Genomic DNA, 144,179 nt, shown 5'->3' with positions numbered 1-144,179 from the left:
TGTATTTGATCTCAGTGGCATTTGGGAGAGGGGATGGAGAGCTGATGAGGTAGCTCATTCTGAGATTCTTAGTTTACTTGTCTAATTGGATTAGTAGTTTTCACAATTTAGAAATATCATTAAGTATTCTGTAAGTATTTCACAATTATCGTTATTTGTCATTGATAAGATTCTGCAGTTCGAACAAGAGGAAGTGCATTTATTCACTTTTTAAATTTTTTTTATTATTCATATCACTCATTTCTTTGATAGTTTTGTCCTATGTTCTTCAATAGTTCCTTTTCATACTTGCACCACACATGTCATATTTGCTTTGCCATTTGTGCCCATTATGTGATGTATGTGCCAATTATGTGATGTATGTGCCAGTCTTCACCTTTCTCAGACATGTGCTACTTTCTCCAACATGATCCTTTGATGCCTGCGCACTGCTATCATTTCACTATGCGTGTTTGTTTCTCTTCCTGTTCACAATTGCAGTGTATAGCAACGATAGTTTTGTACAGTCATAGTCTTTCTTGACTAGTTGACCTAGATATCTCAATAAAAGAAAAGCACCAGATTGCTTTTGTTCCACTGTATTGTGTTAACCAGTTTTTGGCTTACAAGGCCATCTTCAGACATTTAATGGTGTTGTAAGCTGAAAACCAGTTAACACAACAAAAGTAATAACAAAAGCAAACTTCATTGTTCATTTACTATAACATTGTTCTACCAAGAACCAATGGAAGATTTAGTTAACTAGGATTTCAATTTATTTTCTTTCCTTGCAGTTTCTCAATGTATTCGGACACTTTTATTGTGCTGCTCTCTCCATTAATGGAAATATTATTATTATTATTATTATTATTGTTGTTGTCATTTATCATCATTGTCATCATCATCACCATCATCATTATCCAGATTCAAAATTCACTTCATAACTTAGCATTTGGAATCCTAATTAAAATGATACTGTACAGGTGTTATCATGAAAAAGTGGGTTATTGAAGATGTAGGATATTATGATAATGTTTCATTTGAGTGTGTAAATGACATATTGGAAAAAATTCTCTTTCTTGATGTTTCTTGTTGCTATGCGGATGTGGCAGATTGTACAGAAACATGCAGGTTCCTCACTGACCATCGGAAGAGCTGCGCCAGTGGCTATTCTTAGGTGTGAAGGTCACACTAATGGGATAACTGAAGCCTGTCCAGTAGTCACACAGACAATCCCCTTAACAGCATGACACACGTGACCGGCCTGGAATTTCACACACATACCAGCTACCTATATTCAAGTCTTGTGCAGTATATGATAACAAACTTTTTGTTTGTTATTCCTTTGTCTAACTAATTCCTATGGGCCTATCAATGAAGAAAAACCAATGGCTTAATGCTCCCAATCTTCTTTTGTGGTTGGGCCATTGAGTGTTTTTTTCATCATTTCCAACTTTCTTCCAAAGTTTGCTTTCTACAACCAGTAGAATGTCTTCCAATCTACAGTACTTGATAGAATGCTCCTACTACTAAAATACGTACACTGTATAATTGCTGTAATCGGAAAACTAATTTTATATAAATTAGTTAAAGGGTAATGCAGGAGTAGGTTTAATAATGAATAAAAAAATAGGAGTGCGGGTTAGCTACTGCAAACAGCATAGTGAACGCATTATTGTGGCCAAGATAGACCCAAAGCCCATGCCTACTACAGTAGTACAAGTTTATATGCCAACTAGCTCTGCAGATGATGAAGAAATTGATGAAATGTATGACGAGATAAAAGAAATTATTCAGGTAGTGAAGGGAGACGAAAATTTAATAGTCATGGGTGATTGGAATTCGTCAGTAGGAAAAGGGAGAGAAGGAAACATAGCGGGTGAATATGGATTGGGGGGAAGAAATGAAAGAAGAAGCCGCCTTGTAGAATTTTGCACAGAGCATAACTTAATCGTAGCTAACACTTGGTTCAAGAATCATAAAAGAAGGTTGTATACCTGGAAGAATCCTGGAGATACTAAAAGGTATCAGATAGATTATATAATGGTAAGACAGAGATTTAGGAACCAGGTTTTAAATTGTAAGACATTTCCAGGGGCAGATGTGGATTCTGACCACAATCTATTGGTTATGAACTGCAGATTGAAACTGAAAAAACTGCAAAAAGGTGGGAATTTAAGGAGATGGGACCTGGATAAACAGAAAGAACCAGAGGTTGTACAGAGTTTCAGGGAGAGCATAAGGGAACAATTGACAGGAATGGGGGGAAAAAATACAGTAGAAGAAGAATGGGTAGCTCTGAGGGATGAAGTAGTGAAGGCAGCAGAGGATCAAGTAGGTAAAAAGACAAGGGCTAGTAGAACTCCTTGGGTAACAGAAGAAATATTGAATTTAATTGATGAAAGGAGAAAATATAAAAATGCAGTAAATGAAGCAGGCAAAAGGGAATACAAACGTCTCAAAAATGAGATCGACAGAAAGTGCAAAATGGCTAAGCAGGGATGGCTAGAGGACAAATGTAAGGATGTAGAGGCTTGTCTCACTAGGGGTAAGATAGATACTGCCTACAGGAAAATTAAAGAGACCTTTGGAGAGAAGAGAACCACTTGTATGAATATCAAGAGCTCAGATGGCAACCCAGTTCTAAGCAAAGAAGGGAAGGCAGAAAGGTGGAAGAAGTATATAGAGGGTTTATACAAGGGCGATGTACTTGAGGACAATATTATGGAAATGGAAGAGGATGTAGATGAAGATGAAATGGGAGATAAGATACTGCGTGAAGAGTTTGACAGAGCACTGAAAGACCTGAGTCGAAACAAGGCCCCGGGAGTAGACAACATTCCATTAAAACTACTGATGGCCTTGGGAGAGCCAGTCATGACAAAACTCTACCATCTGGTGAGCAAGATGTATGAGACAGGCGAAATACCCACAGACTTCAAGAAGAATATAATAATTCCAATACCAAAGAAAGCAGGTGTTGACAGATGTGAAAATTACCGAACTATCAGTTTAATAAGTCACAGCTGCAAAATACTAACGCGAATTCTTTATAGACGAATGGAAAAACTGGTAGAAGCGGACCTCGGGGAAGATCAGTTTGGATTCCGTAGAAATGTTGGAACACGTGAGGCAATACTAACCTTACGACTTATCTTAGAAGAAAGATTAAGAAAAGGCAAACCTACGTTTCTAGCATTTGTAGACTTAGAGAAAGCTTTTGACAACGTTAACTGGAATACTCTCTTTCAAATTCTGAAGGTGGCAGGGGTAAAATACAGGGAGCGAAAGGCTATTTACAATTTGTACAGAAACCAGATGGCAGTTATAAGAGTCGAGGGGCATGAAAGGGAAGCAGTGGTTGGGAAAGGAGTGAGACAGGGTTGTAGCCTCTCCCCGATGTTATTCAATCTGTATATTGAGCAAGCAGTAAAGGAAACAAAAGAAAAATTCGGAGTGGGTATTAAAATTCATGGAGAAGAAGTAAAAACTTTGAGGTTCGCCGATGACATTGTAATTCTGTCAGAGACAGCAAAGGACTTGGAAGAGCAGTTGAACGGAATGGACAGTGTCTTGAAAGGAGGATATAAGATGAACATCAACAAAAGCAAAACGAGGATAATGGAATGTAGTCAAATTAAATCGGGTGATGCTGAGGGGATTAGAGTAGGAAATGAGACACTTAAAGTAGTAAAGGAGTTTTGCTATTTAGGGAGTAAAATAACTGATGATGGTCGAAGTAGAGAGGATATAAAATGTAGACTGGCAATGGCAAGGAAATCGTTTCTGAAGAAGAGAAATTTGTTAACATCGAGTATAGATTTAAGTGTCAGGAAGTCGTTTCTGAAAGTATTTGTATGGAGTGTAGCCATGTATGGAAGTGAAACATGGACGATAACCAGTTTGGACAAGAAGAGAATAGAAGCTTTCGAAATGTGGTGCTACAGAAGAATGCTGATGATAAGGTGGGTAGATCACGTAACTAATGAGGAGGTATTGAATAGGATTGGGGAGAAGAGAAGTTTGTGGCACAACTTGACTAGAAGAAGGGATCGGTTGGTAGGACATGTTTTGAGGCATCAAGGGATCACAAATTTAGCATTGGAGGGCAGCGTGGAGGGTGAAAATTGTAGAGGGAGACCAAGAGATCAATACACTAAGCAGATTCAGAAGGATGTGGGTTGCAGCGGGTACTGGGAGATGAAGAAGCTTGCACAGGATAGAGTAGCATGGAGAGCTGCATCAAACCAGTCTCAGGACTGAAGACCACAACAACAACAACAACATAGTTAAAGGAAATATGGTATGGAAATTTCTGATAGAATGTAAATAATTTATGATTAAAGCAACAAATCAAAGTTCCGGTAGAAATGTTGAGTCATTGATAGGTATATAAAAAGAAATGAAAGGTATTTTGTGATAATGAGAGGATAAAATTCTTTTGAACTGATTATTAGTAACTGGGGATATGGACAGTCATAATCTTCATCTTCATTACAGTAATAAATTATTTTGTAACTCATTTTATGAGAATTTGAAGCAACAGTTATAATGGAAGTTTGGCATATAATGATTTAAAAGTACTTGTGATTACATAAAATAAAGTCAGGTAGAAAAAAATTATAATTTGAGAGATAATAAATGACACTATGACTTCAAAATCTAACAGTTTTTTGTGGATTTGAGGAATACCAAACCTACTTACATCTGAGTAATATCACTAGCACTAGAAAAATGTTCACACAAGCCCAAAAGCACCGAGACATTCCTATTGAAGTTGTTATCTATATCCACTGCATCCCTAATATTATATTAGACCAAATTTATGGTACTTTGCAATTGAAAATATATTTGTTCTTTAAGGTGGTGAAACAATCTTTATTTTAGGGAACAAATTAACAGCAAAACCTTAGTTAAAAACATCTTATTTGCAATCTGGTGTTTATACATGCTTTTCTAATGTGTAACTATCACAAAGCAGTATAGGTTGAACAGAACCTTCACTGGTCACCTAGAGCAAAGTCTATGCTATTAATTTGAAAAGGCCATATTAAATGTGAAAGATTATTACACCATTAAATACACCTTATTTTAAGGCAGGGGGGATTCATTGAGGACTGAGAGAACTGAGTCATAAATGAAATGTGAAATTTTGGTGCACAGTATTATCAGACGCTTCATGATACATCCACATGCAGAGCTAATGCACTATCCAGATATTCAGTACAGCTGCAGAAATTGAGTGGACAGGTGGAAGGGGGATGATATTGAAGAGAAAGAAATAAAATTTAATCAAGAAGTATATATTATATCAGAGTGAACTTGTCATAGATCACAGATGATCCAAAAAAATTGATTCAGTTTGTAGAACTTAAAGTGGTACCACTTCACATGTTCATAATTTAGAACTGGTACTGTTTTTTAGATGTGTTTGTTTCACAAATTTTCTTTGTCCTGTACTGCAGCTACATCATTTACTTGTGTCAGAACCTGTACAGAACTCTGTTATACTCTTGAAAGAGAATTAACTTTACATACACCATTCCAAAAGTAGTTAAAATGGAAAGAAGTATCACCCTTCAAGTTCATTTCCCATGCATAGCCCCTCTATACATTCCTTTCACCTTTCAGCTGTGCTTAGTAATGGTTTTCCATCTGAGCTCTTAATTTTCATACAGCGTAAGTACTGAACCCTGTGTTCATTTGAAGCTGCTTGAGTTTTGATCTTCCTGTGCAGTTTTTACCCCCAGCACTTCCCTCCATTACCAAATTCAAGATTTCTTGATGCCTCATGACGTGTCCCTTGATGTCAGTCCCATCTTTTAGTCAACTTGATCCATAATGGCCTGTCTTGCCAATTCAGTTCAGTATCTTTTCATTACTTACCCAGTTTACCCATGTAAGCTTCACAATTCTTCTGTAGTATCACATTTCAAAATTTTCTATTTTCTTCTTGTCTCATTGCAAATATTAAAAAGCTGTATGTGTCAACCATCCAGCCAAATGTCAACACAACCAAGATTAAAAAATGATCTGCCAGAAAATGTAAATGTGACAACACCTTTCAGTTTGTGGGTTCAATAGGACTTGAAAAATGGGATATGCACATAAATAACTTGTCAAAGAAACTCTAATCCATTTGCTATGGATTAAGAATATTGAAGTTTACAACAAGCAGTGCTGGAGGCACACTGTAAACAGTTCCTCAGCCACTGGAGTAGATGACATTCCCTCATAACTGCTGGTACCCTTTGAAGAACCAACCATGAGAAAACTGTTCCTTCTGGTTTGCAAGATATATGAGACAGGGTAAATGTCATCAGACTTCAAGAAGAATGTAATAATTCCATTTCCAAAAAAGCAAGTGCTAATAAGTGTGAATATAATGAACTATCAGTTTAAAAGGTCACGGTTGCAAAATACTGACGAATTATTTGCAAAAGAATGGAAAAAAATTGGTACATGCAGACCTCAGTAGATATGTTAAAGAATGACAGGTCTGCATTTATAGCTTTTGTAGATTTAGAGAGAGCTTTTGAAAGTGTTGTTTGGGATATACTCCTTGAAATTCTGAAGGTAGTAATAGTAGTAGTAGTATGGTATTCTGCCTTATGGCAGGTCTTGTCATGGGTTAAGCCTCTTCCACTTTTGTCTGTCTGTAGGTAGCAGTGGTAAAATACAGGGAGCAAAAGATTGTACAGAAATTGGGCAGCAGTCATTAGAGTCAAAGGCATGAAAGGAAAACAGTGGTTGAGAACAGAATGAGACAGGGTTGTACCCTATCACCAATATTCTTCAATCTGTAAATTGATTCAGCAGTAGATTAATGTTCAGGGAGAAGAAATAAAAACTTTGAGGTTTGGCAATGACTTTTTAATTTTGTCAGCAACAGCAAAGGTCTTGGATGAGTAGACGAATCGAATAGGTAGTCTTGAAAGCAGAATGTAAAATGAGCATTGACAAAAGCAACACAAGGTTCTGTGACAGTAAAATAACTGATGATAGCTGAAGTAGAGAAGATATAAAATATAGATGCAATGGCAAGAAAAGTGTTTTTGAAGAAGATAAATTTGTTAACAGTGAATATAAACTCGAGTCTTCAGGCAGTCTTTCCTGAAGGCATTTGTCTGGAGTGTAGCCTTGAGTGGAAGTTATACATGAAGTTCAGACAAGAAGGTAACAGAAGCTTTTGAAATGTGAATACTGAAGATTAGATGGGTTGATTGCTTGACTAATGATTAGATACTGGATAAAATTGGGGAGAGAAGAAATGTGTGATGTAACTTGATTAACAGAAGGGATCTGTTGATAGGACACATTCTGAGACATCAAGGAAGGATCAATATAGTAGTAGAGGGAAATATAGAGGGTAAAAAGTTGTAAAGGGAGACCAAGAGATGAGAAGTAAGCAGGTTCTGAAGGATGTAGGTTGTAGTAGTTATTTGGAGATGAAGAGGTCTACACAGCATTTGTTTGCTGAGTATGGGCTTGGTGACCCTGGGAGACCTGAGCAGGGGACTGGTAAGCACCTTCAGTCCCACCACCGTAAGCTCTGGGCACACTTCAGTGACCACAGTATGACACTGGAGTGTAATGTTGTGTGTCACAGGGATTGGGGATCTTCACTTGACCACATGGATTGTGAGGATGGTAAAAACCTCTATAAAAAAAACCTCAATTTCAAGGTGTGTTGCATGCTAATGAGATACATGACTGTTGATGTGGAACAGTCATTAACAGACAACCTCCTCAACCTCAATTGTATAAGGCTTACCTGGGCACATGCGGATCTGTCTAGGTGGGCATTTATGTCCCTTGCTGTTCGTGGGACTGAAATGGATCTTTTGAAACTTTCCCTTCCTCTTCCCAGTGGAAAGGTGGCTATTGAAAGGTGCCAACACCCAGTCTAACAAGAGGGCCTGGGTAGCCAATCTTCCTGACTCAGTCAATAGTAACAGAATGTGTATTGTTTCTCAGAGTGTGTTTGTTATAATTAAAAGAAAAGAGGTTAATTTCAATGAAGTTTCTCCATTTTACATACAGAAGGGTTTAGAGGGCATTGCTGGAGTCTTAAAATCTGTTAAGAGGCTTATACAATGGAACATTGTTGGTGAAAATGTCTAGTTCCCAACAAATGAAGAACCTTCAGAAAGCTCAATGCCTCATGGAGTATGCGATAGAAACTGAACTGCACAACACCTTGAAGTACAGCAAAGGTGTTGTGGCTTGCAGTGTCTAGTTGACATTCCCCAAGAAGAACTGAGAGATGAGAGGTCCCAGGAAGGCATTGTTGACATGCAAAACACAATGAAAACAGTGGATGGTGATCTTGTCTAATAAGAATCTCTTATCCTCACTTTTAACAGCACCAAACTTCCAGAGCTTGTCAGAGGAGGTTTCCTACACCAAATTATATGAATTTATTTCCCAAACCCAATGTGGTGTTTTAAGTTGTTGTGAAGGAGAAACTACTTGAGGCAAATGTGGTAAAACTGTCCACAACAGAGTTGGTTGTTCCTCTCCTCCAAAGTGTGTCAACTGCTCTGGGGATCACCGTGTGTGGAGTAGGGACTGCAGTGTTTTCCTTTGCAGAACGGAAGATCCAGGAAATAAAAGCAACAAAGCACATCCCTTATGGTGAAGCAAAAAAGTTATATAAGGCCACACAGCCACCCACATTCGCTGCCTCCTTTACTTCTGTTCTCAAACAGCCAGTTCAGAGAATCGATGCTGCTACACAAATGCAGGTTGCTAGTGTCAGTACTAATACCTGCGTTTGTCAATGCACTTGTGTTGCTGCAGTCCCTTCGAAGCCTGCCTGTCCTCCCCCAGGACTTCATAAAATGCAATGGCTGCCGACATTGTGGAACTCTCTGCCTCTCCGTAGATCAATTCTTGTTCACTGCCCAGCACAGCCACTATCACTTCTGAGGGTGTGGCTCCAAAGCCACCTCAGACAAAAAAATGAAGTCAAATGCAAAAATCACCAACTGACAGCCGCAGGAAGTACACATTAGAATGATTTTGATGTCATCCTATCTGACATCTCTCTCAAATCTTCATCAGAAGTAATTGACCTCAATATCGGATTGGGGCAATCATCTCATTCCAAGACTAAGCCTCCACCCATTGTGGGCTCCTCTCCCTGGCAGAAAGTCGGATGAAAAGTGCTACTCCTGTGATAGATATCTGCTGTCCTCCAGTGGAATCTTAATTGATTCACGACACACATGGAGGAAATTAAACTCCTAGCACAGGAATGCACACTGTACTTGTGTTTGCAGGAAACCCATTTTAAAGTGGCTGGTGCCCCTGTACTACGGGGCTATATGCTCTACCACAAGGATGACCTGACTGGGGAAAGGGCCAAGTCAGGTGTCACTATGTTTGCCGTAGTGCACACCACTTCCCTGCTCTTCCCCTGGCTACTGACCTGCAACCATTTGCTGCTTAAATTCATGTGTGTCAGAGGGTCACTGTTTGATCATTGTATCTAACTCCATAAGATGCAATAGACTCCGAGGCTCTCAAAGATCTTATGGAACAACTCCGCCAACAATTTCTCCTACTGGGAGATTTCAGTACCCATCATGTCTTGTGGGCTCAACATCTACTTGTCCTTGAGTCAGGTTTTGGAGAACCTTGTGGCACCTCACAAGCTGCGCATCCTCAACACAGGTACTCACACTCATTTCTGTGCTGATACTGGGGCATTGTCAGCCATCAACCTCTCTTTCTGCTCTCCAGGCCTCGCAGACTGTTCAATGGGAAGTCACTGATGAATTTAATTCCAGTGACCACTTCCCACTCCGTATTCACCTCCTGGATGGAGGAATGCTTGAACAGAAGCCACCAAAAGTGGATGGTATGCAGGCCTAACTGGATGCTGTTGAGCCAGCTGGCTGTGTTGAAACACTGTAACAGCGTCCAGGAATGGGTGGACCACACCGTGTGAGTCATCTGTCGTACTGCTGACTTTTTTGTCACAAAGTGTTCAAGTCAACTTAGGAGGTGACCTGTACCTTAATGGACTGATGTGTGCATTCAGTGATCCAGGACAAGTATGTGACTCTTTGACAGTTTAACTGCCATCCAACAGCAGTCAACCTTTCAGCCTTTCATATCGCAATAGCCAAGACTCGAAGCATAATTAAAGAGAGCAGGGAAAGGTCATGGCAAGCATTCCCTGACTGTATCAACTGTTCCACTTGTTCTACCAGATTATCGGAAGCCATCCAGAAGTTTTCCAGTAAACAAAGACGTTTACCAATAGCAGCAGTGCTGAAACAGGCATGTCTCTAGACAACACCTGAAATAAAAAGAGTAAACAAGGCTTTAACACAAAAACAAACCGTCAGGGTATTATATTGCATAACAAGCGTCCAACTCAGCTAAAAGAAATAAAAACATTATCAACATTCAAGGAAGTAATATTTAAATTCTTAATGACCAACTGCTATTTTAGTGTAAATGAACATCTGCAGTAACCTTGTAGCCAGTAACTACGTTCATTTACTACATGTTAATAGTACCATAAATCAAATGCTTGCCACAGCCTCAATGTTAATTTTTCTGAACAAAAGTGTTAAATCAATCATTTACTTTTAATGTATTTCATGTAAGAGGTCCCAAACAAAAATGTTAAATCAGTTATTTACTTGTAATGTATTTCATGTAAAAGATCCTTCCCATACTTTTATATTTTTACAGTAATCAAAATTGTATTGCCAAAAATATTGAGATGGGTACAATGAACCATTGTATTATGTAGGAAACTGTACACCCTTATTTTATTTTTGTTATACTGTGTTATTTGATGAAATCTATACAATATACATTGTCGTTGGATGAATAAGCTGCTACTACTACTACTATGACACGTGGCTTCTTGCTCCAGACAGAGGAGCCCCCAGTGTGTGGTGCTTGTGGCATGCAGATCATTGTGCACCACGTTTTATTAGACTGTGTTTTATTTTCAGATGATAGGACCAGTGGCAAATTTGGCAGCAGATCTGCCCTCTGTTTTAAGTGATGTTCAAATGAGCATGGTTGGGCTTTTACGGTTTTGTGACTTGTCCAATTTGTTTCTGAAAATTTTAGTGAGATCTTCTTAAATTGTTAACAGGGTGGCTGATTCATCCACCCTTTTTTTAAAAAGTGGTCACACAGTTGCATTTTCCATGTGTCTTCTTTATTAGGTCTTCTATGGTTTTAGATCTGTTTTAATCCCAGGTGTAGCACTTCTGCCCTTTTTTAGTTATCTTTAGGCCTGTGAAATAATGTAATTGGATGGCTCAATTTGAGTGATGAGTGAATGAATGGTATTTTATAGACTAACTCCTCACTGTGTAGGACTGAAGGCTGCAACAACAGCATTAAATATAGCTGTATCCTTATATTGACTTGCCCAATATCAGTTGACAATTTGTGCTTTATGATAAAACTTGACTGATAAAAAATCAAATTGAACTGCTTATTGTGGTTCTTCAGTTTCTTGTGACATGTTTGTTGATCGAGCAGTCTACGGGTTTACTGCCAGTTCATAGTGTCCAACGGACACTATGAACTGAACTATTCAATGAACTGTTTATTGCCCACATTTCACTTCCACATAATCTTACACTCAAGGTAAACAATTACAATAATAATTTCTTAATACTCAAATTTATATTAGATGATAACTTTTCTTGAGGCATTTATTGCTATTGAGAATCTGCATTTTATATCCTCTGTCCCTCTTTCTGAAAACAATAGATTGGCACTCACCTCATGGAGGAGGCACTGATTGGCAGACAGGTGAAGTGGGGGGGAAAAAAAACCAACAATTGGAGTATTGGTGCATAGCATGGGTTCTGTACCAGATAGGATTGACAGAGAACTTTTTTTAAGTTCAAAGAATGGCACTCGTTTTGTATTATTGTGAAAAAGGGAACAGAGCATCACAGATATGTTATGCTAGTTGGGTCAGTAATCATTAAAATGCAGGCAATTCTTGTTGTTGCGGGAGCTTTTCATGAAATTTCAATTGCTGACTATTATTTCTCCATGCTCGTTGTCAAATATATGGAGTCTAGGAATCCTGCATACTTGGTTTGCCAGACAAACAATTCAAACAGATCGTATTAATGAGTTTTGTTACAAAATGAAAAGATACAATACTTAACTCCGCAATTACACTGATGTGTTGCAAGCAAATGAATCTCCTTCAGTATAAACAATTCCAAGACTGTGCTACATAGAGTGTACAAGTGAAATAACTAGAGTTGATGGTTCTATCCAAGTTGCTACTCTTGAAGCTGCTATTCAACTGGTCCATCGCCAATTGGTCACGGCGCTTATGTCTTCTTCACATAGGGGCCGCTGCTGTCATCCTGGAGAGGGATCGGGCAGTGTGGGATTGGCTGACATCATCTCACAGCCATCTTTTCTCTATCATTCCTGACTGGCGTGCCGGCACTTGACTTTATGCAGTAACACTGACTTTCTGCTTCAGACATGAAAATCTATTGTTGACTCCCACCTAGGGAGAAATGACCATCGAAGTCAGAGCTCACACCGAAAGATTTAAGTGTTCATTTTTTCCAGGTGCTACTCAAGTTTGTAATGGTAGAGAGATAGTCTGAAATTGGTTCAGCAACCATCTGGCAAGCACTTCCTTGTGAACTGCAGAGTAGTCATGTAGATGTAGCAAACTAATAAATTTGAATTAGAATTAAAGGTCAATACTTCGTTTCGGGAGGTGAAATGTGTAGTACTGCCTATACATGCATAAAAGCAAATGTGATTTGCCATCTACCTACATTTCAGAACAAACAGCTCCTTCCTTGTGGGGGAAAGAAGGGTAGATATAGGATGGTTAAAGAGTAAAAAAATGTCATGTGACTATGGCCTCCCTTCAGGTAGACCATTCACCGGGTGCAAATCTTTCGATTTGACGCCACTTCGGCGACTTGCGCATCGATGGGGATGAAATGATGATGATTATGATAACACAAAGCCCAGTCACTGAATGGAGAAAATCTCCGACCCAGCCGGGAATCGAACCCGGGCCCTTAGGACGGACATTCTGTCGCTCTGACCACTCAGCTACCGGGGGCAGACAGTTAAAGAGTGAAACCATGTTACTCAGTCCCAGTACAAGAGGGACTCACGTGTGATGTGGAAGGTAGTAGACAAAGACTTAAAAGGAAAAAATAAAGATGTTTAACTACTGCATATTTTAATCTTATATATGGACTTTTCTGTTACTTCTTGGTAGAACAGTGCCATATTTAAGGCTGAGTTACCAGTACATTGGTTGTTGTGCCGGTAATGCATTGCACAGGGCATGACTTATTTAATTAGAAGAATGCTTTAAAATTCTGTTGAAACTCTATCAGCATCTTATTAACTTATGTTTCTGAGAACTTTTATAGTTGTATTAATTTCATTTGGTTGAACTGTTCAGAATGTCCCTCAAACCAATTGCAAACAGTTGTGGCGTGATCACATGGTGCATCGTTGTTTGGGAACTTGAAGTCTGTTAATGGCTGCAAATGGTCTCCAAGTAGCCGAATTCAAGCATCTCCAGTCGGTGATCAGTCCATTTGGACCAGAGGGCTCAGTCCATTCCACGTAAACACAGCCCACACCATAATGGAGCCACCACCAGCTTGCACAGTGCCCTGTTGGCAACCTAGGTCTGTGGCTTCATGGGGTCTGCACCACACTCGAACCCTGCCATCACCCCTTACCAACTGAAATTGGGACTCACCTGACCAGGTCACAGTCTTCCTGTCACCTGTGGTCAACTAACATGGTCATGAGCCCAAGAGAGGCACTGCAGCCAATGTTATGCTGTTAGCAATGGCACTCGGCATCGATCATTTGCTGCCGTAGCCCATTATTTCAAGATTTCGCTGAACTTTCCTAACAGATACATTCATCATATGAGGGTCATCCACTAGGTAAGTTCCGTCTCTATTTCTATCCGCGGCAGCTGTGAACTGGTTCACACAATTGAAAAGAAGATTAAGCACAACTGTAAGTTTACATTTAGTGCCCTTGCTGTGGAAGTTCCGCAAGCATGTGTGGCAGTTACTCTGGCTCAAGGAGAAGACATGTACATCATTTTCAGATCACTGCTGCCAACATGTGCTTTCTAGTGCTTCTTTATAATGTCAGCCGTAATTGAAAATGCCGCCGCGTGTGAAATCAGATCTGTGATTCGTTTTCTAAATGCAAAGAAAGTTAAACCAAAGGCAATTCATTGGCAAATCTGCAAGGTTTACGGACAAAATGCTATGAGTGATTCAATGGTTAGAAGATGGGTCAGACTGTTCAATGAAGGACATGATCAAGTGCACGAAGAACAAAGTGCATGAAGAATGAAGTGGACACCCATCTGTGGTTACTGATGAACTATTTCACACAATTGAAGAGAAGATTAAGCACAACTGTAATATTACACTTAGTGCCGTTGCTATGGAACTTCCGCAAACCTCACCATCACTAATTCATGAAATTGTTACTAAAAAACTGAAATTTCTAAAACTTTGCTCACGTTGGGTACCCAAAATTGTTACTGAACAACACAAAAAACAATGGATGGGCAGTGCACTTCAGTTTTTGACATGCTGCAGTGAAGAAGGTGATGGTTTTCTTTCTCGGATAGTCACAGGGAATGAAACTTGTCTATCGTACGAAACCCCTGAAACAAAACAGCAATCGATGGAATGGAGGCACGCTTCAACCCCAACAAAGGTTAAGCCTAAGCAAATCTTGACACCTTGAAAAGTCATGTGCAACATTTTTTGGGACAGAAAAGGCATTTAGCTGATTGATTTCTTACTACGATGCCAAACAATCAATGCACATGGTTACTGTGAGACCATTAAGAAATTGCACTTGCACAATAGAGAACAAGTGCTGAGAATTACTGTCAAAAAGTGTTTTTTTCCACGATAATGCCCGACCTTACACAGCGAATGTGACCAAACAACTCTTATGGGAATTTCAGTGGGAGACGTTTGATCATAACTCCAAACAGCCCGCCGGCCAGCCGTAATGGCCGAGCGGTTCTAGGCGCTACAGTTTGGAACCACGTGACCGCTGTGGTCGCAGGTTCGAATCCTGCCTCGGGCATGGATGTGTGTGCTGTCCTTAGGTTAGTTAGGTTTAAGTAGTTCTAAGTTCTAGGGGACTGATGACCACAGCAGTTAAGTCTCATAGTGCTCAGAGCCATTTGAACCATTTTGAACCAAACAGCCTGGACCTGACTCCTAGCGACTTTCGTCTCTTCTCACACCTAAAATCTGTCCTCGGTGGTCAACACTTCAATGATGATGATGAGCTGAAAGAACATGTTACCACATTGTTGAATACACAGGTGGCAACCTTCCATGAAGAAGGCATACAAAAACTTGTGCCATGCTTTGACAAGTGCCTACAAAATTTTGGAAGCTAAGTAGAAAAGTACTGTAACAGTTGTAGATTTTTGTACAGTAAATATTTTTTATGTATCTGTATGCGTTTGTTTTAGATAACCTAATGGAACTTACTTTGTGGACGTACTTCATACATCCCACATTCATTTCTGCTGTAATTCCATGCAGTGTTGCTCGTCTGTTTCCATTAACAACTGCTCACGGGTTGTTTAGTACAGGCCATCGGCCACTGCACTGTTCACGGTGAGAGTTAGTGGTCAAAGTCTGATATTCTCGGCACGCTCTCGACACTATGGCTCTCAGAATATTGAATTCCCTAACAATTTCCAAAATGGAATGTTCGTGCATCTAGCTGCAACTGCCACTTCACATTCAAAGTCTGTTAATTGCCGTCGTGCAGCTGTAATCGTGTCAGAAACCTTTTTTATGCAAATCATCGGAGTACAAGTGACAGCTCCGCCAATGCGCTACCCTTTTATACCTCGTGTACATGGTATCACCACCACCTGTATATGTGTGAACCGCTGTCCCGTGAGTTCTGTCACCTCAGTATAAAGCGGTAGTTCAGGAGGGAGTGATACACAATTGTGGCCTCTATCAGATGTTATTCAATCTGTACCTTGAGCAAGCACTAAGGGAAACCCGGGAGAAATTTGGGAGCAGGGTTAATGTTCAGAGATAGAAATAAAATTTTGAGTTTTGTCAATGATATTGCGACTCTATATCTGACTCCCTGCGGAGCTCCATCTGTCACCACAGAACAGAGCACGTCCCGCGGAAAACACGTTTTCAATGGATTCACATACCACCTCAAATATATCGAGACCCACAGGTGTAACGTCTAATAGTTCCTCGTAAACCTGTTGTTCGGAGTCAACAACCTTAGTGATACTATGTATCGGAGAATATATCAAGATCCAACAGCATGTGTGCAATGGAAGAAGTGTGCACTTTTGAACTCTTCCTCGCTAGCTCCAGAGACCATCAAGCGGTTAAGACCACATGGCAGCTTACCACCGAGACTGTACGGTCTTCCTAAAGTGCATAAAGACGGTCTGCCTTTATGGCGTATAGTGAGTAATATTGACACACCCACATATGATTTAGCCAAACATCTAGCTTCTTTGTTGAGACCATTTGTTGGCAAATGCTCACACCATATACAGAACTCTGCTGATTTTATTAACAGACTGGGGGCTCTACACTTAAGTAATTCGGATCTTCTAGTGAGTTTTGATGGTTTCCCTTTTCACAAAAGTACCTCTTGTGGATTCCTTCATTCTAATTGGTCAACAGTTTGAATCGGACATTACTGCTTTGTTTCAACATACTCTTTCCTCAACTTATTTTATGTCAGGAATATTTTGAACAGTCTGACGGTGTTGCCATGGGCAGCCCTCTGTCTCCTCTGGTGGCTAACCTTTTTATGGAGGATTTTGAGGAGAGAGCACTTGAATCAGTGGTCTGTAAACCAACTGTTTTTTGGAGATACGTCGATGACACTTTCGTAGTGTGACCCCACGGAGAAGAAAAGTTAATAGAGTTTTTTCATCATCTCAACTCCATCCGTGAGAATATTCGATTTACTATGGAATGAAAGATGGCTGCTTTCCATTCCTGGATGTTTTGGTTAAATGGAAGAATGACTTCACTGTGGGACATTCTGTCTATCGTAAGCCCACTCACACTGATTTGGATTTGCATTCTTCAAGTTGCCATCACCCATCCCAGACCATGAGTATACTTAAAACCCTTGTACACAGGGCACACACGGTCTCGGATGCAGAGAACTTGCCTAAGGACCTGGCACATTTGAGAACGGTGTTCAGAGACAATGGGTACTCGACCCGGCAAATTAACAGGGCCTTCTCAACTAGGGCCAGGAACCGGGAAGTGGATAAAGAGGCGAACGCGCCAGTCGAGTCCCTAGCTTTTCTTCTCTTTATCGGAAATGTCTCCTTCAAGATAGCAAGGATTCTTAATAATTTTCATGTGAATGTCGTTTTTTGTCCGTCTTCTAAGATTTCGGATTCGCTGGGATTGGTGAAGGATTATTTGTTACTGTGGAAGGCGGGAATTTACAAAATACCGTGTCAATGTAGTATGGACTATATAGGACAGACAATGCGTACAGTGGAAGTGCGTTGTACAGAACATCAACATTGCACTCACCTACTGCAACCCATCATAAATCTGCAGTTGCGGAACATTGTATTTCTAACAGACATTCAATGGAGTACGACAAAACTTAGATTTTGGCCAGTGCAACAACTTTTTGGGACTCCATTATCAAAGAATCAGTTGAAATACGCATTGCGGGAAATCTAATGAACCGTGACAGTGGTTACCGATTGAATAACGCGTGGAATCCCGTCATCTCCTAAATTTGCTCGAGATGAAGACACCAGAAAACTTCGATAGCTGCAGCCAGCAACAATACCGACGGCAGCTGAGTCTTGCAGTTCCACCAGCGAGGGCCCTGTCACTGGGCGGTGTCGCCCTTCTGTCTCCGTGACTGCAATGCATGCACGGCAGTACTATCAGCGCACTATATAAACTGGAGCGGAGTACGTCTTTGTCAGTCCTCGTTCGGCTCACCTGAAGATGGCTGGCAGTTGTGCAGCTGAAATATCGTGCAATGAAGTTTACGATGACCGGTTGCAAGCCCGAAATCTTTTTGAACAGTTGATCCACCGGGAAAATTTCAAATTTTACAACCTGCACAAATATTACAAGCAGTGCACAGTCTGTTACATTGGCAGTTTCATCAGGTGCTGATGAATAAGCAACCACAGTCTGATCCTTCCCCTTCAATTGGTTTTCCAGATTTGCATCCAAGTCTCGGATTCTACCAGAAACTGCTTCCTTGGAGAGGCAGATTCCTTCAGATTTCCTTACATCTCCTGGTGTTAAGCACTGTTCGACTGCCAACAAACAGGATTTGAACAGGCCCCCATTGAAAATGGCACACCACTTCTTGCAGTGACGTGTTCAACTTTGTACCTTGCTCGTAATGCAAGTTGAGTGCTCCTCCTTGTCAGCTGTCTAAAATTAATTACATAAAACGTGTGTAAAAATTAAAATTGGTGCATATGAAGAACACAGAAAGTCTACATTACAACTTTCTTCTGCTTCAGTATTATTGTTGCTGTACTTTGCTCCTCAAGGTGGCAACCGGTTGCTTTCTCGCATTGCCGTCAACTGTCTACAAGGCTATCGACAATTTGGAGATTACTACAGCGGATGGTCTTGGAACTCAAGTTATATTACAGGGCCCTTCTGTGTTTTGTGGATGTGTTATTAATTTCACATTTACCAAAGTTGGCATAGCTCAGTGCAGTAATGGGTGGATCATCATTGCAGTAGTTCCTTATAATGGTGATAAAGTTAAAACAGTTCCAGGACTTGAGACCTTTAATAGTAGAGATGTTATAGGGTATCGTACCTTTCAGATTGGGGAGCTATATAACAGCTGTCTAAAATTAATTACATAAAATGTGTGTAAAAATTAAAATTGGTGTATATGAAGAACACAGAAAGTCTACATTACAACCTTCTTCTGCCTCAAAATTATCTGTTGCTGTACTTCGCTCTTCAGTGTGGCAACAGGTCGCTTTTTCGCATTGCTGTCAACGTCATCAAACTGCATGGGATGAAGGGACACGTAGTGACACTGGATGCACTTCTTCATTGTTGTAAGCATCTTATGCCAGACTGTGTGGCGTTCGCTGTGTTATTCGGTGGTTTAGTATTTTATTAATTTGTAAATGAAAATGAAAGTCTTATTTTATTACATTGAGTAATTACTATATAATTTTTCTCCCGGCTAAAGATTTGGTCAAGTTGCTAAAGAACTCCAAGTTAACGTCGTGTTAAAGTGTTGTCTGTAAGTTGTGTAAGTGTCACTAAATCACAGTTCATACAACAGATTCTATACAACTATTGATTATGATGGAAACAGTTATCTTCAGCAAAATGATCATTAAAACCACTGAATATCAGCCACGCACAACACTGATGTATGTTACCTGAAACAATATTCTTTGCAACTCGTTCTTAATTAATTTCAGCTCCATACATCAGCTAGAAAAGTTTGTTGTAACGATTTTAAAGAACTAATCTGATTCAAATTATTTTCATTAAAATAAGTTCAGGACCACTGGTGCACATTTATTTTTACACATTTGTATTACCTTCGGCATTTATGTCTGCAGAGTTGCGTAATTTGAATTTGCTGCTGAGATAATTGTTAAGATGGTGGCAGGCAATTGATAGAGACTTTCTATTGTGAGAGCAAATAGGATAAGTATTTGAAATGCTTATTAAACTTTACTTTCGTTTTGTGCACTATTTAGACTCCATCAAGCAATCATTTGATTTTTTTCTAAGGAAAACACAGACAAAAAACGCGATACAAATCGCTATCATCAATGGCTGCGCTCCTTGCAGTGGAGAAATAATTAACACAGATAATGCTTACTGAGAGAGGAATTAAAGTTACAAATAATTATTCACTCATATTTATAATAATAATGAACTCTATTCTCAAGTAATAATTAACAAATAATTACAATTTCTTAACAGACTTCAGTTTGATATGCATCTTGCATCCTGAACCTACAAAAGCCAACCAACAAAAGGTAAAAACAAAGGAAGAAAAACACAGATCATAAAAGGAATTTACAATTATCATTGTCTTTGTATGATACACATCGATATGTCCAATTACATCATAAAATATTATATAAATAATTAATATTTATCATTGTTTTCACTTTTTTTTATATGTCGAATAGATAATGTTTATAACTGTTGGAGGCATAATTTCCTCTCGTCGCACTGTAGCTAAAATTTATCTCGTGGATGGTACAACTGTCTGTGGAGGCAATCCATCTTTGTCAACAAATGAAAATTTTTCTTCCTAAGGAAGGGGAAATGGCAACAGGTTATTTCGAGATGTCATTGCTACAGCGCTACGTTCACTGCAAAGTGTGAAGCATTAAAAAGTTCTATGATGCCAATTGTCAAGAGCACATTCTGTAGTCACGTAGTACAGTAGGAGTGCCTGACGGGTCGCTTACCAAATCTGCACCTGCCCGTGGGTCAGCCTGTGCTTGGTGAACTAGTTCTATAACCTGGTAGAGAGGATATGAATTGCAGACTGGCAATAGCAAGAAAAGCATTTCTCAAAAAGGGAAAGTTGTTAGCACTGTATAAACTGAAGTCTTGGGAAGTCTTTCCTGAAGGTATTAGTCTGGGGTGCAGCCTTATAGAGAAGTGACACATGGGCAGTAGACAGTTTACAATATTGCACAGTGCCTATTTTGTTCACAAGTACAGTGCAACATTACCTGAACAACACGAGCATTGCAATATCGTATTTATCTGCCAAAACTGAGTGAGCGACTTTCAATTAATATGTCTCCCCGTACGGTAAAATGCATAATGGGTGTACGAGTGCAGGGTGTAGAAAGGTGGTTGATGACATATGGAAATTTGGGTCTGGCTGTAGGGTGTGCCCAGATAGCCTAATGGAAAGGTGATATTTGGGAAATTTGGGTGTGAGTCCCAGTATGGCACAAATTTTCATTGTCATCATTCCATTATACAGCTGACGGTTGTCCATATTTGCAGGTGTGAATACATATTGTGTAATAAACAGTTTGGACAAGAAGAGAATAAAAGCTTCTAAAATATACATCTATAGAAGAATGCTGAAGATTAGATGGGTAGACTGAGTAACTAATGAGCAGGTGATGAAATGAATTGGGGAAAAAAGAAATCTGTGGCACAACAAAACTAAAAGAAGCAACCAGTCAACAGGACACATCCTGAGATGTTGAGAAATCATCATTTTGGTAATGGAAGAAAGTTTCTGAGGTAGAAATTGTACAGTAATTCAGGTTCTAATGGATGTGGGTTTTGCAATAGTTATACAGAGTAGAAAAGTTGTGCACAGACTAGACTGTTGTGGAGACCCACAGCACACCAGTTATAGAACTGAAGACCACAATAACAACAATGTGATATCTCAAGTTTTTGCAGCATCACGGATTTTCAGGTGTTCAGCATTCCCCGTAATGTTTCTTCAGTATATGAAAGACCATATAATTTAAAATATAAAGCCCTCAACCTCAGGCAGTAAGGTAAAAGTAATGGCAAACTGCATCCGAGTTATACACTGGGAAATACAGAAACCAGTGGAAAACCACCTGCTATCCTTGGCTGCCAGCTGCTATCAGACTTGCCAGCGGAACCCTAGCTGATCATGAACCCATTGATTTCAACATTCTGCTGTGATCAGTTGTCTAAATCAGACAAATCAGTCAGAATCAAGTCTAATGCCACATGGGTAAGAGGGCAGAAAGATGAATATATTAATTTATTTATAGACAGAATATCTGATGTTAAATGGGACTTTGTATACAACACACAACCTGAGAAGAGTGCTGGTAAAATGGTGTTTAACAACTTCCTGGAAATACTCACAGAGTTATGGTACTCCTGCTCACCATTAATCAAAAGTAGGCCCCAAGCATAAACAGAAAAACAAACGGCTAAAATGGTATACAGATGAGCTAGCTCTCATTAGGGAGGAGATGCTCAGACTGTACAGAATATATAAAAATTCTTGTAGACAAGGACCTGAGCTAGATAATACTTCTTATAGAGCTTATCTAAAATGTAAAAAAATCTACAAAGACAAACTGTCCTTGGCCAAAAGACAGGCATGTGAACATTACATTGAAAGTGCTCCCAACAAATGTAAAGCAGCATGGGATATCATCAACCAATATAATTCACAAACCCATACACAAGATGCAATCTGGTCCCAGAAGAAGTAAATAATTACTTCCTAACCTCAGTGACCGAGCTGAAAAACAAAATCCAGCAAAATGGCACTTGTGCACTGGATCATCTTGGTGCTGTGCCCCATAGGAGGTATATTTTCCACTGGAATGTTGTCACACTAGAGGATATTGTAAAAGCTGTGGCAAGGTTCACCAACTCCAAATGTATGGACTGTTATTGGTTTTCTAACTATGTAATGAAAAAAATAATACACCTTATCTGTCAACCTCTTTCTTTAATTTTTAATATGTGTTTAGAATCTGGAGTTTTCCCAGATGCACTCAAAACTGCTAAAGTGATACCAGTCTTTAAAAAGGGAGATAAGTATCTGCGCCAAAACTATCGCCCAGTTTCTATTGTCCCAATTTTCTCTAAAGTTTTTGAATATGTAATGTACAGTCAACTAAATAAATATTTTGATAAACATGATCTCCTCTCCAACAGACAGTTTGCATATCAACATGGTAAAAATACCACTACTGCTGTCACTGAAGTTGTTAACCAGGAGTTAACTGCATTCGAAAATAAGGATCTAGTATCAGTCGTACTTTGTGATCTTAGCAAAACCTTCGACTGCATACCATCTAACACCCTACTTGCAAAACTGGAATTTTATGGCATACAACAAACCATCTTTAGATGTAATCAAATCATACTTAAGTAATAGGAGACAGTTTGTATCAATTAAAAATAGATGCTCCTCGCTGAAGGAAGTTCGGACTGGAGTGCCTCAGGGCTCGGTCCTAGGTCCTTTTCTGTTCATCATTGCAATTAATGACTTACCTTACCATGTAGGAGCAAATTCAATTGTGTGTTACGCAGATGATACAACATTGCTCAAGACACACCATGACACAACAGAACTGCATCAGGAAACACAGGAAAAACTAGAACTAGTTATGAATTGGTTTTCTTCTAATGATCTCCTATGTAATCCTGATAAAACACAAGAACTAATTCTGGGTTTAACTACAGCTGTTGAAAGCAAATCAATAAAATTGTTAGGATTCCACATTGATTCAAAATTAAACTGGGAGGAACACATTAGCCATATCTGCAAGAGAATAGCAAGAGTGTGTTATCTCATCTGGAGACTGACAGATGTAGTCACTGATGATTATCTAAAGATGGTATATTTTCGCCTCTTTCAATCTCACATTTCCTACGGCATATTGTTATGGGGACACTCTTGCTTTGTCTGTGAAATTCTGAAAATTAAAAAAAAAGTAATCAGATTAATGAGCAAAGTTAGGCCCAAGGAAAACTGCTGCCCCCTCTTTATCAAGCACATAATATTAACTGTTGTGAATCTATACATCTACACAGCACTGCTTTATGTCAAAAGCAACTTAAATGAGTTCGAGACCAGAGAGAACATACATCCTCACAATACCAGAGGCAGACTGGACTTCGTCATACCAAGCCACAGACTTACAAAGACTGCAAACTCACACAAAATAATGAGTTTAAAACTTTTCAATAAACTTCCAGCATCTGCTCGGTCACTGACCAGTAATATTTTCAAATGTAAGATTTATGACTGGTTACTCAAACACCCATTTTATAAGATAACAGAATATTTTGAAATAATCATTGACATTAGTATATAAGAATATTCCTAAAAGAAAAGGAATTAAATTGTAAAAACTTTACTGTAAAATTATCGTTAATTGTATATTTAATGTTCAGACCTATTCCGCTGTAAGTGGTCAATGGTGAATAAACTGAATACTGAATACTTGGAACAACTGTATTAATATTTATAAGCATTGTGTTGTTTATGCTCATTACAGTTTGAAAATGTTTTGAACCATTCTGCATTCAATAATTTTAGATTCAGCATGATAGTTTAATCCCCAAATAAAAACAATTATTTCTTGAGTTAAGTGATACAGTTGGCTTAGTTACAAATGATGAGTCAGTGAAACTGTGTCATTTATAAATTTGAGCATAGCCAAAATAAATATTTTAATTTGTGAGGCCCACTGAAAATTCCCTGAAAGAAAGTGACTTACTTAGATTCTACAAAAGCAACTACTTCATATTTCTCTAACTAATTTTCAAGAATGTTGTTAACAGATCCATCAATTATCCCTTCAAAAAATGTCAAATTTTTTAGCTTTTTACTGCTGTCAATGTCTTATATACAATTAGTTTGAGGTTTAATTTGCTGTTGGGGTCCTCCAGTGACAGCCAATAGCAAGGTCTGCTGACATTCTACATCATTATTTGAGGGCGTTGATCAAGTACTTGGTGAAAATATTGCAACTTTAAGTGATTCTTTCTGAAAGGATGCCTGAGAGCGTCACTAATGTCACCTTAACATTTAAAACAGGCCAGAAATTAATTAGCTGCAGGAAGAAGTGAAGCAGTTGTTTTAAGTATTGCCACGCATGCAGAATCAGTCAATGTGTCAAGCAGTTGAAATTTTTAAGTGTCGGAGAACACAGTACATGGAATAGGGACAGATAAAACACTGATCAGACAGAGAGAAGCACAAAAGAGGAGGCAGCATTCAGCTGCAAAGAAGCAATGGAAACTTGAACAAAAAAAACGAATCAACAACAGAGAAGTCAAAGCTGGTGGTATATCCTTGAGACTGGGGGAGGAGAGAAAGACAGAAACATACAGAAAAACAGTAATGCCTGAGGTCCAGGGTGCCAGTAAGCAGTGCGGTCAGGAAGGTAGGTTAGAATATGTTGAGTGTTCAACTTACCTGCTTTCGTAGAATGATTGTCCTTTTTGATCTCATAACCATTACGTGAGCACACAGTATATGAATAATTAAAATAAAAAGATACTTAAGTTTGTAATTCTGAAAGCATTTTATTTAACAGTCAGCATATATTTTTTCTTTATCACAGTAATCCGTAAAACTGATTATCTTCCTTAATATTTACAGTTCTTACAAGGACACACAATAAATTTGCTCCTAGATTTTCCTAATTAATAAAAATACCATATAATATGGATTTATAATTTCAGAAACGTTTTGAGAACAAGTTGTTGCTATTTACAGCTCTTGCCAGGAAGCCAACAGAACACTACATTGCAATTGTCAATATTGTTAGAAGACATGGCACTGTTCCAACATCTTCTTTATGATGAAATCTCGGACAGTCGAGAATACTGCCTCAATATTTTTTGTATCTGAAAAATGAGAAAAGTGAAAATAACACAAACTGATAACATAAATTCAGTTATTTGTATAGAGGTTGACTGGTTAATGTGAAGCGAAAGTGCACATAATTTGGAGTTGAACATTACTATTTAATTTTTTTGAATGGCTGGTGGTTTAGTCAATAATTAATCTCGAATTTTTTTTATAGGAATGACATGCAGAAACTGCATGTGGTCTCAACAGACAACTACAGGCAAATTCAAAATGTTAAGCCGTGCAGGCGACCATGGCCCTAGCAGACACAGCTCACATGACAACTGAACAGACCAACAAGTAGTTCATAGCTCACCATTTGACTCTTAATCTCACAAAGATTCATATTGTGCAACTTCAAACAAGCAACAGTGACCTTTCTAGATGTTAATAACAAAAATCAATTTCAACTGAACTGTGGTATACAGAGTCACAAAACAAAGCACAAAAATAATTTTCACACAGGCTTTGATTCCTTGCTCATGGTCCAGAGTGGAGTTATGTGCTGTAGTGGAAAGGCATTCAACAAACTCCTGTCTAACATACAGCAAGAAATTGGTAATTCACACCAATCCAAAGAAAAATTAAACACATACCTCATTATCTACTCTTTCTACAAATTATCCCAATATTTAGATTGAGGGACTGGAAAGTTCTATTAGCTACATCACAATGTTTGTTAAGAAGCTGTAAGACCACAAATAATCCATATCTATACTGACATTCACTGCTTGACAATTGCTGAGGAACAGAGACATTGTTTGATAGGAAGAAGCACTAGTAATGATGGACAGCGTGAAGACATGCAGTGCATATGTAATAGAGATGGAGTGCTATACTTATAATGGAAAATTGTCATGTGCAAGTAAGTCTCATGGTCTGACGGTTCATACAAACTCAATTATCAATACAGACAATTCATCCATCCTGGAAATCAAGACTCTCAACCAGTTTTGCCTTTTATTGATGTTGATACCGGCAAGCTATCAGAAATTGCAAAGACTTTTGAGAATGTTATAATTTTAAGTTTGAAGTCAAGTAGTAAGTGACAAAATAAAAATTTTTTCATGTATTATAATCACAAATTCACAATTTTTTGTTTTTTCCTTCACTTGTACTGTGAAAACCTGTTTCTTGCCAAATTTCATGATTATAGGTCAATGGGAAGTACCCTACAGGTTTTAATGAGTTAGTTTAAAAGTATCAAAATGTGACATAAATGGCTGTATCTTTTGATTGCATTCACTTAGAAGCCTAACAGTTTTACACCACCAAGGGACCAGAAATTGTAGTGTCTGATATAATTTTCAACTTGATACATGTATCCATTCCTGAGAAGAAAGTGTCATAGCTGACATACGGACAACATGCAGTCTGGTAACAAATGAAAAAGAATTTTTTGTGTATGATATAATTACAAATTAAATCAAACAATGGAAAATCCAGGATGGAATGTAACAATATTATGTGAAGGAAAGAGTGAGAGAGAAAGATGGTGGGGGAGTGTGGGGGGAAAAGAAGCAAAAGTACAAGGTGTGTCAAAACTAAAACTTCACAGCTTTGAAAATTCATACCAACTTATTTTTACAACATCTTGCCATCATTCTGTAAGAAAATAGTTCAAGTTTTGACTCACATGGTGCACTAGTGCAGAATCATGCCACCACAAGTGTTAGCTCCAGATGCAGCAAAGATGGCTGCTTTTACCAGTCCCAGGCAGGCTCATTACCTTTATGGGTGGTGTAACTGTTTTATTGAAACTGGAATTTCTGTAAGACACATCAGATCCTCACGTCATACACTAGCGTCTGAAGATGTAGAGCAAGTGAGATGAAGCTTTGTGAATAGCCCTACAAAATCAGCCTGCATCTGAAGAGCTAGATGTCCCACAGGTGACTGTTTGGTGTGTGTTAAGAACACTATTGCATCTCAATCAGCACACGTTTACAATGGCGCAAGAACTAAAAGGCACTGGCTATTGTGCGGAAATGTTACATTTGTCAGATGAAGATGAAGGTTTCCTTGGAACACAACTGTAGGATTTGAGGCAGTGAAAATCCATAAAAATCTCTGGAACATGAATGTGAAAGCCCAAAATTGAATGTGTTTTGTAACTGAGGAAGAGCAAAGTTTATGAACCTTTCTTTTTCCAGGTGAAAAATATCAACAGAATAATGTACTTAGATGTGCTGGTAAACATTTTAACCCCCCATATTTGCAATGATGACAAGATCACAGCATGCAGTTTATGCAAGGTGGTGCACTGCCATAATACTTCTCAAACACCAAGGATTTCCTAAATGTCTATTTGTTGTTTATTTCGGGCAGAGGTGTTCAACAAGAAGGTTATCGTGAGTGTCCACTTGTCATGTAAGTGGTCGGACTGAGGTGAGCCAATTTCGTGGCCCCCTAAATTCACCGGAACTGACACTTGTTTTCTTTTGGGGAGGCATCAAGGATATCATGTTTGTTCACCCCTTACCAGCTTCTCTAACAGAGCTCAGAGGCAGAATCCGTCTCTGAACTGAACTAGTCACACCGGACATGCTGCATCAAGTTTGGAAAGAAATCGAATTCAGATGGAATGTGTGCCGTGTAACCAATGGAAATCACATTGAACCTGTTCAGGTGTAAGGTAAAAAAGGTATTTTGCTATAGAAATGACACAAAAACCATGTCTGTAGGTTAAATGAATAAATCAATCACATTGATGTAAGTTTTCAGAGTTGTAATGTCCTTTTTGATACACTCAATACTAGTGGAAGTGAGGTGAGATAACAGAGGGAATGACACGTTATCAAATATTCTGGTTTATGAGGCGTTCAAGAGAATGCTATAAGCAGTATCCTGAAGAGGGAGAAGAAAGATAGTGTGTGTGAGAAAAAAAACAGAGCGTATGATTTTGATAATAATAAAAATAAAATATATTAAATGTTTCAATGTAATAGTAGTTTATTTACATCGGAGCTGGCTACACGGTTTTAGAATAAGGTTCAAGAAATTCTAAAAGATGTACAACTTTGTTTCCGCTGTTTTTTCCCCGAACATTTGAGGCTTTAATGAAACACATTGATTACACATGTATCATTCAAAATATTTTCCATCGCTGGCCACTACTTTCTCCAATCTTTTGGGCAGTGTACGAATCCCGTTGTAACATTACATGAGTATGTCCTATATAGTCGGATCTACTTTGCATCATATGGGTGTCGGGGAGTCGAAACCAGTAGTGACCCATGATGTCATATCAATTTGAGATCTTTTTTATATATGTCACTTATTTCTAAATTTTATTGATTACTTACAAAGTAAAGAATTTAATTATGTACAACATTTAATAGGTAATGAGTTTTAATGAGACAGAATAAATATGTTTTGACATAACAAATAACCTTGTTGCATTATCCACGATATGTTTTCTCTTTGTAAGAACAAAAACTTCCGTGTTACTCGAGTGCGCGATCAAGAAGTCGTCGAGAGCGGATCTGCTGTAACTTTCACGAATGGGCATAGAATTGTTAATTTACAACCCAGAGTTGATTTAAAAATTATTCTAGGGAACCGCAGCCCGACTCTGGTGCATACAAAACACGCGCGAATTCTCAAATATCGACACGGAGTTCAAGTTACGCGGCTGGATATCGGGCGTTATCGTTGCGTGTATGATTCAGTAACATTAACCAAAATTTACGGACATTAGGTTGATAATAACTATCAAAGAGTTATATGAGCGGCATAGTAATCGTCTTGATGCTTAAAGCATGCAAGAAGCGATTTACTGTCGGGATACGACAAGTATAAATCATTCCACAGTCAGCTTGTTGATACGTTGCTTAGCAACTCATAAACGGACAGTGATAGAATTACTGAAACGAACTACTAAATACCAATGACCGCTACACACACATCAGAAACTAATTACTCTAACTGTGAGAGACTTATGGATTGGACGAGTCTTTTTTTATTTCAGCTAGTTGGTATTAATAAACTTCTTTTGAGGTTGAAACTTCATCAATGGTGTCGCACTCATTCAGTTCAGTAGAACGATAGATAGTACTAGCTACGCTACTATTTATAATTTTAAAAGAAAAGAGAGCACATGCGTGTTTTTCTTTTCAGAAATGTTCGTACTTTAGTCATCAGTATTCTCAAACCCCAGAGGCACGAGTGACGCTCCCTCACAGCACTACGATATCGTGAACCACCACACACACGGCCCCCTTCTCACCACATTTCTGCATTGAAAACTCTGGGATATAGCCGTGGTACGAAGAAGGAAGAAAGAAGAGGAAATATCAGTGAAAGAAACGGAGCAAAGAGAGAAAGGGAGGTCAGCGATCCACGAATCGATCCAATTTGTGATTTCTTCATGAGATCGGAAGTGTTGGTCAGCCAGGCCATGTGTCATTGATCTAAACAGGTGATAGTCAGAGGGAACAATGTCTGGAGAATACGGCGCGTGGGGCAGGACTTCCCATTTTAACGTTTCCAAGTATGTTATGACCTCTTTTTCAACGTGGGGTCGAGCGTTGCCATGCTGCAAAATCACTTTATCGTGTCTCTCACTGTATTACGGCCGTTTGTCTTTTAATGCTCTGCTCAAACGCATTATTTGCGTTCGATAACGAGCACCTGTGATTGTTTCACTTGGTTTTAACACCTCATAGTACACGACGCCGAGCTGGTCCCACCAAATGTAGAGCATAATCTTGGAGTGGTGAATATTCGGTTTGGCCGTCAACGTGGAAGCATGGCCGGAATATCCGCATGGTTTTTTGCATTTACGGTTATTGTAATGAACCCATTTTTCGTCCCCGATCACAATGCAATGCAGAAATCCCTTCCGTTTTTGCCTCTGAAGCAACTGTTCGCAAACACACAAACGCCGTTCAATGTCCCCTGGTGTCAGCTCACACAGGACCCAAGTTTTTCTTCCTGATTGGTGCCCATAGCCTTGAGACGTTTTGAAATGGCTTGCTGTGTCACTTCCACTAATCGTGCCAATTCTTCTTGAGTTTGCTGCTACTCTTCACTCAGCAATGTCTCCAATTCTGCATCTTCGGAAACATTCTCTCTTCCAGCACTATGCCAGTCTATGACGTTAAAATCACAATTCTTGAAGCATTGAGACCACTCACAACACGTTATTTCACTAATAGAGTCCTTATAATACGTACTTGAGAGCGTTCGATGAGACTCAGCCACTGTTTTCTTCATATTGAAACAAAACACTAACAACTCCCGTAAATGACGAGAATTAGACTCGTAAATTGACATTTTCAATGAAGAACAACTTAATGATGCAGACACAAATCGACTAATGTTTGAATGAGGTTATGTTGACCGAGGTCCAGGCTAACTTCCTGATGTCTGCGATCTGTTTCTTTCAACCGCTACTTACTGTTGTCACCACCTGTCGGCTTTACCGTGGAAGCAAAGTTGTACGCCTTGTGGTTCCTTGTGATTTTTTAAATAAAATAAATAAATAAATAAAAAAAAGGCATTTGAAAGGGATTCTTCAAAAAATTTGTAAAGCACATACACCATGCAGTAGATTTATGAATCTTAATAGCTACATACTCTCATAACTTTGACTGTGTTACAACTTACACAATATAAAATTGAAATGTGCACTCAGCAGTACCAGTAATTTATTATGTATGAGGATCAGTATTACATGTGTGCAGATTATGGCTATTCAAGTGTGCCACTGAAGGGAATGGTGTTTCTTTCAGTTATATGTACTTGGACTTACTCCACAGATGTACATCATAAGCTGCTAAATAAATAAATTAATTTCCGTCTTTGTTTGGTAGGTCAGTCTTTCTGTTTACCTCCCCACTGCCCCCCACCCCATCCCCTTCCCAGCACCAGCCCTGGTGGGAGACCCTTCTGTCTGACTTCCTATGGTTTGCCAGATTCACTGTTTGGCCTCAATAAACTGACACTTCATGAGTGTTGTCAGGAATGGTGGGGGACATGCCTTGCTCTCCATGAGGACAATTGAGGAGAGAGGAACACTGAAGGAATAGCAACACTGACTCCTTTCTGCAGTGCTGGCACTCTTACCTATGTTTTGTGCTTATATCAGGTTAGTGCATAAGTTTGTAGTGTTTTTGTTTTGCATGTTGGTATTCTGGTTGCTATGAGTTTATTATCATTTGCTATTTTTTATTTGCAGTTCACTGCTACTATTTGAATTTACATTTTGCCCTTTGGCAATAGTGAGTAGAGCTGTGGATGCTAGAAAACCAAGTGCCAAGTGGAGAAATCAGAACATTTCTGACATATTGTTCTGTTTGGGTTCAATAGAGGGATGGCAGCAGTTAAGGCACCATGTATGAGGATAATACCATTGGACAGAGCATGATAAGAAAATGGTTTTCTTATTTTAAGGAGGGCTGTTTTGACATTGTGACTGTACGCTGGGTTTGATGAAGATTGTTTGAATGTATTGATGCATAATGATCCACATCAGTGTACCCGAGAACTGGCAATGTGATGAACTGTGATCATTCCACCATCGTGTGACATTTGCATGTAAAGAGAAAAGTGCAGAAATTGTGTATGTGAGTACCACATGGTGTAAGCCAAAATCACAAAAATCAGTGGATGGCCATATGCGCATCTCTGCTGGCTCGTGAACAACACCAACCATTCCTATCCTGTGTCATTATTGGTGATGAGAAATAGCATCTTTATGTTAACATAAGGGAAATAAAGGAATGGCTGAGCCAAAACAAAGCAGAAACTCCTTGTATGAAAACCTGCGCACATCCACAAAAGATGCATCTAGCGGAACAACAACGGTTTGGTATACTATGAATTGCTTACCAGAGTTATGACTATCACTGCTGACATTTACTGTCAACAATTCACACGTCTTGTAGATGCAGTCCAAGAACAATGATTGGGAAGACTGTGTGAGGTAATGCTACTGCACAATAATGCCCTCCCGCCATCTGCTAGACTGACAAAAACACTGTATGGGAAATCGTTCCACACCCACCTTATTCACCTGATATTGTGGCCTGAGATTTTCACTCTCTATCAAACACACTTCTGGATGGATATGTGCTGCAAACAGCACTCAACAAGTTCTTCACCTCAAAACTGTATGATTTCTATAGTTGCTAGTTCTAAGTTACCCCAGCATTGGCGGACAGTTGTAAATAGTGAAGGAGAATATATTACTGATGACTAAATTCTGTGTTATGTAAGTATGTTGTCTTTATTAAACTTATGGAAAACTGCTATGAACTTATGCACAAACAAAAGCAGGGATGGCACAAGTGGAAATCTTGGCAGCACTCTTCTGACTAGCATAAATTTTCTCCATTTTTGGCAGTACCAATAAAATGGGTCAGCTTATTGTGATCAAACTGTACATGTGGACTGATGAATTGTGTCAAATTTATTGTTGACAGCAGATACCATCTGCCACCGTGTGTGTGCCGTTACCCATTCAAAATATTAGTTTACGGACTGAAATCCCATCCACCCGGGCTAGCCCTCACTTTTGCAGCTGAAAAGTATTGTGTGTTAAACATACACTATGTGATCAAAAGTATCTGGATACTCCCAAACACATACGTTTTTCATATTAGGTGCATTGTGCTGCCACTTACTGCCACATACTCATATCAGCAACCTCAGTAGTCATTAGCCATCATGAAAGAGCAGAATGGGGCACTCCATGGAACTTCAAACGTAGTCAGGTGATTGGGTATCACTTGTGTCATACATCCATATGCGAGATTCCCACACTCCTAAACATCCGTAGGTCCACCGTTTCCAGTGTGACAGTGAAGCGGAAATGTGAAGGGACACGTACAGCACAAAAGCGTACAGGCCGACTTCATCTGTTGACTGACAGAGACCACCGACAGTTGAAGAGGGTCGTAATGTGTAAAGGCAGACATCCATCCAGACCATCACACAGGAATTCTAAACTGCATCAGGATCCTCTGCAAGTACTATGACAGTTAGGTTGGAGGTGAGAAAACTTGGATTTCATGGTCGAGCGACCGCTCATAAGCCACACATCATGCTGGTAAATGCCAAATGACGCCTTGCTCGGTGTAAGGAGTGTAAACATTGGACGATGGAACAGTGGAAAAACGGTGTGCGGAGTGACGAATCGTGGTACACAATGTGGCGATCTGATGGCAGGGTGTGGGTATGGGGAATGCCCGGTGAACGTCATCAGCGTGTGTAGTGCCAACGGTAAAATCCTGATGCTGTGGTGTTATGGTGTGGTCGTGCTTCTCATGGAGGGGGCTCGCACCCCTTGTTGTTTTGCATGGCACTATTACAGCACAGGCCTACATTAACATTTTCAGCATCTTCTTGCTTCCCACTGATGAAGAGGAATTCGAGGATGGTGATTGCATCTTTCAACACAATCAAGCACCTGTTCAAAATGCACGGCCTGTGGCAGAGTGGTTACATGACAGTAACATCCTTATAATGAACTGACCTGCATAGAGTCCTGACCTAAATTTTATAGAACAGCTTTGGGATATTTTGGAATGCCAAGTTTGTGCCAGGCCTCACTGACCGACATTGATACTTCTCCTCAGTGCAGCATTCCGTGAAGAATGCGCTACTATTCCCCAAGAAACCTCCCAGCACCTGATTGAACACATGCCTGCAAGAGTGGAAGTTGCCATCAAGGCTAAGGGTGGGCAAACAGCATATTGAATTCCAGCATTACTGATGGGTGGTGCCACAAACTTGTAATTCATTTTCAGCCAGGTGTCCAGATGCTTTTGATCACTCAGTGTATCTAGAATTCCTTACCATTTGTGGACACTTTAGTTTTCATGCTACATTATTTTCTGAAGATTAGAAAGTTAACTGTGAAATCTGAAAACTGGTGTCAAGGAGCATTTAAAAACTTACTCACCTAGAGCAAATCCATGTGGGTAACACAGTACCACATAACAGAAATCAGCATTCACAATAGCTTTCAAGCACTAGCTCACTTCTCCAACAATAGTACACACCTTCACACACACACACACACACACACACACACACACACACACACACACGCACACGCAAGTGTGCTTTTAGGTGTCTGTGGCTGTGTGTGTGAATGTGTGTATTACTGATGGACAAAAGAACTAGTGCTAAAAAGCTAATGTGAATGCTGTTTTCTGTTATGTGTCACTGGACTCCATGCATCTATTTGTTATAGATGAGTGGTTCCCATTCCCTTATTTTATTTGTTGCTCCATCCAGGAATTTCCACGATTGTTAAACTCTTCCATTAAAGTGTTAACTGGGGGGGGGTGGGTGGGGGGGGTGGAGGGGGGTGGAGTCATGAGCTTGCCTCCCCCCCCCCCCCCCCCCTTTACATCCTCCCATTTACTCCCCTTTACACCTCCATCTTAAATACTAATGTTCTCTAGCACTTGAAGAAAAGCATATGTTAACATTGTGATGTTCTTTTCTGTACACATTTCATAACTACATCATTGTTTTCACTCTGCCCTCTTATAACATACCATTACTCCATTGTGCACCTCATATATTCCAGCTACTGTCATACTGAAGGATAGAGATTTTTCTCACCTGTCGCACAGGTGTAGCGTATGTAAACACCCTTGTTGTCATCGTTCCTTTCCTTTTCACAGCACTCCTGGAACTTATCTGCAATAAAGTTCTTTGCTGCTTCTGCATCCTGTTTGGGTCCTGCAATATATTTACCATAAATTATCTGCAGGTTTACCAGAAAGACAGAGCTTTGTTGTGGAAGATGATGTGATGTATTCTTATAAACATATGAAAAAAAGTCATGTAAGTAATGGTTGTTTTTTATTTATTTATTTAACCAAGATAAACTGTTCTGACTAAATTAGGACTTTTGACATGACCTGATGTTGAAACAGAGCAAGCTGCTACTGTTGCTCTCGTATTTAATAACTATATTTGTATTTTTTCCCTTCTTTTCCTTTTCGAGTCTAGTTATCTGCATCAGTATACGTAGTGTACACCCAAATCTGTCAAGATATTTTTAGACAACATTTCATGCTAATGTGTTATTTGGATGGTATTTTTCAGTTGCTGATTACAGTAATGTGTTTAGTTTTACTGAAAACCATATTGATTAAAAGTAAGGAATATTTTCAATTATCATTACCCCATGGAATAGTAGTTTTGGACATACTGACACATACTATTAGAAAGTTATGACTCCAGACTTAACAGCACATACTTTAATCTTCCAAAAACTAATTAACTTAACAGACAATATTGAACTCCAGACACACCCAAAATTACAATCGCCTTTTTTGCTGTTACACCCGTTCAGTTCCCAAGTTCACCATCACAAAATGACACCTAACATTAACCAGTTAAACACTAACTAGAAATTTGCATAATTTATTATTACTTCAGGTATGCAAACTGTACTTGTAATTAGGTAATTCCGAGTGTAGACATACAAAATAGTTCCAAAACCTTTTGTAAACTACCTATTTATTGTGTGAACCAAGTCATTGTTGGAACGCATAATGCAGCTACTATAATAGATCTCAACCTTACAGTTTTAGAACCAAATATGGGTTTTCCAAAATTCTAAAACCTCCCTTACACCACTTTATAAATATCGCTTCCAAACCAAAAATCCTCACTCCATGTGGAGCAATCTCACAAGTACTGTCTATGTACAAGAAGAGCACAAGCAAGCTCACAGAGGAGCAACAACTATGAAATGAGTACACATACCACAATCATTGTTTTAATATCTCCATGTCAGTATCCACAATTTGTAAAGTTAGATCCTGGAAAATACTTCGTTAATGTTTCAATGCAAGTTTGTGCTTATTTAGATCAAGTTATGCAGTATGAGATATAAAAGTCTGTCCACCATCTGCTGTGGAACAAGTAACAGTCTCCTGGCATTTTTCTTGTTAACAATAAGTGTTAGTGAAATATTTTGATTGATACAAGTGTAAATGTTTACACTTGCATGAATGTATGTGTGGTGACCTACACAGGGTACTGTGTTCATCTTACTAATTTGTATACACTGTCAAGTTTATGACAAGTACTGCCACTGAAATTTCCTGATTGTGGGGTCTAGCCTGCGATTATTGATATATGAATAGAAGTTTTAGGAAACTGGCTTTATCCAACAAGTCAGTTCAAAATTAGTAAATGTGTAACAAGTGAAATGAAAAACAATGGTGTTGTGCCCATTATTTTATAACACTATTCAGTACCGTCCGCGGCTCGTGGTCTTGCGGTAGCATTCTCGCTTCCCACGCACGGGGTCCTGGGTTCGATTCCCGGCGGGGTCAGGGATTTTCTCTGCCTCGAGATGACTGGGTGTTGTGTGTCTTTCATCCTCATTCACTCAAAAGTCACCGTAGTGGCGTTAAAGAACTTGTGGAGCGGTGGCTGAAACGCCCTGCGAGAGGTCTCATGGCCACTAATGCCATATGCACATTATTATTATTTTTATTTTTATTATTACCATTCAATACCCAAAAAGTTTTCAATTAGGAGGCTGTGAATTAATGCACTACCGAGAACCACAAGATGAGGCTGGAACCATTTTAGAACTTTCACAGTTTGCCTCATTAGAAGTTGTAATCATGCAAATAAGCTGATGCCATTTTAGTTTTAGATCTGAATATGGCCCAGTTTGGCCAAAACTATCACGGTTAAATTAAAAATGAGATCTTGACTGTTTTCTTTAGACAGTGTAGTCTTATCAATTTAGATCTAAATAGATTGCTACTCACCACAAAATTGACATGTTGAGTTGCTGACAGGCATGACAAAAAAGACTGTTAGACACTTAGCTTTGTTGATATTTCAATCTGCAGTTTCCATTGTTAGATCTAAATAGAAGGTTACGTAACTGCCATACTGCTCTCAGAAGTTAATGAAGTGCACAGAAGACTTTACACACTCCTTTATTTTAAGACACTTGCTCTTCATAAAAACGCCCTAACCTTTCAATAAATTTGAAGCACTGATTTAAAGCACTGATGTGCAATAGATATCCAGAAAGTAACTTCCGTTTTTATGTTTTTTGATGACCTTGCAAACAATATTAACAGTAACTTTGGACTTTTTGCAGATGATGTGGTTATCTGCATGAAGTACCATCTGAAAAAACTGCAACAATATCCTGTCAGATCTCGACAATATTTCAGAGTGGTGCAAAGCTTGGAAACTTGCATTAAATGTTCAGAAATGTGAAATTTTGCATTATACAAAACAAAATGATGTACTATCCTGTGACTACAATATCAATGAGTCACAACTGGAATTCATCAACTCATATAAATGCTTGGATATGACAGTGTGTGGTGGTGGAGGGAAGGATCCAGATGGCTCTGGTAGTGAAGCAGCCATTGAAATCAAGTGTGTTAGGTTCAGCTGCATGTTGTACCACAGGGTGGTCTACAGAGTCTTCCAGAAAAATGTATACACACTTTAAGGAACAAAAAGTATTACTTATGTGTTTATTTAAATTTAATAATTGATCACACATGTTGTACAACTTTCAGTGTAGCACATGGTTATTTTAAATGTTCAAAATGTTCACAATTGGTGGCTATACACATAACAGAATGATGAGCAGCCGCTGCAACTACGTCAGTCCATGTTACAGTGGAGGTCGCTGCACAAATGCCCCCCATCCTGTTGGTAGAAGACCTCTTCATCAGTTCCATAAAGTGCATGCATATCTGGCAAAATTGAAGTGCGTAACATTTCCAGGTGCACTTATCCAGTGACAGTAGCATGAAAGAAAAAGGGTCATACTAAGCCCTTAGATGATAGTCCACATCATATATGAACCCCTAGTATATTGACCACTTTATCCACACAAATATTCAGATTTTCCAGTGCCCAGTACACACTGTTATGCCGATTCACAGTTCCATTAAGTTTAAATTGTGCCTCGACACTCTACACTACCTTCATCACAAATCGTGATCACCAGTTACCATTTTCTGATACCATTTGCAAAACTGCATTCGGCAACCAGGATCGTCATCATTAATCGCTTTCAGTAAATGTGGAATGTAAACTTTCCACTTTGCAGCTTTCAGAATTCTTTGTACACTTGTACTGTTAACCACTACTTCATGTGCACATTGCCTAGCAGACTTCTGTGGAGAGTTAACAAATATTTCCAGCACAAGAGCCAATGAAGCAGGACTTGTAGCTGTACACTGTCTTCCTGACGTTCCTGTGTGAATATCACAAATCATTCCATGCAATTCAAACTTTTCGATGACGTGTTTAATTGTTAGGCGGTTTGGCAGTTCTGTTTCAAACTCCCGCCTCCATTGATGTTGCACACCAAGAGCATTATCAAACTTGAAAAACCACCTCACAATACATTTTTGTTGCTTGATTGTCAAGTATGCTCTAGCCATCTTGTTTTCTCAATAATGAGATGAAAGTACTAACATCTGTTGAGCCAAAGACTGTATTAGAATACACTCATAACTCAAAACGAATGACAATATTGATATCTTGATAGAGCCAGACAGAGTGCATACATTTTTCTGGTGGACTCTGTATTTTGCTCTTGGCCACAGGTTAGTGGTTGTTCATCCTGGCCAGCCGGAGTGGCCGAGCGGTTCTAGGTGCTACAGTCTGGAACTGCGCGACCGCCACGGTCGCAGATTCGAATCCTGCCTCGGGCACGGATGTGTGTGATGTCCTCAGGTTAGTTAGGTTTAATTAGTTCTAAGTTCTAGGTGACTGATGACCTCAGCAGTTAAGTCCCATAGTGCTCAGAGCCGTTTGAACCATTTTTTTAATTCATCCTGGTGGACAGGTGTTTCATAGTCATACCAATATCAAAATCTGTGAAATGATAGCAGAAAAGCTGGTAAATGACATGTTTGCTTTTACAGGTGGGTAGGATAAACCTGTGACAGGACTGGAATAGAAAGTGCTGGGTGGATGGATTGGGCAGGTATTGCACCCTGGTCTTCCTTGCGGCAGGGGGTCGGGGTTGGGAGTGGCGTAGGGATCGACTAAGATATTGTTGAGGTTGGGTGGGTGACAGAATATGACTTTAGGAGGGGTTAGAAGTATCTCGGTTAGGATGTCCCTCATTTCAGGCATGTTGAAGGTAATCAAAGCTCTGGTGAAGGATGTGGTTCAGTTGTTCCAGTCCAGGGTTGTACTGGGTCATGAAGGGGACACTCCTTAGTGGCTGGTTTTTGAGAGTGGTGGGAGGATTGGGGTTGTGAGGAGAAAAGGCACAGGAGATCTGCTTGCAGACTAGGTCTGTGGGATAGTGTCTGTCTGTGAAGACCTTGATGAGATCCTCAGCATACTGAGCAAGAGAGATTTTGTCACTGCACATATGCTGTTCCTCGGTAGCCAGGCTGTATGGGAAGGATTTTTTGGTCTGAAAGGGATGACAGCTGACAAAATGCAGGTACTGTTTCTACAGTTTCTAACTCACAATTTGACAAGAACCGATATTTTGATCAGACAGAATGGGCATATTATAAGCGAGATGGAACAGTTCAAGTTCCTAGGTGTTCGGATAGATAGTAAGCTGTTGTGGAAAGCCCATGTTCAGGATCTTGTTCAGAAATTAAATGCTGCTTTATTTACCATTCAAACAGTATCTGAAATAAGTGACAGTTCAACACGAATAGTAGTCTACTTCGCGTATTTTCATACGCTTATGTCGAATGGTATTATTTTTCGGGGTAATTCTTCTGATTCAAAAAGGGTATTTTTGGCTCAAAAATGGGCTGTTCGAGCTATATGTGGTGTAAGTTCGAGAACCTCTTGTCGACCCGTATTCAATAGTCTGGGAATTCTGACATTGCCCTCACAGTATATATTTTCTTTAATGTCGTTTGTTGTTAGCAATATTAGCTTATTCCGAAGAGTTAGCAGCTTTCACTCAGTTAATACTAGGTAGAAATCAAATCTGCATGAGGAATGCACTTCCTTGACTCTTGTGCAGAAAGGAGTGCAGTATTCTGCTGCATCCATTTTCAATAAGCTACTACAAGAACTCAAAAATCTTAGCAGTAGCCCAAACACTTTTGTGTTCAAACTGAAGAGTTTCCTCATGGCTCACTCCTTCTACTCTGTCGAGGAACTCCTGGAAGAGCTGAAAAATTAAGCAAATTCCAGTGTTACATTGTTGATTTTCTTTATTTAAACTTACGACTTGTCGCCTGAATATGTTTCTTATATTTCATTTTATCTGTTTCTACTACTGTGTTATAATTTCATGTATTGACTCGTTCCATGACCATGGAGACTTTTCCTTAATTTGGTCCCATGGAATAATAAATAAATAAATAAATAAACTGGTGGTTTTAATGTGGACAGTGGTGTGGATGGAGCCATCAGAGTGGAGGAGATCAACATCTAAGAAGACAGCACACTGGGTTGAGGAGGACCACATCAAGTAGATGGGAGAGAAGGTGCTGAGTTTGTGATGGAACAAAGATAAGGTGTCTTGGTCCAGGGTCCGGATCAATAAGATATCACAGTGAACCTGAATCAGACTAGGAAAGTCTCCTCTAGATGGCCCATAAAAAGGTTGAAATAGGAAGGTGCCAAATCTGTGGAACAGCCACGGGCACCCGCATGGCACTACCTGGATCCTTCCCTCCACCACCAGCTTTTCTGAACTGCACAGATGGCAGTTATCTTTGCGACACACTTTCTGCTCCCATAATTATCCTGGCCTCAACCTACAGTAACATACTGTCCCCACACCCTCCACCCAACAGTTTCCACCCCTATGTCCTATCACCTTCTCCGCAGTCTCAACTCCCATCCTGTCTATTTGCAGTCCTCTGTCAATGCATCCACCCATCTCTCCCCACTCCTCGCATTTTTTGTACCTCTTATCCCCACGTACCTGCCCCACAACCTCCTGACACTGCACCTGTTGGAGTCTAGTCCCTGCACACTCCACTAGACAGCGTTTGTCTCTCTCCCCACCCGTACACTTCTACCCCTTCCCCATGCCCTTCCCTTTCCTCTTCCTCACCATATCCAGATTGCTGCTTGCATCTCATGTCATGTTGCATTCCAGTCTGATATCTACATCTACATTTATACTCCGCAAGCCACCCAATGGTGTGTGGCGGAGGGCACTTTACGTGCCACTGTCATTACCTCCCTTTCCTGTTCCAGTTGCGAATGGTTCGCGGGAAGAACGTCTGCCGGAAAGCCTCTGTACGTGCTCGAATCTCTCTAATTTTACATTCGTGATCTCCTTTGGAGGTATAAGTAGGAGGAAGCAATATATTTGATACCTCATCCAGAAATGCACCCTCTCGAAACCTGGACAGCCAGCTACACCGCGATGCAGAGCGCCTCTCTTGCAGAGTCTGCCACTCGAGTTTGCTAAACATCTCCGTAACGCTATCATGATTACCAAATAACCCTGGGATGAAACACGCCACTCTTCTTTGGATCTTCTCTATCTCCTCTGTCAACCTGACCTGCTACAGATCCCACAATGATGAGCAATACTCGAGTATAGGTCGAACGAGTGTTTTGTAAGCCACCTCCTTTGTTGATGGACTACATTTTCTAAGGACTCTCCCAGTGAATCTCAACCTGGCACCCATCTTACCAACAATTAATTCTATATGATCATTCCACTTCAAATCATTCTGTATGCATACTCCCAGATACTGTACAGAAGTAACTGCTACCAGTGTTTGTTCTGCTATCATATAATCGTACAATAAACGATCCTGGAGTTGACGGTCATATGTGTGCTGAAAGCTACATGTAGGTGTCTTTTAGTCGTGCCTGTCTGCAACTTGACGTGCCTTCTTTATGGTAAGTAGCAATCTATCTTTTCCTACATTGTTGATATTCCTACCTGTTGTTTCCATTGTTTGAAATGGAAAGATTACATAGATACTGTTGTAGGTAAATGGGGTCACAGACTTCGGTTCATTGGTAGAATACTAAGGAAATGCAACCAGAGATCGCTTACAAAATGCTTATACAACCCATCATAGAGAATTGTTCAAATGTGTGAGACTCTTACCAAATAGGACTAACAGGGTGTGATGTGGCAGAATGGTACAAGGCAGCACAGTGATAAAACTAATACATACAAAGGGAAACAAAGACAGATGAGAAAACTTTTGATGTAGAACCCTTTTATCAGTTATATCAAAAATATTTGAATGAGTTTGTTCACAGAAGATCATTCCATTTCTGATTCCAGAAACTTACAGACATGAAATTTTTAAAAACGTGTGGTATATGGATGTTTGCAACTTATTTATCCACATACCTGTATACAATGAAAGCGATACATTGTCTTCTAGTCAGGTACTTACCAGCGTACTCTGGGAAGTAATTGCACAGATCATATTTCATTATCTTCTCATCAAAAATGTCTATTTTGTTCAGAAAGACAATGACAGAAGCGTATCTGAATGCCGAGCAGGTGAGCAGCACACTGAATAGCGCCAGGCTCACACTGAGACGATTCTGTTTTGGAGAAACATTGCAGTTAGTATGATTATATGATGTAATTGGGTAGATAAAAAAAATCTGCTCCCCCAACAGCCAGCAGGAGAACACCCGTATAAAAGGTATCGTAGTTTGAGAGCTTCCGAAGCCACCAATTTCCCCTTCTAGCAGAAGGGTTGAAGAGGAAGGAAGAGGGGTGAAGGAAAAAGAACTGGTGGGGTTTAGGAAAAGGTTAAAAAGTCACCCAGAAGTCGGGGGAGACTTACTGGACAGGATGAGAAGAAAAGACTGATCAAAATGATTATTGTATGTTTTTCAGTATCAGCAGCTAGCTTCCCAAATACCTGTTACAGTTGTCTGATGAGCCAAAACATTATGAACACTTGCGTACTAGTGCACTGGTCTACCTTTGGAATACAATACGCCAACAATGCTACATGGCCTGGATTTGACACATCCTCAGTAGTTTTCCTGAGTGTTGTAGTACATCTACATCTACATACATACATAAATCTAAAAACAAAGATGATGTAACTTACACACATATCCATCCGCACATACACAGACACGAGCAGAAATGTCTGCTTGTGTCTGTATATGTGCAGATGGATACGTGTGTGTGTGTGTGCAAGTGTATACCTGTCCTTTTTTTCCCCCTAAGGTAAGTCTTTCCGCCCCCGAGATTGGAACGACTCCTTACCCTCTCCCTTAAAACCCACATCCTTTCGTCTTTCCCTCTCCTTCCCTCTTTCCTGATGAAGCAACCGTGAGTTGTGAAAGCTTGAATTTTGTGTGTGTGTTTGTGTTTGTTTGTGTGTCCATCAACATACCAATGCTTTCGTTTGGTAAGTTACATCATCTTTGTTTTTAGATATATTTTTCCCACGTGGAATGTTTCTCTCTATTATATACATACATACATACATACATACATACTCTGCAAGCTGCTGTATAGTGCATGGCATACAATACCCTGTACCACTACTAGTCATTTCCTTTCCAGTTCCATTCACAGACAGAGCAAAGGGAAAACAACTGTCTGTATGCCTCAGTATGAGTCCTGGTTTATTGTAACTTACCTTCATGTTCCTTATGCAAAATGTATATTGTCTTTGTTTAATCTGACCTGGTGAAGATCCCAGACACTTGAGCAGTACTCACGAATATGTTGCACCAGCATCCTCTAAGTGGTCTCCTTTACAGATGAACCACACTTTCCTAAAATTCTCCCGAGAAACTAAAGTCAACCATTCACCCTCCATATCACAACACTTAAATGCCCAGATATTTAAACTATGTGACTGTGTTCTATCAGAGCACTACTAACACTGTAGCTGAGCGTTATGGATTTGTCTTTCCTACTCGCACAAATTAACTTACATATTTCAACATTTAGAGCCAGCTGCCATTCATCAAACCAATTAGAAATTTTGTCTAAGTCATCTTACATCATCCTGCAGCCACTCATCTTCAGCATCTACCTGTACACCACAGTATCATCAGCAAACAACTGCAGATTGCTTCTTACCCTGTTCACCAGATCATTTATGTATAAAGAAAATAATAGTAGTCCTATCATGGGGCACTCCTGATCATACTCTTGTCTCTGATGAGCAAGTGCCATTGAGAACAATGTATTGGGTCCTGTTACTTCATATGTCTCCTAGCCACTCACATATCTGGGGACCTATTCTGTATGCTCATATCTTGAGAACAACGTATTGAGCCCTATTGCTTCATATGTCTCCTAGCCACTCACATATCTGGGGACCTATTCTGTATGCTCATATCTTCACTAACCATCTGCAGTGGGGCACCATATCAAATGCTTTTCAGATATCTAGGTATATGGAAACTGCCTGTTGCCCTTCATCCATAGTTCACAGCGTATCATGTGAGAAAAGGGCAAGCTGAGTGTCACACAAGCAATGCTTTCTAAAATTGTGCTGGTTCATGGACACAAACTTTTTGGTCTCTAGGAAATTTATTATATGTGAACTCAGAATATGTTCAAGAATTCTGCAACAAACTGATGTTAAGGATATTGGTCTTATATACAGGACTCTCCTAACAACTGTTTATCTGCTCTTTCTAGCAGAAACACTGTCATAGCCTCCTCCACTGATTTATTAACTTCAGTAATTGTAGTCACTATGCTGTCTATGTATAGGTCACGTAGCTCTTATAAATTAATTATAGGCTGGTGTTTTGTGGAAGTGGCGTCAGCACCTGTAGTGGCTCAAACACCAGCAGCCAGGACCACAGCTCAGCAACTAAAATCAGGCCATTTACCGACCAATGCGCTGCCAGCTCATCGGCATTAGAAGACGTGGCTTCCACAACCGGCACTTCTGCACGAGGGATGTCACGTGGACCCCCGTTGTGTGAGTGACTGACCTACCTATTACACTACACAGTACTGTCAGCCCCACTCCAGACATTTTGATGCAGCCTCAATACAGGGGAGGGGGCTTCCGTGACAGTCAGCAGATGGAAGTGGGATTTAAACTGGCCAGAAACAGCCCATCAGCAAGTCGTGACAGCTGGGCCGCCTGATGATGCAGAGTCCGTGTCGGTCGTAGCTGTATCTGTAACTCTGCCTCTGCTGGGCTGCGAGCCTGCGACCACTGCCTGAGTGTCCGACCTGGGCCCAGGGACATTGTCAACTGCCACAACTCTACCCCACAGCCATCAGCTACACCTTCACACTGTAGTAGTGAGGCCACTGTTACCATCCTCGGGAATCGCCTGTGTCGGCACGGCTGAACCAGTGTTCTGGGGTCCAAATCACCTCCAATTGCCTGTAGTCTGCCTGTTACAGATATGATGGACTGTGCCTGGTTGTGATCATCAATAAAGTGTCCTGTCAACTGACTGGCTGCCTTCTTCACCCACTCTGTTGCCAACCTCCAGCAGAGAATCATCGATCACTTCTACCCTCCAGTAAAAGCTGGTTTGATGAACCCTCTGCCGGACACTCAACTGTGAATTGCAGAGTAATCATGTAGGTGTAGTCTTCATGTGTTCTTTTCCAGCTACCAGTAACATGGGCTACAGATGCTGACCGAACAACACCTGATCCAGTAACAGACATGTCTGGATTTTAGTTTCCAACTTTTACGTTAAACCTAGGAGCAGTTTTGCCTCTTCTGTCAGTTCAGTCATACCAATGATATTCATCTCCACCTTCACTGTTATTGAGGACTTCACTCTAACCATGACAAAGGATAGTTACATGGTACTGTTCCCCAGGCCAGGTGATCCATGGCTTTTTTTGTGAAGTTGTAATTAATCTCCCTTCTTCTTCCACATCACTTGTGAAATGGGACCCTGAGCTTGAGACCAGCTCACTTAGTTGTTAAATAAGTTGGAATGCTAACCCCTCCAAATAAATTGCCACGATCTTACAGCAGAAAGATTCTTTGCAATGTTCATTACTTCTGAACTGGGGAGAAACAGAAACACCTCACAAGAAACACCTCACAGAACAAATTACATTAAGTAATTGCAAGTAAGATTTATTACAGATCTTCTACATAAATGGATGATGCTCCAGATTATGCAGTTCAAGGAAATAAAGCTCCTACCCTTATTTTGAGCAAAGAAAATTTACTATTGTAGTTGAGAATAGAGAATTAGTGTGAAAGTGGTTTGATGAATCCTCTGCTAGGGACTTAAGTGTGATTTGCAGAGTAGCCAGTAGCTGCAGATGTAAATGTAGATGAGATTAGCAGTATCTCAATCATAGAACTCACAACCAAGTGAGAACTGCTAGAAGTCGTCATGGCAAACAAATATAGGCTTGTTCACACTGTGGAAAGGATTTTAAAAGAAAAGGTATTTTCTGTTTGACCTTACTTCCCCACCACTGAGAACTAAATTCATTTGAACTGCTAAGGATTGTGACTAAAAAAAGAAGGGTGAGCAAAAAAAAGTCAACAAACTCACATTAAAATCTTGATGAGAGTTACACAAAGCAGAATAAAAGAAGAAACTGCTAAGGATGTGCAAAAGATAGTGCAAATGTTAAAGATACTGAAAAGACCACACTGTGATATTTAAACAGAGCAATAACTTGAAAAAGCTGTAATTCAAGTTCAGTTCTTGAAAGCAGTAATGAAGAAAGTGACCAACCACTGATGTTGTCACTTCCAGTTAATTACACATGAAATTCTTTTCATAAACAACACAATCTACTAATACACTTGTTCACTGACATGTTGTGTTCCGTAACTAAGGAGGATTAAGGAGGATCTTCAGGGATGAGGAACAATGAAACAAGTTATACATTAATAGACAGAAGCAGCCACTTCAGTAAAGTTTACTAACAACAAATTGTGACTAGTGCTCATCTACCTGCATTGGCAATAATGAGAATTACTTCTAGATTACTTTATGTATATAAACTACCTTAACAACTGCTGCTTCACTATCATTTGCATAGTAATTTCAACAAAAATAATTTTATTTACATATATTAGGCCTATAGAAAATTTAATATATTAAAAAGCAATTTCTTTTTCTGTGCAATTCTGACAAAGCCAGTCGATCATGGTGACTGATAAATAGCTTTCTTTGATTCATTTCACAAATTATAACACCTTCTAAACCTTTCATGATAACTAAGGCCATGTAAGCATGGTCTTTTCCAAATGTATTTCTCACCAAAAAGTGATTCTGGTAGCTGCAGTCAGAGATTAATCTTGTTTATCCCACTTTTTACATTCATCTATTGATATTTCCATTGAAACTTTCATCCCCTAATACATATTTCTTCAAGAAGTAAAATACCAATTTTCATATCTGTAGCTTTAAAAATACTTTAGTAGATTTATAATAATCATTTACTTAAAAAAGGACATTAGGCCTAGTGAAAAAATAACGTATGAAAGAGCTGTTTCTCTTTCTATGCAATTCTAACAAAGCCAATTTGTCATGGTGACTGTTAAATAGCCTTCTTTGATTTAGTTCACAAATTGCAACACCTAAATCTTCTGGTGATTCTTGTAGCTGCAGTTGGAGGTTTTTGTTAATCCTGACTTCTTGTGGTGTACGTCTATTTAAAATAAATAAATAAAATAAATAAAAACTTAAATTCCTTAACATCTGTTTCTTTATTTCTAATCAAGAGTCAAACATCAGTTTTCATACACATAGCTTTAAAAATACTTTAGTTGTTCTTTAATAATCATTTCCTTAACAGTGTGTCCAACACGCAGTCAGGTTGGCTGCAGGCACTGAACTGGCCTCCTTCATTTCAGTCCACTGTTTCACCAACTTTGGGATTGAATTTCCAAAAATGGTGAAATATGTATTTTTTTATTTCTATCAGAGAAATCAAATACCAGTCTATGTAGTTCTGGTTCCAAAATTCCTTCACAGCAACATATGCTCAAAAAACCCTTTCATTCCCTATTTACCCCCTTAGAAGTGGAATTTTGGACAATTCCTTCTTAAATGATGTCTACAGTATACACTTAATATCCTCCTCAGATTTCAAATTTCTATCTGTAGCAGTTTGGACTGGGCAAAGGTGAATCAGTAGACCACTCAGGACAGTTCCTTATATAGAGAGGCTTCGCTCATGTAGATTTTATGATCTGAACAGATTTATTGGTTTTCTTTAGTTGATTTGTATGTTTATATGCCAGTTGCTCATGTGTCCATGGCTGATCTCTGTGTAATTGGATGTTACTGCACTAAGCTCCACATCTGTACTGGCCACCATGACAGAATTCTGTGGAGACCACTGTAGCCGAGTGTGCCCCCCAACCCACAGCCAGACACTGTGCTTCTTCACCTGGCAGACTGCTGACAGTGTGGCTCCATTCTGCCACCGTCTGCATGGCCAGGTGACACCATGGGAGTTAGATGCATCTGTGAAGGCCATGTGTTAAGGTCAGCACTCTTACCATACTCCAGTCCCTGACTGGTGATCGCAGCAAGGTGACATTTACACTTATGGCTGTATCTTATGCACCGAATAAACAACATACTGTAAACTGATTATATGATTTATCAGCAGACATCCACCCTACTCCCTGAACCCACTGAAGATGGGAATATAATTTTCCTGAAATATGCCATGTTTATAATAAAACAAAATCACTACTGAAGTGTATATTTCACCACATGTGGGCAGGTATTGTCTTCCTGAATGAAAGCTCGAAGTGGCTTGCCGCGAAGGGCAACAAAATGACATGCAGAATATTGTTGATATACTGCTGTTCTGTAAAGGTGTCATGGATGACAACTAAAAAAGTCCTGCTATGAAAAGAAATGGCACCCCAGACCATCCCTCCTGGTTATTGGGTCGTATGACAGGTGACAGTCAGGGTGATATCCCATCAGTGTCTGGAGCATCTCAGGGCACATCTTTGTTGGTCATCAGGACTCAATTTTAAGCTGGACTCATCCCTGAAGACAGTGAGATCCCAGGGTGAAGACATGTCTGGGTATGCCCTGGATAGTGGTGGGATAGCAACCTGACAGTCTCCTGCCATACAGCCCAACAACCAGGAGGGATGGTCTGGGTGCCATTTATTTCCATAGCAGGGCACCTTCGGTTGTCATCCATGGCACCCTTGCAGCACAGCAACATGTTCTACACCTTGTTTTGTTGCTCTTCATGGCAAGCCATCCTGGGCTTACATTTCACCAAGATAATACCCACTCACTCATGGTGAGAGCTCCTACTGCTCGACTTCACGCTTGCCGACCCTATCTTGATAAGCAAAGTCACTAGATCTCTCCCCAATTGAAAATATTTGGAATATTATGGGCGAGGGCCTCCAACCATCTCAGGATTTTGACAATCTAATGCACCAATTGGACATTATTTGGCACAATATCCCACAGGAGGACATCCAACAACTCTGTCAATCAATCAATAACTGTTCACATAAGGGTCAGATATCAACCAACACATTATTGACTTCCTCAATTTGTGAAGCTCTCTCTCTTGAGTAAATTATTAATATTTTCTGAAACTGAAATAACTGATTTTTTTTAGGAATGTAGTGGTCCACTAACCTAAATAAGCAATTATAATGGCTGTAACATTTCAAGCAAAACATCAATAAAATTACAAATTTAAAAAAAAATATTTGTGGGAAATTACACTTCAAGTGAGTGAACATCCACAATTATACACATAGAAAGAGTAACACTCCACATTGCAGCCAAGTGGAGCAGATAAAACTGTACAATGCTTGAAATTCTGGTCAGTTATTAGTTTTCAGTTGATTTGATTATAAAACTCGTATGTGTTATTTCTGATATGGTTCATAATGCAGATATCCTCCTCCCTTACTCACCTGTCCACGTTCATCCAGTTGGTTGTATTCGCTTATTGCCGATATAAATATAAATGCGACACAGTTTTCGAAACAGTGAAGCCACTTGGGTCGTTCTGTTCTCTGTCCTCCCACGTCGACAATGCTGAAATGTAAAAGTGGGCTGGTTACTCATGTTACTGATTACAGGAATGAAATACCTGTACAAATATCCGTGTTATAAATTTAAATGACAGAAAAGAATGCAACACTCTCAAGAATAAGAACATTTAACTGCTAAGTGATGTGAAAGGTAGTTCATCATTGTAGGTGTATAAGGTAACAAATTCAGACCAAATGAAATACATGCCACAATAAAGAATGTCCAGGCAGTCACATTATTACACGTATACCCCATCTACCAGCAATGCAGGTGCATTTTCTCACACGAAAACAATGACGAAGGTGCCAAATGGTATCCTGCGATATACACTACCGCTCATTAATTTCAATACACACTGATATTTCAGACTTACAACACACACCAAACCTTATTTCTCACAAAATATAATTATATTAACTTCCACATATACAATACAATCACAATCATTTTATTTTACTTTCATCAAAGTTTCCTCCTTTGGATTTAATGACTGCCTAACAAATTCAAGGCATGTGGTCTATCAGTTTTTGTAGGTATCGTGAATCTACAAGATTCCACACATCCTTAACAATATTCCAGAGATGTTCCTTGCTGGATATATTAACTTCTCTGATATGTCTGTCCACTTCATCCCAGACCATTTCAATGGGATTACAATTGGGACTCTGGGGTGGCCATACCATATCATTCAGTACTTTCTGTTTTTCTTTCTATGCAATGTAGTTCATGCAGTATGCCAACTGATATTTTGGGTCATTTCCTGTTGTAAGGTGAACCCTTTCACTATTAAATGCAATCCACTTCTTACTGCATGATACTGAAATATGTGGTGGTATTGCTTCTGATCCATACAGCCTTCTATTTTCATAATGTCACCAACTCTATCTCTGGCAAAACATCCCTAAACCATAACAGAGCCTCCACTGTGTTCAACTGTCAGTCATACACATTTCTGGGCTACCATTTCCCCTACAAATTGGTGAACAAATATTCTCCTTCTGGTTCTAAAAATCTTGAACTTCGGTTCATTGGTGAACAACACTTTTGTCGACTCTTCCGATGTCCAATTACGATGTTTTCTAGCACATTCGAGTCTCTTCTGTTTATGGGCCTTATAAGGGGTTTTCTTGCTGTGACACATCCTTTCGAGCCAGTTTCAGTCAGTCTCCTTTTTACTGTTGCAACAGATATTGCTGTTGTGTTCATTTCTACCAATTCTGCATGAATTTGAGGCGCTGTTTTGAATCTTTTTCTCTTATTGGTAATTCTGATATATTTATAAGGTCATCATGGTCATGGTATGTCCTTATTGCTATCTGTTGTCTGCTGGCAGTGAAGGGTGTATTGTTTTGTGGCGGTGTTCGTAGCGACAAACACTTGGCTGTAGAAATGGCTTACGAAGTCACCGCCACACTTTTAATAGCGGGCCGACCGGTCCGCTGGAACAGTGAACAGAAAGATGAAAGCCCAAACACTCATATTAAATAAAAATCGGTACTTATCTTTTATTAATGAAGATACAGTAACACAGTAGTGAACTCGGTGTCTACAGAAATCTGTCTAGTTCAAGTCGGAGCGGCTAGGTCAGCGTCGGCTGATGACAAACAACAACTCTGCTGCGATGAACACACAACCGACTAGCAAGTACACAATTCGGTGGCGAGTATACAACTGAGCGGCGAATACAGAACTGTCCTAGCGCTCGCGACTCCAGCGCTTAAGAAGCCAGAAGCCAGCGGTGGCGCGCGCAGACTTGCGGCGATTTCCTGTATCGCTGGCGCTGCTTATACGGACGGCGTCCGGACTTTGATGCTGCCAACCTTTTGGCAGCGGGTTCAGTTGGCATTACTGGCTAGGATATAACATATTGCACTCCACCTATGGATACACTATACTGTTTCGCAATTTGGCGAATATATAAACCTGCTTGGCTAAGTGCTACAGTTGCAGTACGTTTTTCTGTGAGTATCTCCACTTGTGGAGCCATACTAGCGATGTGCACACTTCAATGTCACGAAGGAAATGGCATGCAGGAATCACATGTTATGTATCGTAGCAATGCTTGCCGTTCTCTGCGGGGATCACATCACTACAGGGAACAACACAGGTGCAACAAATGCAGTGTCTGTTGGAAAATAGGTAAACAAACATATCAGATAGAGACGTAACATTTATGTACACAACTTTTTTTGTTGGATACTATTATATCTCAATCACCACAAACAAAAGTCATGACGTGTGTACAACTGTTGTACTATTCCTTTGCTTCCTCAACTGTACCCACAGTATTAGACCTTATCTATAGGGAACTAGATGCCATTTATCGGGTGTATTGAAATGAATGAACAGTAGTGTAGATTGACCTAAGCATCTTGCACCTTTTGCTGTAATGTGGCAATGGTTCTTGCAGGACCCAGAGAATGTGTATGTTCCCGTTTCAGCATGTCCCATATGTGTTCAGTTGGCTGGAGAACTGGTGATATTGCTGGCCAGGGCAGTTTTCAAACAGCACGAAGAGCACTTTGCATTGCAGCTTTTGTATGTGGATTCATTATCAAAGAAATGGAAGTAGCATGGGAATAACAGCCTGTGCAAGGTAGTGGACACTGCTTACTTTATCCTACAGAAATATCAAATGTGGCCGCAATTTGTAAGTGATGGTTCCCCCCACACCATGAAACCTGGAATAGGACCTGTATGTCATGGTCAATATACTATGGAATACGCCACTCACCAGGTCTGCACCCTAAATGTGTACAGCCATCACTCACATACAGACACAATCTACATCTGCATCTACATCTACATGGATACTCTGCAAATCCTATGTAAGTGCTGGCAGAGGGTTCATCGAACCGCTTTCACATTTCTCTATTGTTCCAATCTCATATAGCATGCAGAATGAGCGAACACCTATATCTTTCCGTACGAGCTCTTATTTCCCTTATTTTATCGTGGTGATCATTTCTCTCTATGTAGGTAAGTGCCAACAAAATATTTTCGCATTTGGAGGAGAAAGTTGGTGACTGGAATTTCATGAGAAGATTCTGCCGCAGTGAAAAATGCCTTTGTTTTAATGGTGTCCACCCCAAATCTTGTATCATTTCAGTGACACTCTCTCCCCTATTTCGTGACAATGCAAAATGTGCTGCCCTTCTTTGAACTTTTTTGGTGTACTCCATCAATCTTATGTGGTATAGAACCCACACCATGCAGCAGTATTCTAAAAGAGGACGGACAAGCATAGCATAGACAGTCTCCTTAGTAGATCTGTTACATTTTCTAAGTGTCCTACCAATAAAACGCAGTCTTTGGTTAGCCTCCCCCACAACATTTTCTATGTGTTCCTTCCAATTTAAGTTGTTCGTAATTGTAATTACTAGGTATTTAGTTGAATTCACGGCCTTTAAATTGGACTGATCTATCATGTAACTGAAGTTTAACAGATTCCTTTTAGCACTCATGTGGATGACCTCAGACTTTTGTTATTTAGGGTCAACTGCCAATTTTCGCACCATATAGATATATTTTCTAAATCATGTTGCTATTTGTTTTGATCTTCTGATGACTTTATTAGTCAATAAACAACAGCATCATCTGCAAACAACCTAAGACGGCTGCTCGTATTGTCTCCCAAATTGTTTATGTACATGAGGAAGAGCAAAGGGCCTATAACACTACCTTAGGGAATGCCAGAAATCACTTCTGTTTTACTTGATGACTTTCCGACACTTATTACCAACTGTGATCTCTCTGACAGGAAATCACGAATCCAGTCACGTAACTGAGACGATATTCAATAAGCACGCAATTTCACTACAAGCCGCTTGTGTGGTACAGTGTCAAAAGCCCTCCGAAAATCCAGAAATATGGAATCAATCTGAAATCCCTTGTCAGTAGCACTCAACATTTCATGCCAGTAAAGAGCTAGTTGTGTTTCACAAGAATGATGTTTTCTAAATCTGTGTTGACTGTGTGTCAATAGACTGTTTTCTTCGAGGTAATTCACAATGTTCGACCACAATATATGTTCCAAAATCGTGCTGCATATCAACGTTAATGATATGGGCCTGCAATTTAGTGGATTGCTCCTACTACCTTTCTTGAATACTGGTGTGACCTGTGCAACTTTCCAGTCTTTGGGTATAGATTTTTCAGCAAACGGTTGTATATGATTGTTAAGTACGGAGCTGTTGCATCAGCATACTCTGATAAGAACCTAATTGGTATACAGTCTGGACCAGAAGACTTGCTTTTATTAAGTGATTTAAGTTGCTTCACTACTCCGAGGATATTTACTTCTATGTTACTCATGTTGGCAGCTGTTCTTCATTCAAATTCTGTAATATTTACTTCGTCTTATTTTGTGAAGGCATTTCGGAAGGCTGTGTTTAGTAACTCTGCTTTGGCTGAAAATGACAGGTCGCCATTCCACTCTTCAGTGAAGTCTTTCACCAGGCCAGAGTAGCTGCGTGTGTTGGTGTTGTGGTGTCAGTGTTAGCCTGGCCAGAGCCACACGATTGTACTTCTTCTGCAAGCATACAGTTCCTAATGGTTCCTGTTAACAAAGCAGGTGCAAGATGTGTCCTTATTCATCCCTGGACGATGTTCAGTCAGCCTCTGCTGCTCTCACATTGTGTCAATCTCGCCGTGCATCTGTACCGTGTGGATATGTAGAACCTGCTCTGTGGAATGTTCAGAGGCCACTGTCTAATGCAGCGACACACCACCGATACACTGAGCCTGAAGTATGGATCAATCTGTCGGTACATCCGTCCAGTTTCCTGCAGACACACAATGTGATCCATTTCAAATGGATTAAAGCTATTCGACAGGTGTACGTACACTTGGTTGCCAGGGTTGTACCCCAGAGGGAATGCTGCAAAGACTGTTCACCTCTAAACTCAGCACAGTTACCACTTGCAGAGTCAAAACAGAGGGTACACTCATTACTTACCAAACAAACCCCATAAAAATCACATCCAGGCTGGCTGGTACACCAGTTCTCACCTGTAATCCGTGAGGCATATTCAGTCCAGACCTGGTTCACCTCCCTCAGTCTCAGGAGTGACACACTGATGCACTCAGCTATTTGAGTGGCTCATTACCTGAGTAAGTAAGTTATTTTGGATCTGCTTTTGATTAACAAATTTTGTCTCTGTGAGGATGTGATTTGTTTATTTGTTAGGTAAATCACCTGCTGATCTAGTTTTGGAATAAACCATTAAATCTTCTTATAATATTAAATAGGAAAATACTTGCTAATGTTTGGCAAAGTCATGTTTATTTGATAATGATCTGTCTTTCAGATTCTTATGCCATCATCAGGTTACAACTGAAGATGGCCTAATAAACCGAAAGCCACTTCATGACCAGATAAAAATAATTTTGCTGAACGTTAGGACATGTTTTCCTATTTAATATTATTATCGTGTTCTGCCAAACACCAACAGAAAGTTCACTTAATGTTAAACATTGTTATATTTCGATGCAATGGCTACGTTAGAAAAGACACAATGGCTGAACTTGCACTGACAACACTACACAAACACTGATGCCCTCAGTCATTAAATGAAGGCTGTCGGCCACTGCATTGTCCATGATGAGAGATGATGCCTGAAATGCGACATTCTCAGCACACTCTTGACACTGTGGATCTCGAAATACTGAATTCTTTAACGATTTCCAGAATGGAATGTTCCATGCATCTAGCTCCAACCAGCATTCCCCATTCAGAGACTGTTAATTACCATCATGTGACCATAATAACACCACAAACCTTTTCAAATGGATCACTGAGTACAAATGACAGCTCCACCAATGCACTGCCCTTTTGTACCTTGTGCACAAAATGATGCTGCCATCTGTATATGTGCATATCACTATCCCCTGACTTTTGTAGAGGAGAGACATTTTATTTTGGCAGATATGTGAATACCTACCATGTTAAAGTTTCCTGAGATCTGCTTGCACGTGTGGCCTTCATATCCATTTAATTCTGCGAAAAGTTAAATATTCTTGGTTTCAGTTATCTTCAGACTTATTTGCAAGAGAAACCAGGGCTGATGTGTCAGGATTCCTCCACTGTTATTGTGATGAGCACAGTCATTTCTACTTACACTATCATTCGAGGGGTCCTGTTTCATCACACTGTCTACATTTATCACTCCCAACTCTACTGACAGTTGCCACCATAATAGCAAGCTGCTATTTATGAGTGATTGTCAGATAGTTAAATGCTCAGTTTCTATAGAAATTCAGATTCAATTCTCAACTTAAAACATGTGAAAGACAGCAGTCCAGACAGAACTCCATAGATTAGATAGTTCATTTCACTGTGTTAGATTAGAGCAGTGTGTAGGACTTTAACAACCTCACTTAAAGTTAAGCAGGTGAGTGTATTTTATATTAATCAATATTTATTATTTTTCATCCTTGAGTTGTCCTTCTTATCTGCATCATAGTCAAACTCCCAGTAGGACAAATGTTGCAAGCTTGCAACCTGTGCTACTTTGTACAGCAAAGGTATTTCTGTGGTAGGAGATCCACTTCCTTCAACCTCAGATGTCAGACACTAGACTTCCTCTACCAAGCACAACTATCTCCCTTTATCCTCACAACATGTGGGTCTCTCTCATCCTGCCCTTCCTAACCACTTACACTGCCAGGTGTCATCAGAATTCTCCAGTAGTGTGTACTAGTGTGAATAAATAAAATATGCTACTGAAAATGCAACATCCACAGTGAAAATCAGGGCTCGACATATCTGCTTACCAGAGCTTCCTATCGTAGTTCTCGACAGGCACCTTGTACTCGACGATGCTGGTTGTGGGGCTCCGGGACCTTACAACGTCCTGCACTGTAGGGATGTATCCAGCAGCCCCTATGATGTCAAGCCTCTCCATGTAGCTGAAACAAGGCAGAACTCCAAGTTGTTAAATTATCATGAACTCTGGTCTTCAAATTACCTCCTATATAATACACTAAAGAAAGTGTGTATGGGGGAGGGGGGGTGGGGGGTGGAGACAACCATGAAGCAGTTATCTGAATGGTGTGGAAATCAGCAAATCCAAAATCAGTAGATCCAATTCAAAAATTGAGTAAGTGAATAACGTGTTGGTCAACCTGTGGCCCTTATTCAGCTTAGCACTGATTGATAGAGTTGTTGGATGTTCTCCTGAGGGCCACTGTACCAAATTAAGTCCAACTGGTGGGTTAGAGTGTCAAAATTTCAAGCTATTTGGAGGACCCTGCCCATAATGCTCCAAATGTTCTTGATTGGGGAGAGATCCAGTGACTCTGCTGGCCGAGGTGGGGTTTGGCTAGCACTAAGATGAGCAGTAAAAACTCTCACCATGTGCAGGTGGGCATTATGTTGTTAAATGAAAGCCCACGATAGCTTGCCATGAGGGGAAACAAAATTGGGCAAAGAATATTGTTGACATAGCACTGTGATGTAAAGGTGCCATGGATGACAACCAAAGAAGTTGTGCTATGAAAAGAAATTGTAAAAGTAATACATAGCCTAAAAACAAAAAACACTGAGGGACTTGATGGTATATCCACTAAACTAATTAAATGCTGCTCACAGTGGGTAGTAAAGCCACTAACCTGTCTGATAAACTTATCTATAGAAAAAGGAATATTTCCTATGTGCCTCAAAAAGAGTAAAGTAATCCCTATACATAAAGGAGGCTGCAAAAAAGACCCAGGAAACTACAGACCTATAACCATTACATCTGTACTCTCTAAAATAATAGAAACCACAATAAAAGATAGAATATTAAATTTTATACAAACATGCAATACTCTAAACGATGAACAACATGGATTCAGAAAGGGCAAATCTACCAAAACAGCAATAGCTGAATTCATAACACTGGTAACTAAAGCACTTGATGAACAGAAGAAAGTCTGTGGTATGTTCCTGGACCTATATAAATCATTTGATTGTGTACATCATGACATCCTATTAGAAAAGCTTTATATTTATGGTATAAGGGGAAAAACAGCAGACATCATTAAATCGTTTTGTAAAATAGAAAGCAGAAATAAAGCAAAAAGTGTAAAATAATATTACAAGTGTCTTTTCAAATTATGAAATTGTTAAATATGGAGTTCCCCAAGGATCCGTCTTTGGTCTACTACTTTTCGTTTTGTATGTAAATGATATGACCAAATCAGTATCCGATAGTGTAGTCATGTATGCAGATGACACTTCAATTGTTGTTACCAGATCTACAACAGGTGACCTGCAAGAGAAGGCTTCACTAAGTATGAAAAGTGGAAACAACTACTTCAGGGAAAACAATCTCTTTATAAATGGAACCAAAACAACATATACACAGATACATGTAAACAAACAACACACTTTGGACAACATCACAGTCAAGCTTGAAGACCTAGAACTAAAGGAGACAGACAGCTACAAATTTCTAGGTGTAACAATGGATAGGTATATGGCATGGGAGAATCAGATAAGTAACTTGTGCAGCAAAATAGGTTCAAGCTCTACAAACAATGTACTGTGGACTAGTCCATTCACACCTCACATATGGCATCCTGGCGTGGGGAAATGCTGCAAATGTGCACACACAAAGGGTATTAAGATTACAAAAGAGAGCCGTACGATGCATCGCAAAAGTATCACCGAGAGAACCCTGCAGAAATAAATTCAGGGAGCTGAAAATTTTAACAGTAGCATCAATATATAAATATGAAACAATTATCTACTTAAAAACTAGCTGCACTGCATTGCTTAACAGTGAATACCATGAACATAATACAAGAATAAAAAATGGCTATCATATAGAAGGAAGCAGGCTAAAATTAACGGACAAAGAACCTGTAAATGCTTGGTGCATACTGTACAACAATGTATAAAGATGGTAGAAGGTATGTCTCTTTTTAAAAGAAAATTAAAGACATCTGATCAATATCTGCCCCTACAGTGTAAAAGAATATCTTGAAATAAAAAATTAAATAGTGTGTATGTATACATTTCTTGTAATGTACTTTAATGACATTTTCGGTGAATATTCTATAAAATATATGTATATGCACTACCTTTTTGTAACTAGCTATGTATATGCAAGATTACGTAAAAAATATAAGAAATGATCCATGGAAAAATAAATAAAAAAAAAAAAAAAAAAGAAAGAAATGGCACCCCAGACGATGACTTTTGGTTGTCAGGCCAAATGGTGGGTGACAGTCAGGTTGGTACCCAACTGTTGCCTGAGGTATCTCCAGACACATCTTCACAGGTCACTGGGACTCAATTCAAAGCAGAGCTTATCACTGAAGACAATTCTACTACATCCAATGAGATTCCAGCCTGAAGACATGTCATGAGACAGCAGTGGGATACCGGCCCGACTGTCGCCTGCCATATGGACTGACAGCCACGAGGGATGGTCTGGGGTGCCAATTCTTTTTGTAGCAGGACTCCTTTGGTTGTTGTTCACAGCACCCTTACAGCACAGCGGTATATTGATGGTATTATATGCCCTGTTTTGTTGCCATTCATGGCAAGCCATCCTGGGCTTACATTTCGGAAAGATAATGGCCAAAGGGAATTGAGCTCCTTTTGGATTTAATGAAGAAGATTTGGCGACAGGAGGAGATACCAGACGAGTGGAGAGCTAGTGTACTGATCCCAATATTTAAGGGGAAAGGTGATGTGCAGGACTGCAGTAACTATAGAGGTATTAAACTGATGGCACACAATGAAAATTTGGGAAAGAGTTATAGAAGCAAGACTACACAAGGAGACTGTGGTGTGTGAAGAACAGTTTGGGTTCATGCTTGGAAGAGGAACGACTGATGCAATACGTGCTTTAAGGCAGATAGTGGAGAGACACGGGGAGCTACAAGCTGATGTACATATAGCTTTCATTGATTTGGAGAAAGCATATGACAGAGTCCCAAGGGACGAAATATGGAGAACCATGTGAGGGTAGTGCGTGCCAGAGAGGTATGTGATGTTAGTGAAGGAATGTACAGAGGAGCAATGACACAGGTGAGAAGTAGTGTGGCCATGACAAAGGAGTTTCCAGTCAAAGTAGGGTTACATCAATGGTCTGCACTTAGTCCCTACCTCTTCGACCTGATTATGGATGTGCTGGTGAAAGATGTGAAGAAGGAAGTGCCGTGGAATATGATGTTTGCAGATGATGTGGTTCTTTTGTGAGCAGAGCATCGACAGACTTGAGGAAAAGCTGGAGGATTGGAGGAAGGCACTAGAAGAAAGAGGGATGAAAATTAGCAGGACAAAGTCAGAATATTTAGCACTGAAGGATGTGCAGATGAGGTATTGCAAGATCCAGGATGGTGAGCTGAAATCGGTCTGCAAATTTAAATACCTGGGGCCATATATACAGAGGGACAGAGGACTGGAAAGTGAGATACAACACCGAATAAATTGCAGTTGGAACAACTGGAGGAAAATGAGTGGAGTGTTGTGTGACAAGAAGGTGAGCATTGGGTTGAAAGGGAAAGTGTACAAGTCGGTGGTAAGGTCTGCTATGATATATGGGGCAGAGACATGGCCAGTCACAGTAGCCCAGGAAAGGAAGATGGAAGTGGTGGAAATGAGGATGCTGAGGTGGATGTGTGGGGCAACAAGAAAGAACAGGATTAGAAATGAATTTGTTAGAGGGGCTGTGGAAGTGGGACCCATGAGGAAAAAGATACAAGAGAGCAGACTAAGGTGGTATGGACACTTACAGAGAAAAGGGAAAGAGTATATCGGAAACAGAGTTTGAAGATATAGAGATTGAAGGAGTGAGGAGAAGAAGACCAAAGATGAGGTGGAAGGATAAGATACCTGGGGACCTAAGGGAGAGAGGATGGAAGAAGGAAGAGGCAATGGATAGAGTACTATGGAGGAGAAGGATCCAGAAGAGCAATGCTGACTCTACTTGACGTGGGACAAGGCAACAATAAAGAAGAAAGAAGAATGGCCAACTGCATATAGCAAGATTTTCTACTGGTTGACCTCATGCTTTCCAAATCCTACCTCAGCCAGCAATGTCACCGGATCCTTCCCCAACTGAGTACGTTTGGAGCATTAAGAACAGGGCCCTCCAGCCATGTCAGGATTTAGGTGATCTAACATGCCGATTGGACTGAATTTGACACAACATCCCTCAGGAGAACATCTAACAACGCTGTCATGCAATGCCAAGCCAAACAACAATTTTTCTGAAATCGTATTCATTTGTTTGTATGGGGCTCTACATAAGATCTACTGATTTCCATCCCATTCAGATAGTTCCTTTGGGTTCCATTCTACTACAGCTAGGAGTAAAAATCAGACAAGACAGTAAACAAGGTAAGGGAATTAATTCAAAAATAAATGCTGGCAAGTTCACAACTGGAGCATTAAATGGTATTTTATGAGATCAATGGTTTGGACAGGAAACAAAAGAAAAACTATGTAAACTTGCTGAAAGTGTTAAAGGCTTTTATCCAGTAACTCATTGGCTAATCTGCTGTGGCCATAGAAAGTAGCAAAAAGAAGTAGAATTTTTAAATTCCACGTTTAAGAAATTGTTCACACAGGAGGATCATACAAACATATCGTTGCTTAACCATTGCTCAGACTCTTGTGTGTAGGACATAGTATTAGGCACCCCTGGCACAGAGAAGCAACTGAAAGAGTTGAAAACAAAAAAGTTGCCAAGTCTGGATGGAATCCCAATTTGTTTCTACAAAGAGCATGCTATGATATTGGACCTTTACCTAACTTGCATTTAAATTAGACCTCTCAGCCAGCTCAACGTCCCAAGTGACAGGAAAAAAGTGCAGGTGATTCTTGTGTGTAAGAAGGGTAAAAGAACAGACTGACAAAATTACAAACTGATACCCTTAACATCAGTTTGCTGCTGAATTCTTGAACATATTCTCAGTCTGAATATAGTAAAGTTCCTTGGGATGGAAATCTGTCCACAAATCAGTATGCTTTTAGAAAGCATTACTTAGGTGAAACTCAGCTTGCCCACTTTTTACATGATATCCTGCAAACTATGGATGGAAGGCAACAGGCAGATCCCATATTCCTAGATTTTCTAAAAGTGTTTGACGTGGTGGCCCACTGCAGACAGGTAGGGAAAGTATGACCATACAGAATAAGTTCCCAGATACGTGAGTGGCTCAAAAACTTCTTAAGTAATAGGATCCTGCACAGTGTTCTCGATGGTGAGTGTTCGTCAGAGTGCCATGGGAAAGTGTGATAGAATCGCCATTATTGAAATATACATAAGATCTTGTAGGCAGGGTGGGCAGAAATCTACAGTTATTTGCTGCTGATTCTGTGGTGTATGGGAAGGTGTCATCATTGAGTGACTGTAGGAGAGTATAAGTTGATGTAAGACAAAATTTCACACCGGTGAAATGAAACATGTCACATATCAGCTGTCACGTGAACACTGTTCGGCATTTTTCATCAGCATGACTACCACCAAATTATCAATTAGGATGAATGGGCGTAGGCAGAAGGTGTATACTGGAACACACAATATCTGGTTGCGGAGCGTGCTCTACAACGTGAGAATTGTGACCTCCATACCTGTTTCACCACACACACCGTCTGGATTCTTCCCCCAGACACCAGTTTCTCACTACTCTGCCGGTGGGAACTAATGCTACAACATGCCCTCGGTTCTCGCCACCCACCTTGCCTTAATTTACGTTAATTTCTTCTATCTCAGCATTTCTTCACAGTAACTACTATTTTCTTCATTCCATTTTAGTTTTCATCTTTCATTGTCTTATCCATCTATTTTTCATAGCTTCCCCCCCCTCCCTCCCACCTATATGTACAATGCACTTAGCTTTTCACTCTTACCGCACAGGGTAGCCGTGCGGTTTCAGGCGTCTTGTCACGGTTCATCTGGCTCTCCTCGTGGGAGGTTTGAGTCCTCCCTCGGGCACGGGTGTACGTGTTGTCCTTAGCGTAAGTTTGTTTAAGTTAGATTAAGTATTATGTAAGCCTAGGGACCGATGACCTCAGCAGTTTGGTCCCATAGTCCTTACCACAAATTTCCAAATTTTTTCACTCTTATTAATTCATGCACAATGCTTAAGTAGTAATCTCTGTCTTGCATATTACCTTGTCTTCCATCTTTAAGCTCTCAGGTATTCAAACCTTGTCCAATGCAGTCCCCAACAATCAGTCTTTCCTTCTCATCCCATGTGGTCTCCGCTGACCCACAGACCTGGGTGACTTCTTAGACCTCTCCAGTTCTTTTCCTTCACCCCTCTTCCTGCCCCTTCACCCCTTCTGCCTGAAGAAGGAGCCACTGGCTCCAAACACTTGCATAGTCATAACCCTCTTTTATGTGTGTTTTCTGCCACCACTTGGTGAGTATATTTTTTATCTATCCAATAAATTATTTTGTCACAAATTTGTAGTTGGTGTGATGAATGGCAACTAGCTGTAAATGTAGAAAAGTGTAAGTTAATGCAGATGAGTTGACAAAACGACCTCACGATGTTTGAACACAGCATCAGTAGTGTGCTGCTTGACACAGTCAGGTCAATTAAATATATTGGCATAACACTGCAAAGCAATATGAAATGGAATGAACATGTAAGGATTGTAGTGGGGTAGGTGAATGGTTTATTGGTAGAGTTCTAGGAAAGTGTGGTTCATCTTGTAACACCTCAGTTCAGTTTACAGTGATAAAAGCTACAGAAAGAATAATTTAAAATTAAGAATAGAATTTTTGGAGGGGAAAATAGTGTAGAATCAGAGTTCGGTAATTGAAGTTCAAAATTATCGTATATCAGCAAGTAGTTTAACGCCTAAGTACAGCAAAGCCACGGAAGCTCCATCATGGAGAAGGCAGTGACGTTAAACTCTTGTGATGAAAACCTTTAAAAAGGCCTGTTCATCATTATTGCCACCTTTTTTCCTTGATTGTTACATTAAAGGCCAGGGAACCAGTGTCATCAACGAGACTATAATTAGATTGGACTTTATCGTGTTACGATTCACGATAAACTGTTAGAATATTACGGAGATTAAAAGTGATGTAGTGTACGATCTCTGACTGTTGGTAGCAATGGAGTATTAAGGGGATTTTAGGACTTTAGTGCTATATTGGAACTTTACGGACATATAGAGGACAGAAACTCAAATTATCTCCTGATACGAGTGAATTCAGAGGTACCGGGATTCACATATTAACGTGTGGACTTTTGAAAGTGTCATGTGCCGTTAGTTGCGAATCTGGACGTAGAGCGCGTGCATATCGGCATTTGCGGACTATTTAGATTCCTCCAGGCTAGGAACCTTTTAAATAGACCATCATCCATCACCATCTTTATCCTTGAATATAGAGTGAAAGTGAAATGCAAAAGTGTTGTACTTATTTCATTTACCTAATACTAATCAGTGAAGGTTTTACGGAACCAAAGGTATTCAGCAGTAATTCAGCACCATCTAGTGGAAAGCATAGGCATTAACTAACACGCTAATTGAAGTGAACATTTACGTGTTTTACGGACTGCTTAATATGAACTTTTGTGGCTCTTTGACATCCCACTCCCTCCGAAAGGTGGGAGAGTTTTAGCCAGGAAAATAACTAAATACAAGTGATATTTACAAGACTCACAGTAATAGCAAAACACAAGGCCCGCACTGGAAAACCTACTGACGGTACATATCTACGAGCAGACATCGACGTGGAGTACCTAAAAAGGGAAACACAAGAGTTGTGGATGCTTCAATCTGTAAACGAGACTGTGTAGAGATCACTAGTGTGACCCATTAATGAGCGTTTGGGATTGTCACTGTGTTAGTTTAAAGGAAGACATCAATTCAGAGTCTGGCTGCTAGATTTGTTATCAGTAGGTCTGATCAATAAAAAATTGTTATGGACTTGCTTTGGGAACTCAAATGAGCATCCCTGGAGCTATGACAATGTTGTTTTTTTTTTTTTACATAGTTGTATGCTGCACCCTCCACCGTGCACTGTACAGTGGCTTGTGGGGTATGTATGTATATGTAGATGTAGATCTTACAGCAGCTCTGCTGTAATTTCTGTACAGCATTTATGTGGGCACAACCACCAACAAGCTGTCCATCCAAATGAATCGAACCACCAAACTGTGGCTGGGAGCAGACCTGACTACAGATCAGTGGAAACACTGCTAAACAAAACTGTGCCAGGTTTAGGCCAGAGAAGATTGAAAGACAGACTGAGAATTAAAATTAAATATCAGTTAAGAGGAAGACAAATGGTGAGTGGAATGAATGATGAAATTAAAAACTAGGAAGAAAGTGGAGCAGTGGTGGGGAGGGAGAGGATCAAAGAAGGGAAAGAGAGACAGAGGGAAAGATGGAGAGGAAAAAGGTAATAATGAAATGGAGTAAATAATTAAATTCTACCAACAGAGGGGAAAATAGGGGTTTGGGACACTAGGATATCTGTGAGCTCGAGTCTCCAGAGACACTAGTATCAGGAGGTAGGCTCTACATCACTTGTTAGCTGTCAGACTGCTCTTCTCTACTGATTCAGTATGACTGTGGACATTACTATAGGAAATGCCATTTGGTGAAAATGTATTAGTTGGTTTGTTTGTTCTTTCAAAAGTATCTGAGAGCAGTACTTGAAATTTTACCTCCTGAAAATAATTATTGGTAAATAGTAGCATTACACTAATAAATTGCTGATGTTTGATGGGAGGGACTCGAATATGTTATCCTTGATCTCCAAACATCTATCTGTACAAGAAATGTACTTTGAATGTTATTCTTTTTCAGCCACACATCATCATTCATTTCTCAGTTGAATTCCGTAGATCCCATCACGATGGAGAAGCTGCAGGAATGTGATGGCAGTAACATAGAAAACTTGACATTATATATTTCTTGAACCCTACATTTTAGTAATAAGTCCTTTTATCTCCTCTGAGGAGCATGGAACTGTATGTAGATAAAATGTAATTGGATAGATAAAAACCTACTCACCAAGCATCAGCAGGAGAACACACATATAAAGGTATTTAAATTTGCAAGGCTTCAGAGCCAGTGGCTCTTTCTTCTGGCAGAAGGGTTGAAGAGGAAGGAAGAGGGATGAAGGAAAAGGACTGGTGAGGGTTAGGAAAAGATGGGGAGTTCAGAAAAGTCACCCAGAACCTCAGGTAAGAGTGGCTTACTGAATGGGATGAGAAGGAAAGACTGATTGTTGGAGACTGCACCAGATGATATTTGAAAACTTGAGACCTTAAAGGTGGACCGAGCAAATTGGCGCAGTGGTTCACTGGACTCGTATTTGGGAGGACGACGATTCAATCCCACGTCCGGCCATCCTGATTTAGGTTTTCTGTGATTTCCCTAAAGTGCTCCAGGTAAATGCCGGGATGGTTCCTTCTGAAGGTCAAGGACAACTTCCTTCCCCATCCTTCCCTAATCCGATGAGACTGATGACCTTGCTGTCTGGTCTCCGCCCCCAAAACAACCCAACCCATCCCAACCCTTAAAGGTGGAAGATAGGGCAATACACAAGATAGAGATTTCTACCAAAACATAGTGCATCAGTTAATAAGAACAGAAAGCTAAATGCATTGTATGTGATAGACATGCGAGGGGACTGCAAAAACTAGACAGGTCAGAAATGAAAGACATAGAAAACTAAAAGGGATTGAAGCAAGGAATAGAAACTGTGAAGAAATGCTAAGAGTGAAGATATTAACATAAATTAAGGCAAGGTGGGTGGTGAGAACAGAGGGTATGTTGTAGTGCCAATTCTCACCTGTGGAGTTCCGAGAAACGTGTCTGGGGGAAGAATCCAGATGGCATGTGTGGTGAAACAAGTACCGAGGTCACAACTGTCATGCTCTGCAACAAGATATTTTGTGTTACTAGTGTACACCAACCTATGTCCATTCGTCCTCATTGATAACTTGGTGGTGGTCATGCCAATGTAAAGGGTTGAACAGTCTTTGCTTAACAGCTGATACACAATATGTGTTGTTGTTTCACTGGTGGCTCTCCCTTTGGTAGTATATGTTTTGCCAGTTACAGGGCTGGTATAGTTGGTGGTAGGAGGGTGCACAGGGCAAGTCTTACAGCAGGGACAGTCACAGGGGTAGGAGCCATACAGTAGGGGGTTGGGTGCAGAAGGAGCACACAGTCAGATAAGGACACTGGCGAGATTGAGAGGGTGACAGAAAGCTATTCTAAGTGCGGTGGCCAAAATATCTTTCAGAATGGACCTCATTTCAGGGCACAATTTTTAGGAAGTCATAGCCTTGTCGAAGTATCTGATTAATACATTAAAGACCACGATAATACAGAGTGATTTTTTTATCCGTCCAATATTTTCAAAAATTGAGGATTTCGTGAAGAGAGATTTTTAAATTCTGTGGTCAAGTCTGTTAGAGCTATGTTAGTTTAGAAGGTTCAAAATATCATTATTAATAAGTAAACTTAGTTGTTCTTACTATTTTGTGGAATCCAGGAGGTATAGCTCATCTCGACGATCGTAGCAAATTTGTACATTCGCATCATTCCAGACCTCTCTGATAGCTGCCAAAAGTTCATCATCCATTTCAGTCACATTTCCTACATTAATGTCCATGATTCTTCTTGCACATTCCTGTAAATATTTTACTTAATATTAGAGACATTAATTCATCAAAATGCTAAATAAATAAATTCAATGCAATGTTATCTGCAAGAAACTGCTGTTATTACAGTTTTTTTCACTTTTTTAACCTTAACTGGACGTTATCAGATACATCATTGTAGTTATTTACACTTTTCAGTGGATGATTTCATCACAATACCATCACCACCACCACAACCACCACTACTGCTAGCGCCAACAACAACAATGAAGTGAAGAGTTTAGTTTTATGAGCACATAATAAGAATGAATGATTCCAAGTGAACTAAATACATCTTTAACTCAAAACTGACGACAAGGAATGCTGTGATAGATGAACGTCGAAAAAGATCTAGACAAAATTGGTGAACCTGTAGATTTGTGCCATCACGACATCTTCAGAAGAGCTGTAGTGATGTTTCACACTTTCTGAGAAGATAATTGAGCAGATGGTGCCAAATGGTCAGATGAATGGTCTGCTTGATGAAAAACATCAGGGTAACAAAAACAAGAAAAACTGAACATCTGTCATAAAGGTTATAAGCTTATCATGGTCCTTAGATGTCAGAGTAATGAAGTAAATAATAATGATAATGATGATTGTGGTGTCACTGCAAGGCACCACACTTGCTAGGTTGTAGGCTTCAAATCAGCCGCGGTCCGTCAGTACACGTCGGACCCGCGAGTCGCCACTGTCGATGCTAGCAGACCGAGTGCTGCCACTCAGTCTTACAAGACAAGCTAGCACACTGGTCGGTTCTACAGTCCACTTAGGAATGGTTCACTCATTATAGCTTCAGAGATCTCATGTGCAGAGGCGCTAGTTAGCATAGTCTTCAGCTAAGTCAGTAGCTGTGACCTAGCCAGGCACCACATACTGTTTATGCATTGACAATTGATCCATATGTGTGAAGCAATCATAACTGTAAAGAAGTATCTGCAGTTCAGTCTATAACTGCAGTTGTAAATATTATTGTACAAAGTCAAGATTAACGTTCACCGCTGATGCTGAATTAAAGCTAAGTATTTAATTGTATTCCTGTCTACTAACTTTCTAATCACCTAAGATGTTCCAGAGATGTCCCATCAAATATAGTTCATTGATCCTCATGTTAGCCTAGATGATCAATGCTTGCAATTAATGGCCACACCTTGTGATCAGACCAAGAATCAAATTGCATGACTCAGCCAGGTCACCCTTTTTCCATGAGGCCCACAGTTTTGCCTCATACATAACATTGATGATGATAGCAAAGTTTTATTTTATACAGAATGCTTTTGAATATTCTGCACAAGCAAATACGCTGAGAGAAAAAAAATCACAACACGAAGAAGGATGTGTGTGACATAAAGTTGCTAGGCATATTTTTACATCTGAAAGATGATGACTATTCCAATTTTGCACTAGTTGCTTGAGGATGCAAATCAGGTTTGCCTTAAATACATGTTGTAACATTCCATACGCTGTAGTTACCCCTGAGGTCGGTCACGGTGAGTTTATGTTAGTCAGGATTGCCACTAAGGTGACAAAGATACCATTATCGACACCGCTTCGAACAAGGTTGTGAAATAAAACTACAAGAAGTTGAATGTTCTCCTGTGGTACTGCAGAGAGACTTACAGAATGTAGCCACTGTACACGATTGCTGGCAGCGGTGGTCAGAAGAATGTACAGTCGCAAGAAGACTGGGCTCTGAATGGCCATGTGGCACTACCGAGATGGAAAACCCTCGTGTTCGGTGTATGGCTCTGGCGCATCGTACTGTATCTGCAGTAGCAATCTGCGCAGCAGTTGGCACTACAGTGACACAATGAACTGTTACAAATTAGTTACTTTGAGGACAATTCTGAGCCAGGTGCCCTGTAATGTGTAACCCACAGACCCCAAACCACCACCATTTGCGACTTCAGGGGTGCCAAATGAGAGCTCATTGGAGGACAAGGTGGAGGTCTGTTGTGTTTTCCGATGAAAGTCGGTTCCGCATCGGTGCCACTGATGGCTGTGTGTTGGTTAAAAGGAGGTCAGTTGAGGGCTTGCAGCCAACCTGTCTGTGTGCTAGACACACTGGAGCTACAGCTGGAGTTACGGTCTGAGGTGCGATTGCGTATCACAGCAGGTGCACTTTCTTGATTATCCCATGCACCCTGACTACAAATTTGTTCCAACAGGATAACACTCCCCACATACCATTGTTGTAACCCAATATGCTCTACAGAATATCGATATGTTGCCTCGGAATGCTCGATCACCAGATCTGTCTCCAATTGAGCACATACGGTAGATCATCGGTCGACAACTCCAGAGCAGTATTCACACCCAGCATTAACCACCCCTGCCTTCCTGACCAAGTGGAACAGGCCTGGAACTCCATCCCACAAACTGACAACCAACACCTGTACAACACAATGCATGCATGTCTGCATTCAACGTTCTGGTGGTTACACTAGTTATTAATGTACCAGCAGTTCACATTTTCAATGGCTTACCTCACACTTACATTAACCTGTTGTCTTGCAATATTAAACACTTAAATATGTTACATAGACAAATTTATTCCTATAATTTTGTTACTTTACATTAATTAATTTTTTGGTGTTGCAGTTTTTTTCTGTCAGTGTATTAGAATCAACAGATATATTGTAATGTTTTGAATATGACATACAATTCTTTAAATTATATGTAATTTATATAATTATTCTATTTCTGCAGAATGAGATTTTCACTCTGCAGCAGAGTGTACGCTGATATGAAACTTCCTGGCAGATTAAAATTGTGAGGACGGGGCGGGAGTCATGCTTGGGTAGCTCAGATGGTTGAGCACTTGGCCGTGAAAGGCAAAGGACCCGAGTTCGAGTCTCGGTCTGGCACACAGTTTTAATCTGCCAGGAAGTTTCATATCAGCGCACACTCTGCTGCAGAGTGAAAATCTCATTCTGGAAACATCCCCTAGGCTCTGGCTAAACCATATCTCTGCAATATCCTTTCTTTCAGGAGTGCTAGTTCTGCAAGGTTTACAGGAGAGCTTCTGTAAAGTTTGGAAGGTAGGAGACGAGGTACTGGCAGAAGTAAAGCTGTGAGGACGGGGTGTGAGTCGTGCTTGGGTAGCTTAGATGGTAGAGCACTTGCCCGCGAAAGGCAAAGGTCCCGAGTTCGAGTCTCGGTCCAGCACACAGTTTTAATCTGCCCGGTAGTTTCATATCAGCGCACACTCCGCTGCAGAGTGAAAATCTCATTCTGGAAACATCCTCTAGGCTGCGGCTAAGCCATGTCTCCGCAATATCCTTTCTTTCAGGAGTGCTAGTTCTGCAAGGTTTGCAGGAGAGCTTCTGTAAAGTTTGGAAGGTAGGAGACGAGGTACTGGTAGAAGTAAAGTTGTGAGAACTGGGTGGGAGCCATGCTTGGGTAGCTCAGGTGGTAGAGCACTTGCCTGCGAAAGGCTAAGGTCACAAGTTTGAGTCTCGGTCCAGCACACAGTTTTAATCTGCCAGGAAGTTTCTTATTCTATCTCTGTTCATTTCTTCTATTGAAGTCGATTTTATTGTTGTTGTTTCTTTCGTTTTTTCTTTCTTAGAAAGAGAAATTTACAAATACTGAATATCCAACAGGACTTTGTAACTAGCACAGTTCTTCTATACATCAAACAACAGTACTGGTCATCTGGGTTCTCACCCATTCTATTCATTCCATGTCAGATGATGTTATTGCCAACAATGCACTTCTCACCAGCAGAATCTGCTGCGATCTTGACATTCAGATGCTGAGGTAGAAAAACAATTTAAGCAATAAAAGTGCCAACTGAAACATCAAGTAGACTGAGTATATAGAATGTGGATTTTAGGTTAGTGGTGCCATTATCAGAGAAAACCAGCCATCCAGCAAACTAAGACATTTAACTACCTCAGCCCATTTATAATTTTGGGCAGTGATACATTCCCAGACAGTAGAGTACAGATGAAATGAAACAAAGTCAGTGGAGAGCTGAGTGACAAGAAAAAATATCCCAGCCATAAGAAGATGGTATCTGTTCTTTCGGACATGTCTGAAAGAACGAATACCATTGGTGACCATGCATCTCTCTTAGAATGAAATGACAATTAAATCAAGACCCTAAGCTTTCAACAGGCATTGATATACATCAATGGGGACAGTTGAAAATGTTTGCCTTGACCGCGTGACTCAAACCTGGGATCTCCTGCTTACATGGCAGATGCTCTATTCATCTGAGCCACCGAGGGCACAGAGGATAGTGTGACTGCAGGGATTTATCCCTTGCACGCTCCCCGTGAGACTCACATTCACAACTTAATGTCCACACACTACATTTTTAGTGCCCCTGCTCATTACACTCATTACTCGTGGCAGACAATCTTACTGCACCCCGTAAGAGTGGGCAATGCGCGTGCCTCCAGCACAGAAGAAGAAGGTCAACAACCAGTTAGCCTTAACTATCTGAAGATGGTATCTGTTCTTTTGGACATATCCAAAAGAACCGATACCATCAGTGACCATGATGAAATGATAATTAAATCAAGACCCTAAGCTGTCGACAGGCATTGATATATGTCAACCGTTTTAAGGGAAAGCTTTATAGGCATGCCACCAACATGGAACATGCATAAGGCTATTTGGGCAACAGTTGCAGAAAATAAAGAAATGTTACATTGAATGGAAATGAAACTGTTGCACTGGTTTGCATATGTTACAAGTCTGGGCTGTACTAAACAAATGTGAGGAAATGGATGGGAATGACTGCAATCACCAGCAACTTAAGATAAACATATTTTAGGTGGAACTGGCATGTCACCATAAGTGATAATAACCACATGGCAAAAACTGCCCTCCCTTAGGAACCATTCTAGTGACAAAATGGAAAATCCATTGACACAAGTGACTTTGACAAGTGGTGGACTTTCATAGCCCGGCTCCAGGGAATGAGCATCTCGGGGCAAATGATATCAGTTAGCTGTTTGCCTGCTACTGCAAAAGCAATGGCATCTTTGAGCGAGATAACTAACTGTGTCATGACAGCATAATGGCATAATCATTATTCAGTGATGATAACTAACTCATGTTGATGCCAGCCATCAAATTTGCATGTTACGGACCCAGTGGAACACATCTGACATGCTTTTGTGCACCAGCTCCGCGCCCAAAACCACCGGCCTCTAATTTATGGGAATTTTTTGACTTGTCTGTCTGCTGCCACAAACATCTAGAAAATTACCAAGGACTTGACTCCATGCCACACAGCACCTCTGTCAATGAATCCTATCTCATGTTTTTATGAATCAGTATTCCAAGAAATGTTACATTCAATTTTGTTTTCACCCCGGTAACTATGCATATGTCCACACCATCGATTGTCATTTTGCCTCTTCATGTCTACAACTGGTATTTGGTGGGTGTCTACACTGAGATGGAACTTATTACAAAATTTTAATTCGTTGTATGCTTCACGTACACAAACAATAGACATATCTGTGTATAGAACTATTTAGAACTAAAAAACAGTATTTCATAAAGTATATTAAATGATGTCTCTCCTAAGAGTCATCAGGCACATTCTTTCTGCTGCTTCTGCAGTTATTTGCAATTTTGTTTTTGTATTGTTTAGCTGGAGTCAGCTGAAACAAATACTGGTCATTAGGTCTTTAATGATGGAAAACATCCACTTGTTTCCTGTTACAAACAAAATGTTTTTTGAAGAGTATTTCATGTGCCCTTTTGATAGAGCAGTCTCTTTGTCTAGTGCAATATACATTTTATCACTATGTACTAACAGACAGCAAGACATGAGGATTAACCAGCAGCAGTATTCCAGCACCATCCTGGCCCACACTGACTGCTACCACAAAGCATGCAGCGCTACTGAGTCGCTGCTGGATTGATGTTTATTCTTCGTGTTTTACTGTTCCTATTAATACGCTTTGCTAAACCAGATATAGCAGTAGACTAATTTGTGAGCACTCTATTGAATGGGCATGTAAAGTATGATTTTGTTTGTAATGAGAAACAAACCTACTCTGTATGCTTCTGTTGACAATGGGGGTCATGTGAAAGGCGTGATGAGCTGTAATTGATTGGGCTGACCCCAGATACACAATACAAAAACAAAATTGCAAATAACTGCAGAAACAGCAGAGAAATGTGCCTGACAACTCTTAGGAGAGACAACTGGTATAAAAAAGCAGAGTAGCCTGAGCACAGAAACATGAAGCAGACCATATTTAATGTTAATGGTTTCAGACCTGTATTCATCATTTGATGTTCTTAAAGTAAAGTGCAGAATTCATCAATCTGAGGGTTGTTTTGAACACCACAGTGCGTCAACATGCACAATCCTGTCGGAGGTGGTTTACTGTTGCCTTTGTCTGACCTTTGAACTGACTCGCCCAGCCACTTACAGGGGAACCAAAGGTTTAACGTGGACTCCAAATCATGATCCAAATTGGCATTATTCACATCAACAAACATAGCCAGAGGTGAAAGTAGTAGTATGTGCCAGAAAAATCCTAGGACTGTCTGGGGATCAAACCTGAGACCTTTGTAGTCTGGCGCTCTTATCACTGAGCTGCTACACCACAATCGATGTCCTCTTATTAGTCAGGTAATATTTTATCAGTTCACAGGTAGTACTTCTAATTCCAGGATTCCACAATTTATCTAGCAATATTGTAATACTGACCCATTTAAAAGCCTTTTCAAGGCTGCGATAGGATAATATGTCCTTTTCTTCCATGCCACAGATCAGTTCAACAAGGAATTGAGCAGCTGGTACACTCATGGATTTGTTTGTTAAAAACCATTATGTTATTCAAAAATTAAATTTTGATTTGCTCAGTAAATTTATGGCCTTATTGATGATAGCCTTTCCTATTGTCTTTAAGAAGACAGGTAGAAAAGAGATCAGCCTGAAATTTTCTTTTGTTTGTCATATTTCTTAAAGAAAATGTGGTTACCTCAGATATTTTCAGTTTTTCTGGTATTGTACCAAAAGAAAATGGCACATGATATTAATAAAGTGGAGAACTGCACGGTAATTCACTTTCAGCAGCAGTCAAGGGCACCCATGCTCGGGGGAGAGGAGGCCGTGTCCTCCCCCTGGCTCTCAGGGAAAGAAAAAAATACAGTGTAGTCGGGTGTTTTCTTTCCAGAAAATGATTTAAAAGTCAGTATTATGAAGAGTTTTTCACAGGACCAGAACAACACTTTTTTTGTGGCTACTAACAAGTTACCATTCAGCTTTCAAAATGTTAAAAATACTCCATACCCCCAGGTTTAGCTCCCCACCCCCCGCACCCACCCTCACAATACAAACTATTGTATAGGAGTCCTTGATAGCAGTGAAAATATTGCAGCTGCGTAGGCCAATACAGAAGACTCCTTTAGCTAACTGGTTCAAACAGAAATAGCTTGGTACATTTCCACTGTTGCTGATAATGAATTAATGTATCATGCTTCACTTTATTAATGTGCTGTGTCACTTTGTTTTGCCACTCAATCAGTGCCTGATAGTACTGTGGTGTGGATAATTTACACACATCTCTGGCAAAAAACTAAACATTAATTATGAATTTTTTTTTCAATGTGATAATTACAACTTTATAACTACAGCATTGCAGGCTACCTCCTTTGAAGTAAATTTTGCTGTACCACCATGTGGTTTGACTTTGCCTTAAAAATACCATAGATGGCAATGTAGTGATACCCACAAATACTAATTGTGTCTTTGATGGCTCAGTGAATTACACGTATCAAAAAAAAATTGCACCACCCCAGTTCCCAGAACTCTTGAAGACAGACATTGGCTGTGGATATTGTATCACAGACGCAGTCCCTTTTACTGTTCAGAGGTGTAACTAAACCCACCCAAAGAAGTAAACAACTGTGCATTAGCAGCACTTATGAGACAGAGAGGGTCCAGTGGCCAATCAGTTGCAGTCATTCCACCAGGAGGACGGTACAATGCTCGTGTTGTCTGTAGTTCAACCACATCTAGACCACCAATACCACGGTTTGATCGTGTCCACATTGTTACTTTGTGCCAGGAAGGGTCCTCAACAAGAGAAGTCTCCAGGAGTCTCAGAGTGAACCAAAGCAATGTTGTTCGGACATGGAGGAGATACAGAGAGACAGGAACTGTCGATGACATGCCTCATTCAGGCCACCCGAGGGCTACTACTGCGGTGGATGGCCGCTACCTATGGATTATGGCTTGGAGGAACCCTGACAGCAACACCACCATGTTGAATAACACTTTTCATGTGGCAACAGGACATCATGTTAAGACTCAAACTGTGCACAATACGCTGCACGATGCGCAACTTCACTCCCGACATCCACGGCAAGGTCCATCTCTGCAACCACGGCACCATGCAGTGTGGTACAGATGTGTCCAACAACATGCCGAATGGACCTCTCAGGATTGGCATCATGTTCTCTTCACCAATGAGTGTCACATATGCCTTCAACCAGACTATCGTCGGAGACATGGTTGGTGGCAACCCGGTCAGGCTGAACACCTTAGACACACTGTCCAACGAGTGCAGCAAGGTGGAGTTCTCTGCTGTTTTGGGGTGGCATTATGTGAGGCCGACGTACGCCGCTGGTGGTCATGGAGGGTGTCGCTACAATACGTGTATGCCATCCTGCAACCATATTGACAGCATATTAGCTAGGCATTCGTCTCCATGGATGACAATTCACATCCCCATCGTCCACATCTTGTGAATGACTTCCTTCAGGACAACGACATCGCTCGACTAGAGTGGCCAGCATGTTCTCCAGACATGAACCATATCAAACATGCCTGGGATACATTGAAAAGGGCTGTTTATGAATGATGTGACCCAACCACTCTGAGGGATCTACACCGAATTGCTGTTGAGAAGTGGGACAATCTGGACCATTGATGAACTTGTGGATAGTACGGATTCAGGCATGCAGCAATGCTAGAGGACATGCTACAGGGTGGTAGATGTACCGGTGTGTACAGCAATCTGGTCCACCTCCTCTGAAGGTCTCGCTGTATGGTGGTGCAACATGCAATGTGTGGTTTTCGTGAGCAATAGAAAGGGCGGAAATGATGTGTATGTTGATCTCTATTCCAATTTTCTGTACAGGTTCCAGAACTCTCAGGATCGAGATGATGCAAAACTTTTTTTGATGTGTATATTATAGTTGTAATTTTCTGTGACAGGTAGAACAGACAACAGAGTGCTTTCCGTGTTGTTCATGACCAATGTGTTTTCCACACCTGGTAGGGTGCATATGGGCTGTGAACAGTGTCACATATTGAACAGTCACTGTGAAGGACATAGAGATGCCACAAATGTGATATAGCATTATCGGCACTTGACAGAGCCTGAACTGGATCTCATTGTGGATTCCTATTTGGCCAGTTGGTAAAATCATTTAATATCCAGATTTCTGGGGTATTCGGATTAGACAATGCCTTGATGTTGGAGTGTGTGGGAATGTCAGGACAGGCATACTCATCCTCAAGATTCCAATGCATGATATATGACCACAACAGGGGGGGGGGGGGGGGGGGAGGGGGGACTGGTGTATTGTGCACGAGCACATCGTAACCCTTTCACAACTCAATGATGTAACATTCAATAACAAATAACAGACTCCCTGCAATATTCTGTGTCATCTCACACTGTCAGATATTAGCATCAGCCAGACTAGGGAATTAATGTCCCACATGTTGGCTGTGATTAACACCATGTCACAAATGGCTGCATTTGAAGTGGTGCAGTCACTGGGAAGTACGAACTGCTGATGAATGGTGTCACATTGAGTTCACTGATGAACTGTATCGTATGACCATTGTCAGCAAGTATGGTGGTGCCCTGGAAGAGGTCCCATGCTTCCCATATACTGGAGAGGCACAGTAACATTGCTCCTTGCATCATCAGGTGTAACTTCAGGTCACAGCTGGTAGTGATTGATGAAAATCTGAACGCGCAGTGGTATGGTCGTGGATGTCTTATGTATAACCTCTCGTGTGACAATACTGCGGTGCCATTTTTCAATAGGACATAGCTCATCCTCATGTGGCAAGTGTCTCTATAAACTGTCTGTAACAACGAAAATAATCAATTTTTGACAGTGTAATGTAATTGGATAGCTAAAAGATCATACTGTCCACATGCAGCAGGAGAAAACACATATTAAAAAAAGTTTTACTTATGGAACCTTTTATAGCCAGTGGCTCCTTTTCCCAACAGAAGGGTTGAGGGGGAAGGAAGGGGGGTGGAGGGAAAGAAACTGGAGAGCTTTAGGAAAAGGGGTAGAGTTCGGAAAAGACAGCCAGAATCCTGGGTCAGGGGAGACTTACCACACAGGATGAGAAGGAAAGCCTGATTGTTGGGGACCGCACTGGACGAAACTTCAAAACCTGAGAGCTTAAAGGTGGAAGACGGGGTAATGTACAAGACAGAGATTACTGCTAAAACACTGTGCATGAGTGAATAAGAATGAAAAGCTAAGTGCACTGTATTATTTAATTGGATAGATAAAACAATCTACCCACAAAGCGATGGCAGAAAACACACATAAAAGACTGTTGTGATTGGCAAGCTTTCGGAGCCAGTGGCTCCTTCTTCGGGCAGAAAGGTTCAAGAGGAAGGAAGAAGGGTGAAGGAAAAGCACTGGAGAGGTCTAGGAATAGGGGTAGATTTTGGGAAAGTTCTGGTTCTGGGTGACTTTCCCACCAAGCGTCGGTTGATCATTCCAGAGATGTTCGATAGACATAATGTCGACATATATGGTCGAAGGTCGATATAGGATCAGTTGCCTCTGCTGTCTACAAATGAATACTGACAGTGCGTGCAAAATTTAAATGATTGAAAAATATTTTTACATACTGGTACGTGATAAGGAAAATAAACTTAAAAACGGGAGATAAAGGGCCACTGAGCCTGAAAGTACGGGAGCCGGGAGATTACGAAAAAATGTCTCTAAATACGGGAGATCCCAGGAAATATGGGAGAGTTGGTCACCCTATGATTGGTGAGTAAATTGGAAATATACTTAACTTTTTTTATCTGTCATTCTACAGAAAAATGCCATTGTTTAATGACTCTTCCTGTTAAGTCATATGCCCAGAATTTATGACAGATAATTCTTGCTTCTTGACACTTGCCTGTGTTCAACATCTTATTCATTGTTGGAGTGAGCAGACATGTGATGTAAATGATTAGTGTAAAGATAAACTGTAAATATGTTTGCTAAAACACTGTACACAACATATCAAAATTAAGAACACAACATGTTAATGTGGACCTACAGAAGATAATATTACTGTACGCATGAATTCATATTTTTTTAAATTGTTTCCTTTTTCAATTAACTTTATATCTTTGATAATTTTTGCAAATTATCCATGGGTAAATAAAAACCTAACTCAATAAGTAACTAAATAAGTTATGTACAATACAATTATTCAGGTTATTCGGACATTATCTGGAGATAAATCTCTCTGTTATCTCTCTCTCTCTCTCTCTCTCTCTCTCTCTCTCTCTGACACACACACACACACACACACACACACACACACACACACACAATGTACTCCGTGTCTGTGTTCTTTAGGTAGTTACCTCTGTTGTCTCTAATTCATAAGGAAATCCATACAGCTCCATTGCCATTATCAGTTTCTGAGCTTCTGAGATAATGTTTTGGCAAATTATTGGTTTGTATGTCATTCGTTCAGCCTCTTGAAAACCACCTTCTTCAATGATCCTGACCTGCTTCATAAATGTCGATTTTCCCGAGGATCCACAACCTGTAATTAACACAAAAATTGCGGTTACCAAAATCTGGGTGCCATTTGAGTAGGGTTCGAAACATATGGAGATTACCACTTTTTAAAGCAATAAAAGATGGGGCAAATACAATCAAAATGAGGAAATCAATGGAAGGATAGAAACTAAAGAAGGTGCTATGGAATATCACATGAATGCTCATGAAAATGGGGAGTTATTTTAAATGTTTGAGTAGCCTTGTTGCAGTAGTGGCAATTAAGTCAAATTAGGTCAGCTGATGACTTATTATGATATAAAAAATTTAACAAGTTTCCAGAATGAAATCTTTACTCTGCAGCAGATTGTGTCCTGAGGTGAAACTTCGTGGCAGATTAAAACTGTGTGCTGGACCGAGACATATGGTGTCACTGAAAACAATATTTAATGTTAATAAGCTCAACTTCGTTGTGTTCAGTCTGGAAACTAGTATGACACAGCTCTCCAAACTATCCTAACCTGTTCAAGTCTCATTATCTCCACATAAACTACTACAACCTGTAGCCATTGGAACATTGGTCTCCACCTATAAATTTTACTCCTCACACTTCTCTCTGTTGCCATATTAATGGCCCCTTAATGCCTTAGGATGTGCCCCATTAACTGATCTATTCTTTTGGTCAGGTTGTGTCATAAATTTTGTTTTCCCACAATTCATTTCAGTATTTCATTATTAGTAATTCAATCTACTGATCTGATCTTCAACACTCTTGTAGCAATGTATTTAAGAACCTTCTACCTGTGTTCTCTACTTGCCAGCATTGCTTACCATCCACATTTCATTTCTGCCTGTGGTTACACCGTGACAGGTGCCTTCGGAAGAGACTACTTAACTCCTACATTTATATTCTATGCTAACAGATTTCTTTTTACCAGAAATGCTGTACTTGCTATTGTCAGTCTGCATTTTATGAGAGCATGCCTCTGAATTTTTATGTGAAAACTCTTAAAGATTTTTAATTAAAACAAACTTTGTTAACATTCTACACATTTATTCTTCATGTCTGCGTATTTATTTCTCAACATTGTCACCGTGCCAACAAACACATTTCTCCCAACGAGAGACCAGTTTGCTGACGCAGTCACTGTAGAATGTTGGACTTTGTTGTTGGAGCCACAACATCACCTCTGCTTGCACTGCTTCATCACATCAAAGTGAAGTCCTCAAAGGTGTTCATTAAGTCCTGGAATCAGATAAAAATCGGATGGGGTCAAGTTAGGACTGTATGAAGGATAATGAATGACAGTGGACCAGAGGTGTTAGATCGTTGCAGGTGTCACAGTGCTGATTAAATGATCTGTGAGAGTCATGCTGAAGGAGACTGTGCTCAATGTGAGGACAAACTCTTCAAACTGATGCTTTTGATTACAGCACGCTGTTTCTCATGCACCAACATAGTTACGTTACCCACCATCATGTTACCCACTACAATTTGGAGCCCTCTAGCAGCAGAAAGTTGCAACCTGGGCCAGCAAAGTGGCAAAGCCAACCAAGTAACATGCATGTCTATAATACCTCAACTGATATTTAGATCATAATAAAAAATTTGGAGGAATTACTTTCTGGCATGCCCTCGTATATCTTCTCTACTTTGGCTGTTGTTAGTTATTTTGCTGCCCGAGTAATAAAATTCATCTACTAACTTTTTCATCTGATTTACTACTCTAATTCCTACAACATCACCTCATTGAATTCAACTACTTTCCATTACCCTTGTTTTACTTCTGTCAGAGTTCATCTTATTTCTTTTTTTCAAATTATTTTCCTTTCTGTTCAGCTGCTCTTCGAAGTTCTTTGCCATGTTTAACAGAATTCCAATACCATCAGCAAATCTGAAAGATCCCATTTCTTCTTCCTGAACTTAAATTCACATTCCAGATTTCTCTTTACTGCTTGCTGTAAATATGGACTTTATAACATGGGATCACAATGTTGTCTCACTCTCTTCTTAGCTATGGTGTCCCTTTCATTTTCTTGGGCAGTTACAGCTAGTCTGCTTTCTATACACGTGGTAGATAACTCTTCACTATCTGTACTTTATCTCTGATAACATCATAATTTCACAACTATTTAGTTCATCGCAATTATTGTTACTCTGAACTACAGAACAACAACACAAAATTACACTATGTGATCAAACGTATCAAGACACCTGGCTGAAAATGACTTGTGGCAACCTCCATTGGTAATGATGGAATTCAATATAGTGTTGGCCCACCCTTAGCCTTGATGACAGCTTCCACTCTTGCAGACATAAGTTCAATCAGGTGCTGGAAGGTTTCTTGGGGAATGGCAGCCCATTCTTCACGGAGTGCTGCACTGAGGATAGGTATTGATGTCGGTCGGTGAGGCCTGGCATGAAGTTATCGTTCCAAAATATCCCAAAGGTGTTCTATAGGATTTAGGTCAGGACTCTGTGCAGGACAGTCCATTACAGGGATGTTATTGTCATGTAACCACTCTACCACATGCCGTGCATTATGAACAGGTGCTCGATCGTGTTGAAAGATGCAGTCACCATCCCTGAATTGCCCTTCAACGGTGAAAGCAAGAAGATGCTTAAAACATCAGTGAAGGACTCTACTGTGATAGTCCCAGGCAAAACAACAAGGGGTCCAAGCCCCCTCTTTGAAAAACACTACCACACCATAACACCACCTTTGCTTTCGGCACTGCCACATGCTGGCAGATGTTCACCGGGCATTTGCCATACCCGCACCCTGCCATCGGCTTGCTACATTGTGTACCGTGATTCGTCACTCCACACAACGTCCAATGTTTATGCTCCTTACACCAGGCAAGGCATCATTTGGCATTTACCGGCGTCATGTGTGGCTTATGAGCAGCTGCTCGACCATGAAATCCAAGTTTTCTCACCTCCTGCCTAACTGTCATAGTACTTGCAATGGATCCTGATGCAGTTTGGAATTCCTGTGTGATGATCTGGATGGATGTCTGCCTATTACACATTACGGCCCTCTTCAACTGTTGGCGGTCTCTTGTCAGTCAACAAACGAGGTTGGTCTGTACGTCTTTGTGCTGTGCATGTCCCTTCACGTTTCCACTTGACCATCACTTCAGAAACAGTGTAACTAGGGATGTTTAGGAGTGATAAAATCTCACATACACATATGACAAAGGTGTCACCCAGTCACCTTACCACATTCAATGTCTGTGAGTTCTGCAGAGTGCCCCATTCTGCTCTCTCACGATGTCTAATGACTACTGAGATCGCTGATATGGAGTACCGGGCAGTATGTGGCAGCACAATGCACCTAATATGAAAAAAGTGTGTTTTGAGAGGTGTCCGGATGCTTTTGACCACATAGTGTATAATTAATGCACATGTATTTTAACAACAGTGCTGCAGAGGACATATTAACTGGAAACAAAAGACTACCTAGTTTAATGTGTATTAGTATTCAGAGCGAAATTTTAACTTCGCTGTGGAATGTGTGCTGACACGAAACTTCTTGTCAGATTACAACAGTGTGCTGGACTGAGACTCGAACTCAGGATCTTTGCCTTTCATGGGCAAATTCTCTACAAACTGAGCTACCCAGCCACAGCTTGTGGCCCATCAGTCAATGGAGCACTTGCCCGCAAAAGGCAAAGGTCCTTGATTCGAGTCTCAGTCCAGTACACAGTTTTAATCAGCTAGGAAGTTTCATATCAGCTCACATTGCACTGGAGAGTGAAAATGTCACTCTGGAAACATCCACCAGGCTGTGGCTATGCCATTTCTCCACAATATCCTTTCTTCCAGGGGGGCTAGTTCAGCAAGTTTCACAGGAGAGCTTCTGTGAAATTTGGAATGTAAGAGATAGGTACTGGCGGAAGTAATGGTGCGTCATGCTCGAGTAGCTCAGTCACTAGAGGTCCCGAGTTCGAGTTTCGATCCAGCACACAGGTTTCATCTGCCAGGAAATTTTGTATTAGTATTTCTAACAGCATTAATACTTCACTGCATCAGTTACAGCCACTACTCTCGTCTCACTGATAATGTTAATGTACTTCTGTGAGGCCAGAATGTGTAGGTCACTGGAATGGTTCATCACACTGCGGAAGTTTGAACATTGGAGCCACTTGTTACTTGAAGCTGATGTGGACGATCCAGACAAGATGGCGGCGAGTGTAAAAGTACTTCGTGTATACCCGCGAAAAAAAGTAAATTTCAGTAGTACAAAGAATACGTATGTAAATTGTAAGGACGAGATCTCGTAGCTAAACGAACGAATATCCAGTTTACAAGTTAAAGCTAGACATAAAGAAACTTCACGCGGAAAAATGTGAGTCGCTGAAGAAGCAAGAAGACTCGACCTCTGCAAACAAGTAGCAAACAATGACGGGAGAAAACTGCACTCAGAAAGTACAATCCAAAATAGCAATGAAATTTCGGTATGTATAAACTGTGAAACTTTAATGCATAAAAACTGCACTCATAAAGTACAATCTCAAAGCAGCAGTGAAACTTCAATGTATATAAACAGTGAAACTTTAATGCATAAAAACAGTCAAACTAGAACGTATAACGACCTTGTGGTAGTATTCACTACTGAAGATTCAATGAACACGCCAGCCGAAGTCGAAAAGTTACGAAATGAACCACAAAAAGTAAACAAACGGTTGCTCGAACTTCCGACTGCTAACATTGTAAGATACGGAAAAATACGTGTGTTAGGCGATAGCCACGGCCGTGGAATTGCCGCAGTGCTAACGGAAAAATACAATTACAGGGCAAACGGTTTCGTGAAGCCTGGGGCTCCATTAAGTGAACTGCAAAACCTTACAAAATTACGTGAAGTAACTAGTTTGTGTAAGGATGACTTTGTTGTATTGCTGGGAGGATCAAATGACGTATATAGAAATGAGTCGTTCAAGGCTAGCACAGGACTGAGGAAATGCCTCAGTAATTTATCTCAAACGAATGTACTCGTTGTAAATATCCCGCATCGTCACGATTTACCGAGGTGGTCGTGTGTAAACAGTGAAATTCATGCCGCAAACAAGAGTTCCAGTGAAATATGTACTCACTTCGTAAATGCAGACGTTATTGACATAAACAGTTTGGAGCGAAGGCTCCATACAGTTCACGGTCTTCATTTGAATGCATTAGGAAAGGAGGTACTTACGGAAAAAAAATTTACTCGTATTTCGCGGTGCAATGAAGTACCGAGGACAAGTGGAAATCGATCGCAAGTAACAAAGCGTTCTTTTCATGCAGCGAACAATATAGCCATCATTCAGTGTCAAATCACTAAACCGTTTAAAACCAATAGGCCAGAAAGTAACATTCAAGCTGGGAAACAAACTCAAATTACGAAATGGTTCAAACCAAAAAGAAATGAAGCGCAAATTTTGCAAGCTCTAAAAATACTAGAAGACAAACAAGCGGTGTAAGCGTGTCTTCGAGAACAAGGAAAGCTCCAGAGAGGAGCAGTGATTTTTTAGGGCTGGCACCAGGGAAATCACTTCAGCACCATCCAGATCCAATGCCATCAAGAATATAACTATGGATGTAAGTACACAATATCAAAGTGACAAAGAAATGTACAAACCAAGCGAGCAAGCTGATGGGCTGCTACAGAAGAATCCAGACCTACACTTTTGTGAGGATGGCTCATTATTAAATATTAGGTCTTTAAAAAATAAAATTGATGATTATACTAGTAACTATATAATGCACTGTAATATAAATAGGTTAAGTGCTGAATACTCATGTGACAGTAGCTCTAAGTTAGATGAGATACAAGTTTTTTATCTGAATTTCTAAATGTTAAAGTAATTTGTTTAAATGAACACTGGCTTAGTAGTGATACCACAAAAATCTTAAATAAAACTGAAAACTTCAAGGTAGCTACCAGCTTTTGTAGGGTAAATAAGTAACAAGGGGGTTCATGCATACTCATTCATTCTGATTTAGATTACCATGTAAGATGTGACTTCAATTGTTTTAATGAAGAGTGTATTTTTGAGGGTTGCTGTGTTGAGCTACAGGACTTAAATTTTGTTATAATATCAATTTATAGAATCCCAGGGAAGGTGACAACTGAGCATTTCCTACATAAATGTCAGAGTTTGTTAGAATACCTCAGTAAAGAAAAGAGGAAAAAAAATTGTAGTCGCTGCTGATTTCAACATCAATGTGTTGAATGAAACATGTGAGGTATCAAAATTTACATACTTAACAAAAAAAAATATGGCTTCAAATTAAATTTTTCTGAACCTACAAGAGAAAATGCTCAGTCAGCTACATACATTGACAATATTTTAACGAATTACGTATTTGAAGATGGATACAAATTTTGTCTGGATCTAGGAATTTCTAATCATTCAGCATTATTCATTGAGCTACCCAGAGCAGGTAGAGAAGTCTCATGTAAAGAAGCTTATGTAACAAGGATCTTCAACCAAGAAACGTTGACTCTATTCCATGATAAGCTGAAGGAGACAGAATGGCAATTTGATAAAAATATTTCATGCACAGCAAATTTTGAAGTATTTCTAAGCGATTTTCTAAGTGTTTTCAATGAAATGTTTCCACAAAAAACTTATTTTAATAAAATGACAATATTAAAATGGATCACTAAAGGTATAAAAATCTCCAGTGCTAAGAAAAGGCAGCTACATAAGGAACTAAGACATAATAAAAAAATTGAATTTATTGAATATGTTAAACAATACAAAGGTACATTTAAGAAAGTTGACAAAGCAGCAAAGCAAATGACAAATAATAAATTAATCTTAAAACATGAGAATAAATCAAAGGCAGTGTGGTCAGTTGTAAAACACGAATTAGGTGTCCAAGCCTCTAGACATGGAATTAGTACAGTTAAGCTTGAAGATGAGATCATTGTAAATCTGGCTTAAATTTCAGAATGCTTCAATGAGCTCTTCATTAACCAGAGGTTAATGTTGCAGATTATGAGAACAATGTATGTCCCTTTGGACTAAATCATAATTCTGAATGCTTCACAAAATTCAAAACAGCTTCAACAATAGATGTAGGAAACATTATATTAAAACTAAAAAGCAAAAATTCTGCAGGTTGGGATGGAATACCAGCAAAAGTCCTTAAATTTGTTTGTAAATTAATAGGATACCCACTACCTAAAATAATAAACCAATCCTTTGAACAAGGAAGCTTCCCAGAGGTGCTGAAGTATGCAGAAGTAAAACCGTTGCTCCAAAAAGTGTCAAGAGAGGATATGGGGAATTATCGTCCCATCTCCCTCCTTCCAGTCCTATCAAAAATCTTTGAAAATGCTGCTGCTATGCAGAATCTAAATTTTATGGAGAAATATCATACTATTACGAAAAACCAATTTGGTTTCCAGCATGGCAAAAGTACTATTGATGCAATTAACAAGTTTATCGACAAGATCAGCACATCATTCGACAACCATAATAAAGTTGCAGGAATATTTTGTGATCTCACAAAAGCCTTTGACTCTGTAAATCATGCACCGTTTATCAATAAGCTTGACAAGTATGAGATCAAGGGTAATGTTCTAAATTGGCTTACTTCATACTTATCAAATAGGAAACAAGGAGTGATTGTCTCATCAAATGCAGCAAATTACTATTCAAAATGGAAAACAGTAGCCCAAGGTGTCCCTCAAGGCTCGATTCTAGGACCTATTTTGTTTTTGTTCTATGTTAATAATTTACTGAACAATGTAAATGCTCCATCGATTTTATTTGCAGATGACACATCTGTATTAATTGAAAACCAGGAGCCAGAAAACATCTCTCTCTACATAATAAACACAATGAACAAACTAGAGACATGGTTCCAACCGAATGGATTGAGATTGAACATCCCCAAAACCCACATGGTCCAATTCAGAACAAAACAGTCAAAGCCCCAAGAAATTAAAATAACTCATAAAAATCAGGACATAGAAGAAGTGTATTCTGTGCAGTTTTTAGGGTTAAACCTAGACAAAAATTTAAATTGGCATAAACATGTTGACTACCTGTTAAACAAATTACGTAGCTTTGCATTTGCTATGCAAATATTAGCTGGCGCAACAGACATGAATACAAGGAAAATCGCATACCACCCATACTTTCAATCAGTTGTAAGGTATGGTATTATTTTTTTGGGGAAATTCAAGCAATATATTGCGCATACTAAAGTTACAGAAAAGAATAATAAGGAACATGTGTATTGCCCATCCAAGGACATCATGTCGCCCACTATTTGAGAAACAACAGTTATTAACAGTTCCCTCCTTATCATCTTTCTACACACAATTAAGAGTTATTCGTGAAAAATTGTTTCAATCACATGTATAACACGAGAACAAAGACAATTTTATGCTTCCCACTCATCGCTTAAACATATATGTGCAGTCTCCTCTGTATATGGCAATGAAAATTCATAACAAGCTAAAATGTCCTGAGTATGAACCTAGAGACACTGAAAACAAAGCTATATGATATAGTTGTCAAACGCTGCTACTACACTGTTGATGAGATCATCAAGGATGAACTGAACATTTGAGCAGGATAAATTCACATAGTCTTGTGTGTAAATGTAGCTGTCCTTCACAAAAGGGAGGAAAGAAAAATATAAGTTTATATTAATGTTAATATTCTTTGTACCAATTAGGCCTAAGTTGTGTTATCAATTTTTTTGACGTGTCTCCTGTACACTAATCATATGATTAGAAATTGTATGTTATGAGATGAATAAAACACTATTCACTAGAATCCATAATCTTCAGCAGGAGGGTTGGTTCGAGGTTGTCATTGGAGACAGTATTCTGACTGTAAGGTGTTTCAACAACCAGGTACTTTTCAGGGCATCAGTGTGTTACATGTGGTACACTGCAGGTAGTTTAGAGCTTTGTATCTTATGAATATGTCTGTAGAGGTCATAAGTTCTGGATGGATCAAACAGATGCTGTACCATAACGATGAACATTTTTTTGTTTAATTTCCCATGTACTGCTTTGAGTTGAAAATAAAACTGAAATATCACAATCCACTAGCGTAGGGTCAAAGAAAATGAACTTTAATTCTCATGTAGTAAGCGATTTATACATAACTGGCAGACCTCACATCCAAAAATTTCTACAGTGGTGGTGTTATATTCTAGTATCACATAAGTAGATGGACCCATAAAGCTATTGGTAAATTGTCAGTCCAGTCATCTGAAAGTTGGGTTCTTAACTTTGCCTCAATATGCCATAACGAAACTGACATTCTCTGTTGGTACCAATGATTTCTGGGACTCCAAAACATGGAATCCGTGATGATAAGGCAGTACAGTACTGATAACGTATCTGCAGAAACGTCCTTCAGTGGAAATGTGTGTGTTCGTTATTCTTAAGAGATGTGTGGATCCTTGAGAGGAAGGTAATGGCCCCACTAGATCATGACATATGTGGAATAAGTTAGTGTCAACTTCACTGAAAGTTTGTGTGTTTTGAAGTGTTTGCTTTTTATGAGCGAATTCATGCTGTTATTCAAAGATTTACATCTTGTCTCGATGAAGGCATTATCATCAAAACTATAAACAGTGACTAAAGTATAATGAAGTTCATAATTGTTCGTCTGCAAAACTGTATGAAACTCTTAACCTAACCTGTTCGCACGTCCTAATTTTACTTTTTAGGAGAAAGATGGCAGAAGTGAGTTATGAAATAAAAAAATGTTGCAGTGAAACTGCTGTTTGGTTTGATTAAATATCGCGCTAAATGGTAAGTATTTTATTTTCGCTGTATTACGCATTCAAATTAGTTTATGTTCACTTTATTTCAGTTTTACGTCATTTCACTTACCCTTTAATTTACTTTAGCTTTATTTTATTACCAAACTACTTTATTTTTGCAGTATCATACATTCACGTTAACTTACTGTCGCATTATTTACACTCCTGTTATTTTTTCCACTTTTTCTATTACTTTATTTTCGTGGTATTATATTTTTGCCTTATTTTACTTTCGCATTACGTTATTTTTAGGTTTTTTTTTTGGTATCTTAATTTCTTGTTTTTAACTGTAGCGCCATTTTACTTTTCCATTCCTTATTTTCGCGGTGTTATATTTTCGCGGTATTATATTTTCGCGTTAGTTTATAACCACAGTATTTCATTTTCGCATCATTATATTCTCCCATTAATATATTTATGTTTTGCCAAGTTTCACAATCGTATTATTTTCGCCCTTTTTTTCTTTTCGTGTTATTTTATTGCCACATTAATTTATTTCCCAATTATTGCATTTTCGTCTTTTTTTACTGTATCATTATATTGTTTTCCAGCTATTACTGATTCGTGTTATTTTACTTTTGCTTTATTTTATTGTGCGTGGGATTGTCTTTTCACGGTACTTTATTTTTGGGTTTTTAATTTCAGCTGTATTTTCGCTTCAGTTTGTTTACGGAATTTTATTTTCGCTTCTTTTGATTACTGGGGTCATGTTTTTTATAATTGTGGCATTAATTTTCGCTTTATTTTACTTCTGTGGTACTTCACTTTTGTGTCATTATATTCTCCCATTACTTTAATTTCGTATTATTTGATTTTGGCCCAGTTTCACTTTTATGTTATTCTCTTTTCGCATATTTTACTGTCGCATTATTTTAGTTTCCTGTAATTTTATTTTCCCGTTTCAGTACTTACATGTTAGTTTTTCGTGATATTGTATTTTCCCGTTATTTTACCTGGGCTATTATTTTTCATTGTATTTTATTTTTGCCATACCGGTTTCTTATTTTCTCGTTTATAACTTTCACATTATATTACTATCGTCATATTTATTTTTGTGTTGTTTTATTTTTGCGATATTCTGATATTGCCGTATTTTGCTTTCGCATTATTACATGTTCTCATTACCATATTTTCGTGTTATTTATCTTTCACCTTGTTTCACCTTCATTTTCTTTTCGTGCTTATTTCCTGTTCATTTTATTTACTTCCGAGTTACTGCATTTTCTTCTCTCTTTACTAGTGCATTACACTATTTTGCAGCTATTCTACTTTTTTTCGCTTTATTTTATTTTTGAACGGATTTTATTTTCGTGGTATTTTATTTTTGCATTTTTAACTTTCGCTCATTTTATGTTCTCTTTCAGTGATATTTACCTTTCCATTACTTTACTTTTCATTGTTTGTTATTTTGCATCATTTTATTGCTGAAGTATCATATTTTCATGGTGTTAATTGTTGCATTATTTTATAACTGTGTTATTTTATTTGTGTGATACCTTGTCTTTATATGGCAACGGCCTTGCCGCAGTGGATACACCGGTTCCCGTGAGATCACCCAAGTTAAGCGCTGTCGGGCGTGGTCGGCACTTGGATGGGTGACCATCCAGGTCGCCATGCGCTGTTGCCATTTTTCGGGGTGCGCTCAGCCTCGTGATGCCAATTGAGGAGCTACTCGACCGAATAGTAGCGGCTTTGGTCAAGATTACCATCATAACGACCGGGAGAGTTGTGTGCTGACCCCACGCCCCTCCTATCCGCATCCTCTACTGAGGATGACACGGCGGTCGGATGGTCCCGGTAGGCCACTCGTGGCCTGAAGACGGAGTGCTATTTTGTCTTTATATATAATTATATCCTTTCATTGTATCCTTCTATTAATTTATTTTCGCCTTGTTTAACGTTCGCCTTGATTCACATTTATTATTTTCTTTTTGTGTTATTTTACATTCATGATATTTTACTACCACATTATTGCACTTGTCTGTTGCTTTTTTTCTGTTTTTCTTTACTTCCGTTCGCCATACCGTTACCTTATTTTCGTGTTTTTAACTTTCACATTATATTACTTTTGCACTCTTTGTTTTCGTTGTTTTTATTTTCGCGATATTATATTTTTCCGGTATTTTATTTTCGCGTCATTACATTCTCCCATTACCACATTTTCGCGTTATCTCTCTTTCGCCCTTGTTTCACATTCATGTTATTTTCGCGTTATTTTGCTTTTCGTGTTATTTTACTTTTGCGATATTTTACTGTGACGTTATTTTACTTCCTAGATGTTGCCTTTCCTCCTCTCTTTACTACTGCATAATTTTTCTTTCGCTTTATTTTACTTCTCAATGGATTTTATTTTCGCATTTTAACTTTCGCCATATTTTATTTTCCCTTTCAATTATATTTACCTTGTGATTACTTTACTTGTCCTTTCGTTTGATTTTCGTGTTTATTGCTTTCGCATCATTTTATTGCCAAAGTATTTTATTTTCGCGGTATAATTTTTTGTATTACTTTATTACTGCAGTGTTTTATTTTCGTGATGTTTCGTCTTTGCGTCATTATATTCTCCCATTATTTTATTTTCACATTATTTAATGATTACCTTGATTCAAATTGTTTTTTTTTTTCATGTTGTTTTCATTTATTTCACATTAATGATATTTTACTGTCCCTTTATTGCACATCTCTGTTGTTTTATTTTCGTGTTTCTTTACTTCTGCAGCATTTTGTTTTTACTTTGTTATTATTTCGCGATATGTTACTTCCAAGTTCTTTTATTTTTTTAGGATTTTATTATCGAATTTTCAACATGCGCGTTATTTTACTTTCTCTTTCACTTTACATTACCTCTACGACATATCACTATCCCTTATTTATTTTCACGGCATTTTGTTTACGTATTATTTTGTTATAGAGAAAATATATGGTAGCTTAAAAGTATAATAACGCGAGAAAAAATTATACACAAAAACAATACAGCGAAAGTAAATAAGACAAAAGCTAAAAAACATGACTTGAAAAAATAAAATGGCGAAAATAAAACAATGCAAAAAGAAAATACTACGAAACAACACAGAGATAAAACAACTCGAAAATAAAATAACCCAGCACTATACCACAGAAACAAAAATAATTCGAAAATAAAATACCACCAAATTAAATTTCGTTGGAAAAAAAGGTGAAAGTAAAATAATGCGAAATTTCAGTAACACGTAAGTTATGTAACGCAAATTAAAATAACGCGAAAATACACAGCGTAACAGAAAAAGTGAAGCACTCAGTACACATCGTCTGATCTCAATGTAATTTCGTGCAGGTACACGCCGTGGGCAGGTATATAAACGATCAGAGTTGAAACTCTCTCGGGTAGAACCGCCACCAGAGTGCACTAGTTTTGCTCGTGTTTAATGTTACCACGACCGGTTTTGTATGCAAGGGGTGTGAACAGCATCACATGTTGTGTGTTCACTGTTAGGAAGACGTAGATGTTGAATACTTGGATGAGACAGCGTTATCAGCACCTGACAAGAGTTTGAAAGGGGTCTTATTGCGGGTTTTCATTATGTCGGTTAGTCTATAGTCTAGAGCATTTGGATGTGACAGTGGGCCATTGTTGGACAGCATGGCAACGTGGGGGGAGGCATACAGGGTGTGATCTATAACGTGATTCCCACTGCACGTACACCTTCTGGAACTCGGTTTCTTTGATCCTCTTTAGAGATGCCGTCACGGCGTTTTGGGTGTCTTCTATAAAGCCGAATCGGTATTTCTCGAGGGAACTCGGGGGACGTGTTTGCGGCAATCTTTCAAGCACTTCCACATAAAGGGGGGGGGGGGGGAGCAGCTTGTTACAGGAGATGAGACAACGACTTTATGACACCCTAGCTAACGGATTGAGTGCATGCGACCAGGTCAGAGGGGGTGCAACATCATGCTGATAAGTGAGTTCCTACTACCAAATTCTTTGCGAAAGTGACTCTAGTTTGTAATCACTGAAACAACATAACTGAAGACGTTGAAAATGCAACCAACCATTTGCAAATGAAGGTTTATTTAGCCCTTGACCGTGGTTTCGAAATTTCTAAAAATATCTTCTTTAGAAGTAGTGGTCCTAAAAATGTATACTCCAGTTAGAAAATTACTTTTACAAACATAATGAAATATTAATAGAAAGATATTTGTGAGGCAAACGTACTCACTTATTACATCACATGATAGCACAATAGATTATATGAAGCCGAGTGGCTCTTGTCATTAACAAAATTGATAAAACAATGCCAGAGCACTGTGTTCGCAAAGTTATACCAGATATGAAATACGACATTTGTATGAAGAAAAAAAAAAGGATCAGATGAATAAGTGAATAAGGGATTGTATTTAGCCCTGTTAGCATTTTACTGGTTAGTAAGCCGGCAGCAATATGACTTGGCCCGTGAACACATTGAGGATGTAGTGAGACGATTTAGAGACGTATTAGTGCCATACTTTAAGATAAACTAAGTAGGTTACGTAATAAGGGCCGCCAAATTGTTGATCAGCAGCTCACTGAATGTCGTTTTGATTTTTACCCTAAGGTGCGTAACCTTTCTGTTATTAATTTTAATGAGAAGGAAACTTCATTTTTAGAGAAATGATTATCATACAACACCGATCATGTGACTAATCAACAACAGATTAGTTTGTTGATCTCCCACACCGTCTCCGCGCTAGATGGTGCCAACCTAACCACAGTTCAACGCAATGAAGTAGCTATTGGCTTCAATAAGGTAATCGAAGGAAGCCGTACAGACTGCAGTCGGTCCGGTTTATTCAAGCGACGACTTTACAGTGAATAGGCTCTTTTGGAATGTATTAACAAAAAAACTCGAAGAACATAGAGCACTAATTGTCCCACTGGACAAGAGAAAAACAGATGTCATCGTAAGTGGAGATCAATGTGTGAACAAAGTGCAATAAGTGTATATAATGGCATTGTTAAGTCTAATGTAGATCTTACGAATAGATATTTGGCTTGTTAAAAAAAGGCCATAAATACAACCACTACCTTTCCAAATCCGTTGAAAAAGAAGAATATTGTTCCTACGAACCCAGTAGCACCAAGACTCCGAGCTTTGATTAAGCTACGTAAAGACGACTTGCCAGATCGTCCGAGTGTAGTGGGGTTAGTTACAATACTGAGAAGTTGATTGCAAAGTATCTCGATCGACATTACCGTCACCCAGTTTCCTTCAACAAACGCAATACAGAACAATTAATTGAAAAATTTCTAGGTTAACCATCCCACCAGGAACTCATCTGGTCTCCCTGCATGTCAAGAACATGTATACTAGTATTCCAGCAGATCAGATGCAGGGTATTGTGGCTCAGAATTTAATAGCGCATAGCGAACGACCCAGCAACGAAATCAGTGACGTACTCAAGTTATTGGAAGTGGTTCTAAGGTTCAGTTATTTCAGATTTGAGGAGGACAGCTTTTTTCAAAAACAAGGTCTTGGAATGGGTCCCCCTTGTCGTACTGTCTTGCCAATATATTCATGAGAGCTTTTGAGTCGGATGCTATGACAAAGTTTCCAATATGTGCTAGCAAGATCGTAGCTGTGTATAGGTATATAGATGACATTCTACTTCTTTTCAATGGGACACGAGAGAAATATTGTCAGTTCGTGCCCGAGTTAAATGGCTTACACGAGAACATTCAGTTCACTGCTCAGCACAATGAGGGGGCGATGCTACTGTATCTGGACCTTAAAATTACCTTATGTGGTACTAAAGTCGAAGTCCATATTTACAGAAAGGCAACTACCACCGATATAGTGATCCATAGCTCTCCCAACCACCCTATTAAGTACAAAATGTCGGCTTTCAGGTCGTTTTTGTATAGGCACCTTAGTGTCCCGTTGTCAAAGAAAGCCTTTGATAGAGAGTTTCGGATAAAAAAACGGCTATGACGGTGAGTTTGTCAATGGTATTAATCTGGGTATCCTGAGAAAGATAAGAAAAACCAACGCAACGAATAGCATCCTTAGCATTGCCGATAGTGGGAAGGCCGCCAGTATCACGTATCATAAAACTCCGTATTTCGGCAGTATTTCCGAAAGGATCGACAGACGGTTGAGGTCAAAAAATATTGAACCGGTTTTCTTCATTCCCAGTAATGTTGCCACAACGTATAGGCACAAAGAACATGTCACTTGTTCCAAATATAGTGCAACCGGGTTGTATTGCATTACTTGCAATGATTGCCCCATGCGGTACATCTGTGAAACCGACAGAAGCTTTAGCACCAGGTTTAAAGAACATCTCAGGGTTTCTAGCTTGAAATCTGCCTTGAGTACCCACCTTCGTGAGCAGAGGCATTCCGTCACCGATCTCACTAGTAACTTAAGAATTTTACATCGAGAAAACAAGGGCCACACTTCAAGCATCTGTAGGAGGTAGAAGTTATGAGAGCCATTAGTCGTTTTGCACACCAAACCCTGAATGGACAAACGGAGTTGAGACATCGTAGCATTTTGGCATATTTCGACTGCCTAAGTTAAATGGACGAAATACTCTGTACTATCGTCACCCAGTCCCCTTTGTTCCTCTTCGGCCTATCTACTTTTGCAAGGGGGCTTAATTAAAAAGAAAAAACTAATATTAATGAATAAATGCAATAATTTTACTAGCTCTGTGAGCGGTTACGAAGTCTCGTAACCGGTTGGCCCTGACTATTATTAGCACGCAATCTGACTGCATCAAATAGAAATAAAGAATGACAAGGAATTTCCATCAACACAATTGATTAATTAAGTCCCCTGCAACTATAAAAGCTACGAAACAACAAAGCACAAGTGTAACTGTTCTGTGTGTGGTGGTGTGACTCAACGTACATGTATCTGGCTCGTACTTTGTCAATACGACAAAATATTTTATACCCCATTTGCAATGACCTAATTGAAAAACCAGAAATTCTATAATTTCACATAGAAACCAGAATTACAAGTCTAATAAATGAACACGAGCCAGATGCTTTGTTGACTGTACCTGTGAGCAAGAGGGATTGTTATTAAAGAAAACTGTAATACCTTTTTACCTCATTATATACTGACGAAAATATTCCGTTACACCAGCATCATAAATCAAAAGCCCATCCCCTTTCTCAGCTTTACTCTGACAATTGCATCTTCTTCCATCTATACATCACACCAACCGAACAGTACAACATTTCAGTCAACACTCAGATCGTCTACTCTCTCGCCCAACAGAACAACGACTGCCGTCGACATCCTCTGAACTACTACCGTGCCCAGTGGAGGCGGCAAATAATAATCTTTGGCGCAATCTCTGGCGCTGTGACTCAGTGTAGACACCTTTCACTTTCCTCACCTCACCTCCCCACCTTCTATGCATCCGCCTTATTGTATTAGGTTTCCCACGTCTTCCTTACAAGTATGTCTTTAAAGTTTTTGTAAATTTCCTTAAATTTTATCGACTGTTACTAAGTATCAAAATTCACTACAGTCTTGGATTCTTTTAACTGTCAAAGTTGGGAATTTTTACGAAACATAATTCTTAGAATTTTAATGTATTCAAAATTTTTGTAAAAGTTTTAAGGTGTTGAGTGGTCTCGGCCGGCATATCTGTTTCGTTGCCCTAGGATATATGCACGTGATGTTCCTCTTTTACACTCTAGTTTTAACATAACTTAGGGGCGTTATTAACGAAATATCACTGCCACTATTGCACTACTGGCCACTAAAATTCCTACACCAAGAAAAAATGCAGACGAAAAACGGGTATTCATTGGACAAATATAGTATACTAGAACTGACATACGATTGCATTTTCACGCAATTTTGGTGCATAGATCCTGAGAAATCAGTACCCAGAATAATCACCTCTGGCCGTAATAACGGCCTTGATACGCCTGGCCATTGAGTCAAACAGAGGTTGGACGGCGTGTACAGGTACAGCTGCCCATGCAGCTTCAACACGATACCACAGTTCATCAAGAGTAGTGACTGGCGTATTGTGACGAGCCAGTTGCTCGGCCACCATTGACCAGACGTTTTCAATTGGTGAGAGATCTGGAGAAAGTGCTGGCTAGGGCAGCAGTCGAACATTTTCTATATCCAGAAAGGCCCGTACAGAAACTGCAACATGCGGTCGTGCATTATCCTGCTGAAAGGTAGGGTTTCGGAGAGATCGGATGAAGGGTAGAGCCACAGGTCATAACACATGTGAAATGTAACGTCCACTGTTCAAAGTGCCGTCAATGCGAAGAAGAGGTGACTGAGACGTGTAACCAATGGCACCCCATACCATCACGCCGGGTGTTACGCCAGTATGGCGATGACGAATACACGCTTCCAATGTGCGTTCACAGCGATGTCTCCAAACACGGATGCGACCATCATGATGTAAACAGGATCTGGATTCATCCGAAAAAATGACGTTTTGCCATTCGTGCACCCAGGTTCGTCGTCGAGTACACCATCGCAGGCGCTCCTGTCTGTGATGCAGCGTCAAGGGTAACCGCAGCCGTGGTCTCCGAGCTGATAGTCCATGCTGCTGCAAACGTCGTCGAACTGTTCGTGCAGATGGTTGTTGTCTTGCAAGCGTCCCCATCTGTTGACTCAGGGATCGAGACATGGCGACACGATCCGTTACAGCCATGCGGATAAGATTCCTGTCATCTCGACTGCTAGTGATCCGAGGCCGTTGGGATCAAGCACGGCGTTCCGTATTACCCTCCTGAACCCACCGATCCCATATTCTGCTAACAGTCATTGGATCTCGACCAACGCGAGCAGTAACGTCGCGATACGATTAATGTGAGAAGGTTTCCAACTTGGCTATGGCCGAGCGACGGAAATTAAATGGTTATGAACGCGGAATGGTAATTGGACCTAGACGCATGGGCCATTCCATTCCGGAAATCGTTACAGAATGCAATATTCTGAGATCCACTGTGTCAAGAGTGTGCCGAGAATACGAAATGTAAGGCGTTACCTCTCACCACAGACAGCGGAGTGGCCGACGGTCTTCACTTAACGACCGAGTGCAGCGGCGTTTGCATTAAGTTGTCAGTGAGAGAGACAAGCAACACTGCGTAAAATAACCGGAGAAATCAATGGGGTGTGGCAGCACACGAGCAACGCGAGTGCGTTTGCTAATAGCACGACATCGCGTAAGCGGCTCGTGACCATATGGGTTGGATGCTAGACTATTGGAAAGCTGTGGCCTGATTAAATGAGTCCAGATTTCAGTTGGTAAGTGTTCGAAGGTGGCGCAGACCCCATAAAGAGCCGGCCGGTGTGGCCGTGCGGTTCTAGGCGCTACAGTCTGGAACCGAGCGACCGCCACGGTCGCAGGTTCGAATCCTGCATCGGGCATGGATGTGTGTGATTTCCTTACCTTAGTTAGGTACTTTGGCTTTAAATATAATTCTTTTCTTAAATTTAATTCCCAATCCTTGACTGCCTCGTTTCAATAATAATATTAAGTTTACTATTTCGGACAAACTTAATGAAGTGAATTTGTATAAAAATATGATGAGAGTAATGTAGTCTTGTTGACTCAAGTTCTGAGTTCTAGGGGACTGATGACCTCTGAAGTTAATTCCCATAGTGCCCAGAGCCATTTTGAGCCCCATAAAGCGTTGGGCCCGAGTTGTCAACAAGACTACATTACTCTAATCATTTTTTTGTACAAATTCACTTCATTAAGTTTGTCCGAAATAGTAAAGTTAATATTATTATTGAAACGAGGCAGTCAAGGATCGGAAATTAAATATAAGAAAAGAATTATATTTAAAGCTAAATTAAACGAATAAAAATAACCACAATCATTTTACATCTACATATATACTACGCTAGCCACCAACTGGTGTGTGGCGGAGGGCAGTATTCGCGCCATAGTCATATTCCCCCTCCCCCCCCCTCCCTCTGTTTCATTCACGGATCGCGCGAGGGAAAAACGACTGAACGCCTCTACATCTACATGGATACTCTGCAAATTACATTTAAATGCCTGGCAGAGGGTTCTTCGAACTACCTTCACAATTCCCTACTATTCCAATCTCGTATAGCGCGCGGAAAGAATGAACACCTATATCTTTCCGTACGAGCTCTGATTTCCCTTATTTTATCATGGCGATCGTTCGTCCCTATGTAGGCCGGTGTCAACGAAATATTTTCGCGTTCGGGGGAGAAGATTCCGTCGCAACGAAAAACGCCTTTCTTTTAATGATGTCCAGCCAAAATCCTGTATCATTTCTGTGACACTCTCTCCCATATTTCGCGATAATACAAAACGTGCTGCCTTTCTTTGAACTTTTTCGATGTACAGCGTCAGTCATATCTGGTAAGGACCCCACACCGCGCAGCAGTATTCTAAAAGAGGACGGACAGGCGCAGTCTTTGGTCAGCCTTCCCCACAACATTTTCTATGTGTTCCTTCCAATTTAAGTTGTTCATAATTGTAATACCTAGGTTGTTTGTTGTTGTGGTCTTCAGTCCTGAGACTGGTTTGATGCAACTCTCCATGCTACTCTATCCTGTGCAAGCTTTTTCATCTCCCAGTACTTACTGCAACCTACATCCTTCTGAATCTGCTTAGTGTATTCATCTCTTGGTCTCCCTCTACGATTTTTACCCTCCACGCTGCCCTCCAATACTAAATTGGTGATCCCTTGATGCCTCAGAACATGTCCTACCAACCGATCCCTTCTTCTGGTCAAGTTGTGCCACAAACTTCTCTTCTCCCCAATCCTATTCAATACTTCCTCATTAGTTATGTGATCCTACCAACCGATCCCTTCTTCTGGTCAAGTTGTGCCACAAACTTCTCTTCTCCCCAATCCTATTCAATACTTCCTCATTAGTTATGTGATCTACCCATCTAATCTTCAGCATTCTTCTGTAGCACCACATTTTGCAAGCTTCTATTCTCTTCTTGTCCAAACTATTTATCGTCCATGTTTCACTTCCATACATGGCTACACTCCATACGAATACTTTCAGAAATGACTTCCTGACACTTAAATCAATACTGGATGTTAACAAATTTCTCTTCTTCAGAAACGCTTTCCTTGCCATTGCCAGCCTACATTTTATATCCTCTCTACTTCGACCATCATCAGTTATTTTGCTCCCCAAATAGCAAACCTCCTTTACTACTTTAAGTGCCTCATTTCCTAATCTAATTCCCTCAGCATCACCCGACTTAATTAGACTACATTCCATTATCCTTGTTTTGCTTTTGTTGATGTTCATCTTATATCCTCCTTTCAAGACACTGTCCATTCCATTCAACTGCTCTTCCAAGTCCTTTGCTGTCTCTGACAGAATTACAATGTCATCGGCGAACCTCAAAGTTTTTATTTCTTCTCCATGAATTTTAATACCTACTCCGAATTTTTCTTTTGTTTCCTTTACTGCTTGCTCAATATACAGATTGAACAACATCGGGGAGAGGCTACAACCCTGTCTCACTCCCTCCCAACTGCTGCTTCCCTTTCATGTCCCTCGACTCTTATAACTGCCATCTGGTTTCTGTACAAATTGTAAATAGCTTTTCGCTCGCTGTATTTTACCCCTGTCACCTTTAGAATTTGAAAGAGAGTATTCCAGTCAACATTGTCAAAAGCTTTCTCTAAGTCTACAAATGCTAGAAACGTAGGTTTGCTTTTCCTTAATCTTTCTTCTAAGATAAGTCGTAAGGTTAGTATTGCCTCACGTGTTCCAGTGTTTCTACGGAATCCAAACTGATCTTCCCCGAGGTTGGCTTCTACTAGTTCTTCCATTCGTTTGTAAAGAATTCCTGTTAGTATTTTGCAGCTGTGACTTATTAAGCTGATAGTTCGGTAATTTTCACATCTGTCAACACCTGCTTTCTTTGGGATTGGAATTATTATATTCTTCTTGAAGTCTGAGGGTATTTCGCCTGTTTCATACATCTTGCTCACCAGATGATAGAGTTTTGTCAGGACTGGCTCTCCCACGGCCGTCAGTAGTTCCAATGGAATATTGTCTACTCCGGGGGCCTTGTTTCGACTCAGGTCTTTCAGTGCTCTGTCAAACTCTTCACGCAGTATCATATCTCCCATTTCATCTTCATCTACATCCTCTTCCATTTCCATAATATTGTCCTCAAGTACATCGCCCTTGTATAGACCCTCTATATACTCCTTCCACCTTTCTGCTTTCCCTTCTTTGCTTAGAACTGGGTTTCCATCTGAGCTCTTGATATTCATACAAGTCGTTCTCTTATCTCCAAAGGTCTCTTTAATTTTCCTGTAGGCGGTATCTATCTTACCCCTAGTGAGATAGGCCTCTACATCCTTACATTTGTCCTCTAGCCATCCCTGCTTAGCCATTTTGCACTTCCTGACAATCTCATTTTTGAGACCTAGGTATTTGTATGAATTTACGGCTTTTAGATTAGAGCTCTAATTTCCCTTATCTTTGAATGGTGATCATTGCGCGATTTGAAAGTTGGTGGTAATAATATATGCTCTACATCCTCGGTGAAGATCGGCTTTTGGAATTTAGTGAGTAGCCCCTTCCGTTTAGCGCGTCGTCTATCTGCAAGTGTGTCCCACTTCAAACTTTCTATGAGATTTGTAACGCTCTCGCGATGGCTAAATGTACCAGTCACGAATCTTGCCGCTCTTCTTTGGGCCTTCTCAATCTCCCGAATCAGACCCAACTGGTAAGGGTCCCATACAGACGAACAATACTCCAAGACTGGACGAACTAACGTATTGTAAGCTATTTCCTTTGTTGAAGGACTGCATCGCTTCACGATTCTACCAATAAACAGCAATCTATAGTTTGCCTTACCCGTTACTTGTGTAATCTGATCATTCCATTTGAGAACATTTCGAATAGTCACACCTAAATACTTAGCGGTTGTTACCGCTTCCAAAGACTGGGCATTTATTTTGTACTCGTACATTAAATGGGGATTTTCGCTTTGTTATACGCAGTATAACTGCCAGTCATTGCAAAAATTGATTCAAATGGCCTTGAGCACTAAGGGACTTAACTTCTGAGGTCATCAGTCCCCTAGAATTTAGAACTACTGAAACCTAACTAACCTAAGGATATCACACACAGCCATGCCCGAGGCAGGATTCGAACCTGCGACCGTAGCGGTCGCGCGGTTCCAGACTGTAGCGCCTAGAACCGCTCGGCCACTTCGGCCGGCCCCAGTCATTACACCACGCATTTATTGTCTGCAAATCCTCATTGAGTTATTCACAACTTTCGTGTGATACCACTTTCCTGTAGATTACAGCATCATCGGCAAACAGTCTTAATTCTGTTGTCAATACCATCAACCAGATCGTTTATTTAAATCGTAAAAGGAGCGGACCTATTACGCTGCCCTGGGGCACACCTGATGTTAAGCTTGTTTCTGTTGAAGTCACCCCGTTCAGGACGACATACTGCTCTCTGTCTGTTAAGCCTAGTTTACACGACGACATTGGGTTGCGCCACTCGTTGCGTGGAATGAGTTGCACGCAAATGGTTTGCCGGCCGCGGTGGTCTCGCGGTTCTAGGCGCTTAGTCCGGAACCGCGCGACTGCTACGGTCGCAGGTTCGAATGTGGATGTCCTTAGGTTAATTAGGTTTAAGTAGTTCTAAGTTCTAGGGGACTGATGACCGCAGCTGTTAAGTCCCATAGTGCTCAGAGCCATTTGAACCATTTTGAACCACGCAAATGGTTTCACATTTGTCTGTAGACACAGCGAAACCAATATACACTTCAGTTTCGTCGTTTTGTGGGTTCCTGAGTCGTGTGTGAAATGAAAGCTTTGGAAGTTGCACCTCGCACGAGTTGTGATGGAGTTAAAGCTTGTTTCGTGGAATCGCTGTATAAGAAAAAACGTAAGAAACGTATTTCGATTCGTGACTGGATGAAGAAAAGACGTCAGCTCGGTTGCTCAGCATCCTTGCTGAAATAATTTGTAATGGAAGACCCAAGAACTTCTTTTAATTATCTTAGAATGTCACCAAAACTGTTCACATTTTTTCCAAATAAAGATACTATAATGCATGAAGCACTGTCGCCAGAACTGAAATTACATATCAAAATTCGTGGTGCGTTTTCTCAGAACAACTGATTTGTCCTTTACCATTTTTTACTGCCGAGCCCTTCAATTCTCTCCCTTATTTTTGTTACATAGTATTTCTCGAAAAAGTCAAAGCTGATTTTTCCCTGTAATCTTATGAAAAACATTAACAATAACTTGCTCTTCGTCAGCCATTAGGGTGTTCTGCGCTTGTGTTTCACTACGAAACAGTAAGCAGTGTCCACGCATTTTCTCGGTAAGTACGAACAGCGAGCACAAGTAGCGTGGATAGAGACTGCGACTGTATACGATTTTTGAAATCAAAATTACGTAGCTAAAGTATGATTAAGAAAACGTAGATGGCTGTTGATACATGAGAATGTCTTAAAGTTTCATTTTCAGTGACATAGCAATAAGATATCTAATACATAATTTGGACCTACTTCCAAGAGTGTAACAACACCAATGTACGAGAGCTACGGCTGTTGACCGACCATCACGTTTGTGTTTGTTTACATCAGGTTTATTCTTATGATGAACGAAGTATAGATCTGTATACGAAAGAAGCGGCAACGGTTCCGCTTCCTTGTTTACGGGGTACCAGGACAGAAACACATCCAGTCTGGCTTCGCTCTGGCGGCTGTAGCTTTATGTGAGACGCACTAAGAACTGGCGAGTACTGCAAAAAAGCAAAGAACGAGAAATCTGTGTTCTCAGTCATTTAAACACGACTGGGAACGGCAATTCTTCTTTCAAGCAGTAGGTGAAAACTTAGTGTTTACTCCGTCGCTGAAGGGCAGGCGGCCAGCGCAAGTTCACGATTGGACGACACCACAAATTATTTAATAAAGATGAGTATAGTGTACTGAACAGTGAACAACAGTAAGCCAAATAAAATATGTTTAAGAAAATGGATGAGGCACACCAACAAATTTTTAATGTAAGTCCTAATAACTGATACCTCTTAAACTCTTGTGTTACAATTGTATCTGTTTTACTGCACAAAGTACTGACTTCAGTTTTCCAGACTGACAGTCACAGTAGATTTGCACTGCGAGCAAGTTTCAAACTGTGTTACGAAAAGTAAGATCAGGGAAATGATTTTGCGAAGAGGAGTTTGTAAAAGACTGCTTCAATGATGCTGCAGAACTGGTGTGTCTCACGACCTTTCCAAACAAACAGTGACACGACGTACAAGTGTTATGGCCGGGGATGTGCATAGGCAGTTAATATGCTGAAGAGCCAAGGAAACTGGTAATACTGCCTAACATCGTGCGGGACCCAGCGAGCGAGCGGTCTAGGGCACTGCAGTCGTGGACTGTGCGGCTGGTCCCGGCGGAGGTTCGAGTCCTCCCTCGGGCATGGGTGTGTGTGTTTGTCCTTTGGATAATTTAGGTTAAGTAGTGTGTAAGCTTAGGGACTGATGACCATAGCAGTCAGGTCCCATAAGATTTCACACACATTTGAACTTCCTTTTTTTTTTCCAAACGAGCACGCAGAAGGGCCGCAACACGACGTGGCACGGACTCGACTAATGTCTGAAGTAGTGCTGGAGGGAACTGATACCATGAATCCTGCAGGGCTACCCTTTAAGTCCGTAAGAGTACGAGGTGGTGGAGATCTCTTCTGAACAGCACGTTGTAAGGCAGCCCAGATATGCTCAATAATGTTCATGTCTGGGGAGTCTGGTGGCCAGCGTAAGTGTTTAAACTCAGAAGAGTGTTGCTGGACCCATTCTGTAGCAATTATGGACGTATGGGGTGTCGCATTGTCCTGCTGGAATTGCCGCCCAAGGCCGTCGGAATGCACAATGGACACGAATGGATGCAGGTGATCAGACAAGATGCTTACGTACGTGTCACCTTTCAGAGTCGTATCTAGATGTATTAGCGGTCCCATATCACCTCAACTGCACACGCCCCACACCATTACAGAGCGTCCATCAGCTTGTACAGTCCCCAGCCGACATGCGGGGTCCACGGATCCGTGAGGTTGTCTCCACACCCGTACACGTCCATCCGCTCGATACAATTTGAAACGAGACTCGTCCGATCAGGTAACATGTTTCCAGTCGTCAACAGTCCATCGTCGGTGTTGACGGGTCCAGGCGAGGCATAAAACTTTGTGTCGTACGGTCATCAAGGGTACATGAATGGGCCTTCGGCTCCGAAAACCCATATCGATGACGTTTCGTTGAATGATTCGCACGTTGACACTAGTTGATGGCCCAGAATTGAAATCTGCAGCAATTTGCGGAAGGGCTGTACTTCTGTCACGTTGAACGATTCTCTTCAGCCGTCGTTGGTCCCGTTCTTGCAGGATCTTTTCCCTGTCGCAGCCACGTCGGAGATTTGATGTTTTACCGGATTCCTGACATTCACGGTACACTCGTGAAATGGTCGTACGGGAAAATTCCCCCTTCGTCGCTACTTCGCAGATGCTGTGTCCCATCGTTCGTGCGCCGACTATAACACTACATTCAAACTCACTTAAATCAGCAGAGTAGCCGATCTGACAACTGCGCCAGACACTTGTTGTCTTTTATAGGTGTTGTCGACCACAATGTCGTATTTCGCCTGTTTACATATCTCTGTATTTGAATATGCATGCCAACACCAGTTTCTTTGGTGCTTGGTGTAAATAAGGCTAAGGATTTCGTTGCTTTCTCTGTTGGGCTGGCTGAAGCAACAGATCTTACAGATACAGCTCAGGTGGTGATATACTTACGAGCTGTCGATAACGCCTTGCGTGTAACAGAGGACATTTTGGACTTAGTGCCTTTAAAAGTGTCTACGACAGGTGCAGACTTACTCCAAGCTCTCGAGCAAGCGATGGCGTCGCTATAGATTGGAATTGGTTAATCTCAGTGACGACGGATGGATCACTGGCTATGCGGGGCCATCGGAGAAGACTTATAGCACTGATGCGCAAAAAGCTGGAACACAAAGAAGGGACGTCGTATGGGTTTCACTGCCTTTGAGAGGGACTTTGTGCAAAATCAGTAATGTTAGAAAGGATGATGCAAATTTTTGTGTACACGGTAAACTATCTGAAACACACGGGCTCACGCATCGCCAATTTCGGCAGTTCTTGGAGGAATTAGGGGAGGAGTTTGGCGGCCTTACTGTACCGGAGTACCGAGCGAGGTGGCGCAGTGGCTAGCACACTGGACTCGCATTCAGGAGGACGACCGTTCAATCCCGCGTCCGGCCATCCTCATTTAGGTTTTCCGTGATTTCCCTAAAGCGCTCCAGGTAAATGCCGGGATGATTCCTTTGAAAGGGCACGGCTGACTTCCTTCCCCGTCCTTCGCTAATCCGATGAGACCGATGACCTTGCTATTTGGTCTCTTCCCCCAAACAACCCAACCCTGTACCGGAGTGCGTTGGTTCAGTCGACGTAAAATGCTAAAACGATTTTTTGATTTGCTTTTGGCCGTAGCATATTTCTTACACGATAAGGGAAAGAGTTAACTGAAATTAGTAGACCCTTGCTGGATATCGGACATTGCATTTCTCGTGGCATTACGTCTCACATAAACTCCTTGAAAGTCAGTTTGGAAGATGCAAATAATTTAATTTCTGACATATTGGAAAAAGTAAATGCTTTTGAAGGGAAGCTTGATCTTTGGGAGAGCCAATTATTGTCTGAAAACACCTTTGTTTGGTCTACGAAAATGCTAGATTTCAAGAATACCTGTCAATAATCGTAAAAATTAAGGAGCAATTTTGAGCACGATTTGTAGATGTTACAAGTGTGTCTCCTATCATTCGTTGCTTCGCACATCCGTTTTCAGCATCAGTTGAAGATGCTGGGAATCGTCTTCAGATGGGACTGATCGACCTGCAGTGCAATACACGGCTGAAGGACAAGGTCTTTGCAGGACGAAGTACATAAGAATTCTGCGAACCTTTCACTGACTGTGCTGTGTAGTGTTGGGCAATTGGATGTGAACAGCGCGTAGCGTTGTGCAGTTGGAGGTGAGCCGCCAGCAGTGGTGGATGTGCGGAGAGAGGTGCCAGAGTTTTGAGAGATTACTATGTGAGCAAGATCTGGACGTGTGTCCGTCAGAAAAAGGAAATTTGTTTAATTGGGTGTCATAAAATTTTATATATATATATATATATATATATATATATATATATATATATATGATTACTTTTGAACATTATTAAGGCAAATAGATTGTTTATTCTCTATCAAAATTTTTCATTTGCTAACTATGCCTATCAGTAGTTAGTGCTTTCAATAGTTAGAATCTTTTATTTAGCTGGCAGTATTGGCTCTCGCTGTATTGCAGTAGTTCGAGTAACGAAGACTTTTGTGAGGTAAGTGATTTGTGAAAGGTATAGGTTGTGGTTAGACAGGGCCATTCTTATGCAGGGATTATTGAAAGTCAGATTGCGTTGCAGTTTAGAAAGAAGAGAGAAATTTCTGAGAACGTTCAGTTTTACTCAGCTGTCTCTGTATCAAATAATGTAGAAGTTCACCAGCACAGTCATTCATAATTTTTCTAAGGGGACGATTCAAACTCTATCGTTTCTCGTCACCAACGATAAACGTGCTTCGGATTTCTTTCCATTTAAAATTGTTATTTACTAGCTTGCCTCTTCCTGTTCCATAGGCGAACATCGTTATTTGAAAAATTTGGTATTAAATCGGATGTTCAAGATATACTTGCATTCTTAAAAATTATTCTTTACTTATTGAGAGACATGTCTGATATCCGTGCCATGAAGTGTATTTAGGTACCTAAAGCTGGCACAAAACTAATCCAGTATACAGGGTGTTACAAAAAGATACGGCCAAACTTTCAGGAAACATTCCTCACACACAAATAAAGAAAAAATGTTATGTGGACATGTGTCCGGAAACGCTTAATTTCCATGTTACAGTTCATTTTAGTTTCGTCAGTATGTACTGTACTTCCTCGATTCACCGCCATGATTTCATACGGGATACTCTACCTGTGCTGCTAGAACGTGTGCCTTTTCAAGTACGGTTCATGCACGATGGAGCTCCTACACATTTCAGTCGAAGTGTTCGTACGCTTCTCAACAACAGATTCGGTGACCGATGGATTGGTAGAGGCGGACCAATTCCGTGGCCTCCACGCTCTCCTGACCTCAACCCTCTTGACTTTCATTTATGGGGGTATTTGAAAGCTCTTGTCTACGCAACCCCGGTACCAAATGTAGAGACTCTTCGTGCTCGTATTGTGGACGGCTGTGATACAATACGCCATTCTCCAGGGCTGCATCAGCGCATCAGGGATTCGATGCGACGGAGGGTGGATGCATGTATCCTCGCTAACGGATGACATTTTGAACATTTCCTGTAACAAAGTGTTTGAAGTCACGCTGGTACGTTCTGTTGCTGTGTGTTTGCATTCCATGATTAATGTGATTTGAAGAGAAGTAATAAAATGAGCTCTAACATGGAAAGTAAGCGTTTCCGGACACATGCCCACATAACATATTTTAATGTTTCCTGAAAGTTTGGCCGTGCCTTTGTAACACCCTGTATTTATGCACCATTTGTTTTTATGTTGTTTTCTTGTTTTTTTTTGTTTTTTTTTTGAGCCGTGACGTTTGTTGACAGAGCTATGTAATAACGCAGTATCTTCCTGTGATTGCATTGCACACTATGAAAAGAGCACGAGAATGCCTTAGCTTTAGGAAACGTACAGCAGTCCTCAGCAGTTAGGGAGCATAAGTGAATTGCAAATTCTAACCAGAAAGAAGAAGGTTCTGCAGATAGGTAGTTCGCATGGGAGGGGAGCAGGCCAGCAGTTTGGGAATTTGTTGTAAGGTCTTATGGGACCGAACTGCTGAGGTCATCGGTCCCTAAGCTCACACACTACTTTAACTTAAACTAACTTACGCTAAGGACAACACACACACCCATGCCCGAGGGAGGACTCGAACCTCTGACGGGGGAGTCGCACGGACCGTGACAAGACGACTTTGACCGCGCGGCGGTCAGGTCACCAGCGTTGTGAAGCCTACTGCAGCGTTGGGGAGTTAGGTAGGAATTTTATGAGAGGATCAGGTAGTGATTGTGGGTGGAGCTGGGAATAGTCTTGATAGGGACGTGGAGTACGATGTAGGTGGTGACTTGGTAAAGATAGCTACTCAAACTGCTGGCACTAATGTGTTTCAGTGACATGATCGGCCTCATCTTTAGGCCACGTCCTACGTGAGCGACAGAAACGACCGACAGCGAGCGACGTCTGGGTACGCGGCACACTAGCGACAAGTAGCAGCATCGGACGAAAAGCTTGGCTGTCCATCTCGCGCTACAAGATGGCTGCCTAGAGCCGGCCAGCTGTTTCTGTAAAACGGCGCCCCTCAACTGTAGAATACTGTGGCTTGACAGTAGGGCTCTAATAGTAGCTTTACTTAGGAAAATAAAACGAAAATAAATGGTGTGCATGAAGTTTACAAAGCGAGGAATCTTCATGGAGAATTCCATAATTTATATCATCAACTACGAAGACCACCAAATTCTTCGAGTACACGTGAATGAGCTGAGGAGCATTCGACGATCTCATCTATAAATTAAAGTCGAATGTTTTTACATGATCAAGAACTTCTAACAGCCGATAAATGCGGAAGTATGACTGACTACACTAAATGTAAATAAGTGTGCAACCATTGAGAGCTAGCACTGGTGTAGTGGTAGTGTTCCCGGTTTGTAATTACGGTTGAGTAAAGGTCCTGTGTTTAAACTCACTTGTTACCTACGTTTTGACTGACTCAGCTACAATTCTGTATACTAAGTTTTATGTATACTGTTTATACCGCATCGCTAGGTATATTTTTAAGGTCTTGCCAAAGTACTTGGTCTTTAAGTGTATACACACCTATCCCAGTATAACTCACACATTAAATCCCTAATAAATTATAATGAACACCCGTGAAATTTTACAAATATTTGATGTTGCGAACTTAATCCATCAGCAATCAGTGTTGAAGCCAAGCGTTTCAGTTAATGTAAATAGTCTGTAAAAGGAAAGCGCACAAAATTTTTGAAAAAAACATCAAATGTTTTGTGAAATGATTTGTCTAAAAGTATGAAATAAAAAATATTAGGGAAATGTTTGACCACCTTATTTTCTGTTCGTGATTTCGAGCATCATTCAAAGGCACATCGAATGTTTCTCTGATCGACTCATTTCTTTTACACAAATCATTTCAAAAAATATTTGAACGATTTCTTTCATTTTTATTGTCAAGTTTTATTCAGAAAGCATGATCTTACTAACTTCTCGTTTGCCTACCTAATGTCTTCTGTTCTCAAAAATTCTAACTTCGGTACTTGATTGGAAGGAAGCCTTTTTGACAAAGTATCTTTTTATGTGCAAAATAGCTACGTCTTGAACAGATGAATTTTTTGACGCTTCGTTTACATAGCTTGGCAGCAGCTTTTCGTGAAATATTTCAATTTTTCCTCAGCTCATTTATTAGTTTTTCCTTAATTATCCTGATTACTTTTAAGCAGTTCAATATTTTCTTGCAAAACTAGACCTCACGCTGGTCACTTTGATAGCCCGTTTGCCTGTTTCACTCTCTTTGTTTGGCTATGAAAATTCGGACAAAACCTCATGGTGTAATTTATAGGGAGACTTGTTTTCGCTCTGCTCACGCGTTTACAAAAACGTATCGAGTGTTAATCATACGATAAAATAGTTCTTTCTGCACGCTGTCATTTCTATAAAAAAAAAAAAAAAAAAAAAAACGTCGTTTCGGTATCTTGAACCGTTTATGAGCTACGATGATTTTTACGACCACTTGATTTGTGACCCGTCTGGGGATATAACAACCAATATTTCAAGAATGAAAAGAGATATCATTCCGGTGTCAACTGTAAATAAAATTTGGGTATATTGGTTTAATTTCATACACAATAATGTATGGCCTTAATGAACTATATGGAAAGTATACGCAATGTGATTTTTGCAAATTCTTAAAAATTTCGTGGAGCCATGTACTCAGTTTCATGCAGCACAGTAACTATGACGAATAACGAAAATAAATTCAGACCTTTATCGAGAAAGATATCAAACTATAAGATGTGGAAGAATCAAATTTTTGCACCGAATAGTTTTCCTAAAATCGGATGATAAGTATTTCATAGCTTCCGTCGCGTTCGCTCCACTGCTTTGCCGAGAAGACGCGCGGCTGAAGCTGTCTGTCGCGCGTGCCGCAGCGACGAGATTCGAACACGTTTGAATTCAAACGTCGCCAGTTGCAGCGGGAGACAGGCAGCGACACAGATGTCGCTCGCGTAGGACATTTCAGTAAATATAGCCGCGGTTGTCTTTGTCGCCTGAAGCTGTCGTGCGCTGCCGGTCGCTTCTGTCGTTTACTTACGACGCGGCCTAATGCTGCTGTTATGCGCGTTAACAAGGGGTCGGAGAAGATACTGATGGCGGAGAGCATGGCTCACATCGCAGTCTATCGATGGATCTTGTTTCACAACGCAAGGGCTACACCTCAATAGATACGCGAAGGGTAAGCCGGCAAAGCTTAAAGGTGACAGCGTAGTGGGTGGTGGTGGGATCACTCGTGGAAAAATTCCTGTAGTAGTTGGTGTTAGAGCTCCCTGCACCTCTTTTAAATTGAAGTCAGCTGATAAGTATACCTGCGTAAAGGAAGTCCCTCTAACTAAGAAATCACCTTCAAAGGACGTCATGATTCCAAGTGGAGAAGAAATTAGCGTATTTCATCACAATATAGGAAGTATTACAGATAAAATTAGTGAACTGCTTATAGATGTTAACTCTGAAATTATTGGTATATCAGAGCACCACTCAAATAATTTGACAATTCAGAGGCTTCCTTTACCGGGATTCAGATTAGCTGGTTGTTTTTCAAGGACTTCTGTGCGGAGTGTGAGATTGGCCATGTACGTAAAACGCAGTATTCCATGTGAGGCCGCAGGCGTATCACGGCACAGCACTGAACAGGTATTTGAATGTTGTGCAGGGGCAGTTGAATTTAGTGAAACTAAACTTTCAACTGTTTTTATTTATGGGTCCCCTAATCCTGACTTTAGAGCATTTCTACTCAAGCTAGAGAGGATTCTTGGTTCAATTTATAGGAAGGACCAAAATTTAGATATATATGGTGACTTCAGTATTAATTTTGTATGTGATAGTGTAAGAAACCCACCCCATGAACCATGGACCTTGCCGTTGGTGGGGAGGCTTGCGTGCCTCAGCGATACAGATAGCCGTACCGTAGGTGCAACCACAACGGAGGGGTATCTGTTGAGAGGCCAGACAAAAATGTGGTTCCTGCAGAGGGGCAGCAGCCTTTTCAGTAGTTGCAGGGGCAACAGTCTGGATGATTGACTCATCTGGTCTTTTAACACTAACCAAAACGGCCTTGCTGTGCTGGTACTGCGAACGACTGAAAGCAAGGGGAAACTACAGCCATAATTTTTCCCGAGGGCATGCAGCTTTACTGTATGATTAAATGATGATGGCGTCCTCTTGGGTAAAATATTCCGGAGGTAAAATAGTCCCCCATTCGGATCTCCGGGCGGGGACTACTGAAGAGGACGCCGTTATCAGGAGAAAGAAAACTGGCATTCTACGGATCGGAGCGTGCAATGTCAGATCCCTTAATCGGGCAGGTAGGTTAGAAAATTTAAAAAGGGAAATGGATAGGTTAAAGTTAGATATAGTGGGAATTAGTGAAGTTCGGTGGCGGGAGGAACAAGACTTTTGGTCAGGTGAATACAGGGTTATAAATAAAAAATCAAATAGGGGTAATGCAGGAGTAGGTTTAATAATGAATAAAACGATAGGACTGCGGGTAAGCTACTACAAACAGCATAGTGAACGCATTATTGTGGCCAAGATAGACACGAAGCCCACACCTACTACAGTAGTAAAAGTTTATATGCCAACTAGCTCTGCAGATGATGAAGAAATTGATGAAATGTATAATGAGATAAAAGAAATTAATCAGATAGTGAAGGGAGACGAAAATTTAATAGTCATGGGTGACTGGAATTCGAGAGTAGGAAAAGGGAGAGAAGGAAACATAGTAGGTGAATATGGATTGGGGGAAAGAAAAGAAAGAGGAAACCTTCTGGTAGAATTTTGCACAGAACATAACTTAATCATAGCTAACACTTCGTTCAAGAACCATAAAAGAAGGTTGTACACATGGAAGAATCCTGGAAACACTAGAAGGTATCAGATAGCTTATATAATGGTAAGAGAGAGATTTAGGAACCAGATTTTAAATTGTAAGACATTTCCAGCGGCAGATGTGGACTCTGACCACAATCTATTGGCTATGAACTGTAGATTAAAACTGAAGAAACTGCAAAAAGGTGGGAATCTAAGGAGATGGGATCTGGATAAACTGAAAGAACCAGAGGTTGTACAGAGTTTCAGGGAGAGCATAAGGGAACAATTGACAGAAATGGGGGAAAGAAATACAGTAGAAGAAGAATGGGTAGCTTTGAGGAATGAAATAGTGAAGGCACCAGAGGATCAAGTAGGTAAAAAGACGAGGGCTAGTAGAAATCCTTGGGTAACAGAAGAGATACTGAATTTAATTGATGAAAGGAGAAAACACAAAAATGCAATAAGTGAAGCAGGCAAAAAGGAATACAAACGCCTCAAAAATGAGATCGTCAGGAAGTGCAAAATGGGTAAGCAGAGATGGCTAGAGGACAAATGTAAGGATGTAGAGGCTTATCTCACTAGGGATAAGAAAGATACTGCCTACAGGAAAATTAAAGAGACCTTTGGAGAATAGAGAACCACTTGTTTGAATATCCAGAGCTCAGATGGAAACCCAGTTCTAAGCAAAGACGGGAAAGCAGAAAGGTGGAAGGAGCATATAGAGGGTTTATACAAGGGCGATGTACTTGAGGACAATATTATGGAAATGGAAGAGGATGTAGATGAAGATGAGATGGGAGATACGATACTGCGTGAAGAGTTTGACAGAGCACTGAAAGACCTGAGTCGAAACAAGGCCCCCGGAGTAGACAACATTCCTTTGGAACTACTGACAGGTTTGGGAGAGCCAGTGCTAACAAAACTCTACCATCTGGTGAACAAGATGTATGAGACAGGCGAAATACCCTCAGACTTCAAGAAGAATATAATAATTCCAATCACAAAGAAAGCAGGTGCTGAAAGATGTGAAAATTACCGAACCATCAGTTTAATAAGTCACGGATGCAAAATACTAAAGCGAATTCTTTACAGACGAATGGAATAACTGGTAGAAGCCGACCTCGTGGAAGATCAGTTTGGATTCCGTAGAAATTTTGGAACACGTGAGGCAATACTGACCCTACGACTTATCTTAGAAGAAAGATTAAGGAAAGGCAAACCTACGTTTCTAGCATTTGTAGAATTAGAGAAAGCTTTTGACAATGTTAACTGGAATACTCTCTTTCAAATTCTGAAGGTGGCAGGGGTAAAATACAGGGAGCGAAAGGCTATTTACAATTTGTACAGAAACCAGATGGCAGTTATAAGGGTCGAGGGACATGAAAGGGAAGCAGCGGTTGGGAAGGGAGTAAGACAGGGTTGTAGCCTTTCCCCGATTCGGAGTAGGTATTAAAGTCCATGGAGAAGAAATAAAAACGTTGAGGTTCGCCGATGACATTGTAATTCTGTAAGAGACAGCAAAGGACTTGGAAGAGCAGTTGAATGGAATGGACAGTGTCTTGAAAGGAGGATATAAGATGAACATCAACAAAAGCAAAACGAGGATAATGGAATGTAGTCGAATTAAGTCGGGTGATGCTGAGGGAATTAGATTAGGAAATGAAACAGTTGAAGTAGTAAAGGAGTTTTGCTATTTGGGGAGCAAAATAACTGATAATGGTCGAAGTAGAGAGGATATAAAATGTAGACTGGCAACGGCAAGGAAAGCGTTTCTGAAGAAGAGAAATTTGTTAGCATCGATGTATGGAGTGTAGCCATGTATGGAAGTGAAACGTGGACGATAAATAGTTTGGACAAGAAAAGAATAGAAGCTTTCGAAATGTGGTGCTACAGAAGAATGCTGAAGATTAGATGGGTAGATCACATAACTAATGAGGAGGTATTGAATAGAATTGGGGAGAAGAGGAGTTTGTGGCACAACTTGACAAGGAGAAGGGACCGGTTGGTAGGACATGTTCTGAGGCATCAGGGGATCACAAATTTAGCATTGGAGGGCAGCGTGGAGGGTAAAAATCGTAGAGAGAGACCAAGAGATGAATACACTAAGCAGATTCAGAAGGATTTAGGTTGCAGTAAGTACTGGAAGATGAAGAAGCTTGCACAGGATAGAGTAGCATGGAGAGCTGCATCAAACCAGTCTCAGGACTGAAGACCACAACAACAACAGTGTAAGAAAATGGATGGTGGAAGATCTCCTAAATTCATATGATCTAATGCAGACTGCTTTTTCCAACCAGGGTGCAGTAGCACAGCCACTGACAATATTTTTACTCAGTCTTCATTACTAAATAGGCATTCTGTTAGAAAAAAAGTGAATAGCCTTTCAGATCATGATGCACAAATTTTAACACTAAAAGACTTTTGCACTCAAACAAATGTTATATATACACTCCTGGAAATTGAAATAAGAACACCGTGAATTCATTGTCCCAGGAAGGGGAAACTTTATTGGCACATTCCTGGGGTCAGATACATCACATGATCACACTGACAGAACCACAGGCACATAGACACAGGTAACAGAGCATGCACAATGTCGGCACTAGTACAGTGTATATCCACTTTTCGCAGCAATGCAGGCTTCTATTCTCCCATGGAGACGATCGTAGAGATGCTGGATGTAGTCCTGTGGAACGGCTTGCCATGCCATTTCCACCTGGCGCCTCAGTTGGACCAGCGTTCGTGCTGGACGTGCAGACCGCGTGAGACGACGCTTCATCCAGTCCCAAACATGCTCAATGGGGGACAGATCCGGAGATCTTGCTGGCCAGGGTAGTTGACTTACACCTTCTAGAGCACGTTGGGTGGCACGGGATACATGCGGACGTGCATTGTCCTGTTGGAACAGCAAGTTCCCTTGCCGGTCTAGGAATGGTAGAACGATGGGTTCGATGACGGTTTGGATGTACCGTGCGCTATTCAGTGTCCCCTCGACGATCACCAGTGGTGTACGGCCAGTGTAGGAGATCGCTCCCCACACCATGATGCCGGGTGTTGGCCCTGTGTGCCTCGGTCGGATGCAGTCCTGATTGTGGCGCTCACCTGCACGGCGCCAAACACGCATACGACCATCATTGGCACCAAGGCAGAAGCGACTCTCATCGCTGAAGACGACACGCCTCCATTCGTCCCTCCATTCACGCCTGTCGCGACACCACTGGAGGCGGGCTACACGATGTTGGGGCGTGAGCGGAAGACGGCCTAACGGTGTGCGGGACCGTAGCCCAGCTTCATGGAGACGGTTGCGAATGGTCCTCGCCGATACCCCAGGAGCAACAGTGTCCCTAATTTGCTGGGAAGTGGCGGTGCGGTCCCCTACGGCACTGCGTAGGATCCTACGGTCTTGGCGTGCATCCGTGCGTCGCTGCGGTCCGGTCCCAGGTCGACGGGCACGTGCACCTTCCGCCGACCACTGGCGACAACATCGATGTACTGTGGAGACCTCACGCCCCACGTGTTGAGCAATTCGGCAGTACGTCCACCCGGCCTCCCACATGCCCACTATACGCCCTCGCTCAAAGTCCGTCAACTGCACATACGGTTCACGTCCACGCTGTCGCGGCATGCTACCAGTGTTAAAGACTGCGATGGAGCTCCGTATGCCACGGCAAACTGGCTGACACTGACGGCGGCGGTGCACAAATGCTGCGCAGCTAGCGCCATTCGACGGCCAACACCGCGGTTCCTGGTGTGTCCGCTGTGCCGTGCGTGTGGTCATTGCTTGTACAGCCCTCTCGCAGTGTCCGGAGCAAGTATGGTGGGTCTGACACACCGGTGTCAATGTGTTCTTTTTTCCATTTCCAGGAGTGTAATTACGATCTACACACATCAAAAAAAGTTTTGCATCACCTCGGTTTCGAGAGTTCCGGAACCTGTACAGAAAATTGGAATAGATCAACATAAACATCATTTCCGCTCTTTTTATTGCTCATGAAAACCACACATTGCACGTTGTACCACCATACAGCGAGACCTTTAGAGGTGGTGGTCCAGATTGCTGTACACACCGGTACCTCTAACACCCAGTAGCACGTCCTCTTGCATTGAAGCATGCTTGTATTCGTCGTGGCATACTGCCCACAAGTTCATCAAGGCACTGTTGGTCCAGATTGTACCACTCCTCAACAGCGATTCGGCGTAGATCCCTCAGAGTTGTTGCTGGGTCACGTCGTCCATAAATAGCACTTTTCAATCTGTCCCAGGCATGTTCGATAGGATTCATGTCTGGAGAACATGCTGGCCACTTTTGGCGGGCGATGTCGTTATCCCGAAGTCATACACAAGGTGTGCACGATGGGGGCGCGAACTGTCGTCCACGAAGACGAATGCCTCGCCAGTATGCTCCAGATACGGTTGCACTATCGGGCAGAGGATGGCATCCACGTATCGTACAGCCGTTACTGCGCCTTCCATGACTACCAGCGGCGTACGTCGGCCCCACATAATGCCACCCCGAAACAGCAGGGAACCTTCACTTTGCTGCACTCGCTGGACAGTGTGTCTAAGCCGTTCAGACTGACCGGGTTGCCTCCAAACACGTCTCCGACGATTGTCTGGTTGAAGGCATATGCGACACTCATCGGTGAAGGGAACGTGATGCCAATCCTGAGCGATCCATTCGGCATATTGTTGGGTTGATCTGTACCGTGCTGTACGGTGTCGTGGTTGCAAAGATGGACCTCGCCATGGACGTCGGAAGTAAGTTGAACATCATGCAGCCTACTGCTCACAGTTTGAGTCGTAACACGACGTCCTGTGGCTGCGCGAAATTCATTATTCAACATGGTGGCTTTGCTGTGAGGGTTCCTCCGGGTCATAATCCGATCCGTAGGTAGCGGTCATCCGATGCAGTAGTAGCCCTTGGGTGGGATGAGCGAGGCATGTCATCGACAGTTCCTGTCTCTCTGTATCTCCTCCATGTCCGAACAACATCGCTTTGCTTCACTCCGAGACGCCTGGACACTTCCCTTGTTGAGAGCGCTCCCTGGCACAAAGTAACAATGCGGAACCGCGGTATTGACTACCTAGGCATGGCTGAACTACAGGCGACACGAGCAGTGTACCTCCTTCCTGGTGGAATGACTGATCGGCTATCGGAGCCCCTCCGTCTAATAGGCGCTGCTCATGCATGGTGGTTTACATCTTTGGGAGGGTTTAGTGTCATCTCTGAACAGTTAAAGGGACTGTGTCTGTGATAAAATATCCACAGTCAACGTCTATCTTCAGGAGTTCTGGGAGCTGGGGTGACGCAAAACTTTTTTTGATGTGGCATGTAGAAGAGCTAATCAACAGCAATAGAAAGTCTTTAAGCAATAAGAGTGGCAGAATGTTTACAGTGCCGATGACATAGATGACAAATATAATGCTTTCCTCAACACATTTCTCATGCTCCATGAAAGTTGCTTTCCATTAGAACGGTCTAACAGTAACGTAGTAAGCAGTGCTTACTACTTGAGCACCATCTTATTCTATTACTCGCTCCTGTGAACGGAAACGCATTATACAGGTCTTGAGTCGCTCACGTCCATCTAGAAAGTTTTTACTGAGTTTAACGAAGGCTATTTTGGCCTGATATATTCGACGATGCCCTTTGGCTACACTGTCTAAAGGATCGTTCTTAGAAATACCAAACTAAGATCAACCTGAAGATGCCTAAATAGGGTGAAACGCGTAGTGGAAAGATAAAAAAAACTTAAATTGCAACGAAGACTGTTTTCAACCAATACTGTTAAGCAGTGGTTTGCAGTACGCCACAGATGGATTGGAAAAACTTATGGCTTGTCTTTCTTTGGGTTCATAAACATTTTATTTTATCTGTTATTACTTTTATGTTGTAATTTCAAGTACTGACAAGTTCCATGACCTTGAGGATTTGCTCCTGAATTTGGTCCTACGGAACTGGACGTGTAAAACAAAACAAAAAAAGTAGCGTATTCCAGCTACTGGATGAAGCGAAGCGGCGACATGAGCGGTGACGGATCCCCTTCCCTGTTTGCGTACCTGGTAATTTTGCACACTGTGACCAGGAAGCTGCACTCGTGCAGCGGCTTGGCACGTGTGCAGAATTTCTGGCTCTGCTCTAGGGGTCTCATATCAAAAGTTGTTTAAGAAAAGTAAATACACCGTAGATAGAATGAACGACTGTAATAGTAGAATTTCAAAAATATGTACGGTATCTATTAATTACTTCTATATTGGTAATCAATAGAGCCGTATTGTATTGTATTGTATTGATCGGGTTATTACAGCTTGTTCAGACAGCATTAGGGAAATCCTCTGTACGTTTTTCGGTGTTCTCAACTTACGACATACATTGAAGCGCCAAAGAAACTGGCATAGGCTCGGTATTAGAAGCAGAGATGCGTAAACAAGCAGAATACGGCGCTTCTGTCGGCAACGTCTATATAAGACAAGTGGCTGGCGCAGTTGTTAGATTGGTTATCGCTGCTACAACGGCAAGTTATCAAGATTTAAGTGAGTTCGAGCGTGGTGTTACAATCGGTGCACGAGCGATGGGACACAGTATCGCTGAGGGCGCGATGAAATTCTCACGAGTGTACCGTGACTACCAGGAATCCGGTAAAACACCAGATCTACGACAGCGATGCGGACGAAAAAATATCCTGCAAGGACGGGACCAACGACGACCGAAGAGAATCGTTCAACGTGACAGAAGTGCAACCCTTCCGTAAATTACTGCAATGCTGGGCCATCAACAGGCGTCAGCGCGCGAACCAATCAACGAATCATCATCGATGTGGGCTTTCGGAGCCAAAGGCCCAATCGTGTACCCTTGATGGTTGCATGACACAAAGCTTTACACCTCACCTGGGCCCGTCAGCAACGACAATGGACTGACTGGAAATATATTGCCTGGTCGGACGAGTCACGTTTCCTGTACGGGTATGGAGACAATCTCATGAATCCATAGACACTTCAGGTCAGCAGGGAACTGTTCAAGCTGGTGGAGGCTCTGTAATGGTGTGCAGTTGGAGTGGTATGGGACCCCTGATACGTCTAGATCCTACTCTGGCAGGTGACACGTACGTAATTATCCTGTATGATCAACTGCGTCCATTCATGTCCATTGTGCATTCCGACGGAGTTGGGCAATTCCAGCACAATGCGACACCTCAAACGTCCAGAATTGCTACAGAATGACTCCAGGAGCACTCTTCTGAGTTTAAAGTTCAAACACTTCCGCTGGCCACCACACATTATTGAGCATATCTGGGATGCCTTGCAACGTGCTATTCAGAAGGGGTCTCCACGTCCTCGTACTCTTACGGATCTATGGACAGTCCTGCAGGATTCATGGTGTCAGTTCCATCCAGCAGTACTTCAGACATGAATCTAGTCCATAACACGGCATACTGCGGCACTTCTGCGTGTCCGGGGAGGGGGGGGGGGGGGGCGGTACACGATATTAGACAAGTGTACCAGTTTCTTAGGCTTTTCAGTGTAGAAGAGCCTATGTTAATGCGTTGTGAGTCTGCTGGTGTCTAATACTGGCCTGTCGCAAGTACAACTGGGATGATGACTTTTTTTTTCTCTCTCGATTGAACGGACTGGTACGATCCGTATTCGAGGACTGGATGAAAGGGGAGTGCCGTCAGAAATTCAAACCTACAAAAAGGAAAGGGAAGGAACCGTTACTTAAACGTGTATATATTAGGTCTACAACTTTGGTTCCGCCGTTTTGCAATAGACGGCAGTAGCGGCAAGAGGGGTTCGGGCGGTTGGTCATAGGTGTAATACAATAAGCTTAGGCATCTGTAAACATAATGCCATAAAAATATTAGTCGATTTGTGATTGCATCGTAAGATTATTCTCGATTAAGAACGTCAACTTACGTACCCATTTCTCGCCATTTGCGGAAAGTTTTAATTTTCTGCTTTAACATGAAGAAATCTGCGACTGTGGCTCTTAAAGTGCAGGGTAAGACCAATGGTGAGGGAACTATTAGTAGAAGAAAGTGCAGAGAATGTTTTCAACGCCTGAAGAACGGTGATTTTGATGTCGAAGACCGGCATGGCGTTGGAAGACACAACGTTTTCGTAGCTACCGAAACAGACGAAGACTGTCACGGGACATCATTATCGAAAGCAACTGATAGATTCGAGCCCAGCACTGAAACACAAACGGCCACAATACAGCGATAGACACGTAGAGGTAATTTTGCAGCAGGTCAGTGCCCGACCCTATGTCGCAAAACTTGTCAAAATATACATGGAAAAGTTGAAATGAGAAGTCCTGTCCCTCCCTCCGTATTCTCCATACGTTGCTCTCTCTGAGTGCCACCTTTTTCGAGCAGTGGCATACTGACCAGCCCAGTTTTTTTCCGCCACGGGATTCATATGCTATCCGAAAGGTGGGAGAATGTAGTGGCCAGCGTTGGGCAATACTATGAATCATAATTTTTCCGTAAGTTTTTACAATAAAGCCCCGAACTTCGAGAAAAAACGGCGGGAGCACAGTTGTATCCTGACTGTTTGGAGTATGTTAATTTAATGTGCCTGGAAGGTATTTGTTCCTTACATATTGTGTTCCATCAGTTTACAGTCAAAATGTGACGATTATAGCTTCTAGATATCATATGTTGTCTGTTACGATAAATCCCTGTACTGGACAGGACGAAACGTAGTGGCTAATGATTTAGTTTTGTATGTTATGTTTACGCCAAGGCTACTTTGTATATTTTTTGCGGGCGTAATTGTTGATAAAACGGCCGATGGAGCTCCAGTCAAATTTTTGCGGAAACTGAAGTAAATGTTACTAAGATTATTAAGGGAATTCCTCCTCCTGATTTCATATATGAGAAGAGTCATATGTTGTCTTTGGTGTCTTGTGCACATGGTAGCTTAGTTGCGTAATAAAGCTGATTCAGACACATGTCACTGAACACGGTCGAATGTCCCTAACTCGCATTCCTGTCTGATGTTTCCATTAACGCGGTTCAACTCTTCGATATTAACTAATAAGTTGACCAAACTTCCAGTGTTCCCTGGGACTTGTTTATACACTGAGAACATTAGACATAGTGGCTTTTCGAAAAGTCAAAAGATGTCTGATGTCATCTTGCAAGATAATCTGGGGCTCATCCGCGAAGATAACCTTAATCTACTCCTCAAAATAAAAAATTATGAAAGGTACTGACACTTATTTAATGTATATAGTATTTAAAAGCTATTACACTATAGCCCATTCATGGAAAATTGACCACTGAAGGAAGCCACTCCCTTTTATTGGGCCGATAACATGTTTTTATTTTTCAAATATTTCATTAACGGAGAATTATTACGATTTCTGTGTTCAGTGTGTGAAATTATCTTTTGTATTTTGTTCAAGTTACAGTGGAAATATTTATTACAATATCTGAGAATTTTATTGAACATTTTCTGTAGGTGGCCCGTCGCTAGTAACCTTCCCCTAAACGTGTACACGCCTACAGTACAGCATGGTGTGTTCTTCAGAGTGTACTACAATAGCCCTGGCGATTAATTTGAATTTAGTATCTGCAAGACACAGGGATTTTTCTTTCTTTTTTGCGTAAAAGGGAGGCGGGGGAGGGGGGGGGGGGCGGTGTTCTTGTGGAAACTAGAGTCAGACGAGGGGCATGCCATGTTTATGTTGTGCGCCTAAGCTAATCTCTATTTCCAGTGCGAATGTTGTTAGTTGCAGGTGACTTCATTGCGTTATGTCATATGGCATTATTTTGTGTGTAACTCATCAACCCAAGCTAAAGTTTTTCGGGACCAAAAACGCGTAATAAAGAGTATTAAGAATTAAACACACTTGTTTCATAATTTGTAGTATACCATTTCAATGTAACGGGCCACTGAAAATTTATCGCAAATACATCGCCATTATCATTAAATGTCACTTAATAACGCAACAACGATACAAGACTTCAAGGTTGTAAAAGGTCCATGACCAAGTAATTTATTGCTAGCTCACTCGAGCAGATGTAACTTCGATGGACTGCTCACGCGCTCCCTGCAGTCATCCCGGGTCGTATCTGCAACAGGCCAGTTTTAGATACCAGCGACTCACAACGCATAAACACAGTCGCTTCTACACTGAAGAGCCAAGGAAACTGGTACGCCTGCCTAATATCGTGTAGCACTCCCGTAGCACGCAGAAGTGCCGCAATATGACGTGGTATGGACTCGATTCATGTCTGAAATACTGCTGGAGGGAGCTGACACCATGAATCCGAACTTTCCATAAATCTGTAAGAGTGCGAGGAGATGGAGATCTCTTCTGAATAGCATGTTGCAAGGCATCCCAGATATGCTCAATAATGTTCATGTCTGCGGAGTTTGGTGGCCAGCGTAAGTGTTTAAACTCAGAAGAGTGTTCTGGAGCTACTTTGTAGCAATTATGGACGTGTGGGCTGTCGCATTCTCCTGCTGGAATTGCCCAAGTCCGTCGCAATGCACAATGGACATGAATGGATGCAGGTGATCAGACAGGATGCTTACGTACGTGTCACCTGTCAGAGTCGTATCTAGACCGTATCATGGGTCCCATATCACTCCAACTGCACACTTCCCACACCATTATAGAGCCTTCACCAGCTTGGACAGTCTCCTGCCGACATGCAGGGTCCATGGATTCATGAGGTCGTCTCCATGCCCGTACACATCCGTCCGCTAGATACAATTTGAAACGAGACCCGTGGGACGAGCTAGCATGTTTCCAGTCATCAACAGTCCAATGTCGGCGTTGACGGGTCCAAGCGAGGCTGAAAGCTTTATGCCTGGCAGTCATCAAGGGGCTTTGGCTCCGATAGCCCATACCGATGATGTTTTGTTGAATGGTTCGCACGCTGACACTTGTTGCTGGTCCACTATTGAAATCTGCTGCAGTTTCGGGAAGGGTTGCATTTCTGTCACGTTGAACGATTCTCTTCAGTCGTCTTTGTTCCCGTTCTTGCAGGATCATTTTCCGGCCGCAGCGATGTCGAAGATTTGGTGTTTCACCGGACTTCTGATACTCACTCTACACTCGTGATACGGTCGTACGGAAAAATCCCCACTTCATCGCTATCTCGGGAATGTGTCCCACAGGTCGTGCGCCAACTGTAACACCACGCTCAAACTCACTCACATCTTGATAACCTGCCGTTGTATCAGCAGTAACCGACCTAACAACTGTGCCAGACACTTGTTGTCCTATGTAGGTGTTGCCGCCCGCAGCGCGGTATTCTGCCTGTCTACATATCTGTGTATTTGAATACACATGCCTATACCAGTTTCTTTGGCGCATCAGTGAAAATCGCACCGTTTCCACATTACGGCAACGACAGCCAATAGAGCTGTTTTCCCCGTCCCCCTGACACGCTTTACCTCACATTGCTAGTGCTGCTACCTTCCGTCTATGAGTAGTTATTTCACGTTGACGCCGAACATAGGTGGTGGTAACATTAATGTGACTGGACTGTGTATAAAAAGATACAAGATCCGATTTCTGTGTGTGAGTCAGCGCTCGCTCTTACATGTTTAAGGAAGTAACTAATGTGGTTTGCTGTTCAGTTTTGTATTCTGTTGAGCTTATTCGTTCTGTCTGGCATTAGTAATGCCGAATTGTGCTGTGGTTGTGTGTGAAATTAGAAGGCTAAAGGTACTAATGTTATCCGTAGTAAGTTTCCGAAAGATCCTGAAACGTGTGCTAGTGGATTTAACTTTGTAGATGAAGAGATATATTGATATTAAAGATGCTACCATACATTTTTTTTAAAAAAAGGACGATTATATACGGGATCTCCTAGCCGAGTTACTCAAACTTCAACCAAATAAGATGTTAAAGGCAACTGCAGTTTCTAAAATTGCACCTTATTAGTGATGGACGAACCGAAAATTGAGGACTGCAAATTTCGCTTTTCCAAAGAATTTTTGTTGTTCTCGAGAACCGATGTCGATTCTCTGTTTTCAGTTCTCGCTTTGTAGTGTCATAAAATTGTTGACAGAAATGTTTATACTCTCACCGGTGGCGCTATCACAGATAGGAGGCGTATGCCGAAACTAAGTTGCGATCGGTCGCGAAATGGCAACCACTGTGAAAATCCGATGAAGTTTTGCACAGACGTGTTGGACAGTGCCTCTAGTACGCATGTCGATCGCGTCACATCGCTCTTTGCAGTTCTGGCCGCACAGTGAGCACATAAAGATGCTCAGAACAATAGTGTCTCCCGCCAAGTACGAGGGCCTGGTGAGAAGTTTCGCCTGAAGGTATGCAGCCCACATCACGTATCTGTCGTGCGTTTTCTTCTTCAAGACAATTCTCAGCCGCATTCTGTAGGGACAATGAAGATGTTCCTGCAGCGTTTTCAATTGGAGGTGTTTGATCGTCCACAATACATCCCGTAATTGGCTCGCTCTGAGTTTCATCTCTGTGCACATGAACCACTGTCTATGAAGACAACATTTTGGTACAGACAACGAGCTGCAGGCCAGCGCAGAGAATTGGCGGAAAGTACAGGCGGCTGCCTTCTATGACGGTATTGGATGGTTGGTACAACGCTACAACAAACGTCTAAGTCGGAACGACGACTATGTATGTAGGTAAGTTGCTGGAAGTTGTAGCTAACTGTTGCAAATAAAACATTTTTGATTTTTGCAGTGGTTTCCATTTCGCGACCGATCGGACCTTACTATCCGAATATGCCTCTTAGTTGGCACTTAGCCACACTTAGTGCTGAGTTACTAAATTTAATACTTAAACTCAAGACTGTCTTGTAGCGTGATATACCTTGCTATGTCATTTTAATTATCGCATCAACTTTTTTATCTGCCCTCATTTTTTTCTTCTGATCATTCTTTTTTCATTTGGAATATTTATCGATGTGATTTTTTTACGTACTGTATTAATTTCGATTTAATTTTTTCCCTTCTATCATTTAATATTTTCGTCTTCTTGTTGCATTAACCTATACTACTATATGAAGACAGATCGTTGTTTAAAGTTGTTACCAAAAATCTCGAAAAGTTCTTGACCGATTTTCTACAAATACTTACACGGGAGTAAAAAACATTGGGACATACGTGAGCCATATAATTTTAGTACGTATGGTATATAAATGTTTATATCACACGTAAATGTTGTTAGCTACAGTCTCGAAATCTTCATGACAAATTTCCTTCTAATTTTAACACGATACTCCAATATCATTCAGATGAATATACGCTATGTATTGTTTCAGGAAGTCGTTTCTGAAAGTATTTCTATGGAGTGTAGCCATGTATGGAAGTGAAACATGGACGATAACTAGCTTGGACAAGAAGAGAATAGAAGCTTTCGAAATGTGGTGCTACAGAAGAATGCTGAAGATAAGGTGGGTAGATCACATAACTAATGAGGAGGTATTGAACAGGATTGGGGAGAAGAGAAGTTTGTGGCACAACTTGACTAGAAGAAGGGATCGGTTGGTAGGACATGTTTTGAGGCATCAAGGGATCACAAATTTAGCATTGGAGGGCACCGTGGAGGGTAAAAATCGTAGAGGGAGACCAAGAGATGAATACACTAAGCAGATTCAGAAGGATGTAGGTTGCAGTAGGTACTGGGAGATGAAGAAGCTTGCACAGGATAGAGTAGCATGGAGAGCTGCATCAAACCAGTCTCAGGACTGAAGACCACAACAACAACAAATTGTTTCAACAACAATGTGCACGTTTCTGTTGAAAATGAATGCGAGAAAGAAAATGCTGACCTGTGAAGTGTCGTTATCTTTCGCAAGCAGTTTTGACTGCGATAGCGGGGCATTTAAACCTTGAGTCAAATTTTCTCCTTATCTGTACATATTATGAACTGAATTTGTTAAATTATTAATGTTGCCATAACTTTCTCTTTTACTGGTTCATAGAAATGACAGACCAATAATAAGCACCATGTAAAATTTGTGGCGTTGTTTTTCTTTAATTATTTCGAATGGAATATCCGTTTTTATTGAAATATGTCTTTACTTTTTAATGGAAATTTGAAACTAATTGATTTTGCACTGACAAAACCAAGAATATTCTTTCAAAAAATTCATATGATGAATTTAGACAGTAAGCAAAATATAACATTTACCAAGAAAATTTACATAACAATAGTTACAATTTCAATAATGAATTAATCTATTGGTCGTTATTTATTGTCCGATCTGTTCACTAATGTCGTTCTGCGATGTATTGATATGTAAGCTGTCTCCTTTGATCAGAAATAATATCATTCAAAGACGATACCAAATATTTCTTTTAAAAAATAAAGTTTATTTAAAAACCAAAAGTTATAGCGCTACTGACTTATATATGGATTTATACCCAGTTACCAGTGAAAAACTGGCGAGATGTGAGTAGTACTTGCGTATTGAACGGTTCTGTGCAAACATAATTCCGTATGTAGACAGTTCGTCCATCCCAGGAATCGAGAATCTCGATGAAGTTTGCCTGTTATCGATATTGATCCGTTCCAGGGAATCCTAGATGCTGGCCGCAGTGACCGAGCGGTTCTAGGCGCTTCAGTCCGGAACCGCGCAGCTGCTACGGTCGCAGGTTCGAATCCTGCCTCGGGCATGGATGTGTGTGATGTCCTTAGGTTGGTTAGGTTTAAGTAGTTCTAAGTCTAGGGAACTGATGACCTCAGATATTAAGCCCCATAGTGCTTAGAACCATTTGAACCATTTGAATCCTAGACTTTCAGGAATGTTTTAATTTAAAGTCTGAAGTCAGATAACAAATGACAAAAGAATGTTTTTCATCTACATCTACATCTACATTTATACTCCGCAAGCCACCCAACGGTGTGTGGCGGAGGGCACTTTATGTGCCACTGTCATTACCTCCCTTTCCTGTTCGCGTACGGTTCGCGGGAAGAACGACTGCCGGAAAGCCTCCGTGCGCACTCGAATCTCTCTAATTTTACATTCATGTTCTCCTCGGGAGGTGTTAAGTAGGGAGAAGCAATATATTCGATACCTCATCCAGAAACGCTCCCTCTCGAAACCTGGACAGCAAGCTACACCGCGATGCAGAGCTCCTCTCTTGCAGAGTCTGCCACTTGTAACGCTATCACGCTTACCAAATAACCCTGCGACGAAACGCGTCGCTCTTCTTTGGATTTTCTCTATCTCCTTCGTCAATCCGACCTGGTACGGATCCCACACTGATGAGCAATACTCAAGCATAGGTCGAACGAGTGTTTTGTAAGCCACCTCTTTTGTTGATGGCCTGCATTTTCTAAGGACTCTCCCAATGAATCTCAACCTGGTACCTGCCTTACCAACAATTAATTTTATATGATCATTCCACTTCAAATCGTTTCGCACGCATACTCCCAGATATTTTACAGAAGTAACTGCTAACATTGTTCCACTATCATGTAATCATACAATAAAGGATCTTTCTTTCTATGTATTCGCAATACATTACATTTGTCTATGTTAAGGGTCAGTTGCCACTCCCTGCACCAAGTGCTTATCCGCTGCAGATCTTCCTGCATTTCGCTACAATTTTCTAATGATGCAACTTCTCTGTATACTACAGCACTATCCACGAAAAGCCGCATGTAAGTTCCGACTATCTACTAGGTCATATATATATATATATATATATATATATATATATATATATATATATATATATATATATATATATAGTGAAAAGCAATGGTCCCATAACACTCCCCTGTGGCATGCCACAGGTTACTTTAACGTCTGTAGACGTCTCTGCATTGAGAACAACATGCTGTGTTCTGTTTGCTAAAAACTCTTCAATCCAGCCACACAGCTGGTCTGATATTCCGTAGGCTCTTACTTTGTTTATCGAGTGACAGTGCGGAACTGTATCGAACGCCTTCCGGAAGTCAAAGAAAATAGCATCTACCTGTGAGCCTGTATCTAATATTTTCTGGGTCTCATGAACAAATAAAGCGAGTTGGGTCTCACACGATCGCTGTTTCCGGAATCCATGTTGATTCCTACAGAGTAGATTCTGGGTTTCCAGAAATGACATGATACGGGAGCAAAAAACATCCGTGGGATATAATTATAAATGAATCACTTTCAGATTTTTTCCTTTACTTGTACTGTAGAACCTTCCTTCTTGCCAAATTTCATGACTCGGCGTCAAGGGGAAGTACACACTATGATTTTAATGAATTAATTTGTATCAAAATATGTGACATAAATGACAGTACCTTTTGATTCCATCGACTTTGAAGCTTTACTTTTTTACATCGCCAAGGATCCACAGACCTTAAGGAGGAGTCTTAGGAGATGGACAGACAGGGATATAGTCTGATAAAAAATGACAAAACAATTTTTTTTCGTATGATTTACTTACAAAGTAACCATTTTCGGATTTTTACTTCGGTTTTACTGTGAAGCCTTGCTTCCTGCCAAATATTATGATTCTACGTCAACGGGAAATGACTGCGGCAGTCAAAATATGTGACATAAAAGGCCGTGTCTTTTGACTGCATTGACTTAGAATGTAATGTTTACTATACCCGCCGAAGGATCTTTGACCTTAGTATGTGACACAACATGATACGTCAACCCGTTCCTGAAAAAAAGGGATTTGAAAAGTCGGACAGATAGACAGATGGACAACAAAGTGATCCGTATTTAAAATAAAAATATTTGTTATAATAGAGACCAAACAAATACCGAAACATACCGATTATTCAGAACTAAAATACCGGAGTCTTATTCCATTCCATGGTGGGACTGAATGGTACAGCAACCGGTTTCCATAATTCTATTAAGAGAAGGTCTCGGTTTCTAAGTTATTTTTAATACAGTTAACGCTTGTCTCCTGGTTTAGGGTTCTTGAAATTTTCTGAAAGAAAAGGAAAACCAACGACGCAATTATATAAAATTACATGTTACGGAATATTATTTTAATCTGCGATAAAAATTTTTTAACTATTTTAAAAAATTTAAAAAAGCAAATTAGCACTCACGAAAGACTATCAGAGCATTGCATATCACCGGCTGGTAGGGATGTTAGTGAAAACGATGGTGACCAACGATCTAAAGGAACAAGCTTAGAACAAGACACACTGGGACAAAACGAAGTGTATAAACTTGGAAGGATAATAACGGGGATAAATGTATGAGTTGTCTTCCTTTTGATGGTTCTTTATCGTCGTTTTCACAAACCGCCCTATCAGCGGCTGTTATGCAAAACTTTGACACACCTTTCGTAGTGTTAATTCGCTTTTTTAAAGTTTTTTAAAATCATTTTTAAAAGTTTAGGGCAGCTAAGAACCATGCCCCTTATCTGGCAACTTTGTATAATTACATCTAGGCGCTCCAGTCCGGAGCTGCGCTGCTGCTACGGTCACAGGTTCGAATCCTGCCTCGGGCATGGGAGCGTGTGATGTCCTTAGGTTAGTTAGGTTTAAGTAGTTCTAAGTTCTAGGGGACTAATGACCACAGCAGTTGAGTCCCATAGTGCTCAGAGCCATTTTTTTTAATTACATCTTTCTTTCTCTCTTAGATAACACGAGGAAGCATTAACGAGACGAAACGCGTGATTTGTATTAAAAATAACTTTGCAACCTGTACAATACCGGTATCGGTTTTCACCGGGAGGTTTCTCCCATTCTTTCAAGGAGAGGTCCCCAGCAGTGCGATCAACGTTTTGAAACTACCTATAGAGTGATGCAGATTAAGATCCCAGGTTATAACACACTGCAGCCATTCACCCTTGTGGCTTGCGAGTAATTGACGAAAACAAATATGTATCGCAATTTTGTGTGACACTTGGTAACGTTAAAAAATTGCATTATGCAGTATGGACATCTGGTGTAATGGATAGGAAATCAGCTTGGCATGTAGGATGTGGTGGATATGAATCGTGTCAAGTGTAGTGATTTTTTTTAATTTTTAAATCTGCACATAAATGACTCTGATCATCATTTTTATTCAATTAATTGATTTAAATATAATTTTTAATTCAGTTCCTTTGTCGCATAATTTTAATCACAGCGTCAAGTTCTTCATTTGCTCTCATTTTTCTTCCTATCGTCCTTTCTCTACTTGAAATCTATGTTCATGTGTTTTAATTAATTTCATGTAATAAATCCTATTTAATTTCTTTTGTTTTCCACCATGTTTTATCGTGCACAGTATTGCGTTCATTACCTATATCTATTCCTCATTTTGTTTGAATTTCGCTTTACTTATAAACCCGACTTTCATTTAAATTTATATGACGACTACCATGCAAGGAAAAAGCACATCCGGTAACAAAAATACGTTTTTCACACCATTGGACAGATATAAATACATAATTTCGTCTTTCGTTTTGTAACTGATAGATAGGAATTTTCAAATAATTGAATATTACAATATATGATGCTGAGGGAATTAGATTATGAAATGAGACACTTGAAGTAGTAAAGGAGTTTTGCTATTTGGGGAGCAAAATAACTGATGATGGTCGAAGTAGAGAGGATATAAAATGTAGACTGGCAACGGCAAGGAAAGCGTTTCTGAAGAAGAGAAATTTGTTAGCATCGAGTATAGATTTAAGTGTCAGGAAGTCGTTTCTGAGAGTATTTGTATGGAGTGTAGCCATGTATGGAAGTGAAACGTGGACGATAAATAGTTTGGACAAGAAGAGAATAGAAGCTTTCGAAATGTGGTGCTACAGAAGAATGCTGAAGATTAGATGGGTAGATCACATAACTAATGAGGAGGTATTGAATAGAATTGGGGAGAAGAGGAGTTTGTGGCACAACTTGAAAAGAAGAAGAGACCGGTTGGTAGGACACGTTCTGAGGCATCAATGGATTACAAATTCAGCATTGGAGGGCAGTGTGGAGGTTAAAAATCGTAGAGGGAGACCAAGAGATGAATACACTAAGCAGATTCAGAAGAATGTAGGTTCCAGTAAGTACTGGGAGATGAAGAAGCTTGCACAGGATAGAGTAGCATGGAGAGCTGCATCAAACCAGTCTCAGGACTGAAGACCACAACAACAACAACAATATATAAATATAATTTCATTTACAGTCACAAAAATTCAGATTTTGATATAAATGAAAAAGTTCGTACAGTGATTCAAATAACGTGACAAACGAATAGAAACAAAAAAATGCTTTTAAAACCAATTAATTGAATGAAAATGATGATCCAAGTAACTTCTATAAAGATTTAAAAATAACAAAAAATGTGCACCAGACGAGATTCACACCCAGAACGTTTGCACGCGAAGGGCTTAAGCTATTACCGTGTCTGTTATACCACGCAGCCAGACTGTACGATGCAACTTTTAACGCTGTTGAGTATCAAACAAAATGCTGAGTTTTTTTCCATAAGTTGGCCCCCTAGGGCGAATGGCTGCAGTGTGTGACACTTGAGATCTTCTACATCTACATACATACTCCGCAATCCTCCATACGGTGGGTGGCGGAGGGTACCTCGTACCACAACTAGCATCTTCTCTCCCTGTTGCACTCCCAAACAGAACGAGGGAAAAATGACTGCCTATATGCCTCTGTACGAGCCCTAATCTCTCTTATCTTTGTGGTCTTTCCGCGAAATATAAGTTGGCGAAGTAAAATTGTACTGCAGTTAGCCTCAAATGCTGGTTGTCTAAATTTCCTCAGTAGCGATTCACGAAAAGAACGCCTCCTTTCCTGTAGAGATTTCCACCCGAGTTCCTGAAGCATTTCCGTAACACTCGTGTGATGATCAAACCTACCGGTAACAAATGTAGCAGCCCGTCTCTGAATTGCTTCTATGTCCTCCCTCAATCCGACCTGATAGGGATCCCAAACGCTCGAGCAGTACTCAAGAATAGGTCGTATTAGTGTTTTATAAGCGGTCTCCTTTACAGATGAACCAAATCTTCCCAAAATTGTTCCAGTGAACCGAAGACGACTATCCGCTTCCCCGCAACTGCCATTAGATGCGTGTCCCACTTCATATCGCTCTGCAATGTTACGCCCAAATATTTAATCGACGTGACTGAGTCAAGCGCTACACCGCTAATGGAGTATTCAAACATTACAGGATTCTTTTTTCTATTCATATGCATTAATTTACATTTATGTATATTTAGAGTTAGCTGCCATTCTTTACACCAATCACAAATCCTGTCCACGTCACCTTGTATCCTCCTACAGTCACTGGACGACGACACCTTCCCGTACACCACAGCATCATCAGCAAACAGCCGCACATTGCTATCCACCCTATCCAAAAGATCATTTACGTAGATGGAAAACAACAGCGGACCTACCACACTTCCCTGGGACACTCCAGATGATACCCTCACCTCCGATGAACACTCACCATCGAGGACAACGTACTGGGTTCTATTACTTAAGATGTCTTCGAGCCACTCACATATTCGGGAACCAATCCCATATGCTCGTACCTTAGTTAGGAGTCTGCAATGGGGCACCGAGTCAAACGCTTTCCGGAAGTCAAGGAATATGGCATCCGTCTGATACCCTTCATCCACGGTTTGCAAGATATCATGTGAAAAAATGGCGAGTTGCGTTTTGCAGGGGCGATGCTTTCCAAAGCCGCACTGATGCATGGACAGCAACTTCTCTGTCTAAAGGAAATTCATTATATTCGAACTGAGATAACTTAGATAACCGTATGGATAGTTTTAAAAGTCGATCGCTCCTCTGGGGACCTCTCCTCTTTAGTTCGCAGTACGCCAGGCTACTGCCACGTGAAACGGGGTGTACCGCGGCAACTTCCCGTTGGACCCGAGCCATTTGCCACTGTGGATGAAAGCAGAGCAACGGCTGCGGCCCTACCTAGCAGGATGGTCTTGACGTCCTGCGACTTGAGCCTCAGGTAGTCTCGGCGGTTCTTCTCGAGCAGGCGTTCCACGTCCCTGCGCTCCAGGTAGATGCGCAGCGGGCTGCAGCAGGCGGGATGGTCCATGTCGGCGCCTCCGGCGAAAACTGCTGGCCCGTCTCTTCCATCGTGGCGCCTCCTGCCCTGTCCTGGTCGAGCGACAAACCGCTTCCTGCAGCAGCCTACACTCCCCACTACATCCTACACATAAACGTCCAGCTTCCTAAAGCGATTTTCGCTCCCGCGCTTACACGTCGAGCCAATACCGTAGCAGTGGTATACAAGTACTAAACTTTTCGACGTCTTCAGGGTGATTCTCGAAGATAAGCTAATATTTTAATATTTCTGCAACTACAGAAAAAAGTTCATATAAACATACGCTACTGGCCATTAAAATTGCTACACCACGACGTGCTACAGACGCGAAATTTAACCGACAGGAAGAAGATGCTGTGATATGCAAATGATTATCTTTTCAGAGCATTCACACAAGGACAGCATTCAGGCGCCGGTGGCGACACCTACAACGTGCTGACATGAGGAAAGTTTCCAACCGATTTCTCATAGACAAACAGCAGTTGACCGGCGTTGCCTGGTGAAACGTTGTTGTGATGCCTCGTGTAAGGAGGAGAAATGCGTACCGTCACGTTTCAGGCTTTGATAAAAGTCGGATTGTAGCCTATCGCGATTGCGGTTTATCGTATCGCGACATTGCTGCTCGCGTTGGTCGAGATCCAAACACTGTTAGCAGAATATTGAATCTGTGGGTTCAGGAGGGTAATACGGAACGCCGTGCTGGATCCCAACGGCCTCGTATCACTAGCAGTCGAGATGACAGGCATCTTATCCGCATGGCTGTAACGGATCGTGCAGCCACGTCTCGATCCCTGAGTCGACAGATGGGGACGTTTGCAAGACAACAACCATCTGCACGAACACTTTTTTTTTTTTTCACTAGCTGCTTATATTTTATGACCCACCGTCTAATTTCTTATGGTGGGCCGTATGTTAGCACTTAGCCGCTGTGACTGGGTCCGGGGTCCGGAGTGACTGAAAGTAATCTGTTTAGATCCATTTGATATCTTTTTTTTGTGCAGCATTAGAAAAACTTGTAACTACACGAAATCAAGTAAGATATTAATAAACAAAATGATTTAAATATTTAGAAAGAAGGATGGAAGAGAATTGAATAGAGAAGAGATAGGTATAATATTGCCCGTCACCTGGTTGTGGGCGGCGGCCCGGGTCTTGGGATGACCCTCAAGACGCTGGCCGTCGCTCACCATGCCTTTAACATCTACTATCCTAAAAACTAAACTCGAAGAGATTAGGGTACGTTAAAGCTAGAAACTAAGACTAAGACCTCCATGTCCAGCCTGCTAAACTATTTACGATATACAATACAGAGGTAACTGATTTTGTGCTTGGCTCAAAGTTGCTAATGAAAGGATACTTGTGGTAGTGGTAATAAGGTAATGACGCTAACGGTTTGTGTTGAGCCTACAAGGCTCCTAGTAGAGTACATCAGGCGCAAGCACCTCCCGGCCCCGCCGACAACACGACCTGAACGGTGGTTTTCCCCGATCTACCATAGGTATCCGTCGGGTTGGGCTCAAAAGAGAGGAACCACAATTAAGATCCTTCCATCCAGGACGTGCGCCGCCTCTTACTAGGGGGGCGTAGGTCCCTTGAAGAGATGCCTAACTTTAAGCTTCAGATCAGAAGTTGTTAGTGTAGTGGAGGTTGAGGTATAGGCTGTGTAGGTTGCTTGTACAAACAGTTCACGCTGAGCCAATGAAACTTACAATGATACGTGGTGTGGCAGTTAGCACCTTCCGGCACCGTCAGCAACACAGCCTGAACGGTGGTTTTCCTCGATCTACCATAGGTATCCGTCGGGTTGGGCTCAAAAGAGAGGAACCACAATTAAGATCCTTCCATCCAGACTGTGCGCTGCCTCTTAACGGAAGGCGTAGGTCCCCTGAAGAGGGACCCAGCTTTAAGCTCTTATTAGACATGGAGATGCTGTTAACTATTTACATATAAGGTGCAATCTGTTTTTAGGATTGTGTGTGACTTGTGCACCTCTTGTCGGTTGTTCCACTCTGTTCTTTGAATTTGACTTGGTTGACACTATGGATCATCCGCGCTGGACGCTTCAATATCTGTGTTGGTGCCCTGGTCTGTATCTGTTTCTTCTTCATCACCCGTGGTACTAATCACATCTGTGTCCCCCTGGGCATCGTGACGTCTGTTTGGACCGACTTGCCTTCGGTAGGGCCTGTTGGGCAAGTATTATATTTGTTGGGTCTTCGAGATTTCGTCCGTTAGTTTGTTGAGGTCAGTCCACCTTTCCGGGTCGCGTATTATGGCATGTAGTTCGTTCTGTGTGTTCAGGCGATTTATGTGTACTGTGTGTCTTCGTGCGTTGTCCACAGAAGAAGACAGTATGTTCAGGGGAACGTTCTTCCCCGCATGTGCATCTATTAGTCTGCTGCAGACTCACGCGGTACAGGTGCGTGGGATAAGGGCCATTTCCTGTGATGAAATGTACCATACCGCGGCTGGGATCAATATGTTTTAGTTTTAGTCTTTCCCGGATGTCAGGGAAGAAGTTGTATGCACGGTTGTTTGCTGAAACTACGACGAGTAGATCATCAGCATAAGCGACAACTCCATCAAGATGTGCTGCGGGCGCACACCCGCATGAGCAGGTATAGTAGGCTGTCTGGGTCTGTTGGAATATTCTCCGTTTTGAGAATCAGTCTATCGGTTTGCTCCGATGTACGGAAACAAACAGATTGGCCGTACGGGTGTAGGGTGCGGATGAGCATCCGCTGTGTCGGTTCTGTAACTATGTCCCAGAAGATGGGGCCGCAGATCGACCCTTGTGGACAGCCTTTTGTAATTCGTTTAATCACTTTCTGGTTGTCCATTTGCCAAACGACCGTTCTGTCTCTGCAATAGTCCATGAAACTATTATACAGAGACTCCGGTACCTGCGGTTGTCTGAGCCTCTTGAACAAGGCCGGCCACCAGAGGTTGTCGAGAGCACCTGAGATGTCTATCATAATTGCAAGTGTGTATTTGGAGGGTGTGTCGTGTACTATTTGGAGTGCTCAATTAATTGCGTCGTCTATAGATTTCCCTTCCCTGAAGCCGTATTGGTGTGGTGTCAGTCCCCGTAGCGTTCGGTGTGCTTGTAGTCTTTTGCAGAGTAGTTTTTCTTGTACTTTACCGAGTGTATTGATAAGGCAAATTGGTCTGTATGACTTGGGGTCTGATGGGTCTTTGTCTGGAGCCTTTTTGATGATAACCGCCTTCGAGGTCTTCCACACTGCAGGCACACGGCCCAGCCTTAATGCACCGTTGAACAACGTTGTGAGAAACGGGGTGATCTGCGGTGCAATTTGTTTCAGTACCTCAGAGTGGATACCATCCGGTCCAGGCGGCTTTTTGTTTTTGAGTTCTGAGATCGCTGTCGCCACTTCTTCCTGCGCAAATGGACAGGTGACGGTTGGTGTGGTGTATACTGTGTCTACTTCGCGTCTCAGTGCTGCATGTTGTGGTGTGTCTGTGTCTGCGATGTCGTCGGGCAGGAGTTTGCTCAGCAGGAACTCCGCTGTGCGTCTCCAGCCCTTAGTCATCTCACCATCCTCCTGTCGCAGCGTTCGCAGAACCAGTGGGCTCTTAATTTTCTCTGTCACGATTTTGTATGGTTCCCCCCAAATGTTTAGTTGTGTTTGTGCTGCTAAATGGCCGTTCCAATTGTCTTTCCTGGTCTTATTCAGCTGAAGTTTATATTTGTCCTTGGCAAGCCGGTAGTCGTGTAGTCGTAATTTGTCTTTCTCTATCTGAAATTGCTCGTTGGTAAAGCTTACGTTTACGTTTACGTTTTGAGTCTTGTTTGAGTCGTGTTAATTGTGTAGTCCAGGGAATATTTTGGTGTTTTGTCATTCTTTGTGTGGGTATGCAGGTGTTCTGTGTGTCTGTGATGATATCTGTCAGCATATGTGCTCTGTAATCAACAGTGCCGGTGATGTCTTGCGGTATGCGCTCATGTATTTTTTGTCTGACCCTGTCCCAGTCTGTTTTGTCAAATAATAGTCTTTTTGGTAGTGTTTCTGTGTTGACGTTTGGTGTGCCACTTAAGGTTAGTGTGATGATGTTGTGGTCGCAAGCAGTGATCTGGTCATGTACGGTCCAGTCTGGTACGTGGTGAATGGCGGCATTATTAACGAGGGTGATGTCTATGTTTGATGAATGACCGTTGTGTCCGATGTGAGTCGGGTGATGTCCTTCCTTGTTGAGTACTTGTAGTCTGTTTTCTTGGATGATGTCATTTATTATTCTACCTCTGTCGTCAGTTCTGTCTGAATGCCACAGGGTTGATCTGGCATTTATGTCTGCACAGATGAGAAGTTTTTTGTTGCCAGCGTATTGCGCAACATCTCTGATGAGGTCTGCGTATGGTTTGATGCAATGACAGAATTGGGCGTACAGCGACGCGATGATCCAAGTATCCCCCTTGTGTGTGAGACTTCAACTGTAACTAGGTGCTCGGAACAGAGTTCTGTAATTTTGAGTGGATGTATTTCTTTATTTAGGATTATGACAGATGCCATGCAGCCTGTCCCCTCCGCAACTGTCACCGCACTTGGAGGAAAGTTGGGGATATGCCCTTGTCTAGTGTAGGGCTCCTGTATGCACAGAATGTCACTTTTTAGTTCACGTAGGACCCGTGGGAGCTCCGAATTTACAAGTATACTCCGCATAGCATTAAGCTGTGCTATTAGCAGTTTGGGTGTTTAACTGTGGCGTAGCACTTGCTGCCAGTTTGACTATAATCGAAGTATGTTCTCCCATGAGCCCTTACGTGATCCTTGTAAAGCTTGTCCATGTCGAATGGTTCCTCCCTGCGGGCGCACACCTGCATGAGCAGGTATAGTAGGCTGTCTGGATCTGTTGGAATATTCTCCGTTTTGAGAATCAGTCTATCTGTTTGCTCCGATGTAGGGAAACAAACAGATTGGCCGTACGGGTGTAGGGTGCGGATGAGCATCCGCTGTGCCGTCTCTAAGATGTCTCTTTTTTCTAGCCTACTTAATTTTACATTTATGTCAAGCTTGTCGTAACTAAAACTATCGGTGTCGATGGCGTGTGTTGGCGTCTCTGCAGCCGTGACGTGTCGTGATGGTGTAGTGGCGTTGTTATGCACCTCTGCGGGGGGCGCTGGATTGACTCCCTCGTTGGTTGTTGTGGGGGTTTCCTTGGGCGTCGGCATCGAGGTTGTTGGTTGGGGGGCTGCGAAGGTGTTGGTATCATCAGGGGTATGCACTTTCGTATCACTAGGTTTTGAGGCAGCCTGCGACTGCCGCGATTGGTCGTCACACGCTTTCACTTTCTTGACTCTCTTAGGCTGTTTGGGTTTTCTATGCGGTTTTAGTTTCCTGAAGGCTATGATGATTCGTTTGTTTTTTGTGTGTGTTTCGTTTGCGCAGTCTTGATGTGTATCAGATGTGTTGGTTGTTTGTGCCTCCATTCTGCATTGGTTTGACGTGATTTGGTTCCCACTTGACTGCTCGTCTACGCTATCTGTGACAGACATAACAGCTTTTGGTATGTTATGCGCACTGTCGCCTCTGTTGCCAGACCCTCCGCAGACTTTCGTTGCGGTTGTTGCTGCGGCTTTTTGTGTGGCATTCGTGGTGTCTGCCGGCGCTGTGGCCTGTTCAAGGTCGGTATTACGGTTTCGAATATCATTGTTATGAATGCTACAATCTCTGGCGTAAGGGCAGTAATAGACGTCGTCTTCTTCCTCTGCCAGTGAGTCAGAGAGAGTTACTTTGCGTTTGATTTCATTACAGTCTGGGGTGTCTGATTTGTCCGTGTTTTCCGTTTGGGCTCCAGTTGTGCTGGCTTGCGTTACGGTTGTGTTTAGCACCGTTGGGTTCAAGGTCTCACCTTGTATGAATATGATTGGTTTGACGCGTCCTTCGCATTTTGTAGTGTCGTATGTGCGTCGTTGTGCTGGAGGGGATGGGTGATCTTGAGTCGTTAGCAACGCTGTTTTGTGCAGTTGCTTTGGTTGGTCATGTGTGGTATGGTTTTCTGGTGTGTCGGTATCAGGATTTGGGGTTATCATGTCTATTCTCAGTAGTTCGTCTTCGAGCTCGCCTATCCTGTTCATAATGGTCGTCTGGAATGTCATCCAGTACATTATTTGTCTTTTGATTACTTTTGCGGCTTCTGGTGACATTTGTCCTGTGAGTGTTAGGTCGCCTATGTATTCAGTGATTGCATGATGGCTGTCCTCCAGGTTTGTATTGTGTATCAAGCCTGGAATGTGACCATTGTTGGGGTAGTAGTCAGGTAATAGTTTTTGCCTCTTACGCCAGAGTATTGCACGTAGATGGTTTCTGTGCTCTGCACGAACAGTTCGACGATGTTTGCAGCAGCACGGACTATCAGCTCGGAGACCGTGGCTGCGGTTACCCTTGACGCTGCATCACAGACAGGAGCGCCTGCGATGGTGTACTCAACGACGAACCTGGGTGCACGAATGGCAAAACATCATTTTTTCGGATGAATCCAGGTTCTGTTTACAGCATCATGATGGTCGCATCCATGTTTGGCGACATCGCGGTGAACGCACATTAGAAGCGTGTATTCGTCATCGCCATACTGGCGTATCACCTCGCGTGATGGTATGGGGTGCCATTGGTTACACGTCTCGGTCACCTCTTGTTCGCACTGACGACACTTTGAACAGTGGACGTTACATTTCAGATGCGTTACGACCCATGGCTCTACCCTTCATTCGATCCCTAGCGAAACCCTACATTTCAGCAGGATAATGCACGACCGCATGTTTCAGGTCCTGTACGGGCCTTTCTGGATACAGAAAATGTTCGACTGCTGCCCTGGCCAGCACATTCTCCAGATGTCTCACCAATTGAAACGTCTGGTCAATGTTAGGCGAGCAATTGGCTCGTCACAATACGCCAGTCACTACTCTCGATGAACTGTGGTATCGTGTTGAAGCTGCATGGGCAGCTGTACCTGTACACGCCATCCAAGCTCCGTTTGACTCAATGGCCAGGCGTATCAAGGCCGTTATTACGGCCAGAGGTGGTTGTTCTGGGTACAGATTTCGCAGGATCTATGCACCCAAATTGCGCGAAAGTGTAATCACATGTCAGTTCTAGTATAATATACTTGTCCAATGAATACCCGTTTATCATCTGCATTTCTTCTTGGTGTACCAATTTTAATGGTCAGTAGTGTAGGTCCGCAAACGTTTAGTTACAGAGTTAAAGCTAATAAAAAATTTTGCCTGAAATTTAGCAACTTCGCTAATATGAAGCCATCGAAAAACTGTACAAGGTTAAAGTAAAGCACTATTTCCGTTTATTTTGTTGTTATTTGTCTAGTGAATCGAATAAAACGCGTCCCAGACGTGTGTCTGCAGTAGTTTTCCAGAACACCCGGAGAAGCAAAGAATATTATACAAGAAAATTTGTTTACTTTCCATTCAGAATGTAGAAACGTTTATGTCGTTGCTGGCAACCGTTAGTGAGGTGTTTCAGTCGTTTCCTAAAATGAACTGAACTCGGTGCAGACATTTTTGAACATTTATTGTGAAAGTGTTGTAAAATAGTGTGTACACTGTACATCTTCCTTAACACGAGTTAAAAAAATGGCTCAAATGGCTCTGAGCACTATGGGACTCAACTGCTGTGGTCATAAGTCCCCTAGAACTTAGAACTAGTTAAATCTAAATAACCTAAGGACATCACACACATCCATGCCCGAGGCCGGATTCGAACCTGCGACCGTAGAGGTCGTGCGGTTCCAGACTGTAGCGCCTTTAACCGCTCGGCCACTCCGGCCGGCTAACACGAGTTTCTACATCTACATCTACGTGGTTACTCTGCAATTCACACTTAAGCTCCTGGCAGAGGATTCATCGAACCATTTTCATACTACTTCTTTACCATTCCACTCTCGAATGGCGCGTGGGAAAAAGGAACACCTACATCTTTCCGTTCGAACTCTGATTTGTCTTATTTTATTATGATGATCATTTCTCCCTACGTAGGTGGGTGTTAACAAAATATTTTCACATTCGGAAGAGAAAGTTGGCAATTGAAATTTCGTAAATAGATCTCGCCGCAAAGAAAACCGGCTTTGTTTCAGTGACTGTCATCCCCAACTCGCGTATCATATCAGTGACACTCTCACCCCTATTGCGCGATAACACGAAACGAGCTGCCCTTCTTTGCACCTTTTCGATGTCCTCCGTCAATCCTACCTGGTAAGGATCCCATACCGCGGAGAAATATTCCAGCAGAGGACAGACAAGTGTAATGTAGGCTGTCTCTTTAGTGGGTTTGTCGCATCTAACTGTTCTGCCAACTAACCGCAGTCTTTGTTTCGCCTTCCCCACAGTATTATCTGTGTGGTCTTTCCAATTTAAATTGCTCGTAATTGTTATTCCTAGGTATTTAGTCGAATTGACAGCCCTTAGATTTGTGCGATTTATCGTATACCCAAAATTTATCGGATTTCTTTTAGAACCCGTGTGGACGAGCTCGCACTTTCCTTTGTTTAGTGCCAATTGCCACTTTTCGCATCATAGAGAAATTCTCTCTAGTTTTGTTTTTTGCAGTTTAACATGAATTCACGTGAGCTGTGGTATTAATAAAAGCAGATTATCTGACATTCATACAGTTTCAGTTAACATTATTACCATCATTTTTCCAAAATTAAATTCCCTACTACTTCTGTTGAAAACTTTGTCCAATTGTCTGAAATTTAAGAAACAAATTGGGCCACGTAGTTAAAAAATTTTACGAAATTACGTCTTTGCTTCTCTGGATGTTCCGGACAACTATTGCAGATACACCTCTGGGACATGTTTTATTAAATTCACTAGATCAGTAGCAACAAAATAAATGGAAATCGTGCTTTACTTTAACCTCGTACAGTTTTTGATCTTCCTCTTCAGGCAGCCCCACAAGAAAAAATCACAGACGGATAAATCTGGCGATCTAGGGAGCCAGGAAATGTTACTGAATAGTGAGATCACACGGTTGCCAAACAACTCTCGCACATATGCCATTGATTGCCGTGTAACGTGTGTCGTTCCGTCCTGTTGAAACGAGACTTCTTGAACGTTTGGAAAGTTGTTCAGTGCAGGTGGAATGAAAGTTCGTAACATCTCCACGTAACGATCGGCATTGACAGTTATTGTGTTACCCTGTTCATTTGCGAAAAATTACGGTTCGATAATCAAATGGTTCACATGGCTGTGAGCACTATGGGACTTAACATCGGAGGTCATCAGTCCCCTACAACTTAGAACTGCTTAAACCAAACTAACCTAAGGACGTCACACACATCCATGCCCGAGACAGGATTCGAACCTGCGACCGTAGCGATCGCGCGGTTCCAGATTCAAGCGCCGAGAACCTCTCGGCCACACCGGCCGGCGGTCAGATAAGCAACCCCACGTGATGGAAACACCACTCCATACTCTCACTATATTAGCCTGTAAAGGGCACTCATGAACGTAATTAGGATTTGTGTTTGCCCAGTAACGGTAGTTCTGTTTATTCGCACAGACTGTGAGAT

At 41.0% G+C, this 144,179-nt stretch overlaps 1 protein-coding gene and 1 pseudogene across 1 annotated transcript; one reads left to right on the top strand and one right to left on the bottom strand.

The window, feature by feature from the left end:
- Positions 1-25,115: 25,115 nt before the first annotated feature.
- LOC124719054 (guanine nucleotide-binding protein subunit alpha-11-like) lies at positions 25,116-134,631 on the bottom strand. Its single transcript, XM_047244724.1, has 8 exons — positions 134,501-134,631; positions 79,539-79,723; positions 67,765-67,919; positions 57,085-57,219; positions 50,190-50,313; positions 42,738-42,891; positions 34,990-35,109; positions 25,116-25,406 (listed from the first exon to the last, which is right to left on the bottom strand). Exons 1-8 carry the CDS (start codon positions 134,628-134,630, stop codon positions 25,324-25,326), a joined length of 1,086 nt encoding a protein of 361 aa, XP_047100680.1. The 5' UTR covers position 134,631; the 3' UTR covers positions 25,116-25,323.
- On the top strand, positions 90,971-91,088 carry LOC124719213 (annotated as a pseudogene).
- Positions 134,632-144,179: the final 9,548 nt, after the last annotated feature.

This window comes from Schistocerca piceifrons, chromosome 10 (assembly GCF_021461385.2).
Source record: "Schistocerca piceifrons isolate TAMUIC-IGC-003096 chromosome 10, iqSchPice1.1, whole genome shotgun sequence".
In the NCBI taxonomy this organism is placed as follows: domain Eukaryota; kingdom Metazoa; phylum Arthropoda; class Insecta; order Orthoptera; family Acrididae; genus Schistocerca; species Schistocerca piceifrons.
Note: the sequence above shows the minus strand (reverse complement) of the source record. Positions and strands in the feature narration are given on the sequence as shown.

Coding starts and splice junctions, on each gene's coding strand:
- LOC124719054 (XM_047244724.1), bottom strand. CDS start 134,630: ATGGACCATCCCGCCTGCTGCAGCCCGCTGCGCATCTACCTGGAGCGC. Junction 42,892..50,189: donor AACTGGATGAACGTGGACAG/GTGAGTAAGGGA, acceptor TCTCCAAAACAG/AATCGTCTCAGTGTGAGCCT. Junction 25,407..34,989: donor ACGCTACACCTGTGCGACAG/GTGAGAAAAATC, acceptor CTCATTTTTCAG/ATACAAAAAATATTGAGGCA.